Below are 130,752 nucleotides of genomic sequence, written 5' to 3'. Positions count from 1 at the left end.
ATGTGTGGCGAGGGGAGGGGAGTATATTGAAGGGGAGCAATCGAATGTATAATAATTTTTATAATAAAACCTTTTTTCGTAACCAGTCTCGTTATTTAATAGCCAGACCTCGTACTATCTCACACGTTCAAAAAATTGAAAAGAAGAAGAAAATAGACTTATTTACGTATTTTAAAAAAATATGTACTCAAATCTGTAATGATACCGTTCGATATTCTTTATTTAATTTAAGTTTTAAATACAATAATTTACTTGAGGTATAATAGATTTTTTATATATACCTAGGAGCTGAGGTTTAATCCATTAATCTCTGAGCTCGTTTCTTCTGTTACACCTACAAACCAATAACCTACCTAACTTTGTTATGAATATTAAAACTAAAAAACGATAAAAACAACGAGAAGACCTACCTTTTAAAACATACCTAATTTGAACCAACGTTTCGATAGTTATATCTATCTACTACCGTTATCAAGGTAATTAAATTAAAATTAAGTTAAATTAAAAATATAAACAAAATATACTTATCTTGCAAATGTTCAGCCATACAATACCATTAAAACTTCGTCCTAATTCGAAAATACTTTTTTTAAGGAGCGATTTTTTGAGGAAGCATTCCAGTTGATTCTATGGTTATTGTCGAATGCAAGTTTTGTAATTTTGGATTTTTTAAAAACATTGTTTTTTTATGTAAGATTTATGTTCATTAATTTTTTTTAGTAATAATCTACAGGTATCACCTATGTAAAATTTACCACAAGTACAAGGAATTTTATAGATTACATTTTTATTAAATTCATTTTCATTGAAACATTCAAATTCAAATTCAAATTCAAATATATTACATAAAGTTATATTCAAAAGTGTTATTGTCACATAGGAAAATAGGTACAAATAAAAATAGATAACAACCCTATTTCATGAGAGAAGAAAAATAATGTTAAATACCTATATACCTAATGTAAAAATCCAAGAAGAGGAATCGGCCTAAGGCCATCGAATGACGTATTTTGTGTGCAGATTTCCTCTTCCAAAATGGCACAGATATTAAGAGGTTAAGAACGGCAACAGCCCGGCCGCTATGCAGGCGGAAAACAGGCGAGAGAACAAAAAGGTAGTAAAAATTACGACTAATATGCACTACAATAACCCAATATCCCCACACTCAGAACAACGTTTCAAAAAATGTTTGATTTTTCAATAAAAATTGTTTGGTTTTGGCTTTGAGAATTTTTGGATAATTATAATATTTTTTCAATTCAGCAGGCAGTGTGTTAAAAAGAACTGGTCCATAATAGGTTACAAATCTTTGGGTCACATTTGTACGTTTAAATGGAATAAACATATTTATCTCTTTTGTTGCTCTTGTGAGATAGTTGATAGAATCACTATTAATTGGTGATAATGTAGTATGGACATAGTTTAAAGTGGAATGGATATAAATATTTCTGACACTTAGTAAATTTAGATTATTATATAGTTCACCAGTTGAAAATCTATATGGTCTTTTAAATATTATTTTTAGTGCAGAATTCTAAGTGATTAACAACTTCTTTATAGTATTGTTATACGCGCAACCCCATATAATAATACAGTACCTTAAATTGGATTCTATTAGTGCGTTATATAAAGTTTTTAACATTTTTACATTTAGGATTTCACGTACCTGATACAATTTATAGAAAATATTCCTAATTTTTTTTATTAACGAATGCAATATGTTCCTTCCATTTAAGATACTGATCCAGTATAACCCCCAGATATTTAATTTTTTCAACTTTTTTTTATTTTGATACAATTACATGCATCATTATGCGATAAGCAGTCATTATTAAGAATAACAATCTCTGTGGGCGGTGGTTGATCTACTGACGTTGCGGAAAAACTCATATAATAAGTTTTATTAAAGTTTAAACTTAAAATACTATTGTTGAGCCACTCATACATTTTACTAACCAAGAATTATCAGAAAACAATAATGCAGTATCATCTGCGTACAAAATAACTGCGCAGTCGTCCAAAAAGCTTCCTATACTATTAATATACACAAGGAAGAGTACTGGGGTCGTATTTTTGAAACCATTCGACTTTGATTCGCATACGAATTTAGAGGATTTCGCACGAAAAATCGATATTCGTATTTTTGACCGCTTCGTATGCGAACTTTTTCGCATACGGTGTGTCGAATGGGTATATACCATTCGAATTTCAAAGTTCGTGTGCGATTCTGCCACTATTCTTGTTTTGATTTTAAACTAGCTTTGTTTTTTTTTAATTTGTGAGTTGGTTAAGTATTTTCGTAGTGTTTTTTGTTGTTTATTGAAAAAAAAATAACAATAATCAAATGGCAAGATTAAACAATCTTGTGCAAAGAAACGTCGTCGATGCACTGGAAGAGACTAAAACTCTGGCAGATAGAAGGAATAGGATGTACTCTTCATTTCTTGACCCATTTGAAATGTATGCAGATGCTCAATTTAATAAATTATATAGATTAAGCAAGCCTATTACGATCGAATGATAAGGCTTATTACGATGATGTGCTCTTTATGTGCTCCAGAGACTGTATAATCTGTCCGCTAGTTTTATCCACAAGGCTTGTGCAGTTTTAGCCGAAAAATGTTGGGTGAATTTGCCCGACTTTAATTCCGGGTGCTCTTCCATAAATGAAATTAGTTCTTTCTTTCGCTCGCTCGACACAAAACCGCAATATTTTTTATTTTTTTAATTCATTAAAAAAAAAGTCAATTCGCAAAAACCCAAGAAACGCCATGAAAAAACCTCAAAATTCCCTGATGTTTTTAAACTTATATTTTAGGTTAGGTTAAAAAATCTTTATCGTCTTCATCCCGGTTGACACGGCCTCCAATAGCACTCGACTTTGCTACGTTGCCACTACATTTCATGTTCGCATGCGAATGAAATTTCGAATGCTGTTCAAAAATGCACTTTTTAATTCGTGTGCGAATTTTGCCGCTCGACTTTGTTCGCATTCGAAGATTCTCGCATGGTTTCGAAAATACGGTCCCTGGTCCCAGCACTGTCCCTTGTGGAACTCCGGTTTTAATGTATTTAGGAGAGCTCATTGTGTTATTAATCTTAACAAATTGTTTTCTATCTGATAAATAATTTTTTAATAAGTTAAGAGGCCCGTTTCGAATACCAATTTTTTCTAAACGGTTAAAGAGAATTTCATGTGAAACGGTATCGAACGCTTTCGAAAGATCCATAAAAACTGCTAAACTTTTGTTTCTGTTTTGTAGATTAATGTTAATATTATTAACTAAATCAAATACGGCTTTCTCCGTATTTTTTTATCTCGAAAACCATATTGCTTCTGATATAAAAGATTATTCTTTTCCAGGAAATTCATTATTCTAGACTTTAAACATTTTTCAAATATCTTAGCAAAGTTATTTGGAAATGGGTCTATAATTAGTAGTTTCATTACGATTATCTGATTTATATATAGGAGATACCAGAGAGACTTTCCAATCAGAGGGTAAGTTAAACGTTGAAAATGACAAATTTATTAAGTAAACTAAAGGTTTTAAAATATGTATTTTTTTAATTAAATTTGTTGAAATTTTATCTTCCCCTGGTGCTGAGTTATTTTTTAATGTTTTAATGTGCATTATAAGTTCATTTGTATTAACTGGAAAAAGAAACATGGAGTTAGGATTAATTTTAATTTTTTCTTTAAAACTCGATGAATTCTTATTGATATTTTTTTGAATTTTTGAACCTACATTTGTAAAAAAACTCATTAAAGGTATTACTAATTGTTACTTCATCTGTTATTATGTCATTATTTACTTTTGTTTTAAAATTATTTTGAGCCGCTTTTTTTTGATGGTTGGTAATCTCATTAATAAATTTCCATGTTTTTTTGTAGTCATTTTTGGATTCATCTATTTTTAGCTTATAATAATTATTTTTTGCCAATTTCATTACCTTAGTTAAATTATTCCTAAATTTTTTATATTTTATTTCATCGGCAAAATTATGGTTTATGTTTAAAGATTTTTTCATGCTATCTCTCTGTTTTATAGAATTAATAATACCCTGGGTTTCCCAAGGCTTACGTTTTCTTGTTTTGCTATTTAGTGTTATAATATACGTGTGTTTCCTTAGAAAATATAAAATTTTATTTTTAAAACAGGTATATGACTCTTCTATATTGTTGTTTGTAAACACTTCTTCCCATATTTCTTTAGCCAGATCATTTTCTAAATTTGTGTAATTTATATTTGCTTTCCGTTGCATGCTATTAAACTGGGCAATATTTTTTGTTACATTTTTAATAGATAGCCCAATAGGATAATGGTCAGTTAGATTAGTTTTAAAAATTAATGATAAGATAGAGTTTTTTCTTAAATCAAACTGATCTATTTTTAAAAATATATGATCGACTGCTGTTTTAGAATTGTGGGTTTCTCTTGTTGCTTGATTTATGCACGACATATATCCATTTTGCGACATAACACTTAAATACTTAGTTACATTCATATCAGTTTCCTCCAAAATATTAATGTTAATATCCCCAATAAATATATTGCACATATTTTGCTTTCCTATAAATCCTTGTGTTTCCAGATCGTTTAAAAATAAGTTTAAATTTGTAGAAGGTGGTCTGTATACACCGGTAATATCCAAAGAAATATCGTTTATTTTCATAGTACAATGCAAGAGATTAGTTTCAGTTAGTTCTATTATTTGAGATATTGCATGCAAATTATTTTTTATATACATTACAACACCGTCATTTTTATTAAAGAAAGAGTTATTATAAAAAACATCAAAACCAGCAAGCCTGAATGTGTCAACATTGCTAATTGTAAATGTTTCTGACAACACCACAATATCGATTTTGTGATATCCAATTCATTCAAATAAATTATCAATTCATCAAAATTCTTTTGTAAGCTTCTGATATTAAAATGTATAATATTAAGCCCACCACCATCACCAAAAACTTCGCCAGCCCGCCCCATGTCATCCAACCTGCTACCCTCCTCAACCTCATCACTAAATTTCAAAAAATTTGTTATCTTTAAGAAAAAAAAAATTAAATCTTAAATATCAAAACAAAAATATACCTAATGTATAAGTTACAGAAAAAAGAAAGCAACAAAACACGTATTTTGGAACGAAAGGTTTAGTTTCGTAATGTGTTTTCTGATTTAAAAAATAGTTCTTATATTAAATTTTTTACCAATTCTTTTTATCTTATCAGAAAAACCTGAAATAAATGGTAAAATAAGATTTGTCGTAAAAATTGGTTGATTCAATTTTATACGTGGATTATTAAACTCTTTAAAGCAATTTTCCAAAAATTCTTTGGGATAATTATTTTGCATTAAGATATTTTTAATAAAATCTTTTTCAGTTGTTAAATATTGATTGTTACGAATAATGTTTGCACGATCAAATAAACCTTTTACCACTCCTCTTTTTACCATTATTGGATGATTAGAATTAAAATTAAGATATCTATTAGTATGAGTTGGTTTACGATAAATTCTAGTTTCAAAATTGTGTAAATCTTTTTTAATTAAAATATCAAGAAAAGGAAACTGACCATCATCCTCCTTTTCAAGAGTAAATTTTATAGTAGATTCTTTGGAGTTAATGTAATTTAAAAAATTTATAAGATCTATTTCGTTATGGTGATATATTGAAAAAATATCATCAATATATCGCCACCATATTTTAGGTTTTTTATCAAATGTATTAATAATTTCAGAATCAAAATTTTCCATAAATATATTACTTAAAATTGGTGAAAGAGGAGAATCCATAGCCATACCAAAGTTTTGTTGATAAAATTCATTATTGTATTGGAAATAAGTAGTTTTTACACAATAGGTTAAAAGTTCTAAAATTGTACTAACGCTTAGTGTTGTACGTTCTGCTAAATTATTATTATTCTCTAATTTATTTTTAATAATATTTAAAGTTTTGTCAGCAGGAACATTAGTAAGAAGACTTGCAACATCAAAACTTACCAATATAGATCATGAGGGTTAAAAGAAATTGTAGAAAGTTTTTCTTAAAAGTGTTGAGAATTTTTAATGTAAGAATCAGAATTATTAGTGTATGGACTTAAGATATTTTGCAAGAGGATGAGTAGGTAAATTTATGCTACTAATTATAGATCTTAAAGGAAATTTATTTTATGTATTTTTGGTAAATCATAAAAATGTGGTGTTTTACTATTAGGTGGAGTTGATTTAAATCTATCAATACCAGAAAATTGGTTTTTATGTTTTTTAAGTAAATTATAAATTTGTCTTTCAATTTTTTCTGTAGAATCTTATAATAATTACCATCATTAATTATTAAATTTAATTTATTTTCATAGGTGTTAATATTTAAAAGAACAGTAGCATTAACTTTATCAACTGGAAGTATTTTAATAGTGTTATCGGATTTAAGTGTCTTTAAAGGTTTAAATGCTTGTGAATGGTCTACTTAAGGTAACCCCACAGATAAAAGTCATTTGGAGACAAATCTGGAGAGCTAGGAGGCCATTTAATATCGCCAGTCCCACTAATAAGGCGGTTAGGAAAAGTATTTGTTAAAAATTCTTTTACCCTAGCCGCGTTATGAGCAGAACAGCCATCTTGCTGAAAATAAACCGATCCCAGGTCTACATCAGGTAGGATTTGAATGGCAGGGAGAACTTGGTTTTGTAGCAACTCAAGGTACTTTTGGGCGTTTAAAGTATCATCAATAAAAAATGGCCCTATAACATTGTCGCCCAAAATACCTGCCCAAACATTCAATTTCTGAGGATACTGGATACTGGGTACGAAACTGAAAACTTCTGTGCTCGTTTTCCTGAGACCAATAACGAACAATGGAAGGATTGTTTTTGCCATGTAATGAAAAAGAAGATTCATTAGAAAACAAAATATTTTTTTTTAAATATTCGTTTTCATTTGCCTTTTCCATCATGGTTTCACAAAATTCCATATATCTCACCATCCACCCATATTTTTTCCAGATACGAGCAACAGTTTTATTGCTCATTCCCAGTTCCTCTCCAACACTTCTAGTGGACCGTGTCGAATCAAGTTCTAGGGTACTGCAAACTATTTCTTCCCGCCGTCCTATATCCTGGACCACTTCAACAGGTGGTTCTTGACGTTTTGTGTGGCATTTTTTACAATCTTGAAGACAAAAAGATGTCTCAAAATTTGTAACCACATTTAAAACAGTTTTTGCACAAGGATTCGGTCTAGTCTCAAATGTCACTGAAAACAAATCTCTACATAGTACTGCCGAAGTGCCTCGATAAAACCATTTAATTAGTTGAACTTTTTCGGAAGGGGTATAAACAGCCATAGTGAAAAAACACGAAAATAACGCTCAAAAATTATTAATGCAACGTGCAGTAACACAGCAAAGTGAGGTCTGCTGACTCCACTAACCCAATATATATTCTTTATCTATGGTTGACTCCCGGTTCAAAAAATAAAAACGAAAAATTCCGCCGCCTGCAAACCGCAACCAAGCGGTGTTACTACTAATGATTCTTTTGAAATATATTCTTGTCAATATTTTTCATTTCTTTGACAAAATGATTGGTGCTTTTTCTAGTTATTTATGTATTGAGTTTTCGATTACAACCACAGTTCATAGCAAAGGAAGTTTGCAATCAGAGATTCCGTGACCCACTGTTTATAATTTTTTACTCTCCACCTTACATATTTGATTTTACCCTAATAATTTCCACCTTACATGAATAAGCATTAGGACAAACTCCTTTTCAGCATCTGCATGCGCTATAATAAGGCGTAGTCCTTTGCCTGTCGGTTTTTAATACCTGTCGAATTCTTGTCACTCCTCCATTTAGTGCGGATATGAGATGATTTTTTCTCGTCCATCAAGTCGGGCTATACTGACACATTTTTCTTTTTTGGGATTTGACGGGTTGATGTTCCATTAGCACTTCGATTGTTCCGAAATGTTCTCCAAAAGAAACCAATGGACTTCTCCGGAGAATCTCTTAACATCCGCCGCCGAAAGCCGGTATCTTCGACAATTTTCTTGTGATTTGACAAATCTGCATTGTCAGAAGAGTTTTACTGCTTCTGTTTCGATTTTTTTTTCGGGAGTTGAAAATGATGTTGTCTGTGATTATGGGTATATTAGTATTTTCATTTAAGAAAATATTTATTAGAAAAGAAACTTTTTAAGAGGAATATTGACTTTTCCAGCCACTTCATCACTTTCCATAAAATTCAATAAATTGCTAATTATTCATATTTGACTTTAATCTATTAATACTTTATTTTTTATTTTACTTTGAAAAGACATTTTAAAATAATTAATAGTTTCCGAAACTACACCAGAAACACCAGTTACTATTACTTAATTGATCTCGATTATTTTACTCGGCTATAGCACTGCGATCTAAATTAACAGGCCTCTACGACCCGAGTTCTTTAAATAAGCTACGGTATTCGTCAAAGGGTTTTACCACTGCGCATCTAAATTTCATCGGCCACTCTAAATTATGATAGAGTTGTAGCTCTTATCAAAGAAAATAATAGTATTTTAACTATTCGTTAGTATAATTATCTTTGCTCTTATTGAAGAAGTGGCAGCTCCTGTGCACGATTTTCGCTGCCAGAGAAGATATTTCAAAAATAGATTTTCTTTATTAAAGCGATGGCTTATGGAGCATTCTGACTCTTATGTTTCTTCTACCGAGGTGTCTGGAGATTTGGAGACAAGTTGGAGTACGTTGTTAACAGAAGTACTCTAGGACATGGCATTTACTCCAGAGGTTATTTTGTATTTTGAAGCATTTGTAGACTCTATGTTCACATTGGAAGGGCAAACGAAACCACTGTCATTAAACACATTTTGATCTAAAGACCATATGCGGCATTTCGCAAACCCGCTTAAAGCATTTCCTACTGATACAGCTTTTGCTGCTTTTATACCTTAAATTGCGTAATTTTTTGGATAGGGTACCCACTTATCTGCTGATTAATTGTAATACGAACTAAGAGGCTTAAAGAATGACGCGTCACAGGGTTGCAACTTGTGATTGTCATGATGTCACAACATGATGATCCATAACCCTAGCTAATGTTATGGCTCTTATTTAATTTTTTGTATAGGTGCTATGTCCATCTTTTATCAAAACTACCTTTTTATGGTTAAATGGCGTCTCAAGATTAATAAAATGCTTCTAATAATTCACTAGTTATCCAGCCTGATTATGAGAAAGCTAACTCTGTTTCTGAAGGTGCGCTTTCTTTTAGTTCATCTTTAAATATTATTCGCTCGATTATAAACATCAGTGAGACATAGATACCAGCAGTATGTTTGTATTTTTTGTTTGTTATCCTATTTGGTTACCCTTCTGTCCAATTATTTTTTATGATCTCTGGACTGTAGGAAGGCCGGTCTCATCGACATTGTATATCTCCGATGGATCAAAGTTATGTTCATCGTAAAGAGCAGTGAGGCAATTAAAGAAAGCTTGATAAATTCTATTTGCTCCTATGAACATGTTTTTGTCGTCAATTCTTCGTTTGGAGGTTGCCTTCGATATTTCATACCTTCGAGCTATTTCGTTAAAGATATTTCGTTAAAGACCGTGTCAGCATTTTGATAGTCAATTAAGGCTTGATTCATATTTTCCCCGTTTCATTTTCCACGTTGTGCCATATGTACCTTAAGGACAAAAAAGTTGCTTAATTTGGACCAGTCCAATATAGGAACTATTGGGTGGTTCAACTTACTATAACCTCACTTTAAAATATTCCTTTTTAAAACTATTGGTTTTGTTGCAAAAAGACAGGTAAATTATTAGGCGAAATATGTACATACCCGTACACGAAGTTACCCACCAGTAAAAAAAATAAAACAGCAAATTTACATCAGCCAGTACGAAAACATAACACATATAATGACCCGTACTGTACAGATCTCTCGTTTCGGGCTGCGGGTAGAACATATACAGATCGTGTTATCGTGAGCTACGTATTACCCAAAATAATGGCAACACCGCTTGGTTGCGGCTTGCAGGCGGCGGAATTTTTCGTTTTTATTTTTTGAACTGGGAGTCAGCAGACCTCACTTTTCTGTGTTACTGCACGTTGCATTAATAATTTTTGAGCGTTATTTTTTTTAAAATATTTTGTTTTCTGATGAATCTTCTTTTCCATTACATGGCAAACACAATCCTTCCATTGTTCGTTATTGGTCTCAGGAAAACGAGCACAGAAGTTTTCAGTTTCGTACCCAGTATCCTCAGAAATTGAATGTTTGGGCAGGTATTTTCGGCGACAATGTTATAGGGCTAATTTTTATTGATAACACTTTAAACGCCCAAAAGTACCTTGAGTTGCTGCAAAACCAAGTTCTTCCTGCTATTCAAATCCTACCTGATGTAGACCTGGGATCGGTTTATTTTCAGCAAGATGGCTGTCCTGCTCATAACGCGGCTATAGTAAAAGAATTTTTAACAAATGCTTTTCCTAACCGCCTTATTAGTGGGACTGGCGATATTAATCCTCCTAGATCTCCAGATTTGTCTCCAAATGACTTTTATCTGTGGGGTTACCTTAAGCAGACCATTTACAGGCATAAGTAACGAACGAAAACACGATCTGTATTAGTGATGGGAGTACTCGGATACGGGAATCGAGTAGTATTCGATTCCTAAGAGAATCGAAAGTACTCGAGTACTTCAGTATGGAATCGATTCCGGTACTCTGAATTTCTAAATTTTATTCAATTCAGTAGTAAACTACTATTCTGTAATCTGGATCTGTACTTTGTATTCGAGCACGATCGATTGAAATCGAGAACGAACATAGTTCGATTTTATTTCACAATATTTCCCAACGGAACGGAATCGAGTCTTTGGATTTGAATCCATTCCCGCTGCTACGGCCCTACGGCTGACACTTGGCGGCATAGACAGAGAAATCAAAAGAATACGGCGGCATTTTTTGCAGCGATTTTTTATATTTTATTATACTTTACATAGGAGGAGCCCTTTTTTTCTGTCGGCACGCAGATAACATATTCAGAGAAAACATAAAAGGAGCTGAGCCTAATGTTTTTTTTTCAGTTAGAAAGACAATTTTAAAGTTGCACGTATTTAGTTATTTTAGTTTTGCTTATCTGCTTTTGCTTTTGAGACCTATAGGAAAAAATAAATAACTGTGTTTTCCTATTAGATGAAGAGTTTTGTTGTTGGTTAAAAAGTTGAGTTTGTTTGTGAGAGTTTTCTTACGTGTATAATAACATAATGAGGTCCATTGTGTGGGGAATTTGTAAGAAATAGGATAAAAGTGTAGCTATTTGTTCAATTTGTAAAAATAAGTTGAAATTTTATGGAAGTACGACAAATTTAAAAAAAAATCTGACCCGACTACACCCAATCCAGTACAAGCAGCTCACTGATAATTCAGAAGCTTCAACGTCAAATGAACCATCTAAACACTTTGCAGAAAATAGCACAAATATTAATATTGATGCAAGTGAACAAGAAACAAAAGAAATTGAAGTGAGAGAAAAAAAGATAGCGTTCGGTGAAAATTCTGGGCCATCGCAGCCTCAACCCAAAAAAGTAAACAATTAAAGTTATTTGATGGACCGAGCACCACTGAACTTAGTGACGAGAAAAAGAAAGAAATAAATGAAAAGCTGTTAAAAATTATTGTCCTAGATTTTCAGCCACTATATTTTGTTGAAAATAAAGGTTTTAAGGACTTTGCTAACAGCCTTAACGCGCTTTATAAAATCCCTAATAGGAAATATTTGACAAACACTCTCTTAAAAGACAAATTTGTTAATGTAAAATCAAACATTAAAGCAATGCTGTGTGAGGTGAACTATGTTTCAGTGACTACGGATATATTGACATCGGATAGTAATATTGCTTATATAAGCTTAACATGCCATTTTAGTTATAAGGATGGACAATAAGTTGAATTCTCAACTTATTGTCTACCGATGAGGTTTCTGGGTCCCATACTGGTGAAAATATTGGTCACACATTAAAAAAAATATTAAATGAATGGGGAATTATAGACAAAGTCGTTACAATTGTATCCGATAACGGAAGTAACATAAAAAATTCAGTAAATGTACACTTGAAAAAACACAATCACCCTTGTATGGCACACACCTTAAATTTATGCGTTACCGACAGCATAAAAGAAAACGAGGATTTTTCATTAATTTGCAGCAAATCTCGAACACTAGTTTGGTATTTTAAACACAGTGACTAGCGACCGAAAAATTGAAAACGACACAGATTCAAATGGGGTTTCCAGTTCTTAAAATTAAGCAAGATGTTGCCACAAGGTGGAGTTCGACATTATTTACGTTAGAACGCCTTTTAGAGATTAAAAATGCATTGTCCGTAACATTATCCAGTTTGCCTCAAGCTCCACTTAGTTTAAACGCTATGGAATGGAGTATTGTTTGGGATTGTGTGCCAGTTCTCAAGCCTATCGAAATTATGACGTCAGTATTATCGGCTGAAAAATATCCAACGATATCTACAATCATACCACTAATTAGAGAACTACAATACACTTAACAACATATAAATCCAACAACGGAGGTTGGCATAAAATTAAAACAGTCATTATTGGAGGTGATAGGAAGAAGGCTTGCTCCGCTCGAAAGGGACAAAATTGTAGCAAAAGCGACATTTTTAGATCCGAGGTTCAACGGTATAGGCTTTGGACTGGAAGAAAACGCTAAAAACGCTGAGTCTTGGGTATTAGAAGAAGTGAAACAAATCGTTTTAAAAAATAGCACTGATTCTATGCCAGAACTTGAACCGAACTCTTTGCCACCGACATCAGATCCATCTAAAGATCTTTGTGCATTTTTTGATGACAAATTATTGAAAAAAACTCAATTGTAACACCGACAACAATAGCAATGTTAAGTATAAGGCAATATTTGCAACTCCCAAATTTGGATAGAACAAAGTGCCCATTTCAGTTTTGGAGCCAAAATAAAACTATGTTTCCAGAACTGTACGAATTGTCCAAAAATATTTAAGTATTCCTGGAACGTCTGTTCCATCAGAAAAAATATTTTCTAAGGCAGGACAAGTAACTAATGTTCGACGAAATCGCTGACTACCTAAAAATTTAAATCAGATTATTTTTTCGAATAGTTATTTTATTCAATGAAACAACTTATAAATAAAATAAGTTTTTTGTTTTTATTAGTTTAAGTTTTAAAAATGTGTGATATTTTATGTACCACAATATGTTATATGTTATAAAAAAATAAATGTCGGATTTAGTTTTTTTTTAATCATGTAAACTGATTTATTCAATAAAAATAAAACAGTTATCCGGATCAGTACTCAGTACTCATTTAAGTATTCGATTTTAACGTTGATTGAATATTTGGGAAGATACGCAATCCTGTGTTAAAAAGTGTACCCGGTCGACTATCGGATTGCCGTTCAGTTTCGTGCACCGTGTGGTGCTGCCGCGAAGCATCAAATCTAGGAACGATTTATTTTAGCTGCGTGGACTTGGCTTTTGGCTTCTTTGAGTCAGGTTTTCAACGACGTTGGAATCTCCGGTTACGCGGCCGTGTTGGATATTTTTTTAAGATATGGGATGATGCTGCCAACTGCCAACTATGTTTTTATTATTTTTTTTGAACATACAACACGGTGTCATTTATGTAGTGGTCAAGTGATAAGTGATATACTTAAGGGTGGAGGCATATTGAAATTTCTTAAAAGTTAAATTTTATAAACAAATAATTACTTACCAAAATATGTTTTTGAGACAAAATTAATACAAAAATATATATAAAAAGCTATTTTTACAAAATTACCAAAAAAGTTTAATACAAGTTATAATTCCAACAAACATTATGTTTCCTTCATTTTGTGTTCAAGAGGGTCAAGTTTTTAAATAAAAAGCCCGTTGCACTTAATTAACTAAAAACTAATATACAAAAAATATGTGGAACAAATTTTAAGATATAAGTAGGTTTCACGTAAATATTATAAAGAATAATTGAAATAATTCATAAGACTTAATACCGATGGTAATATAACTTCTTGATCAATAATTTTTTGTAAAAAGTAACCCATTTTGTCATGTGATTCAATATCTGAAAAATTGTGGAGCGTAGTGAGATCTGTAAAGTAAGGGGTTGTGAGTGAGGATGTTAATAGAAATAAAAAATAGGCCACATTTTAAGTTTTAAGCGACACAGGAAAATTCTCAATTACCAGTTGTTACAACTATACTTAAAACTATAAAAAGATACCTAGTAACAAAAAAAAAACATTTTGTTTAAAGATATCATAACGGTTATACAGGACTTCAATAGAGGTGGTATAATTAGAGGAAAGTTGAGCAATATAGTGTCCTTTTATAATAAAATCTAAATACTTCCTAAATTTTGCAAAAAACTGAAATTTCGCAAAATCATTTTATTTTTTTTCTGGCGTTATTTCAAAATATATAACAAAAGTATTTATTAAATGAATAAATTATTGTGACCACTTTTTCTCGCCTATACGATGACACCTTTAAATTTAAAATACGACGTTCTGTCTTTAAAGAGCCATCATCAACTTTGTTTTTCTTTGTCGGCCCTATATTGACTATTTGCAGTTTAACGACGCGAGAATCTTTGCGGCGCCCGGCCGTTTTGTTATTTTTTTAAGACAAGGGCGATGATGATAACAGCGCTTTTATTTATTTTGTTATTGCCGATATTTAAATGCGCTGTGATCTCGCATAAATAACTAGATAAATGTGGTGGTCAAGTAATGTATTGGAAGGTGCTATCTCTTACAACTTAAATTTTATAAACAAATAATAAATTACTTACCAAAATCCTTTTTTGAGACAAAAATAAATAAATAAAAACAAAACAAAAATTCAATAAGCTTTTATTTATTAATTAGAAAATTAACAAAAATATTAAATAAAGGTGATGATATAGGTAGGTTTCACGTAAATATAAAGAGTAAATTAAATAATTAAAGATTTAATATCTATATACGGTACTATAGTTTTTTAGAGTCAATAATTTTTTGCAAAAAGTAGCCCGTAATGTGATTTTTGACAATACGGGTTTGTGAAACCAGCCAATATCATATTGAAAAATAGATACCTTTAGCTGAAATTAATATAAAAATAAAAACGCAAAATTTAAAAGGTTTTGAATAAGGGTGTAACAACACTATAAAATATAGAAAATAGGCCACATTTTAATTTGCAATACAGGCAAACATTTAATTACTAATTCTTAAAACTAGAAAAAGTTAATAAGAAAAAAAACAAATATTTTGTTTAACAGTATGAGGGGTCTCATCGCGATTATACAGGATGTCCAAAATAAGGATGAGCAGTAAATGGTTTAATTAGGCGAAAGTTGCGCAATATAAATGCAATGATTGAATAAATGCAATCTAAAAATTGGAAAAATGCCAAATACTTCCTAATATTCAGGAAAAAGGTGAAATTTGGCAAAATGGTTTTTTTATTTTTTTCTGGCGTTATTTGAAAATATAAAATAAAATCATTTATACATTGTTGTAAACACTTTCTCTCATTTACAAGTTAACATCTTTAACTTTTAAATACGACGTTCCTTCTTTAGAGAGTCATAATCAACTTTGTTTCTTCTTGTCGACGCCATGTTGGCCACATGCAGTTTTGAATAACCCTTTTAATTACTTTATCAACGAGGTAATTTCTAGTGAGTAGTTGGAATCATCCCTATTAAATATTATATACCTCTCTCTCTTTTAAATACAATTTCGAATTTCAAAAAATTCACAACATACTTTATTCATAAATACATGGTACCTACTTGTTGACATGTTACTTTTATGATATAAAATAGGCACATTAATCGACATATTACTAACACATAATTTAAAAACAATACACAATAGTGGGTTCAACATACTAATATAAACACAAAATGTATTTTCAATTTCAAAGCAAGACGACTTAAAAATTTTTTAGAGTAACATCACAAATTCTAACCTTTACATCTTTACTAAAAACTAATTATATACTATTGGCCTATTCCTAACTATCTTCAAAAAATTCTAATGCTATAAAAATACTTGCTTTTAAGAAGTTTCGTTAAGGACTTTTTAAACCGAGGAGAACTTCTAGAGACTTTTATGACATTTGGAACATGATTAAAAATTTTTATGCTCAACTAAATAAGAGAATTCTTAGTTTACTTTTCGGGATGGGCATTGGAATATTGTATTTTTTTCTGATATTATAATGTTTTAAGGAGCCATTATTTTGAAGATACAATTTATATTTTTTGTATATTATGCAAGCAGACTCAACAATAAACAAGCAACACAAGGAAAGTATCTTTAGTCTGCATGTCCTGTGGAGATTTATGACACATATATTTAATGGCTCGTTTTTTAAAAACAAACATCGAGTCAAAAAGCCGTTTACTAATGCAACTCCAAAATGTTATTCCATACTGTAGGTATTTTTGTATAAAAGTAAGTTCCAACTTTCGACAAAAAAAAATAGACCGTTTTTGCAGATATCAATCTCAGTTAATTTAAAACCACTCTAACAGCATAACATCGTTTAGCCAGTTTTTGCCTCCTGACATATCTCCATAAAACTTAGGTTTATGATCGATAACAATTCCAAGAAATCTGTTAAAATTATTCACTTCCAATTCTTTGTTGTGAATCATGAACTGCTCTGAACATAAAAACTTAACAATTTAGTCTTATCTATGTTTAAAGATAACAAATTAGCATCAAACCACTGTTTAATCATTAACAAATCTTTAGAAATTGTTCTTGTTAATGTGCTTTTATTATTGTCTGCCCATAAGATAGTGGTGTCATCTGCAAAAATAGTGAAGAATCCTCTTATCTGGAAAGACGCCAGGTCATTTATATACAATAGAAATAAAATAGGACCGAGAAACGAACCCTGCTTACTACACAAGTTCAGACAAACTGCCATTTGGCCAAACAAACTTTTTTCTGTCTAACAAAACAAAATTTTAACCATTCTAGAGCAACTCCCCTAAACCCATATCTAGAAAGCTTACCGAGCAGTATTCCATGGTTGACACAGTCAAAGTCTTTAGAGAAGTCGCAGAATACCGCTGCAGCAAAGTGACCTTCTTCAAGCTCAAATATAATCTCTCCAGGAATGAAAACATTACTCGACATTCATTTAATATGTTATTTTTTTAATTAGGAAAGCTACCATTCGTACTATAACCAGTTTCTCAATAACTTTAAAGGCTTTTTAGGCTTTATTTTTATCTTTTTCATGAATGAATTTCATCATGAAAACAATTATTGAAAATACTTAAAACACTAAAGATCATAAACATAATATATTGATTTAAAATTTTCTTAAAGTAAAAAAAAGAAAAAGAGAAAATGGCTCTCATAGACATAAAGAGACAATATCTTTAAGAGTTCGGATTGATTTTTGTAGATAAAATAGATAATTTTCTGTGAGGTTTATAATTAGATTTTTTTAAAGATTTTCTAATAAGATTTTGAGATTCCCATTTCAGGTTGTTATAAATCAAAGTCTTAATTAATATACGCACACTGATTAATTTTGCCTAAAGGAGCCATCGTCTCACAAACTAAACACATTTACATATATCTATCTATTTGTGATTACGATATCCAAGAAAATTTTTTTACAACTACCAAATTGCAATACGGCAAACACGAACCTGTGCAAAAACTCTCCCACACGACTCAGGGATGATCGGCCGATTACTAATGAGAAGCGACGGACGAAATTATTTTCGCGCATACTGGAGAGAATCGCCATCTATTTTTCACGCATATTTGCGGTCACGCTTTAGCCCATAAGAGTGCGTATCTTCCCAAATATTCAATCAACGATTTTAAGTTGTACTCGATTCCGTAATATTCGATTCAGCCCATCACTAATCTGTATAAGCTATATCTACCGACCAACAGAGGACGTCCAAAATAGAGTTCTTACCCCTACTTCGCATTATTAATTCCAGGGAATGGACGTTATTTTTATAAATTTTCAGGCAATTGTAAACGTATTTAATTCTCTAGTCTTTTCACACTCCGGGTCATTTTGAAATTTTTCCTGTCTTGGAAGTACTATCTTTCAAATTGCTTATACATTCCCAAATGTTTCCTAATTCTATAAATAAAACGCAAAATAAATAATAATCATGTCACTTTTATTTCTTTTCGCCTCAATTAAATCAAAACAATTATACAATTAGGATAATCCAAGTCACTTAAATTCATAAACATCATCAGCATCACAGTACCCACATCAGCAAGAACAATATTTTTATCAATTTTATCTAATTATTATGCAACAATACATTTCCCAATATAAACATTCAAAATACCAAAAAAAAAGACAAAAGTGAATGCATGTACCTCTAATTCGATCATCATTTTTGCTTCATACGCATAATAAACATCTGGGAAAAAACTGGGTTTCCCTTACAAATCATGCATACCAAGCAATTTTGCCACAATATATAAAATAAAAACGGGTATGGGTCTAAAAGAATTTAAAGTAAAAACCTCGTCCCGTTGACTTAGGTCCAAATAAAAAAATGACTAAACTATCACAGTGGGTCGAAAATACACAAAGCAAGGCCACGGTGGAAATCTACTTTACTGGAAATTTGCTGTATGGTTCATGTTATTTATTGGGCTTTTACACCCGGGATTCGGGTGGTTACGGTGGGCGAAAAAGTTTTATCAAGGTCAAACTGTATAAAGTCATAAAACAATGCTTTTTAGGTTTTGTCTAGGCATTTTGGATCACTATGCATTAAATATTATAGTGAAATGATGCAAAAGCCTTATGAAAATTATTTTTGAATGATGGTTCGTATGTTTAGTTGACCCAGAACTGAAAATTCCTGGACTAAACCTCCAAAATAATCCAAGTAATTTAGGAAAATTTTCTGATTTTATTAATTATTGCATTTTTTTGTAATTACAGAGTCAGTCAAATGCATTTTTTAGGTTATTTCTAGAACAAAAATATTTTTTTTTTTAATTTGTCCAAGAATTGGGACTTGTGGCTCACTCTGTAAAAGCTCAAACTAAGACCAAATAATTCAACATTTTGGTTTTTTTCAGGTGTGGAAAAATGACGAAAAATTCTAATGTCTTAAACACTAAAATAGTTTGATAGTAACATGAAAATTCGAGAGATATTGCAGCAAATTTAGGACCACAAATTAAACCGATTTTGTTCCAGAAAAAATGTCTATGTTTCAGTCTTTGTTTAGGCTACCTTCAGGCCTACTTCTGCTCGAAAAAGCAGCTTGCTCAAGTGCTAACGAGAGTTGTATTTCCTTAGTTTTATAAATTTAAACTGCCTTTTCAAAAGCTTCTTCAAAAACAAATTCTGGCCCACTGTGTATCAAAGATCATAAGTTTTTGAAAAACTGGAAATTCTTAGTTTCCTAATATTCACTTTACCTATTTAGACAATCAAAAACGTTTTTGACTGAAAAAGATGCTTTTTCCAAGTAAAGTGTTAACAATTAGTTTGAAGTTTTCAGTAAACTGTAGGACGGAAAAAGTTTTTCAAATTTTGTCAAGAATTTTATATTATGTTTGAATTTTAGCCTACGCTGCATCAAATATTATACCAAAATGGTGCAAAGGTCTTATTAAAATTATGATATAAATATTATATGATATGTTTAGTTGCCCAGACTTCAAAATATATTTTTTATGGTGAATTAGAGATCGTGCACTGTACATGGTATTTCTAACACAAAAAACAATTCTTCAAAAGAAATATTGGTCTTTATGAATTAAAAGCTTTTTGGATTTCTCCTAGGAACTTTGCTACGTCAAAATTACGATTTTGTTTCAAATGTAAAATCGACTTTTCGATCTTTTTCTAAGTCATCTTCAGAGCTAATTCTGTTCTGTTTCTGTAAAGTTTTTGTAACTGCTAACGAGAATCTTACTCTTATAGTTGTAAAATTAAACTGAAAATAGATAATGATTACAGAAAAGTATTGACTTGTGTCAAGAAACTCTACTGGGCAACATATATTTATTCAAATCATAATTTTATTCTTTCCCAATCCAACTCAATAGCACCTAGGGTAATGGTTACAGAAAGAAACTGGTAGTATTCTTGACAACCAGGATCTCACTTAAAGTTACTAGCTGAGATAGTATTATCTAATGGAAATAGGCTTGGAGAATCATCCATAACTAGAGATGTTCCAGCTAAAAATACTCATTATCCTGTGACAGAAATTAAAATGGGTTCAAGGAAATTTTTATCCGCGTATTCTTTCTAAAAGTTCATTTACCAGTCATAAAGACACAAGTGTAATCGACTTATTTAAAAAGTTTCTTGATGAATCCTTTATAGCCCTTTTTATAGCGAAACCTCGAAAATATGCTTTAATTTAAATCATGTGGATCCAAAAATGACTAAGAAAAACATTACACGTTTTTTGGCGATTCTCATATTCACATTCTCCATCACTAGCTATATCGCGCTTCCAGGGAAAAGGTTTTATTGGGACGAAAGTTTAAACATGAGAAATGAGTTAGTTAATACTATGTGTCGTTATCGTTTTTGGAAGTTGTACCGATTTCTCCATTTTGACACAAGTAAAAAATAACTGCTTGGTACTTTTGGAGGATGGTAAAATATTATGGTGGACGTGGATGTAAATAATTCATGCGAGGTAAACCAATCAATTTTGGGTACAAGATGTGGTGTCTGATTACCCTTCGGGGTACTCAGTCGATTTTGCAATGTACCAAAGCAACAATCGTCTTAGATCTAAAAACTAGAAAAAGGAATTTGGAAAACCGGCTGCACCATTAGTTTCGATGTTAGATGATCTGGTAAATGCAAACGGGTTTTAACTATATAAATTATGCTTTGACAATTTATTTGCTGGTTTTGCTTTGTTGAAATTTCTTCAAGACAACGGATATGAAGCTACAGGAATAATTGGAGAGGACAGCCTTCCTGAAACGTGTCCCCTGACTAACAAAAAAAGTATGGCCAAGAAAAAAAGAGGCAGTCGAACGAATACATAAACGAATCTATAATAGATATTGTCGTTAAATGGGTGGATAATAGTACAGTTACTGTTGCATCAACTAAGCTATGGTAGAGAGCCAATTGCAAATGTACGCCGTAACTCATTTCTATAAGTGTAATAATATCGGAGGAATAGACTGCATAGATCGAAATATTGCTGAATATTGTATTGGAAAGAAATAACGGTGGTTCAATTTAAATGCTTGGCAACATAATTGGAAATGGTCGTATGTCACAATTAAAAGTAAGACGCGTGTTAGTCTCTACTAACCTATCTCCAGACTTTCGGTGTACGTCCTCAAAGGGCAGGAAGACCGCCTATATAAAAAACTTCTTTATACCGAAATAGAGTTCCTGGCGACCTTCAATACAATGGCATGCAACACTTTTTGGTAATTTCCACCTCAATAAAAATCGAAAACGTTGCGCAGATGAAGAATGTAGCTCGCATGTCAGGACAATGTGTTAAATATATATTAAACATATATTATGTCAAAAAAAGTCCAAGAAATTCTAGCATTAATTGGTTAAAGGTAAAAAAATGATTTGTTTGTCACTGATTTTATCCCACTGTGCATAATAGAGCTTAAGTTTTTAAAAAAGTCGAAATTATTAAAGCTTTTACGAAAATTCCGAATATTTTTTTTTCCAGTTCAGGCAAATAAGGACACTAAAAGAAGAGGCAACATGGTCAAATAACGCGCAAAGGGCCATTTCAAGTAGGTATAACATCTGTGCTATCTCAGTTTGGTATTGTGTATTATTTCAATTACATTTAAGGATTCCTACATTTTTTAAAAATTCCTAATATTACAAATAACAATAATTGACAAATAACGGCGGTACAAATGAAGTCATAATTATAGTAGCTCCGTTATTTTGAATCCAATGACTAAAAAGCATGACTATTAGTCAGTAAAGTAGTATTCAATTAACAATGTATTAAAGTAAAAAGAAACAACAACCTTAAGTATTATAAAGACTTATTTGGAAAATACGTCAGCTTTACTATTAACATTAGGTAGGAGTCCCAATATTTAAGCTTGACTTCCATAATTTCAAAAAGTCACTAATCAAACAGAGAAAATAATTCCTAGGCTGGCGAGGATTAGAATTATTTAAAAGATGCTTTTGAATAAAAACACTCTTTTTCCAAATAAGGAGTTCAAATTTTAAGTTCTTACAGGTAGATGGAGCATTAAGTATTTAAGACATGTTTAGTATTTTAGCCAGTTCTATTCGTCGTTTGTGACATTTTCAAGGCAAATAAAGTAATTTTCAGAAGGTTTCGCAATTAAATTAATATTTCCTTCCAAGTCCGAATGTCGCAATTGAAAGCATTATTTCTTTAACCCTTTCTGTCCCAACGCCGCATATATATGTTTTTTTAAAAGTGGGTCTGTAGTCCCAGCCGCCGTATATATACGTTCAAGGTGTTATGGTCTCAATTTACCAAAGCCGAAAATATGCGTTGCTTATAAAATTTTAGACCCATTGGTGTCCCAATGCCGTAGAAATATGTCCGAAAATGTTAGATTATTGTTCCCAAAGCCGCAAAATGTTGGCACCTAAGACAGGTCATGCGGACCCACTGCCGTATATATTTGTTCACTTATTTTAGATATGCTATATTTTAGCACTGGTGGCAATACTGTTACATGCATAGTTCGAAGGTGAAGCTGCAGGTCGGTTGAACGATTTCGCGTGTTGAGAATTGAGTTTTAAAAATAATTTCGAGCACAACAGTCGCAATCGCGCGCGTAATATGAGTAAAGCACGTGGTTCTAAGCGTAAAAGGTATGAAGTGTGGAGACTTTTGTGTGCTATTAAAACAGGAATATGACGATATGTTGGAGATGTTAGACTCCGATGAAGAGCCATATGTGTCTAGTGGCAGTGAGTATTATCCCGATTCGGATGAAGATGATGAGATAAATGAAGTTATATTTGATGAAGTCGAAAATAGCAATAATGAGTTATCTGACGAAGAAAATCCCGTTGATGGTGAAAACAGAAACACAAATAATAAGGTCACCTGAAGCGATTCCAGATAATTTGGCCCTAAAACAAAATTTGGTTCTGAAATGGAATAAAACTCCGTTTATTCCCGTAGTGCATGATTTTGATGATAGAGAGACCGGCGCACACTTGGACTCCAAAGAAAATAAGTCACATGCTTTAAGTTACGAGGGCGGGTCAATAAGCCCGTGACTTTTTAAATTTCCCGCCCTTTAATGGAAATGGTAACTCTGCTCCTGTCAACAGAGAACTGTCAGTTGACGCCTGTCAAAATTTGAACAAGCTGCGTCATTTATTTTGTGTTTGAGAGCTGTTGATAGCAGACTACCACTCGTTTTGAGAAGAAAATGGAAAAAAGTGAATTTCATGTGCTCATTAAGCATTATTTTTTACGGAAAAAACCATCACTCAAACCAAGGCTAAGCTTGATAAATATTATGGGGACTCTGCAACATCCATTTCCATGGTAAAGAAGTGGTTTACTGAATTTCGATGTGGCCGTACAAGCACGGAAGATGCCGAACGTTCTGGACGCCCAGTCGAGGTCTCTACATCCAAAACAATCGAAACAATTCACGATATGGTTTTAGCCGATCGGAGATTGAAAGTGAGAGAGATTGTGGAAGCCATAGGCATCTCACATGGTTCAGTAGTTTCAATTTTGAATGATCATTTGGGTATGAGAAAGCTTTCCGCAAGATGGGTGCCGCGTTTGCTCACAATCGACCACAAACGCAACCGTGTGACAATTTCCCAGGAGTGTTTGGCGTTATTCAACCGCAATATGGACGAATTTTTGCGTCGTTTGCGTGCGGACGAAACGTGGATCCACCACAATACGCCGGAGACCAAACAGCAGTCAAAACAGTGGATTTCTCGGGGTGAATCGGCGCCCAAGAAGGCAAAGGTGGGTTTGTCAGCCAATAAAGTCATGGCGACCGTTTTTTGGGATGCACGCGGTATAATCCACATTGACTATCTTCAAAAGGGGAAAACAATCAATGGAGAATATTATACCAACTTATTGGATAGATTCAATGAGGAACTGAAAGAAAAAAGACCACATTTGGCCAAAAAAAAGTTCTTTTCCACCAGGACAATGCAATGGTCCACACATGTGCAGTTTCCATGGCAAATTCCCAAATTTAAAGAAATGGCTCGGCAGAAAGAGATTTGACTCCAACGACAAAATAATCTCTCAAACAAATGCCTATTTTGATGACCTCGACAAATCATATTTTTTCGAAGGGATAAAACAATTGGAGAAACGTTGGACTAAGTGTATAGAACTCAAAGGAGACTATGTTGAAAAATAAAATAACTTTTTATATAAAAACTTGTCTTTTATCCAAAAAGTCACGGACTTATTGACCCGACTTCGTATTTTCTTTTATTTATGGACTCAGATATATACTCAGTTGAGATTATTGTCTCTGAAACCAACAAATATGCTTTCGAGGTTTATGCAAATAAAAATAATAAATGGCGCGAAACTGATATCAACGAATTTTACGTGTGTTTTGGGTGTTACGTTCTTAGCCTCACGACATGGAAAAAATAAAGAAAGGAAAACTGGGCAACTGATAAGTTGCTTCATACACCAATATTTTCCGAAATAATGTCAAGGAATCGTTTCCAAGCAATCCTTGGCAATGCCAAGTTGGCATGCCACACTTTTCAGATAATGCTGAGCAAAAAGAAGGTGATTCTTTTCACAAACTGCGAACAGTGCTCAATAAAATTACAACACAGTTCCAAAAGTACTTCACTCGTTTTGGAATAAAACTTTTTCTATGTGACTGCGAGACAGGATATGTACTAGGTGTTCTTGTCTATACTGGAAAATCGACAGATATAACTCTGTTCCAAGATCTTGGAATATCAGGCTCAGTAGTAGCAAATCTTATGGAAGCATATTAGAATAAAGGCCATAACCTGTATACAGACAACTGGTACACTAGCCCTACTTTGTGTACATACCTGCATAAACATAAGACTAATTCCTGCGGGACAGTTCGTGCTAATCGTAAAGAGATGCCCAATTTAACTCAAAAATTATCTAAAGGCGAATATATCTCGATGTGTGCCGAAAATCTGCTTTGCCTGAAATGAAAGGATAGGCGTGATGTTTTGATGCTGACTACTTTTCATGAAGATCGCATGGTAACGTTAGACAAAGTAGATTTCAAGACCAAAAAGTCCATACAAAAACCAGCGGTTGTTATAAATTACAACGAAAATATGGGTGTAATAGATCGATCAGATATGATGTTGAGCTCCACGGAATGTGTAAGAAAGACCACAAAATGGTATAAAAAGCTATTTTTCCACATGGTTGATCTGTCTCTTCTTAACGCACATGCACTCTACTTGACCTAATCTTCAGAAAGGTTACCTCTTGCAGATTATCAACTTACCATTATAGGGGCACTTTTTGATAGGTAAGTTTGTAATATTTTTTTTTATTGTGCATTTATTTCTTCATCTTGTTTCAGACATAAACATGAAAAAAACAGTATAAACCCTTTAACCAAGAATCCTCAAAGGCTCAAAGGGCGACATTTTCCTAGTTCAGTTCCTGATAAGAAAGTGAAGCGATGTGTCTGTAGCCACAGAAAAAACCAGAAAAAAAGAAGCGAATCGAGATACATGTGTGCAAGATGTGGAGTCGGCCTTTGTGTAGTGCCATGTTTTGAGGCGTATCACACAAAAGAAAACTTTTAATGTTAATTTACATAAATTTTTTTTTAAGTTAGTTACATTTTTTTAAGTTGTTTTTGCTCTCTGAGTACTTTTGAAAAGAAACCGTTTAAGTTTGTTAAAAAAAGCTCATTAAAAAAACGTTGTTTGGTCATTTATTTGTTTATTTATATGCGACGTATATATAAGGCAATGGGACTCTAAGCATGGAAAAACCTTTGGGTTTGAGGGACCAACATGCAAATTAAGGCCCGGGATAGAAAGGGTTATGTAAAGTCCAGTGCAACGATATATTAGAATGGTCACCCGTCAAAACTAACCATTCTTTCCAACTTCTATTTACATCATTTGAGAAATAAACTGCTGCTGTTTTGACGGGTGACCATTCTAATATATCGTTGCACTAGACTTTACTAAGGCATTTTTGATTTTTCAAGACAGTTAAAAGCGTTTTTCATATTTTCCAGACAGATATTTAGATTTCAGAAAACTAAAGGCGTAAAAGAAAAACCGAACCAAACCAGATTTTATGTTCTCATTCTTCGGATATAAGCTGCCTTTTTAAACAAAAATAGCCTTGATGATGGCCTTAATAACAGCCAAAACTTCGGCATTTCTTCGGGAGCAAAATCAGTTTTATTTGAGGTTCTAAATCTGCTACACTTTCTCTGTAACACTAAGGATGTTAAACTATATGAATCAATAATATCAACTTGTTTTTTGAATGTTGGAAAAAAGCCAAAACAAAAGTAAAAAATGCAATTCTTAACATATTCTAGTAAGACATAAACCGAAAGATCCAAAACTACCCACAAGCAATTCCAAATATTGTCTAAATAAACTCTTTCGACCACCGATTTACAAAATTCCTTCGTAAAACGAAGTTTCATAAGTATAATCCAGTCGCAGTAAAACACTGGCTATACAGGGCGTCTCAAACATCCTAAAATAGTTTTTATTAACGCGATACATTATGTTCTTTGAGACTCCCTATACGTAAAAAGGCAACTGCTTTCTATATTATTATAATAAAATAATCAGTCCCGGAAAAGTGGGGACAGTCTGTATAAAAAGCACAAAGCGATTATTGTTATTATAAGTTTGTTATTATCGATATGTACCTACGCCTAAAAAAAAAGGTCACGTGGCCATCGTAACAGTTTTATACGGCATGGTCACGTGAACGCAATATACAGGTTATGAGAAGTATCTTATGTTTAGTTTTTCTTTCTTGGGGGAAGATTACAATTAATTTGGTTACTTTTAAAAAAAAAACCTAACTGTAGTCTAAATACCTAAGCTGCGCGTCTATAGTATAGTAGAATTATGTCTTTATTATGGCTACGACCTTATCACCTACACTTTTTTTAAATTTTATTCTGTACCTTAGATTAAGTTTCATAGAATATATTTAAAAGCAAAGGATAATTAGGTAGCTATGCAGGGTTTCTAAGCAGCCATAGCCACCCTGTATAGCAAGATCTTTAAGCTTTGGCATAAAACTCTTAAAAAAAACACAAACAAAAAGAAAACTTATTGCGTTATAAAAATCAAAGTTTGCTTACGCCTAACCTACTAAAAATTATAGGATTATATAATAGACCCCCCGTATATTAACCCAACCGTTTTCTAAATAAATTAAGTTAAGGCAAATTTTAATAGATGTGAAAAAAAAGAGGTTAACATACGGGGATTCGATTGATTAACGTTTTGCCACAAAAGTTGTTGCGGGTACTGCACATTGACTGCAACACTACTATAATTAATATAAATCTAAATAGTTCCCAAAATTACACAGAAAAAAAAATTATAATGACTACTCTTACATTGTACAGTTTTACTTGCAGTCTTTCTAGTTTATATTTTTTTTGTTTTTTTTTTAGTATACTTTTAACTTAATTCTGTATTTTTTTTCTAATAATAAATTCATTGTATTCATTTATTATTTTATTATATTTGTCGATTGGATTATCTGTTTTTCTCGACCTCGATCTAAATAACTAAAAGGGTTCACATAATTAAATTCATTTAAGGCAGCTTTAATATAACGTGATTTTTAACACTCGAATGCCCCTCAATAGCTCCGCAAAAAATAAACCAAACGATAAAAAATAAGCGATTTTATTCACTTTAGATTAGTTTCGGATAAAATTCAGTTCCTCGGCATCAACAATTTCTATGTTTTTGCTTTTTTTTTCTACAATTCAGACAATAAACTCGAGTAATATACTCAGGAATTAAAAACGTGTTTTTTTTTTTGCTGTAAGACACCACAATAAGTCAAGACAAAAAAAAAACAATTCTTTTTTCAGATTTTTTTTGTTCGTTTGGCGAATGAGAAATATTATTCAATGACTGTACCCGGTACCCGTATGGTTCTGCGGTCCTCGTTGAATCCCTTGGTACCATCTGGGCCCTTCGGTTGCCGAACTACCAGTAGTTTTGGTCCTGTGTCGTCCAGTGATATTGTTCGTAGTCTGCTCATGAGTCTTTCCGGTCTTGCTTGTACATCACTAAAAAGTAAAAAAAAATTCTTCTGTAAGTGTGCAAACTATACACGAAAAATACTTCCAGATGATCCTGACATTGAATAAATAAATATAAGTAAACCATTAAACTTGAAAAATCAGGTCAAGTCGATTATAATATGTTAACAGTATTATAAGTGGTATAACTGGGTGAGGAAATATGAAAATATAAAATAAGATATGGTAATGTCAGAGTTTTGGTCTTCTTCTATCATGAATTTCTTGGACTCTAACAAATATTTTGGTCTTTGATTTATATTATATGCAGGATGTTTCAAATTTAACCCTAAACATGGGAATCTCGGAATCTACAAGATATACGAGATTTTAAGAATTTTTGAGCTTAGCAATTGGCATTTGAAAAAATTAAAAATTCCCAATGGTTCCGAAGATATTGAAAAATCGATTTTATTTTTTCTGAGCTTATTTCTTATCCGATTTTAAAATAATTTTCACTTTTGCATTGCCACTTTTTTCGTCCTACATGATGGTGTTTTTAGATTTTTACCATCATCAACTTTGTTTTTTCTTATAGGCGCCATATTGAATTTTTACATTTTTAAAATCTGCAGAATTACCTTTTTAACGATGTATCACAAGTAATATTTACTTTTTGTAAAAACCCGATTTCAAAAAAAAAAATTAAATTTGCCGCAGTAGGCTGTGATAAACTGACAAGACAATATTATATAGTTGAATAGAAGTCCATATTTTGTAGGAGAAAGGAGTTGTGTGTATATATTCGCCGGCACAAAATTCCGCCACCCTGAAATATTGGCCAAGTTTGATAGTTTATAAATTTTTTATTAGATTCTCACGATTTTGCCATCAGTTTTTAGATGCCTTTGTTGTGATTTTTTTAAATCATTTTGTAAAGTAGCATTTTTCGATTAGGCTATATTATACAGGAGTAAGACAAATTGTTTTTTTTTCTCGTAATTTCAAAAAACCCTGTAGGAAAATTAAGGTGGATAATTCTGTTTACATACTGTCAATTAATGTCAAGTTTTCGGTTAAAAATTATCGACGTTGGCTAAGGACGCAATTAATGTGACATAAAGTTTGACAGTGTCACTATTATAATTCGTTGTGTGTCAATATGGTATTAACTCCAGCATACGTGGGTAGAATTGTTGCGTTAATAGAGGATGGCCGTAGCAAAAGTTATGTCGCCCGTACTCGTAGTTATGTAACGTAGTTATGTAAAAAGTTATGTACCCGAGATTTCCGCGGTCTACAGTTCGAGATGCCTGGAATAGGTATTTACAGACGGGAATTTTTACTAGACGACAAGGCTCTGGCAGAAGGAGAATGGCCACTGCAGCTGATAATCACTTTGTCACCATTAGTTTTTTAAGAGATCGAAGATCTACTGCTGTGTGTCTAAAAAATGACTTGCGAATACTTCATGGAGTAAGTGTAAGTGAAAGAACGATACATAGAAGATTAGCAGAAGCTGGACTTTATTCACGAAGGCCAGCAAGATGTCCACACTTACTTCCTCGGCATCGACAACACCGACTGAGGTTTGCAAGATCGCATTTTGAGTGGACTCTAGAACAGTGGGCAAACCAACCGCACCAATCTTGTATTTATTGAAAATGGAGCTCTAACCGCCCACCGTTACATTGAGGAAATCCTTCAAGAAGTTGCTGTCCCATTTGCTCCATTCATTGGAACCAATTTACATTAATGCATGATAATGCTAGACCTCACGTTGCACATGTAGTGAGCGAATATCTGGATGAAGTTGGACTCCCAAGATTGGAATGGCCCGCATGTAGCCCGAATCTCAACCCAATAGAACATCTTTGGGATCAACTTAAAAGGGCCGTTCGTCGTCGTCCTGTACAACCACAAACCTTGCAAGACTTACGACTAGCGCTGATCGAATATGAGGCTATTCCTCACGAAAGAATAAGCAACCTTATTCATTCGATGCCGCGAAGACTGCAAGCTGTTATTGCTGCGAGAGGAGGAAATACACGCTATTAAATTTTTTTTTTTTTAATTAACTTTATGATATACCTAGTGTTTGTTTCTCCTAATAAAAATACGCCTCAAATCAGCGTTTTATTAAAAAAATTGCAGCTCGCAGCAGAAATGAGATAATAGAATGAATCAAAAATCGAAATGAATTCGAAATTTAGAATATATCAAAGATTACAAGGAATAGTATGTAAACCGAATTATCCACCTTAATTTTCCTACAGGGTCTTTTGAAATTACGAGAAAAAACAACAGTTTGTTTTACTCCTGTATAATATAGCCTAATCGAAAAATGCTACTTTACACAATGATTTTAAAAAATCACAAAAAATATATCTAAAAACTGATGGCAAAATCGTGAGAATCTGATAAAAAATAAAAAATTTATAAAACATCAAACTTGGCCAATATTTCAGGGTGGCGGAATTTTGTGCCGGCGAGTGTATAAAGATTACAAATAAGGAAAGCCTTTATCTCCAAGAAAAATGCATGTAGGTCACTTAGGTAAATGTATTATGCATTTCGGCTGTGTAAACAGCCATCATCAGATACTAAAATAAAATTCAGGTTTAAAACGATCATTAAGTTTATAAGGTCATATAATTTATCTGCATTTATGCAAACCCCGAAATTGAGAAATTCCCAGTGATTTCACTGAAGGGAATAAAATGGGCTTTATTATGCTATATGGTTATTTATGGCTAATGGTTTGTTCTTCCCCTTACATTTCTAAGAAATTACTAATAATATTATATCAAATTTAAAATTAATAGTAAACATATTTAAATTTTAAAATCTACTTCAAAACCTAATAATTAAACTATAAGAAATTTTTCCCTTCGTAAAACGTGGACATCAGATAAAAACAGAAACAATAACAAAGCAGATTCACATTTCCGTAATTGACATTGTTGGCTGTGAAAAATCCCATTAGCCATAAAAATGGGCTAATGTGTGTAGATAAGAATGTCTAAAGCCGAACGGAGCCAAATGAGATAGAGAAAAGGTTAGCGAATACTAAGCGCGCATAGAAAGAAATTTTCTTTCTATATTTTTTCCTGTCTATTGCTATGTCTATCGAGTTAAAGAGTTTTGCGGCTGATTTCAATATTTTAGATACATTTTCATGTGGAACATTAAAGAGTCGAGTTTATGCTAGGGGAAAATTTCAAACTATTGAGAAGATGCGGTTAACTATTATTAGGGAGTTTAACAGACTAAGTAGATAAAAAAAATCGCGCGCTGCTCAATATTCGTAAGATGTGTCTTGGTACACAGGGACAATTTGTGCACTTAATATAATTTTATTTTAAGATAAATGTTTTTATTGTTAAACTTATGTTTTTTTTTAATTTATTTATTTATTTACCAAAGCTTGATAAACTCAAGATAAAATAAAATTCTTAATAAATCATGATCAATCAAAAAATCTTAATAGATCGTGGGTGATCTATTTTTAATGAAACCTAGTAAATAACATTCTTGTGTCCATATTTTTTAGATAAGGGTTTTTTGGTTGGTTTTCTCGCTGGTAATCCGAAATCCACTAAACGAATCTGAAGACACGTTTACGTCACCAACTGCTAAAATCTGAGTCGAAGCCATTCCCAGATCATTTATACTAAGTCGTTTATTGCGCGTATCCCAGTTTTTCGTGGTTTTTCTTGGTCGACCAGCAGGCTTAAAGGTCGTAACCGTACCTTAGATTCGGTAATATTAAATAGTTTTTTAATACGTCTTTTCAAACTCCAAATCAGTTGATCTCCATATTTGCTTTTTCCCAGATAAATAGACATCAATAATTTCTTGTTTTAGGTCCAGCGAATAATGCACACCACGCGGCATATTTTAAATAAAAACCTCACAGCTGCCTAGTTTCTCAAATAAAACTAAAACCAGTTTGTTTTGAAGTTGCTCTAATTTTTGTTGCAGTTGTTTTTATGATCCTTTTTTTTTATTTCGACTTTGAAAAACAAGAAAAACTGTACAGTAAACAAACAACATTCTTACCTGACAAACATATTTTTATAAAGCATTTTGTAGGGAATTCAAAAATTCGTATTTATGCTGAACGTAATCCCAATCGCGTTATTCCCCATCATTCCATGTTTACGGGTTTGCATAAAGGTCTAAGAGAAACAGGCAGCTTTAAAAAATTTACCGCGGAAAATGGACAGTCCCAAACAATCATTCCTCAATTGGAAGAATAGATGTTCAATTAAATCGAGGAAAGCACTAGAAAGATTGCTCAGAAGTTACATATAAGCTATTTTACAGGTTGGAATATCCTTAAAAGGACTATTTTATATCCCTATCATACTTAGCGTGTGCAGGCACTCTTGCCGAACGATTTTCCGAAAAAAGTAGTTTTGTGCCGTTGGATGCAAGAACGCATAAAACGCAGCAAGATGCACCGTTTCTGAGAAAAGTAATCTTCACTGATAAGGTTAACTTCTCCAGGGACGCAATCATGAATTTTCATAACAATCACATATGAGTATACTAAATGCAAAACTCGGTATTTGACAAAAAACGCGAAAGTGATTTTATTTTACATTTTGACAGACTACACTGATATCTAAAAGATATACTACAATATTAGCTGCAAAAGTGCCTATTTACGTATAAAAAAGACGTTTACTTATAGAGGATAAATGCAAAACTGTGTATTTGCAATCGCCTTTCAGATGCAAAACTGGGTAATTTCAATCAACCAATAAGAGCGCTAGAAACACTTGTAACGGCCGCATACCATGTGTTATAATTTCATTATTTTTATTTTTAGTTTGTTACTGTACTTGATAGTATAAACATCGTCTCGCAGTTTTAAGCCGTTAAAATTTTAATTTGTTAATATTAGTTTCGAAAAAAGGGTCTGTAGGAATGGATACAGTACAACCATGTGAAAAAGGAAAAGGGAGAAAACGCGAAATAAATAAGGAGAACTGGAAAAGAAGGAAGATGCAAATTGAAAGGTAAATGCAATGTTTATAATAATATTGTTTAAACCTGCATAACAATAAGTATCCAGGAAAAATAAAATTTTACAAATTATTATAGTTTTTTTTTTTTAATTTCAGACATAAGCCACATGATTTGCCTCAATACCCGAAATGTGCTCACAACAAAAAACCAGTGTTTTTGTGTCGGAAACTAAGCATGAGAGACATTCAAAGCTTCCACATGGCGTTATATTCAAATGTTGACAAGGTAAAACAAGACATTTTTGTGCTACAATTTTGTGAGGGTTCAAAACCCAGAAAATCATTAAGAAATCATCATGGACTTTCCATAAAATATTTTGTTCCAATAATAACTAAGGAAAAATTTAGAGTTTGTAAAAAAGCTTTTCCCGGAATAACCCGTTTTAGTGGAGATAGTTGGAAAGAAATGTAAGAAATTATTTGCTTTTTAATGAGTTGCCAAAAGAGCGACGTGGTGGTGATAGGGTTAAAAACAAAAATGACTGTGTTAAGGATTTAATTAAGCAATTCATTGAAAATTTGGAATGCAAAATAAGTCATTATCAAAGAAATCGAACTACTCATGTGTTTTTGCCCTGTGAATTAAATTTCGAAAATTATACAAAATGTTTTGTGAACAAAATCCTAATTTGGCCATAAAATTGTGTTTTTTTAGAAGATATGTGAATAAAAATTATAATCTAAGCTTTGGTACCCTCATGACTGATTTGTGTTCCACTTGTATTCAGTTTGAAGAGAAGTTGAAAGTGAAGACTAATGACAAAGCTCAGATAATTTGCGAACAACGTGTCCATAAGTTGAAAAGCAAAGCATTTTATAAGTGTTTAAAATCAGACAGAGAAGATGTACAGCTTTTTTCTTTTGATTGCCAATAAAATTTGGCTTTGCCTAAATTGCCAGATTAAAGTGCATACTTTTCTCAACAAATAAACTTTTATAATTTTACTGTGGTTTGTGGCAGCTCTTCAACAAAACTTTCTCAAAATACAGTGTTATCCTTTGTCTGGCTAGAAACTGAATATTGTAAAAATTCCAATGCTATTGCGATGCTAGCATACTGGATCTGTTATGAGGCACCAAAAACCATTGAAACTATCGAGTTTACATTTCCAATAGTTGGGCGTTCATTCATTCCCCCAGATAGGGTTTTTGGGTTGATCGAACGCGAAATTAAAAAAAAAAAGTGTGATAATCAATCGCCACGAATATGAGCAGATTATTCAAAATCATTCAAGGGTTCTTAGGCTAAGTCAAGACTGGACAATTCTTGATTGGAAAAACGCAGCGTACCAAGTAATAAAAACGCCTGCCCAATGGCACTTTAAATTTAATGAAAGTAAACGCTTCGTATTTACACGAGAAGGTAATAGCACTCTATTAAGAGGAGAAGTGCTCTATAAATCTGATTTGGGTGTGTTTAAGTCAGTTATAAAGAGAGGAAAAACCCTTTCTCGTTTAAAGCCTGAAAAAATTCCTACTGGAGTGCATTGCTTAAAAGGAGATAAGTCCTCTATTTTTAATTTACTAAAGAATCATTTTGGATTGGACTGGGCTAGCAATCCAGAATTGGAATTTTACAAGGATCTTCAGAACGCAGTTCATAATTACCAACAGAGAGGAGCTGAAGAAGACCAACAAAATGAAGAAAATGATAATAATGTGGTCATTGAAGAATATGAAGGACTTAGGATCTAACCTGTTTAAGGACTTTTGGTACTTTTTTGCATTTTTCTAAAAAATAGGAATTTAGAGAAATAAATTTTGTTCTTAAAAATTATTTAGAATTTGTGTTGTTTTCTTTAATAAACTTTTTCACAAAACATAGTTTTTGGTATTATTATTCTTTACTTTCAATGCTTGGTATTTGCAAAAAATAAATGCAAAACTGTGTATTTTCAAACATTATTTCCTTTTTTCTTATTTATAAATAAGTAATGATTTAAAAAGTAAACACAAATCAAAAGAATTTAGATAGACTCATCTACCAAACATTTTTCTAACTACATAACACTAAAAATAATTTTTTTTTGAAAAATTGCTTCTATTGCAAATGTCGAGTTTTGCATTTAGTGTACTCATATGTAATGATAAGAACCCATACACCGTGTCGGTAAGCCGTTATCAACACTAGTTTTCGCTTAATACTTGGGTCGGAATTATTGAAAACTTTCTGATTGGTACATTTTTTTACCGGGAAGGTTGACTGGAGAAGTACATATATCGTGAATTTCTTGAAAATGATTTAATACATATTAAAATTATTAGAAGGGTCGGGGAGGAACACAACCTTTGTCCCGACCTAAATCCGCTTGATTTTTTTTTGTAGGACCACATTAATCATTTGGTTTATAAAACTCCAATTGAAAATGTGGAGCAATTGCATTATAGCGTCTTATGAAATAATTTGACAGATCTCAGGAATTTTCAAACGTGTACGCTAATCAATGCGACGTAGACTAGATGCTTGCATTGATGTCCAGCCATTTTGAACAACTTTTCTAATCTCGTTAAGTATATCTCGAATAAGTAATTAATAAAAGTGGCCGTATTTTATTTTATCACTCAAAAACTATATTATTTTGCGAAAAGAATGGAGAAGCGAAAATTTTTTATTCTCCAGTTCCGTAAAAAATGCAATAAAATAATGATATTAAAAATTATATAAAAAATTATAGTTTTCTTTAATCCGAGAATCGTGCATTGAGCGAAAAACGACCAAGAGACCAGATATGCTCTAAAAGAAATAAAGAATTCAAAAATATTTGTTATTACAAGAAAAACATTATAGATGCTCAGAAACTCGAAATATTAAAAATACACCCTATATATAGACACTTGATTACATACTCCAAAAATACACATAAATCCACAGTACGTATTTTGAACACGTGCGAATCTTTGCTGGGTTATTTTATCAAGACAACAGTTTTAGATTTTTAGAAATGTCAAAGGATTAGGCTTTGAGGATTATAAGTTATATTAAATCAACGGCTACGGGTTTGGATAAAATTAACACTTTCGGTAAGTATACTTCCAACTCTATGAAAGATTTTAGAGAAAGTTATGAAAATTCAATTACAATTACAATGATATTATTTTTATTACAGTAAAGCCTTTAATGCTCTTTGATAAGTCATGATGTTTTAATAAAAATAATGTCTTTTGTGAGAGAATTATCTGAAGGATATATATCAGACTGCATCCTACAGTGGAAAAAGTTTAACTTTATTAAAAAAATAGGTCAAGAGTGCCCCAAGATTAAAAAGTTGGTGCTCTTTTGCTTTTATTCTATGTATCAAACTTCTCAATGATGTTCTTATCTTCTAAATAGTAGTATTATCGCAATGAAACACAAATATATTACAAATAAATTTTCATTTCAACTCTGAGAGTTCTCAAGCAATTACCACTATTAAATATGATATTGCTAATGTATATGAGTTTTCTAAACAAAAACAGTTTGCTTCCTCTGTAAAGAAACTACTGGCTGATATAGGGCTGATAAGGGCGCTGATAAACGCTTTAATTAAGAGTAGTTAAACCAGATATATCTGATATCAGAAAATTCCGCTCTTTTTAACTATGAAGTCATATACAGGGCATTCCTAAAGAAAAAACTGACCCTCTGTCAAAATTTGATATTTCTAACAGAAAAAAAAAATAATATCGGATTAAAAAATTTTAAGTAAATGCCCAAAAGTGTTATATAATTTTTTTTTACTTTCAGCTAACCTCTGTAAAGGGGGGTAAATATATGAGGAAAGAAAGACCTGTACATTTTCTGTAACATTTTGTGTTATGATAACAATAAAATTTTTCACAAACTGGACAAAAACAACAGACAGATCTCAGTATTTTAAATTAGAAGAAATATGGTTTTAACCATCTTTTAAATAATTATGTTTAAATTGACTAGAAAAGCCAAAGGCTCAAAGTTATATCCTTTTCTCAGTTTTAGTAATCTTGAAGTACATTAGAAAAGTGAGGTATTCATATGTAATTCTGGACACTATACAAGAAAAACATAATTTCCAGATAAAAGGGACCGTAATAAATAAATAATAACAAACGAAAAATTGCTGCTTAATTTTAAATAATTTATCAAATTTCAAATATATTATCTCGACTTACCTAACTTTAATAACATTACAGGCGCTAGATTTTCCACTCCGATGATTGGTAACTAGCACAAACTCTACCGTATCCCCGACGTTCAACTGAACGTTATCCTTCACCTCCGTCATATGGAAAAACAATTTTTTACCCTCCTCAACTTCGTATGCCAAAAATCCGAAATGGCCCTTGATCGCATCTACGGTTGCGCGTAGCTTCTTGCGTACCGCCACAATTCCAGCCGCCCGGTTCGTAGAGTCCACTTGAAATTGCACTTGGTCACCCACTACAATATTTTTTTAAATTTCAGTTTTAAAAACAACCCAATACAGTAGAACCCCGATTATCCGGGCTGCAGATTATCCGTGCTATGATTTCCCATTCTTCAAATTGCATTTTGGAGGTTTAATCGAAATAGCGTCCGTGTAAATCACTCAACGTAAGCGTCTTCGTCGCGGGTCATCGACGAAGACGCGCGATGCATAATAGTGATCGGGGAATCCCTAAAAATCGTTTTTTGCATGCTAGACCGAATGCGTGAAACTATTGAAAGGATTAACGTTTCAACAACTCAATGAAGCACTTTCCAAAAGGTTTTGCCAGAAGGATTAGAGGGCGTACCAATCTCTGGTTCAATATGTGCATGCTAGGTAAGCTGTTTAATGCATCTAACTGTTAATGCATCCGGTGGTTGGTTACATCGATTCAAAAAACAAGCTCACGTGATTCGTGAGCTTGCCATTCAAGACGAAAAGTGCCGACGGAGAAGCGATGATGGAATTTTGCTATGAGCTGAAAACCATAATGAAAATAATCTAAAATCTTCTGAAATTTATAACGCTAACGAAACACAATTATATTGGCGAGGCATACCTACAAAAACCTTAATTGCAAGTCACGAGATAAATGCCCCAGGATATAAAAAAAAGACCGCATAAGTGTTGTGTTTTGCCGATGCTTCTAGCACCCATCATAAACTGAAGCAGATGGTGTTTGCAAAGTATAAAAATCCTCGCGCTTTTAAAATCATGAAACCGCATTGTTTCCCAGATCACTATTATAATCAGCAAGGTGCCTGGATAACTTGTGACATCTTCCGAGATTTGTTCCATAAAAAGAATATTCTTGAAATTTTATTTGAAAAAGGAAAAATCGCCATAAAAGGCGCTTCTTTTTCTGAATAATGCGCGTTTCATCCGAATAAGGATTTAATGGTGGAAACTTCTTTGTTCTGTTTTTCCACCCAATGCTACATCAATTGCTCAACCAATGGATCAGGGCGTTATTGAGGCAATAAAACAGCTTTACCGAAGAAAACTTACGATGATTCATCATTGTTGGATGAAGATGACCTGATGAAATTTTGAAGATCGTGTGCGATCAAAGACTCCATTTTTACGGTTGGAAATGCATGGAGTAAAAGAGAGGACTTGTCAAGTCCTGGAATCTGATGATAAACAAACTGATGAGTTTAAAAACATTGGTGAAACCAAGGTTGAGTTGAACACAGTTTGACCAACATAAGTCAGGTTATCAGCTCCTCAGCAGCGACGGTATTAATTAACCAGGAGACCGAAAATGTTGCCGACTTTCTACTAGACTATTTGATGCAACGAGAAACTTCGGACCCTGTGGACTTGCCCTTGACTTTTAAACTTGCCCAGAATACGTCAGAAAAATTAAAATAATCGAAGACTTTTAACACAGACCACATCAACTTTTTTCAAAGGCATATCTATCTAAAATAAATATATATTTGCTTAAGTTAAATGCAAGGTAACCTACCTACATATATTTACTACTTACTACTCTACCTCTTTTTTATGTATGTACATATTTAGTGACAAAGTTTAATTATGTATTAATTACTGTTTTTTTCTGTTATCGTTGGTAGATAACAGAAAAATAAATTAAGAAAAAAAAAAATAAAAAAAAAATAAATAAATAAATTAAAAAATAAATGGTAAAAATATAAGAAATAAATATTCGGATTATCCGTGCTTTTCACTTATCCCTGCTACGTTGGGTCCTGTTGAGAACGGTTAATCGGGGTTCTACTATAATTCCAAAATTTCCTTTTTTTAAGGTATTTCTTTGTCAATATCGTTATGTCGTTCTTTAGAGTATATTAAAACTCACCTTGTAACAATTCTCTTTTATTAACCAGCCCCATAATCCCGAACTCGTATTCCGGTGACTTCTCTTCCGGATTTTCCGTTCGAATTTTAATCAAGCCGGAATATTCCGACTGATCCGGATTGACAGATCGTAACGGTCTTATAACTATGCCCTCTAAGATGTCACCGTGCACCGCTGGTAGTTCCACGCTCCCTTTGGGGATGATTTTCACGTTTTCGGCGGAGGAGCAGGAACCGGAGTTTCCTCTCGCCCCCAAGTTGTACTCCACCTCCTGACCCAGTTCTAAAGTGTTGGCATCCCCTTCGAAATTGCTGGGCAAATAATTAAAATTCATATACAAGTATTGAAAGTGTTACAGGCTCTATTTTTAAAGGTTAAAAAGAATCTTAATTTATGACTGAAATTGGAGTATTTACAAAAATTTTACCATTAAAAAAGAGCTTAGTGAATAATAGTCAATTAATTGGATATTAGTAAAACTTAAATTCCTACCTAAAATGAAAGAATACTTCTTTGTCATGCTGTACAGTCTCGATGAACCCGAAGCCGTCTTTTAATGCTGCAATAAAACCCTGGTAAATTTGGCCGGTTCTACTCGCGCTATGCTTAAGCCCGTTGGATTGCATTGCGGACTGTGTTATTTCCACGTTAACCGCTATGAACTCTTTGGATCGTTTTACTTGGTTTATATCAAATCGTACCTTAAAAAGCGTTAAATAGGTAAGAGATTTAAGGATTATCAGGCATGGACAAAATATGGATTAGTTCATATAAAAGGCACGTATCGATAGAAAAAAATTATAAAAAAAGTATCATACATACACGGTTACATTAGAAAATTGATTCTAGTGATAAGGTAGAGCATTATTATTTTATAATGAAACTTGTCATTTATGTTTTTGTATGTAGTACTTTTATAAGATGAAGGTTTTTTCAGGTCATGTTAAAGTTAAGTTCCATTTGCAACGTTTGTAATATTTTCTTTATGTTTTGTTTAACCCCTTTCAGGTACCAAAGACAACGGCTTTATGCACTTCAAACAAGCGATTTTTCTGAATTTTAGTACTTTTTTTTCACTTCTCCAGTGGCACAATCGGGATAATATTGACTTTTTCCATATTTCCAGGGTTTCCTTTCTATATTCGCAGGAGCCGGGACTGCTACATCAACAAGAAATATTTTCTTCTCTGTTTTATTTCTAGTTACCAGGTCAGGTCTATTATGCTAAACGGTCCTGTATGAATTTTCCGATTCAAGTGTAGTAAGTATTTTTAACTTTCTAGTACATGTGGTTTATACTGGTTTAGTTTTCTCTTTTACTATTATGGCGGCTGGCGTACTCTCGGTGGGCGAGCGTTTTGAAGGCGCTAAGTGAGGAGGGCTCATGCAAAAGTAGACATGTCCATTTTTTGCAAACATTAGAAAAACACGAAAAACTACCAGAAAACTGTTTTTTCAAGAGCTACTTATTAAGATCTATGAATTTTAAAAGCGCATTAACCTAATTTCTCAATAAAGTAACATTTTTCTAGTTACTTTAAAAAGAAAATTGGGTATGTCTGTTTTTGCATGAACACAATGGATATGTGTGGTTTTGTTTGAACACATGGTGTTAAGCTAATAAAATGATATATTTTTTTCAAAAGGCAAAAAAAGATTGAAACGTGTACTTTGTTGTAATTTTTAGACAGTCACATGCTTCATCAGTATCATAATTTTTGTCTATTTCCTGTTCTTCAAGAGTTTATCCGGTAGCTTCTTCCAAAATATTCTTAAAAAGTTCAACTGCATGAACAGATTACTTTTACGCAGAGTGATCATGAAGATAAAAAATTAATTCTGGAACTGCGAAGTCAGAACCTGGAGATGGTCGTAGAGGCAAAGGACGCAACAGTTTCAAAATTGAGTAGAAACACGTTGGAACTTGAACAAAGTATTTAAAGCTCATCAAGAAAATCAGGAAACATTAAAAAAATATTTTGAGAAGATTAAAGTTCTTAAAATCGAGGTACAAAATAAGAATATTCAACTAGAACTAGAAATAAAGGAAAAAAATTAAGCAAAATTAAAGAACAAGAACTATGAAAAAGATCTGCAGAAATTAAAAAATGACTTAAAATTAGGGAGAAAAAGTACTAACAAAGAAAATGCTGATGTACACAAGATTGATAAAAACTTAATTGAAGAGCTTAGTAAAAAAAAAACATTTTTGGAAGAAAAATTAAAAGAAGATAAAAAATTTAAACTATTATTAAGGAAACCGAACAAGAATATAAAAGTAAACTAAGTACACTTAGAGAAAACAATGAGAAAATACTAAAGGAAATAAATCTATAAAGGGAGCAGCTCATCAAATATGAAAAGGATGCCTACAAAGCTACATAGGCAAACTTGAATGGAGTAATTAAGACTCTAGAAGATGATATAAAAAATGACGGCATGGAACTAAAAAAGCTTCAAGATCTTAAAAAATAATTTCAACCCATAACAACGATCAAAACACTCCAAGGATAGCTGATCTACCAGTAGATTTAAAGGATCAAAATAAATATGATGGTAAAATTTTAATATTGACAGACGAATATGGGCGTCACCTTGACGGTTTATTTAGAGTAAAATACCCAAATTTAAAATGTCAAGCTATTATTAAGCCCGAAGCATGTTTTTCCTCTATTATAGAAGATATAATTGCTCTCACACAAGATTTTACTCTGAATGATTATGTTTTGGTGATGGCTGGCTCGAATGATTTTAAAAAGGGACAACTTTCATATTTTCGCGAAATTAATAGTAAAATGAAATATTGTACACATACAAATATAATTTTTACCTTTATTCCCTACTTTAAATACTGATTTAACAATTTGGAAAATATAGTTAATAAATTCAATAACAAACTTAAAAGCTATGCCCATAGATTAAACTATTATAGAGAGGGAAAAATAGTTTTTGTTAATATAGATAATAAATTTGGAAATCGACTTAATAAAGCGGCGATTGTTCGACAGATTGACATGATTATTTGTAATTGTAACGTAATTCAAAGTAGGTCAAACTCTATAATGTACCAACTATATCTTCGTTTATAGGTGTTGAATTAAATAAAAATAAAAATAATTGAATTAAATAATAAGAAATTGAATTAAATAGGTGGAAGAGGCAAATTGTAATTATCAATCAATAATTACTGTAAATCCTGCAAATGCTAATAATTTTTTTAAAGTGGGTGTAAGAGAAATTTTAATATCATAGACAAAAATAATAATATATTTTTATTATATCTTAATGCATCTAGTTTAACAGCCCATTTTGATGAAATTTATGACCTGACCATTAAAAAAAATCCAGTAGTAGTCGCATTATCTGAGACATGCTTAACAGATAATATTTTGGACACAGAAATTAACATTGCTGGTTGTAATGTGTATAGAGTGGATAATGACAGTAGAAAAACCGGCGAAGCATTAATCTATGTTAGAAATAATCTAAAAATTAAACAAAAAATTCAGGTGTGCACAGAATAGGAAATATTTTATAGTTTCTCTTTATAGGTCTCCTAGTTCTTCAAGGGTTGAGTTCGAAACTTTTTTCTTGGGTGGTGTGATGAAAGCATTCTTGATAATCAATCTTCTGTCATCATAATTGGTGACTTTAATATCGGTTTTAGAACACGGGAATTAGAAAATTTTAAAAATATTTTAATTGATGTGAGTTTATTTAATATTGTACATGACACAACCAGGTCAGGTAGAGATAAGGATTCAATTATTGATCTAGCGTTAACAAACCACTAAAGTATTAGAAAGTCCAAGAATCACTGATCACTACATAATTGAAATTTTGAACAACAATGTATATTCAGTAGAGGAATATATATTGATTTTATCAGTTTAAACGATCTACTGGAACAGCGCAATTTTAATTTTGATCATGCTAATATGAATGAAAAGTATAATGAATTCATTAGTATCATAATAAATGCATTAGATGTTATAGCTCCGTTAAGAACAGTTAAAATTTATCCTAGATATAAAGTTTGGTGGAATGATATTGTGGAAGCTGCTACTAGAAATAGGGATGTAAGTTATGTTATATAAAAAAAATAAAACTTCTGAAAACTTCAATAATTACAAAGAAAAAATACATTTTGCAGTAAAAATAATAAGGGATGAAAAGAGAAAGTATTATGAAGATAAAATATATGGAAATAGGGGAAATCCAAAAAAGATGTGGAAAACTTTGCAAGAATTTATACCAAAAAATAAGCAAGTGATGAATTTACAAAAAGTGGAAATTAATGGCGAAGTTATTGATATGGAAAATAATTTACCCAACAAATTGAATCACTATTTTATAGATAGTATAAATGAAATTCTATTATAATATCTATTATAGATGTAGACTGAAGAAATATTGCAGAGGACTTAGTAAACCAGGATCGTAATTTGGACAGTAGTTTTTATCATTTTAATGTAATTAATTATACAGAACTTAAAGAAATTTAACTAATCTACTAAATTTATCAACAGTTATTCCGATACCAAAAGTAAATAAATCTAGTTTAATGTTAGTGACCTAGCTCTAGTTAATGACCTAAGACCGATAAATAATTTATGTGCGTTAGAAAAAATACTGGAAAACGTGGTGTATAGACAGCTTGTTAACTATCTTAATGATAATCGTATAATCAGTGACTTTTAATCTGGCTTTAGAGAAAAGTTTAACTGCGAAACTGCTGTTTAGGGTGTGTTGGCTGATTGGAAAAAAATAGACTATAATTTAGCTACTGGTGCCTTTTTTCTGCATTTAAGAAGAGCATTTGAAACCATCAATAGAAAGATATTAATAACAAAATTAAAAAGTATAGGTTTAGAGGGGCTTGTTTTGAAGTAGTCTAGTATGTATTTAAAAGATAGAAAACAGGTATTGATGATGTTTTATCAGAACCGTTAATAAATAAATATGGCCTTCTACAGGGTAGTGTATTAGGACCATTGCTATTTGTAATATATATTGATGATTTAATAGATTCTGTTAAAGATTGCACAACTTATTTTTTTGCACATGATGCTTTATTTTATTTTACTACATTAAACACACATGAGCTTCAAGTTAAATTAAATAATATTTTAAAATCGGTCTATGAGTGGTGTAATTTAAATGATTTAAAGGTTAACATCTCTAAAACAAAATATATGATAATAGCAAAAGAATGTGTTTACAGGCACTTACCAGCACAGTTCAATATAAAAATAGGGGAACATCCGATAGAATGTGTAACAAAAATTAAATACTTAGAACGTACTCAAAATTAATTATTTTTTAATGGTCTAAACAAATACAATATGTTGCTAATAGCAATCAAAACAATCGAAAGTATAAAGTTTTTTAAAAGGGTTTGTAAACATCATTTAATCATAAATTTAGTATATTAAACCAGTTATTTCTAAAAAAAATTTCATGTTTTGTCTGGTTTGTGTGATATACATAAACCAGAACACAGACACAAAGTGTCGTTTTTTGTTTGTATAATATACATATGTTTGTGGTAATTGTATAGTGTTTGTTAGTTATTCAATTCTTTTTTAAAAATGTAATATGGTAATTATTAAGTAACCATGTTGGATAACTTGTATTAGTTTATATATCTATATTATATAGATATTTCTTTCTTTTTCCCTGACGAAATTGTGTTTGCTATTGGTAATCTCTCTAATCCTTTGTCCTCAGATCCTCTTCTTGGTAGAAGTAAATAATTAAAAAGGCTCCTTAACATTATAAAGATTCCAATCTTTACCTGGTTCTCAAATCACCCCAACTTGGCAATAAAAGCTATTATATTCTTCAGGATTCTGTATTACTTGCTTTTTTAAGGACTTTCTCAGCACAACCAAAACACGGTCTGCTGATAAGCAGGAAAGACCTCTAACTGGAAAATATATTATGATTCCCTCCACATTTTGTGGCGATTCGTTTTATAACCAATGCGTCAAAATATCAACGATGTGCGAGTGTTTCTTTTGGCCTCCACAGCCGTCACAAAAAATGATATGTTATGACTTGGAATGAGGTTTGGTCGACGGCTCATGTGCTTGACCGGGATTTTGACCTGATTTAACATTATCATTAAAATTACACTAAATATTTTGAAAAAAAAAAAGAAGCAGGGTATGCTTGCTGGGTCTGATATTAAGTCGTTTAAAAGTCTAGACCTAATGCTGATAAGTCGTATGTACCAAAAGTTATGAATCTTATCGGGACCCAAAGTTTTCCAGTTAAAGGAACTATTTAGCACTTCATTAAGTTCTAAAGTTCTTTTACCTTCGAACATTGAAACGCTAGAATTAGGAAACAACAACTTTGTTTGAATTCAACAGGTGCACAGGGGCAAGGAGGTTGTTTTATTTTACAAACATATACATTGATCCTCTGTTGTCAAGTTTAGACACATTTTCAAGAGAGAAAATTTTTAGCTATATATCAACACATCATAATAAGGTAAAATGAAAATCCTGCAGTATTCTCCTACTTATTTATTAAACATCCAGTTAATTTAAAATTCCCGACATGTTTCGGACACAGCGGGTCCATCATCAGGGGATAAAAGGTTTAAAATTGGTATTAGATATACGCCCCAGGGTTTCATTCCATATCAAAAATCCTTTGTAAATAAAATTTATTATTATTGTTTTTTTTTTTAATTTTACATTCATGTAATGAAAACAGAATGTAAACAAAAAAAAGACAATTATAATAATTTTAATGTTCTAAGTCTTTTACTTTTTCCGCTGTGGGATACTTTGCATTGCAATCATTGCTTTTGTTGCTATTTAAGTTTCTGTTGTCAATTTTTTTTTGTTATATTATTATTATTATTATGATTAGACACGGATTTCAAATTTCTGAAGACAAAAATGCCCTAAAATATATTTTAATAATAAGAATGTCAAATAATCTTACCTTATCTCCAATCCTCGGCAAGTGTTTAACATCACAGTCCTTAACATAAAAGGTAATAGTTTTCTTAATCCCGTTAACCGTGTAACCAATTAAACCGGGTTCGTTCTGTTCATTGGAACCGTTTTGGTTCTTAGTGGGACTACGGTTCAACCAGTTATTGGCCGACGGAATTTCTTTGGTTATGGTACCACTGAGGTCACTATCAATCCTGATTTCGAACTGGACCGTACCGGCGGGTAACCATTTCATCCTGATGGCACTTTGCCGATTCTCCTTGTGAGCGTTCGTGTATGAATTCGTTTCAGTGCGGTCCTGGATCACGGTGAATTCAAACTCGTCGCCCACTTGCAGTTCATTAGTACGATTCACGTCTAGGATCTCGTTAAAATGGAAAAATAGACGGGCTTCGCGTTCCACGCATTTTAGAAAGCCAAAACCTGAAAACAATGGTAAATGATAATCTGATAATCGTTATCAATCGAATTTGGTGGGAGTACTGAAACTAATAGTAGTGAAATCTAGAGGCGTTAGTTATTCATACTTAGCCATTATAGCAATGCTCATAAATGTTTATTGTATTGTTTTACCACTAACCAAAGCTCTATATTATTTATACGTGGTTCGCTATAGATGTTCGTATCTTCGTGGAAAGATTAAAACTAAACTAAAACTATTTACAATAAGTGGCCTTATATACTAAAGATGTAATAAATAGGGCGGAAAATAACAGATGAAACTCTAACTAAGCAATAAAACTTACTATCAGAGAATATGAATGACTTTTTAGCCTTTCCATATTTTTCCCGTTTTTCATTATTAACTATCCGATTAACCGTATTATCCGAAAAGCCAAGTTTGCCTTAACATGCTTTAAATACTGACTACTCTGTAGCATCAAATAATTTAAGATGAGTAAAACAAGTATTAACAATCAAAAATTAGATGCACACGTTTTAAACACAAATTTTACCAATATTCAAAAAATCAATAGGGATAAAGGTGCAATCCCTTACAAACCTAAATAACGTTAAAATTATTAAAATAGTGCCACCTACTATTATGGTCTGGTTTATTTAATTAATATGTATCATTTAATAAACAGGGTGTCTGCGAAAGGTTGGGAAATCTCGAAACTGGAGATACTACAGATCAAAATATGTGAATTGTCCCAAACATACCTTGTTCAAAAATCCATAGTTGCGAAGTACAGGATTTTGTGCTACCCTATATACAACAAAGACATATGTAAAACATAATAATCCACTCGTTTTGCATATATTTTAGCACTGTTGCAATGGTTTCCAATAATAACTAATAATAATGTGGATGGCAGCAAAACTAATAAAAGAAAATATTCCAAAATTTGCTAAAAGTAGGCACAACCTTGCCGGTTATACACTCGAGTTCGCCGAACTATTCCTCGCAGCATTCTCTAAAGCATTTGCATATTATTTTTCCTTTCTTAAATATAAAAAATTCTTTGTTGAAGATTACCTTCAGTTTCCATTAGCGTATCGTAAACTCGTCGTTTTAAATCACTCCAGAACAAGAAATCCATAGGATTTAAATCTGATGACTTAGCCGGCCACGATAAAGGTCCTGATCAGCCTATCCCCTGGTCTGGATAAACTCGATTTGGATGCTCTCTAATGAACCAAAATGAGGTAAAACACCGTGATGCATAAACCTCTAGGTGATCCTATTAAATATTGTCCAATTATTCCTATCCATAAATTTGAAATTGTTATTGGTGGCGGGTTTGTCTTATTGCATGCGGATTTTCGTCTGCATAATTATAAAAATTATGTGAGTTAATCGGCCTATCCCTTCCAAAATCCTGCTTGGTGTAAAAGTAATATTAGCGAAGTAAATCCATGGTCGTGGTTAAATTTCCTTAAGACCCATATACAAAATTCTGTCCTTGCGGGGTAATCATTTGCGGTTAAACCATGTACTTTTTGCAGGTACTGTACATTTCAAAACTTGAAATTCTCTGTAAACCAAACTGTATACAAAATTGTAGGATTTTCAGCGGCACCATCTAAAACATTTTCTTCAACTTGAGCTCTGCGTACAGTTCTGGGAGCTCCACTATGTCAGCCCTTATTTGGATCAAAACTACCTAAAAGCCAAATCGTTTTCACTGCTCAAAATAAGGCTACAATCGTTAAAAGGTGTTTGAATTAGGCAGCTGTCTATTACGGAATCTGTCCGCGTACAATCTTCGTCCTTTTAAAGCATTACATCTTGCCAATCCATGCATTAAATACATATCAGAATATTCAACAAATTCTAAAACTATGAACTTTAGAGACTTCTAACAATTGGATCTTTTTTATCGCAGAAATACGGTAAAATAGAGAAAAAATACGGTAAAATAGAGACCGTTTTAAAACAGCACCCATGGAAGAAATAACACCTTCAGTTAAAGTGGAGTAACTGGAGGCCAGTACTTTTTATTAAGCTCCCTACTTAAAGAAGATCAAGCACTAAGGCACAAATTAACACGAGTATCTAATGAAAGTTCATGAATTTGAAAGGACTGATGAACATTTTATCCATCAATGCTTGTTATGTAAACTCAACTATGAAGGTATTCTATCTAATATTCATAACTTGCAGCTGGGAAACCCACAGAATTTGGTGTTTATTTTTCGGTCAGCTATTGTATACACGGTGGCACAAAGAAGTTATTGTAAGTAATTTTTACTGAAATAGTGCTATAAATGGCGCCCTCTAGAAGTTTGGCCATAAAAAATAACGGACTCTTCTTTCTCATACTAGAAACCTTCGTATACCGAATCTCAGGACAAAATCTGAAATGCTTCTGAAGCAATAAGGAAAAATAGAAAATAATATTGTAACTTTGACCCCCTGTATCTCGCAAATTACCAACTTTTGCACTAAGGTATGTTTGGGTCAATTTACAAATTTTGGTCTGTAATATCTCCAGATTCGAGATTACCCAACCTTTCGCAGACATCCTGTCTTACATATTAAAATCATACTTAGATTAAAAATGTGGAGTATTTTCTTGTGGTGTAATATATTTAATATATTATAACCTATTAATAATATTACAATTTCAGTGGTTATTGTTCATCGGAAATAAAAAATCGACTAGAAATGCTGCATCTTGATCCAATTATTTCTCTTGTACCTATATATGTTGGTGTGCTTTGTTCTTTGTTTGGTACTTCTTTAGGTCCGATTATGATTTTCACACATTCTTGTTTCCCTGTCAAGTATTAATAGTTCCTCTAGGTCTAAGCTGTTAATAACGTAAAAAAGCCACTTTATATTTAATTGTTTTCCTCCATGTTAACAGCTTGCCTTGTGACGTGAATTGGTTGTTCTTGTTGAATTCTTGATTTGTTGGTTCTCTCGCCGTGCTCTGTGAACGCTTACTGTCTGGAAGCACATGAGATATCGTTTGGAAGAACCCTTCCCATAAAAATCGCGAAGAGATTTTCTAAGGAGCATAGACAGTCGACCATTAGTTCTCGATCTTAAGGCAGTTTTGGACGTTGCCGACACGCCGTTGTTCCTTCTTTTTCTTCAGTAAATGTTACATAATGAGAATTTTGTTCTGGCATTTTTTGATATTTGTTTACTTCAGTCATTCATCAGTTCAGTCATCAGTTCATTCTATGAGGGTTTTGCATTCAAACTCCCAGTTTTTCTTGTTTTTTTTGGAGGGGAGTTTGCTGGAGATTGTAATTCTGACCGCACATTATCTTTAGAATTTTTGAAAATTAAAGAAGTTATCGTTTATAGGGAATTAAAGCTGTTCAATTACGTTTCAAATTTCAGTATAATTGTATCATTGTTTTGCAAGGTAAGATTTATGATTTCTACTTTAATGGAGGATAGTGATTCTTGGATGATAATTCTTCTATCGTTCTTTTGTCTTTGCTTTGGATTAATCCTGAACTTCGATTTACCCTTTAGGTAAAACTTTTGTCTCTTGGAATTCTGTGATACTTTACGTACTTGACTGGTGGTTGAGTTAAACTCTTGGATCTTCTGGTTGTTGAATCATTTTTTTTCCTGATTGTAACAAGCTGATTTGGAGCATCTTATCCCTGAAGAAGCTGAAAGCTCCTACAAGAGTAGTGGTGATATTTGGTCTCTACACTCGATGGCAGCTTAATACCAGTTAAGTACCTCAGCTTTGATTCAATAGTAAGTAAACACCTGTTGTTTTACTTATTTCTCTTTTTACCTGACTACATTTAAATATAGTTGATTGCTCACCTGGTCGACTTTTGTGCTATTAAATGTACGTAAGTTGTCGGTACTAGCTTTAAAGTATAGTTCGCTACTACGGGTGAAACAGTACAATTTAATAATTAAGCTATTTCTTTCTTTTTTTTTCATAATTAAGACGTACTTGTACTGGATAAGTCACTATAATGATAAACCAAATATATCTTAAGTAATTTGATTGCGATTCCTATTTTGCACAGCAGCTTCTTTAATAGTGGGAAGTGACATTGTACGATTTTCCTGTAAACTATCGAATCTGGAGTTTTTTTTTCAGTATTTTTGGGCACTTCAAATATTTTAATAACTGGGCCTTTTGAATAAAAAAATTCGATGGTGCTCATTAATATTTAGAACTTCTTCTTAATTTTTGTTTCTCTTAAATTGTTGTTTGTTTTTGAGTATAAGCCTTTAAATTGATATCCGCATATTTAAGTATGATTTAATAAATTCAATAATTGTATTTATTTTGGTTTTAATTTAAAATTTAAGAAGGGATTCAACTTTTGTCAAAAGTGAAATTTTATTAAAAAATAATTCTGCTAACTTGAAAAATTCCTCACTTACGTACCTCACATGAGGTTTTCTTTTTTAGGCCTTATCTACCCCTGGTAATCACCATTTGAACCTCCTTAACTATTTGTTCACTTATTGACCATAAAGTAAATTCTGTATACTTTATATATACACACATCAAAGTAAAGTTTCACCATAGATATTAAGAAATCTTGACTGGATTACTCCAAACCCAGATAATTAGAATTCCCATAAACTTCAGCTGCTCATAGGGTTTAGTTCTGCCTGACATATATCATCCAACCACCACTGAAGTCTTTCCCGAGGCACACCAAGTGGACCCATGTTCATCTAATTGTCGACCGAGGTGAGGACAGGCGACGGACCACAAGTATCACAAATAATACAAACATTGAGGAGCACAAAATAAAGACTACACTTATAATTTCCAAAATTTAGATATTTATAATTAATATTTTACTAGTGACACTTCATTTTGCATGTTGAAAAAAGCTGAGTTTGCGAATAACGTTTTCTTTCCATACGATCCAAATAGAAGTCACCATGAACCCACAATTAGGTTTCAGAAAAACAGGCAACAAATTTTGAATGTAACAAACTCACCTCTGATTAGAGTGAGAAATATGAAGTGATTAAATATCTAATTTAGATGGGCATGAAAATATGCTTCTTCATCTTTAAGAATTTTATTTTCTTTTTAAAAATCACAGCCCTCAACCATATTTCTTCTACAAAAAGTCTTTCTACATAAAAAAATGGCTGTTGGTATTCAAAGGGCGTGTGTTAAATTCCATAAACATATCTAGGAAATTACTATAGTTATGCTGAAAAAACGATTTTGTTCTTAACGTTCTGTAGCTCAAAAGTCAAGGAGTTTAGGACATAGCTTGATTTGACCTTTTCTTCTTAAAAAGACCTAAGAATTAACACCCTTAAGGATCAGCTTCATATTTTGTAAAACCCTGTATACCAATAATTTACATGTAGTACCGTGTCTTGGGTAATAACAAGTGTCATATATTATTATTATTTTAACATAACCCTTAGAATGTCCAATCTGAAGTGAATAATCTGTGATTTGTATGTATTTTATTCTTTTATAGATGACAGAATCCATCCAGTTTTTACTAAAAACTCATTTTGTTGGCAAATAAAAAAAATTCTTTATTTGCCAACAAAATGATTATAAAAATCACAAAGCAACGTTAAACAGAAGTGGCTATATGCTGCCTAATTTAGAAAATAAATAAATTTATTAGATAAGCAAAAATACTAATTGACTAAATTTAACAGTTGAGAAAATTTACAACATGCCAATAATTAAAAAATACATATAGACAAATCAATAAACTCTTTAAACGATAAAAACACTTAGGTAGGATACACCTAAAATAATACATACATACATGTAAGTAACAGACTAAGGAATATGATGATGCCAAATATGCCGCGGCCATATCCCCGCCAGGAAATTTCGAAACCTTCATAGAACATTAATCTATCTTGTGAATGTTGTGTTGAACGTCCGGTATGTGTTCTTTTTAAGTTTTATAATTTGGGAAAAAAAATGAGGTTACTTTTACAGATTTGATGATGCCCTTAAGGCAAAATATGTCACCATAAGTAATACATTAAAGACATTAAATGATAGTGTAGATTTACAGTTTTTATTTTAACCTGGATTAACAATCAGTATCTTAAAGAATTATGAATGACTTTTTGTGTTAAAAGAAGTTTTAAATAAAGTTCAGCTAGAAAAAACCTGGCTATTAATTGAAGTGTCAAACTACTGTAAATTGTTAAAAATTACATTAATTTAAACATTTCATTAATACGGGAAAATTTATTCATAATGGTATGATATATATACCATATTCAAGACATCAGCTACCTCATGCAATTTTACTGTGGGACTATGCCGCTCGATTTTCACGATTCTTTTAAATGTTTTTAAATGTTCTTTCATTTGGACAAACAGAGGGTTCAGCATTAATAGTGTCGCGTTTGACATCAGCCCTTTACGGAAAAATTGTTATTTGTGAGTCCGGATAAAACTTCAAGTCAGAAGCTGAGCTTTATATAGCATTGTTTTATTAACACAAGGAAGATACAAATGATAAATTAATCTGAGATAAAGCTAAATAAATTATAATATTTAAAATCTATATAAGTAGAGTAAGGGCGACAAATATGGATTAATTTTTTTTAAACTGCAAAATTATAAGAACTTTTTTATTTTTTTAACACAAAAATATTAAAAGTAATTAAAAAACATATTATATTAAGCTATTATAACTTGTATTTGTAAAAAACTTAAATAAAATCGATTCAAAAATCGTAATAAAAAAACCAAAATATTAATATTTCCCTTTTTTTAAAAATAGGGTCACAAATATGGAATACTTAGAAAACTAAACTAAATTCTAAATCTATTGGCAGAAATCGCAAATATAAATGCCAGATACATATGAGGTACATTGCAAATGACACCATGACTTGCAGGATTTGCACTGTATCCACTGTTTCTCGGAATTTTGCTTTCCAAAAATTTTCCACCACAAAACAAGCACTCTGGATTATCAGAAACATCCGAAACTTTTTCACCATTTTCGTCAGTACATAATGAACCATCTGCCACAAAGTCTTCTTCAGAAGAGCTACTTGATTTTTCTGAACTGTATCCCAAATTTTTTGTCTTACGCTTAGCTTGACTTCTTGATGAGATGGCTGTTGACGTGCTGGGAGTATCGGAATCAGTCAAGCTTGTTTTACTCTGACCAATTTGTTTTTTAACTTGAAGTTTTGATGTAGTTCAAACAGATGCTTTTGCGGATGATTCCAATTCTGTTTTGTAAGGTGACGCAGTTATTACGGCAGCTTTCCCTGCTTTTCGTCCTAAGTTGCTGTTTTTTTTTACAAACGATTGGGACAGGCGAGACCATCTCAGGAGTTACAATATTTGTTGGTGGCATCGGATTTTCAGTATCTTGAGATACTGGAAGAGGGACAACAGCATCAACTTCATCTTTTTCGATAGTTTCAGAGGCAAGAAAATCAGATTCACGAAAGACATTTGGATTAAGGGGAAACATTCCGGTGGCTTTAAAACCATTAACAGCAATCTCACCACGCTGAACTCTTAAATAAGCTGTGCCGAAAATTTCCATCACATCAAATGCAGTTACAGGTCTGGCATTTTGTCGTACCCACGTTCTTATCTCCTCACTGTAATGAGCTTTGAATTGTCCCATAAAAGATTTGTCAAGGGGCTGAAGTTTATGTGTTGAATGTGGCGGTAAGCACACAATCGTAACATTATTTTCTCTGGCCATATTAATGACATTGCGAGTATGCGAGTTATGACCGTCTAATACGAGCATAACTGGAGATTCAGGTGTAGGCTTTACTGTCGCTACAAAGTGTTCAAACCATTTTGTAAAAATGTTATTTTGTATCCACCCTGATGGATGACATTCGAATTTTGTCCCAGGTGGAGCCCCCTTTGTAAGCTGCGGGCTTAAGGTTTTTCTGGGGAATATAACTAAGGGTGGAACAAAATTGCCCCCTGTACTAATACAAAATACTACTGTAATTAGTGAACCTTGTTCTGCGGAATCATGCTACCAATTTGTCGTTTACCTTTACGTACAATTATTTCTGGTATCTTTGAAGGCACTATAGAGAGACCTCTCTCGTCAACGTTGAAAACGCGGTCTGCTGAATAGTTATGTTTTCCATATTAATTCGTTAAGATAGTAAAAAATGACTGAACGTTTTCTTTAGAAAAGCCCTTGGCTCTAGCAAAAGATGTGCCAGTAGGTGTTCTAAATGACAATGTATCTGAGTGCCGTCTCATAAACAGCCTAAGCCAGCCTTTTCCAGCTATTTCTTTGCCAAAAGGATTTGGCAGATTATTTTTAACAGCAAGCTGATATGCCATATTCCTTATGTCGTTTCTGGTTAAACCAAAATACTTACTTTCCATATGAAGTTAGTACCTTATAAGTTCATCTTCTAGTTCTTTTGTAAGCACTGTTGGTCGACCTAGTTTTGTTTCAGCAGAGATATCTGGATCTTCGTTTTTCTGACAGTGTCTAAAAAGGGTTGTTCTGGGAACATTATAAGTTTTGGCTGCCTGCAGGTACCCCATTTTCTGTTCCTTAACATCACAAATTGATATCATATCATTTTTTTCGTAACATTTTCTTTTTCGACTACCTTTTGACGCCATACTGAAATTTAAAAAAATCACATAGTTCTATTTCATCATATAAAAATTGAGGTTTCTAACGCAGAGTACAAGCACAAGATTTAATAAGTTTACAATGGCCTCTCTTCTGTTTATTACTTTTTTTGCTTTTTTAGTTACAATAATTGTTATTGATATATTATTTAGTATAGAAGCAAATTTAGAAATGCTTTTATAGCAACAAAATATCACTATTTAAAATTCTTAATGGGATACTAATATGGAATACTATTCCATATTTGTGGCTCAAAAAATTCCATATTAGTGACTCTCATAACCTAATCTTATAATATTCTAAAAAAATATTTCTATGTTAAAAAAAAAACTTACCTAAAAACTATTGTAAACTATGATGTTTGAACTGTCACAAATGCACAACAGTTTGAATAAAAAATAAGTATTTTATCGCTAACACACGGAAACAGCAAGATCTGCAAAACTTTTATGATGCCACAAAAAAAACGACTGTCCATGGTGAGCCAACAAAACAAACTAGAGACGGACCGATCGAAAAAAGACCTTAGATGAATGCACTTCGACACTTTCAACGTGCAAATAATAGAGGGCGCTTGCTACTTTTTCTGGTTTACAACTATTCCATATTACTGACCTACTCCATATTTGTCGCCCTTACTCTACTATTCATCTGCGGTAACTGTAACCGCGACGAAAGGCGGAAGGCCATAAATACTGTAAAAAAACCCATTTTGAACTTGGTCTCTTGAGGGATGTTCAGTTGCGCACACTATCAATTAAAAAAATATTGAATATTTTACCTTTTTACTTTCTACTTACCTGGTTTTTTTTATTTTTATAACCAAGAATAAAACACTATAATCTAACTTAAAAGACTTTATACATAACAAATATTATATATGTATAATTATACAAATACCTAGTAATTTTACTTAAATTTATATTAATAAACAAAAAACAATAAACACAAAAAAAATTTCATTGTTTCTTAGTCAGTCTTCTTCCCAATCGTCTAACTCATCAGAGCTAGCATCAGTTTCTTCATTATCCTCTTTTATAACTGAGTTTTCAGCATAAACTACAATGTAGCGACCACTCGAACTAATGTTTTCTGCTATTCCGAATATTCCATTAAAATTTTGCGCCGCTTTTGAAATCTTCTCCAATAAAATCCATTTTACTTTTTAATAATCTTCTGCAGTGAGTCTTTTTCATATGGAAATTCAATTTCCTCCTTAATTTTGCCAGCATCTTTCCTAAAGTTGGTATTACTTTATATTCTGTATAAAATTTCTCAAAATTCTAACTTCTTATAACGCCAACATCATCAATTTTGTCAGTACTGATAATCTCTTACGTGTTTTTCCTGGAGTCGATAAAGGCTCTGTAGGGTCAAACTCACGACGATGTTGATCTTTTTTTCTAATTTTAATTATAGTAGATGGCCCTGCTCCACAATACATAGTTTTTTAAGTGTAGCTTAAAAGCATTAATTCCTTATCACCAATTCTTATTACATTTGCAATAGCCTCACGAGACTGACTTTTCAAAACTTTATTTTTTAAATGCCCCATATTACTGATAATAACCGTCCCCAAATCATTTACCAATATGAATATATATCACAAATAATTAAATTAAAACATGTTTGGTTTCCCTACTGTTATCAAATTAGCCCTTTAAGATATAACTGTTAAATACAAAAAAGGGTTACAACTATTTAAAATTACAACTATTTAAAACTATTATATTATACTAATAAATAGATAATTAAACTAATATAATAACCTACATATACCATAATTTATGGGTAATTCCCAGTGGGACGCCAGTGGGTCTATTTTTTTCCTTATAACCTATTAAAAATGTTACGGCTCTCGCTATATATATTGGTAAAAGTTCATTGTTAAACGTTAAAAAAAAGCACTGTTGTCAGTCCTATTTTTCTTCTTTTAAGATTCAAATAGAATAAGATAAATATGCATAATATAGCTCAAATTGGCAACTCGGTTGAACCCAACTATTGCATTCTTAACATTCTTTTGCTACAGACTCAATAGATGAATAGTATAATAATTAAAGCAAAATATATATATTCAGTAGATGATTTACCTTCTTTTAGCGATGCTACAACCCCTTGTTCCCTCTTCTCCCCCGAAGCTGCAAAACTTTCATCTAATAAAACAATATGGGTGGCTCGGTCCAGAGCATCTCTCCTATCTGTGGCAATTTGGAACTTCACCCAATCCCCATATCTGAAATTTCATATTAACTTAACTCAAAATACATAACTACATAATAACCGTTACCTTAGCGTAAAATCTCCCATCTGATCTTTTTCACTGAACGATATCTCCCTAATCTCCTTAGAATCCGACACCTTATAAGTGATACGCCCCGGCAAGGGTTCATTAGCAGTCTTGGGGCTTTTATCAATCGCTTTGGTCACCTGCCCCTTCAAAGTATCCGGCTTCAGATCCTCAAAAATGACGGTACCGGGTGGCAGTTTTGTTATATTACACGCGACCTCTTTGCCCTGAAAAGAATCACCCTTAAGAGAAATTTTACAAGTTATGTCCCAAACCAAAAAAGTGTCATACATTTCTCGTTTGTATAATGTACTCCACGTCGTCGCCCAATCGGAGCTCTTCTTTGGTTTTCGCCTCGGAGAAATGGAAAAATATCTCTTTTACCACGTCGGCGCGCTCGATAAAGCCGAAACTGTCTTTCAGGGAGCAAACGACTCCTTGATACTTTACCGGATGCTTTGGGTTTTCCAGTCTTACGTGACATGCTCCCAAATTACCCCTAAAAGAAATTAATTTTGTTTAAGGTTGCAGATGTATATGGCGTTAACTTTACGGCGTACATTTAGCTATAATTTTAGCCAAGAGATTGCAAACAGGTAAATTATATAAGGTAAGGTAAATTCAAAAAGGCAAAGTTTAAACAATATGACCAAATTATATTTATATTTATTGTATACAGGGTGTCTCATAAATAATTTCACAGGAGATTCCTTTTCAGAAAAAAAAATTAGTTAAGTTAAATTTTCCTAGTCCGAAAGTCAACGACAACCAAGATACCGGGTGATAACCTGTCTGACATTTGTAACGTATACCAGACATCCTGTATACATCACAAAATAATATTTTTACACCTCCTGCTGTAATTAACAAATATTTACCAATTAGTTCTTAATTAACATTAATAACATTAAGATGAATTTAAGAAATGATAAGAATGATATTTAATTTATACTTTGTGGATTTCAGTACTTCAAAATATTGTGATAGAGATTTTCATTATGTTAATGATTGCTGGGAAAGCTCATAAACCTCGTTTGATTCATAGCCTTTACCGTTTTATCTCCGGTTGATTATTTAAAAAATGCACTGAAATATTGTGAATAAAAAGAAAGAGCAATCTGAAATACATATACAGTGCGGCTCTTAATTGTCTCCCCCTCTTATCTTTTGAATACTACTTTTTTGTCCCTAGCTCATTTTGCAAACTTCAAAATGGCGTCAATACAAAAAAAAATTTGATATTAATTTACAAAATAAATATCAACATTACAGTCGTAGTTTTCCTTACATCTAGATCCCTAAGTAGTTTTTATGTGTACGTTAAAATGCTTCAATACATGAAAAAATTTCTGAACGGTTCCAAACAAGTGAAGCATTTTCACTATCATTGGAACCGAAACTACTTTTTGTTTAATCTGGGTATAGTATAAGAGTACAAATTAGATTAATTTTAAATATTCCATTTTCTAATATATTTATAAATTTAATCATTAAAGGTCTGTTTAAGTTTTTTAACAAATTTAAAGACAATTCCTGTTTTATTTGAGTAAGACAGTTCATTGTAAGTTTGCACCACTGCACAGTGTTGCAAGCAATGGACAAAAATGCACAAATAAAGCATTTAATTTTTAAAACATTCTTGGTGTTATGTTTAGCAAAATACCCAAGTAAGATAAGGCAGGTACCTTTAACTTTTTTTATTCAGAAATTTTTGGATAATAAAAACATTTTATACCGATAAAGATTTGTGGTTATTTTTAGAAGTTTAGTTTAAAATAAAATGTTTGTAGTGTGCACTAGTGTTTTAAAGTTAATATATTTTTAATTTGTACACTTAAGTATGAACAACATTTTCGAAGGTAAGTTATCATTTTCATGTTAAGCCTTTTGCAGATATATAATTAAAAGTGTTAAAACACCCTTTTTCTCACTTTCATCAAGATTTACAAAAAGTAGTTTCAAGTTTTTCATAAAATTTTTAGGATCAATCCTCCAAAGTGTTTGCTTTTAAATGACACCCATCACTTTTTGCGAAATAATGCGGAATTTTTGTTTTTTAGAAAAAACCATACCTAATACAATCCTGTATGAAAAATGGCTAAGTTGCGAAAAAAATAAAAAGGCATCAGGAATAATGTTTGTTAAACTAACATTGAAGCAAAGCTGCTAAATAGCAGCAAGCTATTTTCTGTTTCGTTAGAAAGAATGTAGAACAATTGTGGAAGACGCCGAGATGCTTTTCTTAAAAAACATTCGACATGGTTACAAAGCACTCTTCATTTACCCTATCTTCAACCAAATATTCCAACTGAAGCAACTGACATGGAAGTGGATCCTCAACCAAGACCTACCTAGTCGTGGAAGACCGCATGTACCTTTTGAAGCTGCATCAAAAAGAACCAAATTGCGCAGAATACAAGAGTTGTTGACAAATTATACGCCAGAAGAAATATATTTTGCAGAGGATTAATTCTCAACGAAAGGAAATTCCTTCAGAGGTAAAAAAATTAACACCTGAAGACGCCTTAGCACTTTACCACGACTTAAACCTTTCGGTTGAGAGATATAACATACTGCGTTCTAAGATTAATTCTTTGCATACAAACTGTTTTCCGAGCTATCGCACTCTATTTGAATGTAAAAAAGCATTTTTACCCTTGCAAATTATTGTGACTGACACTTCAGCTGAAGTTAATCTTCAAGAGCTTCTAAATAAAACTACAGAGAGTATTTTAAAAATTCGGGATATTATAATACATTCTGACAAAAATTTTAAATTAATTTGTAAATGGGGGTTTGACGGTAGCTCGGAGCATAGTCTTAATAAGCAAAAATTTGAAGATAGTTTGTCAACAGATGAGTATATGTTTCTTGTCGCATTAGTTCCTCTTAGATTAATTGATAATGAAAATGGAAAAAGTATATGGTCTAACCCACGTTCATCATCAACAATGTATTGTCGACCAATTGCATTTAAATTTACAAAAGAAACTTCAGATGTTGTTCGAACCGTTCATGGCGAAATTGAGTCATTAATAACTAATCTTAATAATTACCATCTTTTTATTTCAGAAAAAAATGTAAATATTTCTTACGAAATGTTATTCACTATGTTTGACGGTAGTGTGGCCAATATCGTTTCAGAAACCTGTTCTACATCCAGGTGCATTATTTGTGGAGCCACACCAAGGCAAATGAACCAGGACTCAGTGCTTCAAAGAACACCAAATGCTGAAAACTATCGCTTTGGCCTATCGACACTTCATTGCTGGATTCGTTTTTTTGAGTGTGTATTGCACATCGCCTATCGCTTACAATTAAAAACGTGGCAAGTAAAAGGTGGGGAAAGTAAGGAAATTTTTGAAAATACAAAAAAAAAATTCAGTTAGAATTTAAAGACAAATTGGGATTAATTGTCGATAAGCCAAAGCCCGGGTATGGTTCTGCAAATGATGAAAATACTGCCAGGACATTTTTTAAAAACGTAGAAATTAGCTCTGAAATAACAGGTATCGACTCAACTCTAATTAAAAAATTTCAATTAATTTTAGTAGTACTTTCTTCAGGTTCTAAGATTATCGTACCTAAATTTCAGCCTTACTTATTGATACTAGGAGCATTTATTTAAATTTGTATGAATGGTACTACATGCCTAGTACTGTTCATAAAATTTTACCGCACGGTTGCGAAATTATTAGCTTTTTTGAACTCCCTGTAGGGCAGCTGGCAGAAGATGCTCTCGAAGCCAGACACAAAGAATTTAGAAAAATTCGTTTACATCACACTCGAAAAGTATCAAGAATTCAAAGCAATACAGACCTCATTAGAACCCTTTTGATAACTTCCGACCCTAACTTGGCTTATCTTAGAAATCTGTCAAAAAAACAAAACAAACCCATAACGTGGGATATGGATATTGTAGAATATTTAAATGATCATATAGAAACAGATTCGTTACTATTAGAAAATGATAATGTACCCGAAGATGTTTAGTGTTGTAAATAACTTCTTTTCACCCTGTATAAAGACACCAATTTCTATTCAAACTATGTATAATTTGATAGGTTGTTGATAAAAGTATTCATATATAAATAAAACCAAAAAATTGGTTACTTTAACTTTAATTAGATAATGATTTTTGTCTTGATTTGTTTCACCCTGTATAAAGACATCAATTCCTATTCAAACTATAATTTGATAGGTTGTTGGTAAAAGTGTCCATGTATAAATAAAACCAAAAAAATGGTTACTTTAACTTATAGTTGAATAATGATTTTTGTCCTGATTTGTTTCACCCTGTATAGAAACCCCAATGCACTTTTTTGTTTAAAATATGATTTAATGTTATTGGTTAAAATGTCCATGTATAAATAAAAATTTAAAAGTGGTTAGTTTAATTTTTATCTAGTGATAATCATTTTTGTCCTGATTTCCCTATAAGTTGCAATACTGTGCGCTGTATCAATAGTGTTTCTTAGCACTGTTTAGTCGAATGTTGTTAATTCTTAATTTGAATGCACTATAATATAGTTTGACTTTTGTGGCTTAATAATTATTTTAAACATTAGTTTTTCCTGTTCTAATTTCAGAATGATTCAATACAATACATTTTTAATAATGTGTATATATCATTTGAAGGCATAAGATACTCTAGATCAAACAAAATTTTAAGTATTTTATAATACTTCAACTTTCTGAAAATTTGGTTTAAAACAGGTTTCCCACACTGGTACAAGATATTACAAGATTGAAATAATACAAGCGTTATGTATTTTATATTTAGTTGCATTACTTAAGAAATGTTCACACTTGTAAAAAGCTCCAGTAAAAGAAATTATTTAATTTTTCATATATACAATATCGTTACTCCAATTAAAATTCTCATCCAGTGTAGTTCTCATCCCCAATATTTTATATTACTGATTTTTTCAAAATATCCCATTTAGGCGTTAATTAATTTTTTGGCTAAAGAATATACTTAGTTTTGTCCAAATTGATTTTAAGGTTATTCTAAAGTAGCAATTTTTTATATTTAGTAAGATCATTAGTTACTTCAGCTGATAGTATATCACAGTTATTATGGGTATACAATAACACAGTATCGTCAGCAAACGTATAATACTGGGAATCCAGTCCTGCTACTCAGGACATACAATGAGTACAACAGGTAGGCTAATATGGATCCCTGTGGCACATCACAAGTATATATTAATATCTTATTTTCCTGGTAATTGACACATACGTATTGCTTTCTCATAAGTAAGGATGACCCAATCATAGAAAGTGCAGGTCACCTCAAGCCCATTCCCTCTAGCTTGTTCAATAGTATGTCGTGATTCACCATATCAAAAGCCTATCTCAAATCGACCAAAACTTCAGTTACGATTTTACCCCGGTCTAAGTTAGTTGAAACATAGTTTATTAGGTCAATGGAAGCGCTTATAATTTCTAAGAAGCCCATATTGATATTAATGTATGAAATATAATTTTCTAAGAATGATATGCGTTTTTTTTGATAGCTGTTTCCATATTTTTTAAAAATACGTTTTTCTTGGGATAGCTCTGTAATTATTTGAGTTTTAAAGCCAAATTTATAGATTGGCCACCCCTTAAAAATTTTTAGTTCTGAGAGAAATTCGACTGCAGTAAAAATATTATTTATCAGTTCGACCAGGATATTTTACATGTTTTCTTTTATGTTAATTAAATCACGTATTAATTTTATCATGTCCCGATCCGCATTTTGTTTTAGGCTTATTAAAATATTGCTTCATAAATGCACATCTGTCATGTGCTGCATCATTTTGCACTTTCTTCAATATGGTCATACCCACCTGTGTAAAGTATTTATTCAACACAGTTGCCATTTTCTTATCATTATTTTCTAGCAGACCATTTATTTCCAATTGGTTAGTACATCATATTGTAGAATTAATATTTAAAGATAAATTTATCTCATTGTTTTTTTTTTCTATTTTGTGCGGCTTTTTTGATAAATGGATCAAGTTTATTTATTTTTAAAATACAATTTTTTTTCAACGATTTTATTTTATTATTGATAGAGTTTTTAAGTTTAATTTGTTTTAAAGTCGTTACTTTCTGGGTGTTTATATATTTTTATACGCCGTTTCATCTTCTTTAATTAAAATCATTATTTATATTTTTGTATATTTAATTTAGAATGTTGAATAAATACCTTAGGTTTATATTTTTCAATATTTTCTTTTAGTTCTAGATGAGACAATGAAGTATCTTCCATATCATGCTCTTTTTTTATTAGTAGTAGAAATCACATGATCTATATATTGACCTAGTTTGTGAGATTCGGGTCGCACTTGTACAATTTCTCATTAACACACATTAATTATTGAATGCTATTTCTTTTGCAAAAAATGCCTCAGTCAGATTGTTCACTTGGTAGACTATATTACATAAATCAAAATGGCAATCACAACATTTAAACTAGCTTTATGAAACAAGTGGAATTTTTTAAAACGGATAAATATGTCTTTATTACAGGGGATTGCTTCTGGTACCTGGAAGTGTTTAACTTATACCCATTTAAAAAGTAAAAAGGTTGGCTATGTAAATATGGTAAAGTAAATATGCCTAAGTAGATATGGTATTTCTATTTCTGGTGAGGTTTTAAAATGTTTTAAAAATTATCTGAGAAAAAGGTTTCACAAGAGTTTGTGATAGGTCTGTATTAGACCCCATTTTTAGTTAAACATTGTACAGTCAAAATCTTTGCAGAAGATCCTCTTTTATAGTTTGTTTGTGATTTGGATTAAATTTCTGAAATGACTAAATGTTTAATTAAATAAAGCTTTTTAAAAACTTAAATATATGGCTGATCGAAACTGGTTTAAGACTACACGAAAATAAAACAAAATTTATATTTACTACAAATTAAGTCAAATCAACTTAAACAAAAATGAGCCAAAAATATTGCTAGATCCTGGGATAAATCTATCTTTGCACTAAAATTAGCAAAAAAAACTGACTTCTTGTTCAGGTTTAACTACAAGGTCTCTATTTACAAGATTTACAATCTACAAACCAATAATTACCACTCATTTCGACGACTGTGTGACTCATTTAATTTTCTAAACATAGGCCAATGTGAGATATTGCAAAAATTAAAAAACTGTTGTATGAGAGCTATACTACTTTACAACAGAAAAACACATATTGCATAGAACTATGCTGCATACTTTTAATTTAATGAATCTATAGTAAATAAAAAACTCCTCTCTGCTCAGTTTTATTTTTAAATTAAAAAATATGTTGCCTCCTTATTTCACAAATGAAGTTACATTTTTGTACTTGATATTTATAGATGCCAAAGAAGATCAAGCAGTAAGAATAATTTTTACATTGTACATTACAAATATAAATAGTGACGGTATGTTTAGCGTAGGATTTAAACTGTTTAATAGCATTCCTAGACATTAAAGAGTGTAGTTTTTTAAAAACTGTCATGAAAAAAAAAGTTATATTAAGGAATATTTAGGGAGAAAAAAGGCCTACATTTTAAATTAAAGGTATACAGTGTGTCCCACTTAAGGGTTAGCCACCCCTCTAAAATTTTTGATTCTTGACCAATTTTCAAAAACTTTTTTTTGTTGGATAGATGGTCAAAAATGGCACTTATGAGCCAAGTGCGAAAAATCGAGAAGTAGTGTTAGCAATATTTATTTTTGAAAAATGGTACTGGATTATTGTTCAGGGCCACTTAAAACATAAGTGTACCAAATTTGGTTATGATAGTAAACAGGGTGTTGAAATAAATTGGAGTCAAATTTTTAAAAGGCGCAATAACATTCTTAATCAAATTGGAAAAATTGGAAATATCCTTCAATAAACAACAATCGATCATATTATCATACTATTTTGGGCTCAATTTGTTTGTTTTTTGATGAGTTTGTTTATTAAATTCCAAAGATATGATTGTGTCTGGTTAAAAATTATTTTGTGGGAATTTTAGCCAAGTATGCTATGAAAGAAAATGTTCCTGACAGTTTGTCAAAGTTTTCATGCATTTAGTTTATTTTGACTGCTTGTCGAACAATTATGGGTGATTATAATTTAAACGAAAGAGTTGAAGTAGTGCGGCTAGTTGGCGATGGAGTTAGAACATTTCGTGAAGCTCCGGCGGAATTTAACAGGAGACATCCTGGTAAAAACATCCACCATTCAACAATAGCCAGAATAAACCACGGGTTTGATCAGTCTGGTTCAGTAGGCGGAGTACGTCCTCATTTACATCGTAATCGAGCAAATAATAATAACCAAATAATTCTTGAATACTTTAATGCTAATCCGCAATCTAGCATTAGAGTTGCTAGTGCCAACTTAAATATTTCCAAAAATTGCATATGGAGGTGTTTAAAGAAAAATAACAAGAAGCCTTTCAAGCCTATATTCCTTCACACTTTGGAACACGGGGATGAAGAACGCAGGATGGAATATTGTTTGTGGTTACAAGGTGAGTACTTGGCTAACCCTACATTTTTGAAAAATATTTCATACACCGATGAGGCAACATTTACTACAAACAGCATTGTGTCATCTCAAAATATTAGAATGTGGAGTAACGTAAATCCCCATTGGGTGATACAATGTAAAAGGCAGTATTCGCATAAAATTAACGTATGGTGCGGTATCTTGAACGAACGTATAATCGGGCCGTTTTTCTTTAATGAAAATCTAAATGAACTTAATTCTCTTCGATTCCTGGAAGGTGATTTTAGTGACGTAATCGATGATTTTCCGTTAGCCGAAACAAGAAACTTATACATACAATTTGACGGTGACCTATCCACAATGCAGTGGTAGTGCGGAATCGGCTAAATCAGAATTATCCGAATCGTGGAATAGGACGAAACAGTCCATTAATTCAGTGGCCAGCACGTTCCCCCGACCTTTCTCCCTTACATTTTTTTCTTTGGGGAACCCTTAAAAACAAAGTGTACAAATCAAGACCGCAAACTCTACATGATCTTTGTGAGCGCATTAGACAAGAGTGTAATGAAATAAGCAGGGTACAGTTAAGAAGGGTGGTAGTAAACAACAGAAGACGCATAGAAAAATGTATAAGAATTAATGGAGGACATATTGAAGGAACTAATATTTAGTTTTGTGGCATTAATTTTTAAATTTGAGTGTTCGCAAAGATAAAATACTAGTAGTATTATTATCTTTGGTGTTAGGTAATTCCTTAAGGTAATTATTTTCAGTGTTTGCTGCTTAGCCTACATTACATTATTAAGTAACTAGTGAAGTGTGAATTGCAACCTAACAATGAAATAAAACTAAAAAATTTATAAATAAAGTTGTATTATTGTGAAGCCCAAAATAGTATGATAATATGATCGATTGTTGTTTATTGAAGGATATTTCCAACCTTTGTGTTCTCAAGACGCATGCCAATTAGCCAAAAATTTTAAAAATATTCGTATTTGATTAAGAATGTTATTGCGCCTTTTAAAAATTTGACTCCAATTTATTTCAACACCCTGTATACTATCATAACCAAATTTGGTACACTTATGTTTTAACTGGTCCAACAATAATCCAGTACCATTTTTCAAAAATAAATATCGCTAATATTACTTCTCGATTTTTCGCACTTCAAACTTGAATACAGTAGGCCCATGACCTGCTTTCTCTAAATGTCGAACTTGGCTCATAAGTGCCATTTTTGACCATCTATCCAACAAAAAAAAGTTTTTGAAAATTGGTCAAGAATCAAAAATTTTAGAGGGGTGGCTAACCCTTAAGTGGGACACACTATATATATATATATGCTCTTTTTTTGGTTACTTTTATAGGTTTCTTGTTAACTTTAAATCAGTGTACTTACCGGTTATTAGTGGCTATTTGAAAGCTGACTCTGTCTCCCGACCGTAAGACCACGTTTCCTTCAACGTCGTCTTTAGTGTAAGGCAGGAAAAAGCACTCGCCCCTGTTTTCGTAGCTGATCCTTCCCATAGTGTCTCCCCCCGAGCCTTCGCCCCTCACCTCTGTCGTAACGGTACCTGTCACACGTTCTTCGCTCATAACCTAAAATATACAAAAAAAAATTCGAATTTTACTTGTGAATATTATTGATTTTTTGTTTATATTGCAAAGTTATCACGAATAGTTTTGCTTTGTTCCAACTATCTGGATAGTGTTGTTAATTTTGTTTATACTAACCTCGGGAGCGATTTTGGTTACAGCACTGGCAATCGGTTTACCAGTGCGTCTATCGTAGGTCATTTCAAACTCGACCGGGTCCCCGATTTTCAAGTGTTCAATGTTGCCGCTAAACTGGCTAAAATGGAAAAACAGCCGGGCCTGACGCTCGCAGCACTGAATAAAGCCATACGAATGCTACAAACAGGTTAACGAAATATTATAAATATCATTAAAATAGTATAGTCAGATACATACAAGAAGTTTTTCAATTATGCCAGTCTCTCTGGTGCCCATATTGGCAGAATTCGAAGAGTCATTGTTGAAACTGCTTGAGCCGGTACTGTTCCCGTTGGAAAATATGTTTGATGATGACGAGTTGTTCATACCGCTGTCCCCGGAACTACAAACAAATATATGACTTAAATAGTTATAGTGTATAAATGATCAAAATGGAATCCTTGTTTTGACATATTTCCACAGTATTATGCCACAACTAAATTAAAAATGCAGATAAGACACACATCCACATCTTGCATTAAAAGTCATAAATCTTGATCAGGAAAGTCAAGGCAGTATAAGTGAAAATAAGTCGATATAACCTAACTTGCCTTAGTCCAAAACTTGATAATAATTGAGATACACCTGTTTTACTTAAAAAAAAGGTATACCTTGTAGATGCCGCTAAAAGCAAAAGCTTCAGAGAACAATGCATCTAAAGATGAGGGACATTCTGATTCTAATCCCCCATCTGAAAGATGTAAATTAGAGTAAGTCGAAATTTTTGCAAAAAGTAAGTCTTAAATAAAAATAATAAAAAATAAGATGCCAAACTGATAAAATATTCAAATCTATAACATTTAACATTTTTAATTCAAAGAGGATAGATAATTGACAGCATAAAGAACTTAAGCTAAAACAAATTCAAAAATAGCTAATTTATTATTGAAATGCCTCAAGAGGTTCAAAGTGACCTATGTGCATACAAAGATTAATCTTATGCAACATAATTTAACTGTACTTTTTCCAGAATTTTTTAACTCATTCTAATATGATTTGTACCCTCTTCAATTGGTCGCCACAGATATCTATATTATTGACAGATATCTATATTATTGAATAAACCATTTGTTTTACACCCTAGAAGAAATAATCCATTGGTGTAATATCTGGAGAGCGTGGCGGCCAATTTACTGGCGCTCATTAAAGAAGGCTCGCACATTAGTAGAATAATGAGGAGAAGTTCCATCGTGCATGAGCCATATATTTCTTCACTGAGCTAAAGCCAAATTCTCGAATAATTGCAATGTATTTTGAAGAAGGTTTAAATAATTTTTCCCCTTAAGCCAATTAGATCATTCAAGCCCATACGTTACTTCTAAATTCATGTTGATAGTGTCATACTTTAGAAATATGAGGATTTACTTCAGCACAGACATGTTCATTATGAATGTTTGTTATTCCAGTTTTAATAAAACAAGCTTCATCTGCCTTGATAAAAGCCAAGGCGTAATTCGGTGATAACTCCGAGTAACCTGGGAGCTTCTGAATACGAAAGAGATGTAAAAATTGTTTCTTTGTTACACGATTCACAATACTTTTAGAAATACCTAATTTTATACCACATCGCCCACAATTTAAAGTAAGTTTTTCATTAGTAAATTCTAAAATTCATTCTTTATCTCATATTGCGACCTTCTCTAAAATCCGTCATAATGGGAATAAACGTGCCTGTCAAGTAAACGTCTTTCGGTGCATCCAAAATTTTAGTGGTTTGGTGTGCGTCTATTAGGAAACCTATCGTGGTACTTATATCTTTACAGATTACTAAGGTATCGGCCATTTCAGCATTACTCTATTCCTCATTAGCCATTTCGTGAAAAAGATACTACCACTTAGACTATAAGTAATTAATACCACAAAAAATCTGAAAACGGTGTTAATATAACATTGACACGAAAACTTTAAGGGATTTGAAGTTGCCTTGAAGTACGATTGGCCTCAAAAATTATACATCTCTGCCATGCATGTAGAAGCTATTTATTCTGAACATCTTTTAAGACAGACAATAAAAATTATCTAGTTTTAAATTGCTTTTAGCAAAATTATTTCTTTTCAGTACAAATTTTAATTTTATTTTCTATTTTTATTTAATAGCTTGTTATTAGCATAAAGGTTGCTTTTAGAGCCCTATACAAGCTAACACTTGTGGCGCCCTATAGAATATATACCTAAATCGTTAATAAATTTGAATTTCTTACCCAAAAAAAAACAAATACTATAATTTTTTCAAACTTAACATCCTGTATATGGGTTATTTGCAAGTTTTGGACTAAGATGTGTTAGGTAAAATCGACTTTTTTCACTTGTACTATATATGATAGAAAGTTGTACGGACCCTTCAGGGACACCCTTTATATGGTTAACCGGATATTCATTGTGAGATTCTGAACCATTGACAGTTGTAATTCCACAGCAAACATTCACAATATGCATTGGCATAGGGACCATTTATATAGGAGTAACAAAAAAAGCTGATACCTCTGGTAGGTATGCCTATGTCTACTTTAATTTTCTTGGACCCTTTCAGTTCTTTTTGTTAGGTAAGACCCAAATAAATTACCTCAATTTTTAAGCTGATTTAATACATTTATCTGAGGAACAGTAAGTATGAAGTGCACAAGCAAGATTGTCAAAAATTACCACTGGATGAAGTTTGCTATTTATGTTATCCACTACATGCTCAGCACTTACTTCCTATTGAAAGCCATATTATCATTGCCACATGCCATTTAATATAAATGAATTAGAATTGAAGAAGTAGTCCATACTTGCAGTGGAGTTAATATGTCAAAGGGTAACTAAAATAGTTTCGGTCATCCTCCACTAAATTTATTTGAAAAACCAGTTATCCTACATGTTTCGGACATATAAGATGTCCATCATCAGGGATATACAAAGAGGGTTTTCATCACAACACATAAAAAGCCACCGTGCTTCTGGCAAGGTCAAAGGTTAAAATTACTAACAATAAATAAAAAGGGGCATATTAAGATTCACGAGAAAGGGACTGAACAGGGTCTACACAAACATTATGTACACAAACAATGAGGTTAAGGGCCAAAAAATAGTGTATTAGAATTTTTTTTTACTAAGTCTTTCCCAATAGTATCTTCTTTAATATCTATTATTGTTTAACTGATTTTAATGATATAGAGTGGACAATGAGTTCAATATTAAGCTGTTAAGCTTTTTAATAAGCTACCTGACAGACTTGTAGAACTACCCTTTTTGACTTCTAAATATATGTTGAACTCTACTTCAAATGGGTTTTTCCTACCTAAAAGCACTAACTTGCTCCTTGTTGGATGAATTTTTTCTTGACTTTTTAGTAAAATGCAAATGAGAGTACTCGTCGAGTACTCTATAGTCAAAACATTAAGCCATCTCTACGTTCAGTATGAGTCAGACTATAGTTATCTTTTTAATTTAACTTCAGACTGGTTAACTGCAAATTACAAACAGTGCCTAAATAGAGAAAGATGCAGTATATAAACTTTACCTTAAGAAGCCACAAACAAGATCATTCTTTAATAAAATAGTCCTTCCAATGAGGTGAAATTTATGGGTGTTTATCTGAGCTCAACAATGTCTTGGGTGAACCCAAGACATTGTTGATTCTTTAAACATTGTTGATTCTTTTGTTAGATTCTTTAAACTATTGTACCTAATTAGAAATTTATCACATTGCGTTTCCATCGAGTGTCTCTTGGCGACATATCACTGATGCATCAGTTCGGTCATGGGTTATGTAATCTTAGAATTAGAAGTGTGAAGAATGCTCTGAGAACTTTGTATTTTCTTCTATATCTTATGACTATATTAAAGCAAGCATTAAGACATTAAAACCAAAAAAAGTATTTGGCAATGATCACATATTTTCTTATATTTATCGGAGATGTTCAGATATTTTGTCATTGTGCTCCGCTAAAAACAATTTTTAACCTGTGTTTGAAGACGAATGCTGAATTTCCTGAAATATTGAAGTATGAGACAGTAACTCCAATATTAAAATCGGGAGATGTATCTTTAGTTAACAGTTATCAAGCAATTAGTGTTTTAAATTCTCTTGCAAAAGAAACATTTTATACCATGATATCTTGAGCACCTTTGTAAATAAGTTACCTCACAGCAACACGGTTTTCTACCAGAAGTCTCGACTGTCACCAATCTTAATCTGCTGACAGGGGCAATAGCTAAGGCTATTAATGATAAGGAACAGTTGGATGTCATCATTATAAACTGCGAGAAGGCTTTCGATAAGGTTGACTATGGTTGGCTTCTGATTGCTAAATTGGGTAATTTCGGTTTTTCACTGCCTGCATGTAAATTTATAAGACCCTATCCAAGCAAGAGAATTCAACAAGTTAAAAAGGGAAATAAGTATCCGCGCAATACACAGCAATGTCTGGAGTGCCGTAGGGCGGTGACCTTGGACCATTGCTGTTTGTAATTTTCATTCATGACTTATCAAATTCTGTACAACATTTTAAATGTCTAATTTTTGCAGATAATTTTAAGTTATTTAAACATGTATCTTCTTTGAAAGATCGTGGTGTAATGCAGTGTAAATTAGGTGTTAATGGTTTAATATCAATAGAATGCTACTTAATGTTAATTAGTACGTCATTTATACAAAGTTTAATTACATGATTGATGATTTGACATTGAACAAAAGAAATGAATGTAGGGTTCTTGGCGTATACATGCAGTCAAACTTTAAATTTAATCAGCACTATGAAACCTTGGTTAATAAAGCATATAAACTTCTTGGTTTTGTAATGAGAAACACTAGAAAGTTTAAACAAATAAAATCAAATATAATGTTATGTAATGCATTAGTCAGACACTATTTAGAATATGCTTCAGTTATTTTGTCACCACAGACAATGGTACATATTAATATGATTGAAAAAGTACAAAAGAAATTTTTAACATATCTATATTTAAGATCTCATGTGAAAATATGCTGACTGAATTTGAATGTACTTTATTTATTTTTACTGTTGTTAATAATTTAAAGTATAAAAATGTTCTTTAATTAACAACATATCTTTTAAAGTTCCTAAAATAAACTTGAGAATAAATGACAAAAGGCTCATTTCAATGTTTTCCTACAAGTAGTTCTCCTATAAATAGAATGGATGTATGGAAGTAATAAAATCATACTAAAATATGGGATACATATTGTTTTAATAGCTCTGTAAGACAATTCGATCTGTGATTTTAGGCAATAATCTAGTGTCATAAATGATTTTTATATATTCTTTGTTATTTTTAATTAGTTACCTTAGTATTAGTTTTTTCTGTTTTATGCCAGTGAGCACTCTCTACATGTAATAACATTTCCAATGTGTTTGTATGAGTAAATAATAAATAAATAAATAAATAAAATAAGAATGTGGCTGTGCTGAGGTTCAGGGAGGACTGTTTACATCCTACAATGTCTAATATTTGTCAAGCAGAAACTGCAGCTTTTTAAAACTCATCAGAACATACACAACTACTCAATAGGCACAGGGACAATGATTTACTCAACCTAGTTATCAATTTTCGTTTATATTCTTCTTTATCAATTTTCATTTATCCATCTTTGCCTTACAAGATCCAGAGATGATGATACAAGCTTTTTTCAGGTTAAAGTTTCTGAATTCTCTACCCCACCATGTTGCCACTGAAGACGCCTGGAAACAAGAAAAGGACATCTACAAGATAGTTATTAAGGTACTAGTTAAACCAACCTGTCAGTTGCAATAGCAAAACCCTACAAAAAAAGTCAACGCAGTCGCCGCACCACTACTAGCGCCAGCGCCGTCAGCAGCTGACGTCACCATTGTCACCGTACCAGATGGCCGGAGAGATCCAGCCAAAACAAAAAACTTTAAAAAAGTATAAAATTTGAATCAAAATAATAAATCTTATGTCAAAATAGGAAACAAGACAAGTAGAAGGTGGCCCAGTCTAAACAGCGATTGAAAAGACCGGATCCTCTACAAGGAACCAACGCAAATGCCGCAGTAACCGTTGCAATAGCGGAAAAATAATCCGGTATTTTCCTATCCGGCTTAGACCCTAAAATAGAAGCCCAGGAAATACTCAACTTTCTCAAATAACACCAAGCAGATGAAGGCGTTGTTTGCGAAAAAATGAAGACAAAGACAGATAAATACAAAAGCTCCTTGAGAATTACTTAGCCTATAGGAAGAAAACCCGATAAGACGGGAACTGTGACCAAGTGTGCAGTTTTTAACCATTTTCAGAATCTATATACACGGTCGGGGTCAAAAGCTCCTTTCAAAACAAAAAAAAGTGGTCCATCATCTAACCTAAACATGCAGTCCAACAAGTATAAACGCCAGAAATTCAACTCTGGAACAACATGATGACTGCTTTGCTCTGTGCTTGACCAAGCATTGGAAGACACAGGAGGAACTAAAGAATTACAACATTGAGAAGTTTAAACTTGTCTCTGCTTATTGTAGAAATATAAATGAGTATTGTGGCAGCGTAATTTATATTAAGGATGAATACTTTTCAAAATTTAGAGAAGACATTTCCACTTTATCAGAGAAATCTGTCTTTGAATGTCTCTGCAGAAGTTCACATCGGTAAACAAAAAATTATAGTTTTGTCTATTTATCGGACAGAAAACCCACAAATTTTAATAAATTAGATCAAATTTTCAATTTTATGATCAAATTTTATGTAATTTAGTTAAAAAGATTTCTTGATTTTTTTTTTAACTGGATATTTCAACCTGGATATCTTGCTTGAGAGGCCGCAGTGGCCAGGTATTCTAGGAATGCTATTGAGTTCATTTGACATTAAACCATCAATCGCAGAACACACTAACATACAGGGTAATAAAAAATCATGTATAGATAACATTTTTACAAATATTAATGTTTTTTTTCATCTACTGTGTTTAACCCTCATACTTCAGATCACACTGCTCAAAAGGTCAAATTTGAATTTGGTAACTTTGAGGTAATAAAAAATATAAAAAAGAATTTTCATTGTTGAAAATAAAAATTTATTTAAATTTTTGCTAGGTCAAGTAAACTGGGTGCCTCTGCTTGAAATTGACCAGTCACCGGTAGATGACCAGTGGGATGCAATTATGAATATTGTCCAATCAATTTTTGTGCAATACTTCTCATTAAAAAAAGTAAATTTTCATAGTAAAAAGAAAAAACAAAATTACTTTCAAACTGATGAGTTCATGCAAATGTAGACTTACATATTGTTAATAATGTGTAGTAAAAATGCTAACTATGAAGATCTGTATAGAGCAGAAAATCGTATCGGTATAATTTTCTCCTTACTCAGTCTCATTTTGATGAAAGAATTCAGAATAGTGATAATATAATTATATGTATCATTGTATATATTTGAGAAACAGAATAGTTAAAAAAATACAATGATATATTATAGATATATTATATATATCATTATATGTTTTTAACTTCTCCCTCAGACAAAGAAATATGTATTATAATAAAAAAACATAAAAAACAAACACAGCTCTGGTTACGATGATATCTCAATTAACTTGATTAAACTTGTTTGATCAGAAATCGCTGCATCTATCACTTTTATAATCGGTAAGTCTTTTAAATATGGCCAGTTTCCACAGAGTCTCAAACTTGCAGTAGTCAAGCCTCTGCACAAAACCGGTGATCCGACAAAGGTAGAAAACTATAGAGCCTGCTCTCTTCGTTTTCGACAATTTTTGAAAGGGCTATGTATATGCTGCAAAGGTTTTTTACTCTAAACAACCTTTTTAATGGCTCTCAGCATGGTAAAATCTATTGAGACTACCTACGATTTCATAACAAAAAATCTTTAAAAAATTGAATAAAACAAAAAAAAGACACTTGTGCTTTCTTAGATTTGTCTAAGGCCTTTGATAGTCTGGACCATGGTCTTCTATTAGAGAAGCTTCAACTATAGGGGGACCTGTATTAATGTGGACAAACTCTTTTCTGGGAGGGACATCGTAACAAGTTTGTTTGGAGGGAAATGGATCAAAAAGTCTACTCAGATGTGATAGAGGTACAGCTGGGCACTGCCCAGGGAACATTTTGGAGCATTTTCTTTTCTTGGTCTACATAAATGACCTCCCAGACTCTGTAGTCAATGATACGTCAAATTTAGTTAATTTTGCTGATGACTCTAATATCCTCTTTTGGAATCAAACTTTAGATACTTACCAGCTCAGCAACTAAAATATTAAACGAGGCAGAGCAGTAGTTCAGTGGAAACAAGCTTTTGCTTAACTGTGAAAAAACTGTTTTTATTTCTTCTCTTTCTGCTAAATCTGTAAAATTTCTTGGCATTTATATTGACCAAAACCTTAATTAATGCAAGGGTTTTGAAAAATTATATAAGTCAGAAAGTCCTATTGTCAGTATACTATGCCAACATTTATTCTATTTTGAGATATGGGGTGATTTTTCGGGGTGGGGCGGTTGATAGTTCTATAGCCTTCCCAGTCCAAAAAAAACAGTTTGAGTTATTTTGAAAATGGCACTAAAGGAATCGCGTCAAGGCAAATTTAAACAACTAAACATTATTTCCTTCTCAGCTATCTACATATTTGAATGTATCATGTTTTTGTTTAAAAATGTGCATTTGTTACCTAAACATGAACACAACACAAGAAGCCCCAATTTAAATGTCCCACCACATAAACTGTTTTTAACACAAAGAAGTCCCTTGTATGTTTGTGTAAAATTTTTCAATAAACTTTCAAACTGCATTCAACAGGAAAGGCAGTTAGAAACCTTTAAAACAACAGTATTTCAAACCCTCATTAGCATAGAGCGTTACTCAGTACATGGCCTGTTTGCCCTCCCAGGTAGCATATTCTTGATGGTCTTTTTGTTGAAATTAAATGATAATATAATATATTTTTACAATTTGTATTTTATTTTATTTGTTAGTTTATGGAATTATTTTAAATATATTGTGTCATCTCATCTAGGCAAATACTCTGTGGGTTCTAGTTTAGGCTTAAATAATAGGTATTTTATTGTTTTATTTATTTATTTAGTTATTAAGTTTTTTGTGAGATATATTTGCTCAATAATTATGTGTAAAAATGTATGCAAATAAAAAACCTACTCTACTCTATAAAAAAATAATGAAGAACTTCCTACTGAACTGGGCTATTTATTACTATGGAAAATTTCCAGAACTGCTGTATGTTAAACTAAGTGAATATTTTTGTTTTTTAATGTTAATGGAACCGCAGTAATAAACTTTTATTCCATTAAATGTATTGAATTTTGGCCTCAAGGCCTTCGTTTCTCGAGCGTGTATATGTATGTTGGGCGCAAAGCCCGAAAACGGCCAACGGCCGTTTTTTGCTCAATCTTAGGATTGGCTTAATTAAAACGACCAAAGCCCGAATTTTATTCCAATTTCGGGCTTTGATCGTCTCCAACCAGCCAAACCTAGGATTATGCAATTACGAAACGACCAAAGCTTAATAAATTCGGTCCGACAACACTGTCGCAAAAGATTTTGCACAGCGTCGGCGTCGCAGACCGTCGCATTGAGTGTCAGTCTGAGCCACTGCGTGAATCGCGTTGACACGTGTCTTAGTAGTGCGTTTTGTCTTATATTTACGATGTCCGTTGTAAGTGAAGGAGAATTTAAATTGAAGTTAAATGCCTATATCCAGGAAAGTAAACTAAATACATTCATGTTGACAACAGAAAAGTACAATGAATTATTATCCGATACAAAAGTTTCTTTAACTAAAAGAAGGCAGGGAGAGTTGCTTACATCATTAGATTATCGCAGAATTAAGAGGTACGATATTTTAACCATCGGGGATGTAGAAAAACTTATAAAAAAGCGAACTTCTAGTGAAGAAGACATAAAATATTTTTGCCATATAGATGAACTGTATGAAATTATTCATAAAGCCCACATTGATACGGGGCATAAAAGAACTCGGTGCATGGATAAAGAGCTTAAAAAAAAATACTGTAATATTACCCGTGATATAATTGATATTTATTTACGCTTATGTGGACAATGTCAGTTGAAGAAAAAACAGAAAGGAAAAGGGCTTGTGGTTAGACAGAAAAACAGAAACCAGACGAAGACTACAAATTTATTTTAAATTATCAGGACCATCTGACAAAATTTGTGTTTCTAAAACTTTTGAAATCTAAAAGAGCTGCAGAGGTAGCTTACAATCTTTTAGACATTTTTTGTATAATAGGTGCTCCTTATATCCTCCAAAGTGACAATGGAAGAGAGTTGACAGCAGCTGTCATTAATCAACTTGCTGATATGTTCGAAGCTAAAATAATTCACGGTAAACCGAGGCACTCTCAAAGCCAGGGAAGTGTAGAAAGGGCAAACGAGGATGTTAGGGACATTTTGGTATCTTGGATGGCAGATAACAAGAGTACTAATTGGGCTAACGGATTGCGATTTGTTCAACTAAAAAAAAACAGATCTTTTCATAGAGGTATAAACAGAAGTCCGTATGAGGCTATGTTTAGGGTACCTATACGTAATGGCCTATTTGATGCAAATATACCTCGTGAGGTCCTTCAAAACATTACTGAAGAAGAAGAGTTGGAACATATAGCAAATGAAAATTCTAACGCAGACATCTCTAGCAGCTCAGATGTAGAAGAAGAAAATAATGCAGTATCATACAAGACATCAAGCGATGAAACCAAGCAAAAAGAAGTAAGTAATATTTCATTTCTTTTCGTACAAAAAATAAACAAAACTTCATATAAGTAAATTACTGTTTATACAAGGTGTTAAAGTTTAACAAAAAGCTAAATTCCTGTAAATATATGCGTGGAATTGCTTCGTTCTCGAAATAAGTACAGGGTATGAAAGTTAGCTTTTCGTTAAACTTTAACACCCTGTATCTTCATAATAATGCATTTAGAGGCAAATGCTTATAGGGAGTTTTTTCATTTTTTTGAAATGCTCTAGTCCTCTTTAAGTGTGGCTACTTACCCTCCAAATCATGTATTATGTAGGCAGATTATTGATCAACATGTTTTTTTCAGTGTATGTGTACACCTGAGAGGTCATGCCATGGCCATGAGAGGTATGCTTTGCACTCGGCAAGAAAAATTAACGAAGCACGTAAAGCAGCCTCCGTTTCCCAGAAAAGGCAAGCCGACGAAATGCTGCAGAGATCCAACAAAAAATTTGCTCCTGTTAGTATTGGGCAAAATGTTTTGGTTAGAATACCAGATGTAGACAGAGGACGAGCTGCACCAAGAAACGTAATGGCTGTTGTTATGGAATGGAAAGAAGACAGTAACCTCTACAAGCTGGGAACATCATCGTACTTGAAAAATTATACGCAAGAAACGAGTTCCAAATAGCTGATCATAGGTTCATAGACATGGTGAATGTTCCAGAAAAAAAATTAACGCTAAGAACTGTTGCTGCTGAAGATTCTCAATCAAAGCAAGGTTTTGTAAGATGTGGTTGTAAAAATAATTGCGCAAACAGAAGATGCAATTGTCTAAAAAAAAGGAGTTAAATGCAACTCAAAATGCCACTCATCATTAAACTGCAGAAATAAATAATTAAAAAGAAATAATAATAAAACAATACATGTATTTGTTTTTTTTTTAGTTCATATACATAATCGTGTTCTTTTGATATAGAAGTTTATACAATTTATGTTTACTAATTATTTCTATTTTTATTTAAGTAGCCATGTGTTATGTAGGTATCATGTTTATACGTACGAAAAAATAAATTGTGCCTAGCACGATGACCTCTCTATATAAATATTTTTATTGCCAAATTTATGCCAAAAAATTTCTTCCGACTTGCCATAGCCTTTGTAAAATTTTTCTTTTTTAATAAAATCAAAATTAAAACAAATATGCACAACTTTTTGCACTTAAAAAAGAGGGATTGGTTTTTAAAACGTTACATAAATTTATATTGATTCGCTAAAACAAGATGTACAAGTACGTCAAGCTTTGGTTATATCCTAATTATCCAATCTTAGGTTTGGCTGTTTAGAGACAGCCAAAGCCCGACATTAAAATGAAATTCGGGCTTTGGTCGTTTTAGATAATCCGATCCTAAGATTGAGCAAAAAAAACGTTTTCGGGGTTTGCGCCCAACATATATACTGAGGAAATAATAAATAGATTTACCTGTTGAAAACATTATTCGAGTCCAACGAGAATGTCCCTATAGGAGGAAAGTTTCTGGCACTGGTGTGAGTAGCGCTTGCTGATCCGTACAGACCATTGGAATACGGCATCTGGCTAGGACTGGGCTTGTCCCCGGTAAGAAGCGGGAAATCTTGACTGAAACGTGAGTTCGAGCCAGATCTGTTAAAGCCAAATGGGCTTCCAGATGGTTTACCTAAATAATAATAATAATAATAATATTGTTTCCAATATGATGCTAAAAAATGAGAACTAAAGGTGTAAAACGGAAATTAGGTGACCAAGTCAATAATTTCATTATAAGTGTTTTTTGTAAAACATTTTTTGCTTGGGCCAATATTTTTTGCAAATTTTAGCACAATCCTGTGAACTATTTTAAGGAAATAATAAGAAAATTATTAGGGTTTTATAAACTTGCAGCTTAATTTTTTTTATTTTTTAGTTTGTGTACTCATCCTTCAACCAATTTAATTTGACAGTAGGTTGAGGAAAAAAAAAACCTTTTTTTTTAAATGTTGTTTTTTGCAAAAAATTCCAACAATAGCTCATAACTCAAAGATTAAAAATTATAAATTAAAAATTTGTGTAGATGTGAACCAATTTGAAGGGACATCAATTTGAGCCTTTTTTGGCATAATGAAATAAGATTGACAAAAAAATATATTTTTCCTAAAAAATCCACAAAATTCAAAGAAAGGATTGAAAGCATGTACATCTATTGTAGAACAATTATTTTGAACCCTTATTTTAGCATTTCTCAAAAAAAAAACACAGCAAATGAGAAAAAATTCCAAGACAATTTTATGAACTGAAAATCATCCACGAAATATTTCTGGAATATTATATGTGAATAGAATGTAATGAAAATTAAAAAATATTCTGACAAAAAACTATTTTTAAGTCAAAAACTACACATAATGCATGAGTAAATACTATTTAACAATGGAAGTTGGCAAATGTTCCTCACAACTCTGCCAATTTTCACTAATTCAACTGGATTTATGGCACCAGGCTAATTTTCTACTTTTCTCCAAAAAATCATTTAAAAGGGTTGCAAATCTATTTAAAAAATACTTAATAATAAAGCATGTAAATCCTTACCGTTACTAGTCATATTTTTAAAATCAATGATAGAGTCCTGGTTCAAAGAATCGGGGGGCGGCTGGAACGATTTCCACTGAGGATTGTTCGACATGTTATTCATTCAGTGCTTCTTTTAATTCTTCTTTGTTTATACCTTAAAAATCTTCTTTTTATCTTTAGTCACTTGTTTCCTTATCGTTTCTTAAGTGTAGCGATTATCACAGAACGGTTAAATCGGTATTCAAAAATACCCACAATACAATAACATACAATGACTAAATGTACGCTTTGTAATAATATAAAAATGGATAGGAAAAAATTAAAGGGAGGTGGTGCGCCACCGCACCACAGCGGCGCGCGAAGGTCGTAACGAAATTCGAAAACTCGACGTCCTTTATTTTTGGCAGCTTATTAGTTCATAATATACAAGTTAAATGAAAAAAAAATACGATGTAGCCCGTTTAAAAGGTTTTAAGGTCCCTGGTTCACTCAAAATTTTTATGGTTGTATGTGAAATGTAAAAAGTCAACTTAAAAATCCTCAGATGTCTTCAATGCGTGCTGGGTGCGTTTTGTGCTGTAATACTCGTCGAAAACACTTCTGTTGATAGTTTTGTCCATAAGGCCAATGGTTACACTTTTTTTATTTATTAATTTTCTTGAGTAGATCACAGTAGATGATACCAGTGTAGTTACAACTTTGAATTTTCGACACTAAATTTTGAGGTTCTTAGTTACACAAGCTGAAACAAAAATAATTGTGAATTAGAAAATTTACATCATTATACGCAGGTATTTAATATAGTAGTAAGGGCGAGAAAATTATTATACATGTGTATAAAAGGGTTCATTTGATTTCAATAATTTACAAAGTTTCAACTCTCCTTATGAGTTTTTTTACACAAATACTTTATAATCTTTTGGATATGTTTGTACCATTTAAAAAGATTGCTAGTAGGAAGTTTCCCAGATCACAAATAATTTAGAAAAAGGCTGCTCACAAAAAATAATTCTTTTCTCAATGACAGAACAGCTGTAATGGGATCGGAAATCCATCGCTTAGCATCAATATTTATACTCAAATCTGTTTGCTTAATGCATAAAAAATATTCGACAGCAATTACTTCTCAGAATACTATTGTTACTCGCTCTACATTTAAAATAAACCTTCCTATACCTAGATCCTCCACGAGCTATCATTCTATTATTTACTTTATTAAGAAACTCTTTAACCATCTTCCTATTTCCATTAGAAGGATTTCTAATTATATTAAATTCAAAAGGAAAGTTAGAAAATATTCCTTAGAGGAGTCTATTATAGTGTGGATGATTATTTATTAGAGAATATTTAGCTGTATTGTAATTTTATTGTCTCTTACATTTAAAAGTTTTATTTTATGTAGTGGATTATTATAACTTAATATGGAAATAGAATTTTGTATTCTTCAGATAATAAAGCATATTCTGACTTTGACTAATAATGAAAGTATAGTGTGCCTCAGAGCTCTATCCTATGTCCTTTTCTTTTTTTGATATAAGCTAATGACCTGGTATCTTTTATAGAGGCCCTTACACCTAACATAAAAGTCATATCTTATGCAGATGGTTGATTGAAGGTGATAACTTGGAGACTATTGTAGCATTAACTGAAACAGTGTATCATAACATAATTTTACGGTCTGTAAAATACAGTTATTCCTTAATAAGGATAAAACTCTTTTGTGGGTTTTTCACAAAGTAGGCAGGCAGTAGATTCTGTTATTTTTTTTAAAGATACACAAAGGGAGTTACATTCATCAAGCAGTTGAAAACTAATCGGCATTACTTTTAACCATGATCGAAAATGGAATTCCCATGTAGACATCATTTACAATAAATTAAAAACTTGCTGCTAGGCATTAAAAATGTTTTCGCAGCATTGTGGTAAACATCTCTTTTATCTTTATATTATACCAATTTTTTGATTGGAGTTTACATCCTTGAAATAGTTGTTTATGTATATAAAAATAAACCAATTTTCTAAGTCAATAGTAAATTCTCAGGTATATAATACCCATAAGCAGATCTTTTATTGCCAGATGCTCACCAAACAGCCATATTATCAGAAAAATATTATTTACAATACTTGTAAAATTTATAATCACTTTTAAGATCTATAATTTATATTTAATAAATGGCTCAAAAATTTTCTTTTACTAAAATTGCCAGCAGCAAATGTTGGAACTTTTATTAACTTATATGCATGTATATTAATTTAAGATGTTTTAATATAAGTAATTTGTCTTTTCATAGTTGAAGAATATGACTTTTCCTTCATTTAGAGAATTTTAGGGTCCCTTTGAAATGGTCAAAAATGGTAGAGTATATACAGGAGCCATAAAGAAGTAGTTTGAGATAGGACACCGATGGTCGGAAGAGCGCCGTTTCCGAAATACAGGGTGTTCAAATATTTAAAAAGTCGATTTTTTTCCTTTGTATTAAAAACGCTTATAGCGATTTAAATGAATTTTTTAGGTTTTAAATGATAGGTGGTGAGGCAACTTTTTGAGGAATTGCAGGGGATTTGACCTGTCCAAGGATGGAGTTGAAGCACATGTATGTAAATTTTTTTTATAAAAAAAAAGATACTTGTTTAAAAAAAAAATTTTTTTTCAAAATATGTATATAAATATTTTGTTCATTTTCAATAAAACAAATCCCTTGCATTTTTGCGCTCCGACGGACTGTTTTCGTGCAAAAAAATAAACTCCATATAAGGATCCTTCAAAACTTTTTGTAACAACGAAAATTTTAATATCATTACAATAAAAAATTAATAATTTAACTAAGCAATAAACAATTTAAATTAAAAAAAATTAAAAACAACTTAAAAAGAACAATTTAAGCAATAAATAATAAAAAACAATTTTAACAATAAACAATTTAAACCAAATGCTCTTAACCAAGTCCTCCATGCATTTCCACACATTTTCTGCACCTGTTGACCCAAGATGTCAGCGAGCAAAGACCCCTGGATCGTTTCTCAAAAAGTCCACAGCCACCACAACTCTAGCAAGTATGTCTTCTCTATTGGTTACAGGTGTTACATAGATAAGCTGTTCCATGACGCCCCAGACAAAAAAGTCTAGAGGTGTCAGATCAGGTAATTTTACTGGCCAAGGGACTGGACCACCTCTACCAATCCACCTATTGTTGTAGCGCTGGACAGCCATCGTGCTAGAGTTCTCTCTGATCTCCAATATTCTGTCTGACAACATTATTTGCAATTGGGTATCATATCTCGATCTTCTGCAAAAATTGATTTCCGATCTGATCTTCTAAAAAAAGTGACTCACATACCGTAAAAATATGATAGTAGGTATGCACTGACACTAAACATAACAAAAAGATGTACACAGTTTGGTATTATTATTATTTTAATGTGGGTGGCTTACGTACTAAACTTCAGGAATTACATAATAATATTATATGTTCTAACTATGATATCTTAATATTTGTTGAGAGTTGGCTCTCTGATGATTTTTCGGATGCTGAATTGGCTGTGAAATCTTTCAATCTGTTTCTCTGTGATAGATCGTCTCTTACAAGCAATAAACGCAGAGGTGGAGGTGTATTAATTTACATTAGAGACTTTATAAATGCCAAAAAACTTAGATTACAGTACAATTCAGTTGAGCAATTGTTTTTAGCTTGTAATGTGGGCGGGAGTAGTTTTGTAATTGGAGGGGTGTATATTACTGTATATCCCACCTGGGTCCAATATGGCTTCTTATGAAGGGCATTGTCAGTCAGTTGATATTCTCAGGCAACAATTTTCAAACTCTGACTTTATTATTTTTGGTGATTTTAATGTTCCAGATGCTCTTTCGGAAAATGATGAGTTTGGTACTGTTGTTAGATGCCCACCTAACTCAAGTAGATTAATGCTTGGGGAGTTTTATTCTTACATTAACTTTTTTCAAAGGATATTTGTGCCAAAAGAAAGAAATACTTTTCTTGATCTTACTTTTACAAATAGGAATGATCTAGTGGTGAGTGAAGCTGTCGACTGTATTTTTGATAAATCTGTCTATCACAGGCCTTATTATTTTGAATTAACTTTTAACAATGGTGAAGAAGAAACAAGTCCGCTATTACAAACTTGTTGTATCAGGGTGCTCTGTTAAGTGCTTTGGAAAGGGGTGAACAAGTGGATATAATATATACAGAGTTTTCCAAGGCATTTGACAGTGTCAACCATAGCTTATTACTTGAAAAATTGAGACTTTTTGGGTTTTCAAATTGTTTGGTGGCCTGCTTTGCGAGTTTTCTTTCTGACAGATTTCAGCAGGTACAAATTGGTGATGCTAGGTCACACCTTATCAGTGTGACCTCTGGGGTTCCACAGGGTGGTCATTGTTCTCCCCTGTTGTTCAATATTTTCATTAATGATATTTTGGTTTGCTTTGAAGATAGTAATTTTTTATTATTTGCCGATGATTTAAAGGTTTATAGGGTGATCAGTTCAGAACAAGGCATGGTTCTCTTACAAGATGATCTGAATAGATTGGGTGAATGGTGTGTTGGTAATAGTTTGGCTTTGAATGTGGGTAAATGCAGTTACATTAGTTTCTACAAAAGAAACAAACAGGTAATTTCCTCTTATACTATCAATAATGTTAATCTTAGGTACACTGAAGTAGTAAAGGATCTTGGTATCTTTTTTGATGAACCATTGAATTTTAATACCCATGTGAATACTATTATAACTAAAGCATCTAAGGTCCTTGGTTTTGTCCTGCGCAATTGTAAGGACCTGTCGGTTAATACTTGCAAAAGGTTGTACATATCACTTGTTGTCTCTTTGTTGGTGTATGGATCAATAATTTGGTCTCCTCTTTACATGAATAACTGTATGGCACTGGAGAGAGTTCAAAATAAATTTCTACGATTCTGCCTTTATAAACTTCACATTCCAGTTCCTAATGACCATTGTTATGATGAAGCAAAGAAGTTGCTGAATATGCAAAGTTTACTTAGGAGAGGCACTGAGAATGATTTAATGTTTATTTATAAACTGTTAACTATTATTATTGAATATAATTAAGTTAAAAATTGTTATAATATAACCAAAATGATTAATAAATTTGAATTTGAATTTGAATTTGAAACTTTTGAATGGCCTTGCGGCGATTTGTCCCGAACTACATAATAAAATTTCGTTTAATATTCCACACCCTAATCTGAGGGTAAATCGATTGTTTTCTTTGCCTCATCATCGTACCAACTATGCTATTTACTCGCCTCTCGAAAGAACCTTGAGACTAGTAAACTCTACTGGAATTGAAGTTTTGGGAATTTCCCTATTGCATTTTAGGAGTCTTATTAAGGGTATGTAGGATTTTGTTTTTTTCATATAAATTTGGTTTATGATTAATAATTTGAAGTACATTTGATCATTGTCATTAATAATAATATATTTTGTTTTTCTTAGCTGATTTTGCATTGTTAATTATTCAGATTTTGAGAGTTTAATTAAGGTGGTATTATGATTAAGTCTGATAATTATTGTTAATTATTAGTAATTAGTGGATAGGTAGTCTAGCTTTTATTTCTTTTTCAGAAATATATATATTTTTTTGTAAAGGGGTTGATCCTGTGTATTAATTAAATATATAAATAAATTATTTATTTTATGAAGATTACCATAAAAAACTGCCTAAAATTTTCAGGAAATAAAAATAAACTAATAAAATAAAGAACTCTGGTATGCATTTAATTTTTTTGCACCAAAATGGTGAGTTGGATCGCAAAAATTCAAGAACTGTTTTGTTAGAAATAAACAAAATATTCAGAAAAAAAAAATTTTTCAAAAAAACAGTGGCATTTTTTTTTATAGAACATGTAGCTGGCATGTACTGCAAGTCCATCCCTAGATGAGTCAAATTACTTGCAATTACTTAGAAAGTTGCCTCACGACCTATCATTTAAAACCTAAAAAATTCATTTAAATCTTTTAAAGTGTTTTTAATACAAAGGGAAAAAAACAATTTATTTGAAAAATTTCAAAAAAATAGTTTTTTGAAAGAGGCACTTCCGATTATCAATATGCTATCTCAAGCTACTTTTTTATGGTTCTTGTACATACTGTAGCATTTTTGACTATTTGAGAGGGGACACCCTTTAGCCTTTTTATTAACAGCTACTGCTACAATTCCACCTAAAGAGGCAAAGGATCTAATTATGAAAATAATAAAATATAATCTTATAATTATAAGACTGCCCCAGGCCCGAGAGAAGTGTCTTATGCTATAGATGTGGTCATAGGCGAAGAAGTATATTGCCCGTTATGTCAAAAGTTTGGACATGAAACTGGTACTGCAAGGTGCCATGTCTTCAAAAAGAATCTGTCAACCAGAAAGAGAGATGAGCATATGAGACTCTTACTATCACGAGAAAATGGTGAAAAACTAGAGAGACTTCTACATAATTCTTCTAGTCTGTCTAGCCACATCTGTGAATCACTTGATGTTAATACTCAAGTCGATGTTATTTATACCGACTTTCAAAAAGCCTTTGATCGGATAGATCACTATATTTTGCTGCATAAATTAACTCAGTATGGTTTTTCAGGGAGATTTTTTTAATTTATTACATTCCTACTTGATTGGTAGATCTCAATATGTGGAATATGAGGGCTTTAAATCGAAACTTTTTAACGTAACGTCGGGTGTGCCACAGGGCTCGAACCTCGGTCCGCTCCTGTTTAGTTTTTTTATAAATGACTTGATTGAGTCACTCCCTTGTCATAGGCGGGCTTTTGCCGATGATTTGAAGCTATATTTAAATGTATATGGTTTGGAGGATTGTGTTTTTCTTGAGAACTGTCTAAATACATTGGAGGTATGGTGCACTGTTAACAGGTTAGGCTTGAATGCGAATGAATTTAATTACTTTTGAAGAAGTAGTCCATACTTGCAGTAGAGTTAATAAGTCAAAGGGTAACTAAAATTGTTTCTGTCATCCTCCACTAAATTTATTTAAAAATCGTCTATCCTACATGTTTCGGACATATAAGATGTCCATCCATAGTAGTAGTAGTAGTAGTAGTAGTATTTATTAATAATAATATACATACAATGCATTATTACAAGTCAAGTCACTTACTTACAAATAAAGATAAAAGATAAAATACAAATTGACAAGTTTTGCCCAAAAGCAGATAAAATATAACACCTAATCACAAGATTTGCACTAAACCTAAAACACTTAACATACATTCTTATTAAGACAATATTGACATAAGATTAAAATTAAAATTGGGATGAGAAGTACTCCTCAAATGAGTAGAATGCACCCCTCAAAAGATGCATTTTTATTTGTTTTTTAAACTGCGGAAGGCTAAGAGATTTAATGTTTGTTGGAAGGCAATTATAAAATTTTGGTGCAAAGTATCTGGTTCCATTTCTTGATCTCTCAAGCCGGCTAAACTCAGGCACTAGCTTATTACAATTCCTAGTTTCATAATTATGAAAATGTAGGTGGGTTCTATAGTGATCCAGATTTTGGTGAACACGCAACAGGCACTGCATAATGTACACGGACGGCAAAGTTAATATTTTAAGCTTCCGAAAAAATTCCCTACAGTCATCTCGGTAACCCTGACCAGTCACAATACGAATACACTTTCTCTGCAGCCCAAATACTTTATCTATATGGCAGAAATGACCCCATGTCAGTATGGCATAAGTTAGCTGTGAGTGAAAACTACTATGATATGCTGTAAGTAAGACCTGCAAGGAAGTAATTCCCGCTAGATTTCTAAAGAGGAATAACAGACTGGACAGTTTACTAGACAGTTTGACTATATGTTGTTCCCAAGTCAATCCTGGATCAAGGTGAACACCAAGAAACTTAGCCTCATCTGAACAGCTTCCAAAAGCAGGATGCTCAGTCAATGTATTGTGCCGCAAAGTAAAGTTAAGTGTTTGTGACTTTGAACTATTGAGAGAAAGACGATTTGCCAAGAACCATTGAAAGAGGTTATTCTCCGGGGTCTGGAGATCTAAATTAATGATATTTGAAGGGTGATAACTTTGATAGTAAGTTGTGTCGTCAGCAAACAGAACAGTGCTAACAGAGCCCCCCTGTGAAAAGGCCAGATCATTTATGTAGATAAGAAATAGTATGGGTCCCAAGACAGACCCCTGTGGAACTCCATATTTCAAAGGCTTAATATCAGACTTATCCTGATTAAAGACAACAAACTGAACTCTATTCGACAGGTATGACTCAAGCATCTTAATTGCTTCCCGGTGAAAATTGTAGGCTTCCAGTTTTTTTAGAAGAATGCTATGTGTCACACAGTCAAAAGCCTTTGTGAGATCCAGGAACGAGGCCAAGGTATCAAGAAACTTTTCAAATCCTTCCAGGATATTACTTGTAAAATGGTCTATAGCTAAAAAAAAAGTTGTTGTCCTGTTTTTCCTGAAGCCAAATTGAGTTACTGCAAAGAGCTGATTTGACTCGAAATAGTCATTAATCTGGTTTTTTAAGATTCGTTCATGCACTTTAGACAGAATAGGTAAGAGGGAGATGGGACGATAACTATTATAGTCATCAGCAGATCCTTTACCTTTAAAAAGAGGTACAACTTTTGCAGTTTTAAATGCTGCTGGAAAAATGCCAGTGAGTATTGAGTGGTTGATTAATTTAGTTAAGGGAATGATAATTTCATTTTTTATAGCTTTGATAATTTTTGTGTTCATTCCATCAGAGTCTTTACTGTGGCTGTTTTTTAATTCATCAATGGCTTCCATGACCTCATTAGGGCTAGCTGTTCTAAACCTGAAGGGTAATAAGTTGGTATGTGGAATGGAGTTCAGATATACTTGAAAAGTTTGGTCAGTATGTTCAAGTTTACTTAATTCTTTCTCAGCGATGGAACAAAAATGATGATTAAATCTGAATTAAATGAAAAAACTTTGGAATCTACATTAAGACTGCTTTTCTGTTGCTTTGTGAGATCAAAACTGGAGTTTGGCTACATTATATGGAACCCGCTCAGAATCTCGAATTCATCTATCTATCAGAATCATGTTGGTCTCCTTGAATCTGTTCAGTGTAGATTTGCTAAGTTTTTGGCCTTCAGGCAGGATGGCATATATCCGGTAAGAGGGTTTGATCATCGGCAACTATTGGAACGCTTCAATCTACATCCATTACACCGCAGAAGAATGATCTTCTCTGTAAAATTCCTGCATGGGTTACTGAATGGATTCATTGATAGTCCTGTACTTCTTTCTGGTGTACGTTTCATGGTGCCTAGGCTTAATGCTAGACATCCCCTAACATTCTTTCTGCCAAGGCCTCATACTAACATCCTGTTAAAATCGCCACTATATACAATATGCACTATATTTAATCGGATCTGTCACATGTGCGATATAAATTTATCTCCGGTTCATGCGATTGTCGATATCTTGGTGGATCATTACTCTTGGGATTAAGACCCATATGTTTAAGTTATAGTTAGTAGGTATATTGCAGTTAATTTAATTTAATTTTGTTGAATATGTGATTGTCTTGTTAAACTTGTATATCATATTAATAGTTATTTATTCTAATTGTTTGGATAACTTTTGAGATTGTGACTTTACTTTTTTCTTTTCTTTTCATTCTTTTAGGTTTGTTTGTGTGTGTTTTTTTAACTATATTTCTCATTGTTTTGCAACTGTTTCCTGTTATTGGGCAAGTTGCCTGTTGGAAATAAAGGCTTATTATTATAATAAAAGTGTCTATAAAAAGAGAAAACACAAAGAAGTAATTATTGCGGACGATCTGAATGCAAAAACGACGATGATAAGGTTCAATAACAGGAGTCCTAGAGGGATTATTTTATCTGGCTGGATAGCATCAGAGGGATTAGTGGTAGCTAGCCAAGGAAAGGGTCCAAGTTTGGTGAGCACCACAGGCACCCTTTATAGTATGTGCTTTGCACTGAGTTAGTTCGTTTAACAATAAATGATCTACATTTCACTTCACAAATCACTGGACATGTACCATATCACAATACATGCTCAATCCAAATTTACCATGTATCTTTTTATAGGGCAAACTATGCCAAAAATTCATTCCTCGAGTATTAGATTATTATTATTTAAATCTTTATTTAACCCTGAGCAATTTGGATTTATAAAAGGCAGATCTACTGATGCTAATTTGGTGCTGTATGTCAACTACCTCTACCACTGCTTGGAGAAGGGACTTCAGGTTGACTCAATATATACAGATTTTTCCAAAGCTTTTGATCGAGTTAACCATGGGGTACTCTTGCACAAGCTTAGGGCTTTAGGTATTGTGGGGCCTCTTCTTCAGTGGATCTCGGGATTCATCAGAGGTAGAACCCAGATTGTTAATCTTGGAGGTACATATTCTTCTGAAATTTTGGTGCCATCTGGGGTGCCACAGGGCTCTCACTCCGGCCCTGTTTTGTTTTGCCTCTTTTTGATTGATTTAGTTTGGAAACTTGAAAATTGCGTGTGCTAATGTTTGCTGACGATGTGAAGCTATTTAGGCTTATCACATCCCTTTCTGCTGCTGTGCTCCTGCAAAAAGACCTCAATTTGTTCTTTGATTGGTGCCACTTGAATAGAATGTCCCTTAATATCAATAAGTGCCATAAGATTACTTTTTCTAAGCAAAGAAACCCTAGTGCTTTTTTTTATAAAATAAATAATGTAGCAATTGGCGTCAAAATAGAGGTTTCTGACTTAGGAATATTTATTGACTCCAGGTTGTCTTTTAAAAGTCACATCAATCAGGTGACTGGTAGGGCAATGAAAATGCTGGGTTTTATCCAACGGTCTACAACTGATTTGTCTTTGTTTACTTTTAGATTACTTTATTGCTCTCTTGTTAGGCCCATCTTGGAGTATGGCTCAATTGTGTGGTCCCCGTCATATAACTGCTACATTGAGCAGATTGAAAAAACTCAAAATAAATTTTTAAGGGTGGTGGCTTTTAGATGTGGTTACAGGAGACAGGAGTATTACTATCAGTGGGTCAGGAATAACCTGAACTTACCCACATTAGAGTCACTAAGAACATTACATACTCGACTTATGTTTTATGCATAAGGTTTTAAATGCTACTATAGATTGTCCTGAGTTATTGTCTCTTTTTAAACTTAGGGTGCCTTCCAGATTGAATAGACAATCAGAAATATTTTCAGTCCCATTCCACCATACCAATTATGGCATTAATGAGCCAATTACACAAATGGCTCGAAGTGCTAATGGTCTGTCAGGACAGATAAACTTTTTTGACTCTAGGACAACATCTTTTAAGGGGCAGTTAAAGAATATTATTTCATAGGGGCTTTAATTAATTAACTCATCTACACCTTTCACTGATTTATAGATAGTTTTGTATCTGAATATATATGTTTGTATGGGTATGCTATGTAACACTTTTGTAAATGGATTCCGTTAATAAATAAATATTAAAACTAACCATTGAACTACATGGCTTGAATGCTTTTTAACATTCGAAGCCTTTTCTCAGATCTTTATCTACTGAATTTATGTATCCTTTTTTTTTATTTTTTGATCTTTAATTTTGATTTTTGTTTCTTGGGCTCATATTTAGTTACTTACACAAATTTGTATTAGGTCTGACCCATCCATAAATAAATAAATAAGAAATTAATAAAAAACTCCCTAATTGCCATTGTTTGACTTTTGAACTACTAAATGAGAACTAATACTAAACTTTCTAATAACTGTAAATTGGACAACAAATTTTTCCCTTGAAAATAAAATGTTCTTTTCCAAAACAGGTACATAAAATCCAAACAACTCATTTAAAACTATTAAAGGATATGGCCAGTTTACTTTTATTATCCCCCATTTAAATTAAAGGCACATGATACCATCTAATAATAGAAAACTGTTGGGATTAAGTCATTAAATTTGTTTACATCTTTTTGATTTGATTCTTTTTTTGGTTACTTTTTTTAAGCCAAATATAACTTAAACAAGATGATAAATGGGTTTGTAACAATGTAATTGTATTTATTTTTGTAGTATTTCATTAGAGCTATGATAATAATTTGCTTCCTGTATTAAATAAACTGCTGTATATTATATTATTGCATTTAGTAGTTGTAATTGCTTATCAACATGCTAATATATACCATGTTCTTGGAATTTTTTTTTTTTATTTTTTTTTAAATAAACTAATGTTGACAATATCATTAACATGTTTTTGTTATAGGCAGAATTTGGGATCAATGTTTGTGTTATAACCATAATAATACAGCAGATAACAAATCATGTTATTTATTTAAAAAATATTATCTGAGAAGTGTTATACTTTGATGTCAGCTTTAATGTTTTATGTAAATAATAAATAAAACAAAATGAAATATTTAGTGCCATTAGTGGAGTAAGAAAAAATGAATTGAAAAAAACATTTTATGAATAATTTAAAATAAGGGTTTTACTACCTAATGATCTTTTATTGCTTATGATAGACTAAAAAATTATTCATTAATTAATATTATAATTTACCATTTTTTTACATTGCAAAAAAAAAAATTTTTTGTGTTGTTAAACAAGCCTGATTCTACTACAAGTATTATTATAGTATTAACAATGGTTTACAGAGGTACTTACTAAATAGGTATTTTTTATTGAGTTGCTTTAAACAATAAATCCATCATAAAAATTATAAAAAATTATAATTCTACTGATAAACATTAAAGTGGCATAGCATTGAATTAAGTGGATGGAAATAACCAGTAGTTTATGTTAGCGGTTAAGAAAAAATCTATTGTGTCATTGGTGGATGGGGTTTTTAAGCATGACAATCAGATCCAGGATCCTACTTATTCAAAAACTTCATGTATTTTATTTATTTAAAGAATACAAAATGGGGAAGTCTTTATCACCAAGAAAAATGCATGTAGGTCACTTAGGTAAATGTATTATGCATTTTGACTGTGTAAACAGCCATCATCAGATACTAAAATAAAATACAGGCAAGTTTCAAGACAGTTTTAAAAAAGAGCTTATTCGCTATAACAATACAGATTTAGAACTTACCAGAACATTACAAAAAACATATATGTTCACCAAATAAAACAAAAATCACCCATTATCGGGAATAAAAACAACAATAAATAAAAGAATTAAAATTAAGAACAGTACCATAAGGACATCTACAATTGAAAATATAAAATTTAAACTTAGGACGATATGGATTTCTATGTATTAAAAGAAGGTACTATAAGGAACTATTGTATATTAATGTTGCATTAAAGAAAAGATTTTAAATTTTGATTAATACAAAATTCTTATAAGATAAAAGAGTTAAAAACAATAAAGGTAAAAGTTATTTTCTAGGGCTAATTGAATCAAAAAAGCGTAAACTGTCAACTTAGTTTGCTCATTTGTGCAGTCTGGGGAGTTTATGGCCCTATTTATTTCAAATGCCTCTAACAAGTCCAACTTTTATTTATTTGATAAGCTTACTATTAATGGAGCATCCTTTTGTAACATTAAGCCATTGTTCATTTTTAGGGCCCAAGGTGTTTCAACACAAGCCACTTTATCTGACCTACCTTTTCTTTTAAAAATATAAAAAAAACATAAATAAAAAATGCTGTCAAACATTGAAACAAAAATAGGTCAACCATTAACACAATTTGGTCCAAGATGCAAAAGACTATAAAAAAAACAAACTTATTTTATTATTATTATATATATTTAAATTAAGATTTCCAAGGTATTTTATAACAGACAAAAGTACCTATATTTTAAATTTTAATCCTTGACCTATACTAAATATAAGACATGTTAAGTTATAAAGATGTAAGTTGGTAGGTCAAATACTAAATTAAAATATGGTCAAATATAAAAACATAAATAAAAATGCGGTCAAACATTGAAACAAAATAGGTCAACTTTTGATGCAATTTGGTCAATCAAGCAAAAAAAGATTAGAATAACTAAAATTTATTTTATTATAATCATACTTTTTTAATGTAAATTGTTTTTAGTATTTTATTACAAAGCACCTATATTTTAAATTTTATTTGCTGTCTTACACTTAAAGTAACACCTTTTAAGTTATAGACATATAAGTTGGCAGGTCAAAAACTAAATTCAAATACAGTCAAATATTAAAACAACAATGACAACAGTTGCTGAGATTCATCAAGATCCATTTGAAGATGAAGAAAATATTCCTGAAAAAATTCAAAAGTTCCAAGCTTCTCCTAAAAACAATAGATTCTCTGGAGAAGCTGTAATACCAAAAAAGCGTCAAAGAACTGATTTAGACGCAATAACAACTATTGAAGATGAAGTAAATGATATTAGTAGAAAAAATACTGCCGGGACTTCTATAAAAATATTTATAAAACTCTCGAGTTGTCTTATGAGCAAGTCAACAGTGACTTTCCTACTCCTTTTAAGAGATATTTATTTTGGCCCGCTGATAAAGACACTAATAGTCCAAAACAAGAAAAAAGAAAGAAAAAATAACTACCACCTGTGATTTCTTCTGAAGATTACCATATCTATCAAAGAAAAAAGGAAAAAGAAAAGGAAAAGTTAGAAAGGAAAACCAAACGAGAAGAGAAGAAAATAGTTAAACAAACTAGTAAGGATCAGAGCATAAAAAATTCAGATGTCGCCGAAAAATCATATGTTGTGGTAAAGTATGAAGAGTTGGTATTCCCAAGTATTGTTTTAGACCATAAGGTGGTGGAAGGAAAACAGGAATATTTTATAAAGGCAATGACTAAAAGCGGAAAAAACTGGAAGTGGCCAGACAAAGATGACATCATTTGGTATTCTGAAGAAGATGTGTTAAAGACAATTAATGAGCCACAACCTATTAATAAAAGAGGGGCATACAGCGTGCCGGAAGTTCCAAATATTTAAGTGTTTTGGAATGATTTATATATTTTTTTTTCAATACAGTTTAATTTTGAATTTTTTATAAAGAATTTGAATTTTATTTTTGGTTATAAATTATTTTTTTTTGATAAATAAAAGTGTTTTTTTTTATCAAAAAGCATATTATTTCCTGTGTTGGTCAAGAACTAGTGCATTAACCGGTTAAACACTAGGGCTGGTCGTTTTTATATAGGTCAATAACTAACCCATTGGACTTTTTATTAAATAATTTTTTTTCTAATATTTGAAATACATTACAGTTGTCTTAAAAGTAATTTTCGTAAAAATAACTAATAAAGCTACATGGTGGTAAAATTGCTAACCATTTTAATAAATCTTTCTAATTTTGGTATTACTTTAAATTTCGAGAAGTATCTTAATGGGTCAAAGACTAGTGCGTTTACCTTAAGCCTGATTCTACTACAAGTATTATTATAGTATTAACAATGGTTTACAGAGGTACTTACCAGATAGGTATTTTTTATTGAGTTGCTTTAAACAATAAATCCATCATAAAAATTATAAAAAATTATAATTCTACTGATAAACATTAAAGTGGCATGGCATTGAATTAAGTGGATGGAAATAACTAGTAGTTTAATTTTAATGGTTAAGAAAAAATCTATTAAGTCATTGGTGGAGGGGTTTTTTAAGCATGACAATCAGATCTAGGATCCTACTTATTTAAAAACTCTTCATGTATTTTATTTATTTAAAGATTACAAAATGGGGAGGTCTTTATCTCCAAGAAAAATGCATGTAGGTTACTTAGGTAAATGTATTACGCATTTCGGCTGTGTAAACAGCCATCATCAGATACTAAAATATACAGGTAATTCAAGACAGTTTTAAAAAAGAGCTTATTTGCTATAACAATACAGATTAAGAACTTACCAGAACATTACAAAAAACCTACATGTTCACCAAATAAAACAAAAATTACCTGTTATCGGGAATAAAAACAACAATAAATAAAAGAATTAAAATTAAAAACATAGTACCATAAGGACATTTACAATTGAAAATATAAAAGTTAAACTTAGGACGATACAGATTTCTATATATTAAAAGAAGGTACTATAAGGAACTATTGTATATTAACATTGTGTTAAAGAAAAGATTTTAAATTTTGATTAATACAACTGTTATAAGATAAAAGAGTTAAAAACAATAAAGGTAAAAGTTATTTTCCAGGGCTAATTGAATCAAAAAAGCGTAAACTGTCAAACTTAGTTTGCTCATTAATGCATGTGCAGTCTGGGGAGTTTATGGCCCTATTTATTTCAAATGTTTCTAACAACTCCAACTTTTATTTATTTGATAAGCTCACTATTAATGGAGCATCTTTTTGTAATATTAAGTCATTGTTCATGTTTAGGGCCCAAGGTGTTTCAACACAAGCCACTTTAACTGTAAAAATATACAAATAAACAGGCTTGACCTCAAAACAATTGAATTTAGTGGGTATTAGTAAATGATGGGTGTTAAACAATATATTTCTTGCAAAAGTGTTTTTCATCTACTACTTTTTTAACCCTAATGTAGTACATGTTTTAAATAGAAGGAAATCAGATGGAAGGACTTTTTACATGTAAAAAATGCAATTTACCAAAATAAAAATTGTGTTTTTGCTTTGGATTTTAACATATAAACACAGGACAAAGAGTCAAGCTTACTTCACTCAATAGTACAATTGTAAAATGGTAGGTATTTAAATCCTTCATTTATGTTAATGTACCTACTATACTTAAAATTTGTTTATGAAAGGTTCAATAAGAAATTTGAATATTTATAATATGTTCACCTTTGTTTCCCTATATCCTGAAATCACTTGGAATGCTAATAAGATAAAAATGTAAACAATAAAAAACTCTTCCTATACAAATATTCTTAAGTACCTATATTCACAACAACACAACAAAAAATCAATAAAATCTTATAAAAAGAGACACATTATCCTTCACACAAGGTGAATTTTCTCTCAAATTGCATCTTAAAGTCTAGTAGGAAATCTATTTATAGCCTATACTCTTTTCACATCAAACATGTTTTTAAAGTAGATTTTTTGTTTATTTTGATATGTAGGTCATTGAGGTCTCATTTGGTACAAAAAAACTTCTAAATAAAACGGTGTACATTATCCCTGGAGAAACGCAACCACGACACATTTGGGCCAAGGGGTTTACATTTACAACGGCCGAATTATCGATTTTACCCGCCGTGGAAAAAAACTGTATCCCGTTTATCATTTTCTAAAATTTGCGGCACGTTTTCTAGGGAATATCCTATGGTTGTTTGTAAGGAAACCGGTTATTTTCCGAGGGAAAATGCGTTTGCTTTGTGAAATCGGCGGTACAAAAGAGAAATCAACGAGGGTGAAACGGCTCGTTCTTTCATCGAATTTCTCAGCTATTAAACGGCCTACCTTAATATAAAATAACGTAAAACATAGCTAATAAATTAGGCTAAAATATTACGTACTTTTCGAGTCAGAGTAGATGGAAATTTTGGGAAATTTTATGGAAATTTCAACTCACCACGACACAGCACTGCACTGACGACATGCCGCCATGTTTGAATGTCAACATCGGCCGTCCGCCATCCGCTGTCCGATCGTCAACTTGACATGCTTTCGGCTCGTGGAGGGGATTGGACGTCTCTCATTGGTGAAATTTTTTTTTTGTTTAAATGACAGAAGTCAAATGTTGTCGGCGTTGCCACTTTTGGTCTAATTTTTTCCCAATAATTCAGATTTGTATTTGTTCGATTAATTGAAGTTGCTTAAGTTCGGCAATTGAAGTACATTTTCAAACATTTCAAAGGGGCTGTACCCACATGTATGAAACAACATCATAGATAGAACATCATTTGCCATATCATTTGACTTTGTTTTTCATTTCAATGTATGCTGGAAGTGTGGGGTTGGGGTTGTTTTAAGGATGCTCTTTTAAATCAATAACTTTTATTCCTAAAAAATTCTTTTTTAATATAGGCAGTAATGTTTTAATTGATTTGCAGCAAGTCCAGGGCCCTGTAACACAACCACTACAAAGTTATACAATTGTAAAAAATTTTCTACGCTTGTAATTTTTTCGTAACAGAACAATCTTGTAATTACCTGTGCGGCTCTAGTAATTACGGAAGATTTTAATTAAGTTTAAATTAGTTTAAAAAGCAAGATTTTTTGCAGCGAAACAAAAAAAAATTTACACTACACTTTTATTAAAAAGACTCGACATTTGTTGGAATAAAAATAAAAAAATATATTTAAAAAATAAAGCCCCAGACATAGAAAAAATATTTTTTTAAGCCAGAAGTAAATTATAGAAAAAAACTGAAAAACAGCTATAACTTCTAAACCATCAAAAATCGGATAACAACATAGGGGGTTATTGTGATTCCAAATAGCCTCCCGTACCCCCCCTTTCAGTTTGGATTATGACTTTTGAAACACCCTGTATAGACGATAAATACAAAGCACGTAAGATGGTCAAAAGAAAATTGCGCACCTACAATCTCGATAGAATTTACAATTTGAAGCAAATCAGATAAATTCAGAGGGAACATTTTAAGCTCGCGTTTAACAACTAACAATACACCTCCACCCTTCGACAATCCAGTTCTGTCTAATACAAAGTAAAATAAAATTCTGATTAATATTTAAAAAAAAGGTACATACAAAACAGAGGGTACATACAAATCAGGCGGATCAAAAAGCCTAAAAATCAATTTCTGCAACATCAGAGGCCTAAACACCAATATTAATGCAGTACACCAACACCTGTAATCAAATAAGCCTCACATTCTGGCATTGGCAGAAACAAAGGTGAAACCTTCAAAAACAAATGTTCACCTCATTTATCCTGGATACGATCTACACAACCGATTTCGACTAAACTTTGGATTGGCAGTATTTGTCAAGAACGATTTGAGTTGCCAGTGGGAGGAAACGCTTGAACCTGCGGACTTCGACGTTTTACGGTTCGACGGTTTAAAATAATAGCCAGTGGTGTCACGAAATTTATCTGCTGTATCTACAGACCACCAAGCGATACCCAATATAGACGGCTCTTTTTGAACCTGGTTGATTGCATTAACCATCTGCAAATTGACTACCCAAGCGCAAAAATCATCGTCATGGGTGATTTTAACGTTCACAATATCAACTGGCTGCGCTTCTGCAACAAGAACGACGATGAAGGACGAGAAGCTGAGCTATTTGCCACCATATGCGGGCTTACGCAGCTTGTGGAGGAACCTACCAGAATCCCCGATCGAGACGGCGAGTTCGCAAGTCTCCTAGATCTGGTCTTGGCTTCAGACCCTGACTCGTACACTGTATCAGTACATGCCCCCCTAGGAATATCGGACCACAAATTGATTACAGTCTCTTGCCAGTTGGAGGTTAAAACGCAGGATCCTCCGATGCCGCGGAGGTATGGCACTATAAATCAGCAGAGTGGAACCATCTTCAGGAATTTTATCGCTTATTCCCTTGGAAAGAAGTCTGCTTTAGAACCAATAACATCTCAGAATGTGCAAACCAAATTACAGAGACGATATTGGCAGCAATGAAAGCTTATATCCCTTTTTCTACTAAATGCGGATCAAACAACAAGCAATGGTTCAACCTGAATTGCAAAAAGGCAGTAAACACTAAAAACGCAGCATATCGCAAATGGCGTCAACATCCTTCCATCGAAAATCGGAGGAACTTTTTAGCCTCCAGAAATAGCTGCAAGCGAATTATTGATGAATGCAAAGAGAGTCGCAACAACAGGATCAAAAACAAACTTCTAAACTGTCTAAATGGAACAAGATCTTTCTGGTCGGTATCGAAAACCGTTAGTCAAGGATTTGCTAAGTCGGCCTTGCCACCCCTAACAGCAGATAATGGTTCTATCGCGGTAACAGCAAGGGAAAAAGCCAACTTACTGGGTAAACTCTTCGCGTCCAATTCTACTCTGCACTCGCAAGGCAAAACACCGCCATATTTACCAAGGGTGAATTCATCGATAGGAGAAATTTCGTTTCCCCAACGAATTATAAATAAAATTCTTAAAAGCGTAGACACCAACAAAGCTTCTGGACCCGATGGAATTTTAGCCCTAATACTAAAACGTTGTGTAGACGAATTGACTCCTCCCTTATGTAGACTGTTCACGGCATCGTATAAGCAGGGCCAATTTACAACAAGCTGGAAAACTGCTCGAGTGCAAGCTGTACCCAAAAAGCGTAAGAAGACGATGCCCTCCAATTATCGCCCGATTGCACTAGTTCCAGTAATATCGAAGATTATGGAGAAAGCAGTCAACCAACAACTGTTAAGATATCTGGAATCATCTGGACTAATCAGCGATCATCAATACGGCTCCCGAAAGCTTAGATCCACCGGCGATCTTTTGGCTTACGTCACACACTTGTGGACGGAGGCCATGGAGAAGCACGGCGAGTCCCGCTCAGTCGCTCTTGATATTTCCAAGGCATTTGACGGAGTGTGGCATGAGGGACCATGCCACACTCCGTCAACAAGCTCTCCTCAATCGGCATACAAAACTCATTATTGAATTGGATCAAAAGTTTTCTTGAACAACGAACAATCCAAGTAGCCGTCGATGGATACCTCTCCGACAAATTTAACATTAACGCTGGAGTCCCTCAAGGATGCATTCTATCCCCCACCCTTTTCTTGATATATATCAACGATTTGCTAGGAACCACTGTCAATCCAACCTACAGCTTTGCGGACGATAGCACACTTATTTCCACATTTAAGTCCGCCAAACCAACGACAGCCGCAAGTTCTCAGAATCTTAGGCAGCAACAAGTAGCTTCAATCAACAACGATATTAGAGCAATCTTGGAGTGGGGCGGTAACAATCTGGTCAATTTTAACGCTAAAAAAACGCAGGCTGCAGTATTTACGATGAAGACTAACTTTGGTGGCCCGGAGCTGGTTATGGCAGGGAAAACATTGCCAATGAAATCATCTTTACATCTTCTAGGAGTCGAGGTCACCAACAGTGTGTCCTGGCATGACCACGTTGCCAAGGTCGCCAGGGCGGCTTCCAAAAAACTCGGAGTGCTTTTCAAAACGAAAAAACTGTATACACCAGAACAGCTGCTGACTTTTTATAAGGCTCAAATACGCCTTTCCCTCGAGTATTGCTCGCATGTCTGGAGCTCTGCACCCAAGCATAGTTTAAACCTGCTCGATTCTATACAGAAGAGAGCTATTCGTCTTATCGACAAACCAGAACTGACAAAGAGTCTGGATAGTCTGGAGCACAGGAGAAAGGTGGCTGATCTCTGTTTATTCTACCGTTATTATCACGGTAAGTGCTCCTCTGAGCTGGCAGGCCTGATTCCACCCAGGGCTGTTCTGGCAAGAAGGACGCGTCTAGCAGTTGCGGCTCATCAACATTGAGTCCACCTGCCTACCCCAAGGACGTCGCTGTATCGGGACTCATTCATCTGGAGAACATCTTCTTTGTGGAACGGGCTTCCGCCTCATATATTTCCCGACGCATACAACCTACAGCGATTCAAGATAAATGCCCACAAATATCTTCGCGCAAGCACCACTCCAAGAGTGACATAGGACTCTCCTCTTGTGCTTGTGTTTACCATAAAAAAAAAAAAGAGGGAGATAAAGTCAACCCATCATCCTCCAGCGACCGCCCAACTCACTGTGTAACAATCCTCATCAGTCACCTGTGAACCTAGGGTGCCTCAGAGAGCATTAAAAGTTATCAAAGATGGAAGCAAATTTGTTGAAGTTTTTGCATATGATAAAAATAGGGTTTTGATGTTTAATGTTAGTTCTGGCACGATCAAGAGCTAAAGTAACATTCGTTTTGGAGGAAGGTCGCGGCACCTCTAAAGAAATGTGACCAAGAAGAATTGGAGAATCTATGTGACAACAATGCCACAAAGCTGTGTCTCTCTCCTCAATATAAGAGCTTCTAAGTTGAACCGGGAAAACAGATGGTTTTGATTGTAATCTCGAATTGGATAGGCACCACTAAAAATAAGATATTTCAAAAAGCCCCTTTGGATGATTCAAGGGAGTTAGTTATTCATGAGATAGATACCAAACCAGAGACCCATTTTCGAGCTTGGATCGAACCAAAGAGAAATAGAGCATTATCAAAGAAAACAAATTACAAAAAGGCCTGCAGTTCCGAATAATAAATCCCAATAGTCTTAAGGAAGCAGCCACTTTATAAGGGAAAAGAGGGTAAGTTGGCGAACTTAAGGCTAATATTCAGATTACACTTCTTTTTCCAAACTAAAAAATATTTATTTATTAATATTTTAAAATCTATTTATCCTAGTAATCGACCTACAAAATATCATAGCTCTAGCTAAACAAATTTTTGTAATATATATTTTTTTAAAGATGCAATGTTCGTCATCTTACCCACAAGGGTTGATAAGCTGACGAACTACATTGGGTAAGCTGCAGGAAAGAGTGGCAGAAAAAAAAGACAAGGTCTATAGTTTTTATCCAATTATTAATGTTTTTATACATAATAATAATAAAAAATTAGATGCATACGAAAGCTAAGCAATATATCAAAAAACCATTCATACCAGGGATAAAGGTCTTAAATTGATTATAACTAAATCTGTTTTGTGATTCAACTAGAATAATAAAACTAAAGGTTTAATAGGTTAAATTTTAGTACTAATAGAATCAAACCATTCTAACTCCTTTTTTTGTTTAAACGTGACAACGTTGGATTTCGGTAGTACGCAAAATCCCCAAAATGACTTATGAAATGAATAACAAACATGACGGGTATTTATGTTTGCTTTTTGCTTATAGGTTTCCGAAAAATTTGATTTTTCTTATGTAGTTTCTACATGAATTTGCCGCAAATATTTTTCTTTAAGTCTACTGTATTTGTTCGCTTAAAATACTTTACTAAGGAAAAACCTACCTAGTGTTGTACCTCTGTCGGACACCCATTTGAAACCTTTATTGTACAAATTTGTTTTATATTTAATAGGATTTTCAAATTAAGATACGAATTTGTTTCTAACCCTGTACCCTAAAATTTACTACTTAAAAAAAAACAACTGAAATTAGTATTATTGACTATAATTGAAAAATTCCAAACTCTAACAGTAAAACAGACAACCCTGACACCAAAGTCGCTTCAATGTCCAAAAGGTCACAAGAAGTAGTATAAAATTCGAACATTCTTAAGGACACTGACCCTCTGTAACTATTTAAAATCCTCAAATGTCTTTTGGCCATTGAATTAAAAACTGGCAAATACTTAATACTGCTATCGTCAAGATAATTCACTTCTAACACAGAAGAATTATTTCTAAGCAATTCTTTCTTGCTACTAAGCAATTTTATTGTCTTAATAGAACCACTGTTGCCACAAGTGACCAGTTGGACCTCCAAATCTGAATCATCTTTATGTCTTATTAAATAAAACACCCCTATTCTTCCCTGTAACTTTAAATCACAAGAAAACAATCTATGTTTAAATTGCACATTGCCACCCTGTAAACCTTCACTTGTAATTAAACAAACGTTCCTAGACTCAAAAAATGCCCTCTTCAGACAATCACTGGTATTAAAAGTTGCTATTGGTAGTTCACTTGGAAGGTCTTGCCAATGTTGAGGTGTTAAAATTTTTGAAATTTGCCTGTTCTGATTGTACAAGTTATAATAATTAGAATCCAACCCAAGATGAAAATCTGTTTGAAAAAATTCATTAATAGGGTGTGTATAGAGATAGGGCCATAAGCTGGCCCATAAAGTGTCATCTCTATTTAAAAATGTACTAAAAGAGTTTACAGCAGTTCTTTCTTTGTCCATAGTTTCATGGGTCCATCCTGGAGCAAATATTGCCATAGAAAGGTTATACTTTCTAACAGCCTGGGTTGCTTTAAATGTAGTAAATTGTCCACCACCAAACATGTTTCTGCCAAAGACATCTATGCCCACAAAAACATCAAAAGCTCTAGTACCAGCATTTTTGAGGCTGGTTTTTAATTTTTCCTCATTCCATCCATAATTTAAAAAAATGCCATCACAGCCATCAAAGTAACACCGATTCTCTTCATTTAGTTGATCCTGCCACTTAAGTAAGCCATCCTTAGTGACACTATCATACCATATTACTACACTTTCACTGTTTTGTTCATGGCTACGTTGAGTTAACAAATTGACAAAATGTTTTAAAATGAAGGGGTTTTTAACAGGGTTTTCTATGTTTAACAGCCAGCCATCAAAACCAAAAATCCTCTGTATATCTGTTAACTGATACACAAACTCTTTCATAACACCTTCACTAGCAAAAATAATATCATCACATATTTTTACACCATCTAAATTTTCTGTGATAATTGTACCTAATACTTTAACACCATTTTTATGGCCAGTATTAGTCCATGCTAGAGGTGGTATTGTAATAAAATGATGACTAAAATACACAAAATAGTCTATCTGGGACCAATTGTAAAATGGGTAGCCATCAGACACTAAGGTCTTATCTTCTGAGCCTGAAAAAAAGGTAGCTAATTCATGATGCAAATACTATAAATCACACAATACAAACCTTCAAAAGGAACATAAGAGTCTCCAAGATATCCACCTTTATAATCATGACAAACCAATGTTTTAGGCACAGTTCGACAATCAGTACGCTCACGAATTTGTCCTTCGATCCTATGACAGTCAGAGACGACATTTTTTATCACATAACCTGATCGTTTTTTTAGTGGCATGACTCGATTCACCCACTCGGGAGGATCTTTGAGGCATTCCTCAATGTCTGTTGGATGTGATATAGGCCGGCACTGGGTAAAACTTGGAAACATTTTATCACCTTGTACTTCTATTTCGTTAGAGTTGCTACTAATTTCGCTTTCTGTGCTAGTCATTATAACAGTGAATGTGTTTTATCTTATGTCTGATAAGACTTCCTTTCCTATATCTATGTAGGAAATAGGTATTATCCTTGGGTTTTGTTTATACACGGTGCATATAGGCTAATTTTTATAGCCAAATATTTGGTAAGCACATCTACTGATACACACAACACTTTAAATGTTAAAATAAATAAATCAAATGAAATGAATGAGTGGGAATCATCAAATACAGCTGTGTTTGTAATATTTATTATGAATTGATCATATGATTTTGACATTGAGAGCAATGACGGTTGACAGGTGGCAAACTACACAAGTCCGGTGTTGCCAGCTTGAGAGGCATCAACTCGCTGTATATTAACCCTTTATAGGGCAGAACTCTGGGGGTTACTTAATACAGACAATTTTGAAAAATATCTTCTAAGTATGTTCCTTTTAAGAAATTTTAAGTGTGAAAAGAAAGTTTTTTTGATTTTATTTTGAGTTATGGGGTGGTACATATCTGTACCAGAGAGCCATTTCGTAAACTTACTAACCGATATGTTTAGTGGTACATATGTGTACTATATAATATATTATCAGAAATTATTTATAATAAATGAAACATATTGTATTTGCTTGTATCTAATTTATTTAACAAAACTTAAAATAGCATTTATTATTTATTTAAAGTTAAAACAGTAAATAAAAAAGTTAATTCTTAAAGAAATACATATTATTTGGTATATCATCAGACTTTTTTCATATCAGGTTATATTCTAATAATACATAAAATCAATCTCCATCCATATTATAACAAATAAACCCTTATCATTAGGTAGTTATCATAAAACAATATTATTGTTTTATGGTGACTGATGATAAGGAAGGAAAAATTCCAGACAAAGAGCAACTCCGCATTTTTTGCAGATAATGTTTGATCTTTGTTGTAATTTTTTGTGTTACAATGAGCACACCTGCGTCTTGTACCTTTTATAGGTAAGTGAGTTCCAACATTATTAAGTCGTACAGCATTAAAAACAGGTCTACCATCCGAATGATTTTTTTTTCTTGCACGTCCAAATTGTGAAATTGGCCCGGCCTTTAGTCAGTAAAGCAGTTGGTCGAAATGATCAACTCCGCCCATATAGCGATTATAGTCAGCAATTCCTTCAGGACATTTGACATTGGCTCTTTCTCCTGTTTTTTGCATTCGCAGAACCTCAGTTTCTTTGAGGGGATTATGCATAGTACTCATAATGCAAACAGACTTCTTACCCCTGTCTTTCCATTTAGATATTCCCAAATTCCCTTGTAGGAGCCCATCTATTTCTCCAATACTCATATTTTTATCATCTTTTAGCATAGTCTTTGGAAACAATTTTCTAGTTTGTCGAATGGTGGAGCATGAAAATAATTTTTTTTCCAAAGGCTTTCTTGCCAGCGGTATTGATGAAAAAAAGTTGTCAAAGAAAAGACAATATCCGAGCCCTTCAAAAAACTGTGATAATTTTAATACTACTCTTTCTCCTAAACCCATAGCTTTTCCTTCTTTTTCAGCTCCTTCATATAAATACATCCCTAAACAGTAACCTGAAATAATCAAAATAAAGTCATCATAATTTTCTCAGATATTTTATGTCATACCTGTAACACCACATGTATCTCCCACATTTTGAATCCCAGTTTTATGGGCTTCATTGGCATATATTGCCTGAAACTGCTTCGTCCTTTAAATTTTATCATTGATTCATCGACGGAGAGGAATCTTGATGGACAAAAAATAAGCTTAAAACGTTTTGTGACGTACTCTAAAAATGGCTTTACTTTATAGAGCTTATCGTAATCTTCTTCTCCCTTTTTTGGCATACAAGTATTATTATTTAGGTGCAAGAAGCGCGTAATTTTGAGAAACCTTTTGACAGTCAATACATTTTTTATTCGCGTCACTTCAAAATTCTGGTCGCAGCTCCAAAATAGCCTCATACTGGGTAAAGAATGAAATCCCATAATTACAAGTATACCAATGTACGCCTTTAGGTTGTCCAAAGTTAAATCTAATACTTTATTGCACTGAATCGCATATAAATTTGATTGCTCGACAATGTATTGCAAAAATATATTACTAAGTACTGATAAGAATATATTACATGGCCGAGATATATCAATTTTTATATTTTTAGAAACACCAAAAGGGCATGAAAAATCTTCTCCATGGTCCTTATTTTGCTTTGGTGTTTGTGATTGGCGCGCCCATGTGGTTGGGCCCGCCTCTTCATCCGAAATATCTGATGAGCTTGTTTCATCCCTTTCCTCTTCATTTATATTTCTAGGAGAAGCTTCTTCCGATTTTTCGGCAAATTTGGTTGCTTCTGCTTCTTCGTTCGCGCTTTCTTCTCCAATCTCACCCTCATCTACGTAAGTACTTAGAAAAGATTGATCAGAGAGAGTTGGACTTGAAAATCGGGTTGAAGAAGTATTCGCAAATGTAGATAGAGGCAATTCGTCATCAGCGTCTGAATCACCTTCAGCTTCTGAATTTATGGCCATGTCATCATCTATTACCGATAAAAGATATTCGACATCATTGGGATTTTCTAGATTGAATTTATTTTTTTTATCCATCTAAAAAAGTACTTCAATCAATCAATCAATCAATGCTTTATTGTCAAGAAATTGTTACAATTTGTAGACAAAGCTGTAAAACAAAAAAGACACAAAAATACAAACAAAACACAATTAAAAAAAAGAAAAACAAAACAAAATTTAAAAAAAAATAAATAAATAGAATAGATTATCTACAATATATACAGATTAATACAATTTAAAAATTGTAAGTAGTCAAAAATATTATTATAAAATATACAATTTAATGTATACAATGTCAAAAAAAAAAAGATCATTAAAAAATCTCTGTACGTTAAAAAAAAATGTAAAAAAGTAAAAAATTATAAAAAATCCTAAAATAGCTACAAAAAGCAGTATACCTAAACATGTACAGATAGTAAAAATGCATAATCAGCTAGTGCGAAATTTCAAATCAATGATTACAAAAAAAAATCGTTAACTGTGTAAAAAGCTCTCTCCAGTAAGAATGTTTTTAATGCTTTACGAAATGCAAAAAAAGATGCGATGGATTTAATTTCCAATGGCAGATGATTGTGCATTTTTTTTGCATTATATAATATGGAACTTTTGACCAACTCTGAATGTGGGGTAGGCAGGTATAGATCATGTTCCGTGTTTCTAAGTAGATAACTATGGGAAGGCCTATCAGATGCTGAACCGTATTTGCGTATTAGACAAAGGGACTCAAATATGAATAAAGATGAAAAAGTTAATATTTGAAATTTTTTGAAGAAATGCTGGCAATGACTTCTGTATTTAAGTCTTAGTGTATAACGTAAAGCTCTCTTTTGTAGTCTAAAAATACGGTCAAATTGAGTTGCACTACATGTACCCCAGAATGGAAGGGCGTATCGAAGGTGCGATTCAAAAAGGGCAAAATAAACTCTTCTAGAAGTAGACAGGCTAAGCTCCTTAGAAATTGATCTTAACGCAAAACAAGCGGAACTTAATTTTCTTGATAAAAAGTCAATATGTGTGTCCCATTTTAACGAGTTGTCAACAGTTAGCCCTAAAAACTTTACAGAATCAACTTCGTCAATTGTTGCATTATCAAGTACAAAAGATTGCAAGGTATTTTTATAGGACAACATTTTAGTTTTGGAAATGTTAAGACAAAGGAGATTAGAGTCGCACCATGATTTGATAGTAGTTAAATCACTTGATACGGTTCTATGAAGTGTAGAAATATCCGGATTACTCCAGGTAAAACTAGTATCATCAGCAAATAGACAGACTTTACCGTTAATATTTAGATTAGCAATGTCATTGATGAAGATAAGAAAAAATAGAGCCAAGTACGGAACCTTGAGGCACTCCACTTTGTATTGGCTTGCAAGAAGACATAGTCGAATCAATTCTCACAGCTTGACTTCTGTTACTGAAATACGACTTAAACCATTCAAAAGGCGCACCTCTGAACCCGTAATATTGCAACTTTTTTAATAAGATATCATGATTAACACAATCAAAGGCTTTAGAAAAATCACAGAAAATTGTTGCTGTAGGGTGTTGGTTGTTTAAGCTAGAGTATATATTATTAAAAAGAGAAAACATAGCATCATTTGTGCATTTGTTATTTAAAAATCCAAATTGATGGGAAGTAAGTATTTTATATTTTAGCAAAAATGATTGAAGTTTTTTTTTAACCAATCTTTCAATAATTTTTGAAAGTGTGGGAAGAAGAGCGATAGGGCGATAGTTGGAAGACTGATCTTTGTCTCCTCCTTTATGTAGTGGAATTATTATCGCCAACTTAAGGCAGTTAGGAAAAACACCTTTTTGAAAAGACTGATTAAATAGAGTAATAAGATGACATAATGTACATTTGGGCAGATTTGAAAACATTTTGAGAGTAAGTCCATCAATTCCAAAAGAGTCTTTGTTTTTGATTTCCCTAATTGAACTGCAAAGCTCTGGTAACACTACGGGCGTAAAGAAGAAGCTGTGGAAATTCTCATTTGCAATGGGAAGATATGAAAGTGGATCATGGGAAGGAGTTATGGTACTCATTAAATTATTTGCCACATTTACAAAATAATCATTAAGGTTCTCAGATGAAGTGGAGATAGTATTCGACAAAGAAGGCTTATTTCTCAAAGCATTAACAATCGACCATGTTTCCTTAGCCACATTTTTAGATTTAGCCAGTCTCCTATCATAGTAAATATCCTTGGCGGCTTTTAAAGTTCTCTGATAAATCTTTTTGTAAAGTCTTACGTACTCATGAAAAAAAGCGCTGTCTGAAAATTTCTTAAGATGAGATAATAAGCGCATGTTCTTAGCAGATGTACGCAAGCCTTGGGTAGACCAGGGGTTATGTTGCTTCTTTTTAAGAGGTCTCAAAGGAAAGGACTTGTGAGAAAGACTAGATAGCGTTTTTACAAATACGGAGAATTATGAATCAACGTCGTCAGAGAGAATATTCCAGTCAGTTGATTGACAAAGGTGCCTAAAATGTAAAAAATTTTTATCTGAGAAAATACGGCCTAATTTGCGTGGAACATTTGTACTTTTAGATTTAGTTATGGAAAACTTTGTTAACATTGCTTCATGGTCTGAGAAACCTGGGCTTAAGACAGTACAATCGACGAAATCTGGCTCAAAGGAAGATACGACATAATCTATTGTACTAGAGCTGGTTTTAGTTATTCTGGTAGGTGATTTAATGTGCATGATTAAGCCAAAAGAGTCGAAAATGGACTGGAGAGATTCTTGAGCAGCACACACACTGGAAAAATCAATGTTTAGGTCGCCACATAAAATGAGTTTGCTTTTTAACGGCAGAGACTCAAGCAAGCTTAGTAATTTTTGGAAAAAAACATTTACGTCAGCATCAGGTGTTCTGTAAATACAAACAACGTAAAGATCAAAATTATTATTGTAGACAATGGAAAATTCAAATATTTTTTCAGAAACTAAATTATCGAACTTGGTTACCATTGAAAAGTCGTTGCTAGTAGACAATATCACAGTACCTCCATGAGTTAGATTTGTTCTATCAAATCTGGCAACTGTAGTGTAATTATCATCACATCACAGGCTCACCAACATGCAACCAATGTTCAGTTATGGCAACGATTTCTGGAAAATGAAGCTCTTCTAGTAAAAGAAATAAATCATTAGTTTTATGTCTTAAGGACTGAATATTTAGAGAGAAAATACTAAGCTTGCCATTGTCCAGTATTTCAGAGGGTGCTTGATTCTCTGTTCGCGTCAAGTCATTTAAAAAATTTTATTCCTGGCGGGAGATCCACCAGAATAATAATTGCAATGTCTCTCTTTGATTTTTTGAAGGCGTAGCAGCTTTTCTGATGAGAAGAAGGATCTGAAGGCTGACAGATCTGCTTCAACTTCAGTTGGACCAATACCATAGGCATCATGGTAGCGAAAGTAGAGCCTCCGCAAAGAGTCCACGTCAGCAGGAAGTCCCTCTGATGCAAGTGCCAATCGGATGCTGGTGTTGGTATGTCCTTCAAAACACACACTGGAGGGTTGATCATGCAGATAGGCAAGGAATAGCCTAAGAGGTTTTAAGATGGAAGGGTCTCTCAGTCTGGCCAATAAATAGCGACCATCAGTCGCATCTGAGTCTCTTGATAGCCGCACTATTGGTGGAGTCAACGGGTCCATATTATTTGCTGATTTATTCGCCACTGAATTATTATCGATGACAAAATCAACCTCTAATAATTCTGTTGCAAGGGACTTAGAGGCAGCAATGATGGCCTCCCTATCAGAACTAATTTTCAAAGATTGAACCTCTCTGGATATTGTAGCAGATGTTGATGAAACTGAGCGATGTAACTTAAGAACAAGAACTTTATTATGGTATATGTGTATAAATTATATAAAAAAAAGATGTTATACAACAAGATTTTCAATAAAAATTAGCCTAATTTACGACTCTTGTGCCAAAATACGTATCTTCAAAAAAGACCTGGCAAAAACATGTTTATGATTATGATTCATCTAAAAATAACGACAAAATACAAAAATAAACAAATTTCGTTAAGAGTTATGTTTAACGCTTAGTGGTACAAATATGTACCACTTTTGTTTCTTGCAATAAACATCGTAGCGGCACTGATATTTCATCCGTCGTTGGAATAAATGTTTACTATTATACATAAATACCATTTATATACCACACTAGTTTAAAGTAGTAGAAACTCTGTAATAAGTATTTCCTACAAAATATATCAGGTCATTGAAAATGACCTTTATGAAATTTAATGAATGAAATTTATTATAACCTAAAAATGAACATTTACCAATATTCGTCGTAAACAAGGATTATTTATACTGACATACTAAAACTTTTAAATTAATCTATAACTAACTAGTTTGTACTTACCATCTATATCAAAATTTCCACTAAAAAACTTTTACCACATTAAAAAAAAAAACCGAAAACTCTAAAAAAATTCTCTAAGAGCACTGTAGTTTTTAAAAATGCCAGTGGTATATATTTGTACCACTTTAAAACGAATAGTGTACTTATTTTGTACTAGATGGAGCTGAGAGTAAATGTGGTATACAAATAGACCACTGCTCGCTAGTAGATATTATGCCTACATTTTAAGAAGCACCATACACGTCCATCTATTATTATTTTGTTGAAACATCAAGTGGTACATATATGTACCAGAAACCTATAAAGGGTTAACGAACGTCATTTAAAAAATATAAAATACATACAGGGTGTTAATTAATTGAGTGCCAATAATACAGGATGTGATTCCTTGGGTGATTTAAAAAATATATATATTAACAAAATATGTCCTAAACCGTTTATTTTTTGGACCTACAGGTTGTTAAAATTTTAAGAAAAAATATGATTTTCTTGCAGATATTTTTATGAAGTTTGATACACACTTTTTGATCACTAAGGAGTAGTTTCTGATTGAGTTAGATGTTTTAAAATTTTTACTAGTGACGTCCGCACGGGATATGAACTAAATATTTTTGAAGAAAAAAATTATACGCTACTAATTTCTTTAAAATCCGAAATTGCTTTTGAAATCCTCTTTTTCTTTAGAGCAAACAATGTCTCTTGTCTTAATTTCGTACGACGCACCGTTTTCGCGCATAAAAGTAAATACCTCAAATCATTTACAGCAATTGTTGGAAGTGTCCTCCACCCACAATTATGCAAGCATTCACTCTTCTTCGCACAGTCTGACGCACATTATTAAAGATTCCTGGATAATTCCTTATAGTTTGAAAGGACACTATTATACAATTTTGTAACTTTTTTTCAGTTTGAATCGGCGGTGCATACACTAAGCTTTGTAGATGTCCCCAGAAAAACAAATCTAAGCTATTAAGGTCGGGAGACCTTGGCGGCCATAACTGTGTCCTCCGCGCCCTATCCACCTATTGTGACATTGGAGATTTCAAAATGTACGCTCTCGTAAGCTAAAATGTGGAGGCGCACCATCGTGCATTAGCCACACATCTGGTTTCTCAATAAAAGAGGAAGGTCTTCAAGTAATGGCGGTAAATTTTTTTAAAGAAAGTGTTAATATGAATCTGCATTAAGTCGTATTGGGAGAAAAAATAAGCCTATTAGATGATCATCAATAATACCAGCCCAAATATTTAATGAGAACTGCACCTGATGATTAGATTTAACAATTGCATGAGGGTTTTCATCCACCTGGTTAATAGTTATGGTTAATAAATAATTTGGTTAATGGTTATTACCCAATTAGCAATTTTTCGACGCGACAACGTTGCAAATTGCAACACAACGTTGCATTGTTACGTTGCCTTAACCGTAGAGACAACCCCGTTTTACACCAATTTGAAAGAGATTTTTTTGGTTGTCTCAACGTTACGCAGTGACTACCCGTTATTTTTCTAAACGCTTTTGCAACGTTTTTAGAGTTACTGATTTTTGGACGGATCGACGCCATAACGACAGAAAAATTAATAACTTTTTTAACAATAAGCTAATAGATCAAGCAGCTACTCCAAAAATACAACCTTTTTAATCCATCTTTTGAACAGTCCTTATTAATATTTATTTTGTATGTAGTTTAATATAATGAATTATACGGGTAAAATACCCGTTTTGAAAGATATACAAGTACTTAATTTAAAAACGGAACATAGTTTACTGTGAAAAGATGTTATTTAAGCCCTAAATAACAGGCGCGCTCTGAATTTATAACGGATTTCGAAAAAAAAATAAGTAATTTTTTTTATTGGTTACATAAGAAAACCGCTGTCGTTGTTCCTGGTTGGCCTCGAGCAAGAGGAAGAACGGATGGACCTAACCTAAAATTTTAATATTTCAATTATTGTTTGTAGTTAGTTGCGCGTATGCAGCACGTTTTACCATAGAGAAATGAATATTAAATAAAATTAAACAATTAAACATATTTTTAATTACTCTATGCGTTTTACAAACTTTAATAAACACTTTTTATTTTTTTTCTCACAAATTAACTTCTACAAAAAAAAATCATAAGCTCTTCGAAAAATATAAACTTCGAAAGAATGGAAGGGCATTTTAAAGTAGTCCACATGTAAAATTTAATACAAACCTTTCCACTGCTATCTTCTGCTACTTCCATTGGTTCTACATAATCCATATCAACTTCAGGTAAGCTAGTTGTAGGCATTTTTGCATCCATTGCAAGTCTTTTTTTTGCGTCTGTAGTATGTTGCAGAATATTTTTAAAGTCTTTATATCTCTTCATTTTTTAAAGCAAAACAAAAATAATAAATCCCAATTATTCCAAGCAAAAAATGAATTATAAAAATATAGATTAAGTAGGTTATGTTGAATTGAATATTTTTTCTTCCTCTTATTCTCTCTACCTTTGTTTTTCATCTTCTTCCTTAAACTCTTCAAAACATGTCAAAAAGGTCTCTCTACAGCGAAAAATGCTCAACACAGACGATCAGGCAATGTAATACCCATTCGCTAACGATGACCAACGAATCCTTTCGTGTTTGTGCCGACGGTTTTGTGTCCACTCCCCAGCTGGACTGGACCCCAGAGGAAGACCCAGCTGGTGTTCTTTTCAATAAGGAAAAAAGCACCTGCTGGCCATCTGAAATGGGGAACCACTAATCTCGGCTGGTCCTTCCAGACCCGTTATTTAGGTGTCATCTTCGACCGCAAGCTGACCTGGGAAAAACACGCCAAGGCTCAAGCGAGCAAGGCCAAAGGCCAGCTATTGTCCCTATACTCCCTGCTCCACCCCAAGAACAAACTATCATGCAAGACCAAGATCCGGATTTACCAAACGTACATCCGCCCTATTATCTCCTACGCCTCCCCCACTCGGGCAGACATCCAACCTCGCCACATGCAGAGGCTCCAAGCAGTGGAAAACAGGACTTTCCGGATTATATCAGATCTCCAAGCTCAACCCTTGGCAGACCACCTGACAAAGTTGAAGGACAAGTACCTGACCACTGCTCTGAAGCACCGCAACCCCCTGATCCCGATCTCTCACTCTACGGTGAGACTGGTCCCCTGCTCCGACCAACCCTCCACCACCCTCCAGGTCAGCACACCCTCTCCTAACACCAGGTCTGCTAGCCCAGGACCCACGAGAAGCGGCAGTCAGTATAGTATTAGTATTGTGTTTTACATATTATTATTATTAGTTTTTAGTCCGCCTAGCTTTTAAGACCTATTATTAAATAGAATAAGTTACAATTAGTTAAACCGATATGAAAATGTATATTTTAATCTAGCAAAATAAACGTGAGTTTTAAAGTAATGCTAACGATGAGGAAACGTTGTTCTTACTGGGTTTTTGATTCGAAAAATTGTACACGTCTGCACGTCGTTGTTTTAAGTGTAAATTACTACTGCTACCATCTATAGTAAAAAAACACGTTGTAAAAACAGCAGAGTTTTACAACAGTTGCGATACATGTGCAGTACGTCGAAGTTTGATCGAAAATAAACGTTGCAAAACCAACTAAATTTTGCACTGAAAACAACGTTGCAACTAGTGAAAATAATAGTAATCTCAAGTTAGGTGACTGTAAATTGTTACTTGGGTATGGAAATTCCTTATTGAGTTTCGACTAAAATTAGCCTCATCTGTAAAGAGAATCTAATCTGCCTATCAAATAAGGGATTTTCTACCAGCTTTTGAAGCAATCACTGACAGAAATTAATTCGCAATGGGATATCTCTAGGCAGTAATAAATGTGATACGGGTATAACAAATTTTCGATGGGATTTTCCCAAGTGAAACATTAAAGGTTGACGCGATTTTCCTAGTACTAGTTTCGGGATTCTCTTCAATTTCATGTAAAATTTCTTCGGTATTCTTACTGTGTGATAGACTCCTTTAGCACTGTGGTCTATGTTTAATGTTCCGGTCTCGTGAAGGAGTCTATGAATCCTAGAAAACGGTTCTCGGATCAAGTTGTACGCGCATTTCCTTCTGCAACCCCATAAGTAAAATGCATGTCAGCTAATTCACTGCTTGTAAAATTTACCATTTTTTAAATCAAATTATACACTCTCTTAATTAAATAATAATGATTATTATGTAAAAAAATAAAATCAATTTATTGTGAAAAATTACTTTTATTATGAAAAGAAACGTCAAAAATTATGACACGTTCAGACACACACACCCTACTAATTTTTGATTTCGTTTATTTTAAGAAGGCATTTAACATTTTTTAAAATTTAGATATTCAATATCATATTATGAACGTGAACGATACTGATAAAGGTAGAAATTCCACGCATTGCTGCAACAACAAAATTTTACAAGCAATCACAATTATTAAACTAAAGAAAGAAAAACGTTTTTAAATCTATTATAATAGGAGATTTAAAAATGACTTTAAAGTTGTTAATTCTATGAATCGCATTTTGGATATAGTTATAGTAGAATAACAAAAATTCAGTGTCATATCAAGGAATGATTTAAGGTCCTTTTGGATATTTGCTAACAATAAAAGAGAAGCTTTTGGTCCAAATCCAAATAAAATGCTTTTAAATAATATAGAATATAGTGATGGGGAGAAGATCTGTAATGCATTTGCAGAATATTTTGGCAGTGTGTACTTACTTGATGACGAAAATCATCCAGATATTGTTAATCTTCACCAGTATCGCTAAATAGCAATAAAGTTAAAGGTATCTTAGAATCCCTAATCAACTTAAAAGATGGCAAACCAATAGGACCTCATTCATATTTAATTTTAAAGGTTTCAATGAAATTCAACCTTTTCCATTGGTAGATTTGTTTAATCTAAATCTTAAAACAAATATTTTTTCAGATGAATGCCCAATTTGGGGTGGTACGGTTAACATTTGCCAAAGAATTTGAAGCAATTATTAATAAGTATAATAAGTTATCTTTACAAAATAATATTTCAATACATCAGCATTGTTTCCTAATACAAAAGTCTACTGTTATACTACTTTGATATTAATGATACCTAATATATCAGATGTTTGAAATGCACGAGGCCAGGTGGATGTTGTCTATACTGACCTTCAGAAGGCTTTTGGCTCATTTGTTATTTTATTAGAGAAATTAGATCAAGAATGTGGAATTCATAATAATTTAATTGATTTTTTTAAAACATATATCTATAGTCGGCAGCCTCGCGTGAACATAAAGGGTTACTGACTGTATCCCACTATACAAACCTCTAGGATTACCTCAGAGATCCAACCTTGTTGTTGTCGTTGCTATTTATAAATAGTAATACTCAGGATATCAAATCTTTCCTCATTTTTACTAGGAAACTAAGCTCTAACTAGAGTACAATAAGTGAAAGATCTTAGAGTTATATTCATTTCAAAATTAACATTTAATATTCACATAGCAGATATTGCAAGTGGGGCATGGAAGATGTATGAATTTAATGTGCAAAATACCAAAGACCTTAAAAATTCACACTGCTTAAGACAGTTATGCTTATGTTTTATTAGAAGTATAATGGAATACGCAAGTATAATATGAAGACCTTTTTATGAATGCCACATATTGCGCTATTTTATGTATTTTATTTGCCTTCACCACAATGCGTCATACATGTATAAAATAAATAATTTTTTTAACGATTCAGAATTTTTAGCCACACTACCTTTTAATACCACAGCATACAATATACGACATCGACATCTTGAATAAATAAATCTTTATTTGCAAAAACTATAATCATATAGTAAACCCTACAATACAATCTAAGCTTAAGCATCGTCAAACTAATGGGTAAAAAAAATTAATTTGTTAATAAGGTATCTATAACCTCTAGCACTGATTATAAAATGTTAAGGAATAAACTAATTACGAAATATTGTGCTTAGTAAAATAAGGAGAAAATATTGTGGCCTTAATAATGTATATGTTTTTAAAAGATTGTTTTATAAAACCCTAACAACCCTAGTCAATCTCCAAGAATTCCTGTGTTTTATATTGACTAATGTGAAAGAAAGAAAGAAAATGTGCGTAAGACACAAATATTACGTAAGACAAAACAAAATCTTGTGTACAAGCATCCTAAAAACTAAATAATTCCAAATTCACTTTAAATTTCAAATTTCAAACAAACATAACATCTAAAACATTTTACCATAAAATGTACATACATTACCAAAATTAATTATAACAAAACAGATTGAAAAAATAAAAAAATAAAGCATCTTTTTAATAAATTTGATTAAAAAATAAGTAAAGCTGTCAATAAAACAGAATTTAGAGGAGAACACTAAAATGATGTCAGAGCACAGGTCAAAAGGTATCATTAAAAAAATCGTCAAGGCTATAATATGCCCTGGCTAATAAAAGTGAGTTTAATTTCTTTTTGAATCTCTTAACTTTTAAAATTTGTCTGATACATAGAGGAACATGGTTGTAAATTTTTTTGCTAAGGTATATAAGTGAGTTCTTGGTGAGAGAGGATGTAGGGATTGGTAAGGGAAAATCGTTAACCTGGCGAGTCATATGACCAGTGTTAGAGGGAGGTCTAATCTAATCTCTGAACCCAGCGGAAAATAGGTATCTAACTGCCTTTTTTTGAATCACAAAAATTATGTTTAATAATCCCTTGTTGCTTAAGCCCCAAAAAGGCAAGCCATAACGAAGATGGGACTCAATAAGAGAAAAGTACACTGAACGTGCAACTACCCCTCCCAGCTCATGCCCCGCCATTCTTACTGCAAAGCATCCAGAGGATAATTTTGATGCAAGATTTAGGATATGATCTTTGAAGCGAAGGCGACCATCAATGGTAATACCAAGGAACTTACAGCTTTCTTTGTATTGTAAGGGGGAGTTTTCACTAAACATAAGGCCCTGAACGTCACACTTAAATCCCATAATAAAGGTTTTGCCCACATTAAATACAAGCCTGTTTGCAGCACACCACTCCGATAAAATCTTAAGATCCTTAAAAACCTGGGCTCTAACATTATCAGAATCTCTATGATTCCATAAAATGGTGGTATCATCAGCAAACTGAACCACTTTGCCCTGCAGTTTTAATGAACCCAAATCATTTACATAGAGCAAAAATAATAGTGGTCCTAACACTGAACCCTGAGGTACTCCAGTTTTAAGGGATCCGGAATCGGATAAAAATCCAGATACTGTAACTCTTTGGGTACGATTAGACAGATAGGATTCCAGCCATTGCAATGCCACACCTCTAAAGCCATATTAATTATTGAGCTTAGACAGCAGTATTCCATGATCTACACAATCAAATGCCTTGGATAAATCGCAAAACACTGCCGCCGCGGACTCTTCAAAATTTAAGGACACATAGACACTCTACAAAAAGCCGAAAACAGCGTCATGAGTCCCTTTTCCCGTTTGAAATCCAAACTGATTTGCAGATAAAATGCAATTATGTTGCAAAAAAGACAAAATTCTGATTTTTGCAAGTTTTTCAACTATATTGGAGAGGGTAGATAATATAGAAATTGGACGGAAATTACAAGGCTCACTCAAATCTCCACCCTTATAAGGAGGGATAACCACTACCTCTTTCAAACATGCTGGAAAGATGCCATTGTGAAAGGAATTGTTTATGGCAGAAGCTAAGGCATTTAATGCTGAGTCAGGCAAAAGGAGTAGTAATTTTGATGATATTCCATCAGCTCCAGCTTATTTATGGTTTTTTAAGCTTTTAATTGCATATTTAACGTCAGTAAGGCTAACAGGATAAAAGAAAAAATAATTTTGAACTGACACTTGTTGAATATAATGCAAAGGATCAATATTAGTACATCCTTGAGCAATAAATGAGGAATATTACAGTAATAATCATTTGAACTATTTGGTATTATATAATTGACCAACATTCTCTCTGCCTATTTGAGGACACATTCAAGCGGTCACTATAATATTTAACCTTTGCTGCTTTTATCGTCTTTCTGTATAGACTACGATATTTCTGATGATGAAGAATAATGTTTGCATTAGTTGTATACTTGCACAACTTAGCCAAAAAACGGAGGTTTTTAGCTAAAGTTCTGAGGCCTGCTGTGACCCATGGTTTTCTATTTTTCATTTTAAGCCTCTTTTCAGAAAAACACTGATTGATCTTGTCACATAGCACATGAAATAACCAATTAAACGGGTCAGGAGCAATGAGCATTCCAATTAACCAAAGCTGTAGTAGAAGAAAAAGCATTGAAATTTGCTCTGCTGAAAATTCTTCCTATATAATGAGATGAAGGAAATACAGTGTTGCATGGAATCCTAGCGAGAATGGCTTCATGGTCAGAAATACCAGATGAGAGTACTCTACATGACATATCATTTAAATTTGTACACAAATAATCAATAGTAGTTGCAGATGAGGATGTTATACGTGTGGGTGAAAGAACATGCATCTTTAAGTCATAAGATTCCAATATACTTAAAAGGGATGTATGATATGATAGCAAGCTTACATCAGTGAAGTTAATATTAAAGTCACCAGCCAATATAACTATGGAGTGTAGAGACAATTGGGATAATAGAGAATCAAGTTTGTCCAGGAACACACCAATATCTCCTGTGAGTAGTCTATAAACACAAAGAACATATAAATTAAATCGCTTACAAAAACAAAGGGAGAATTCAAAAACCTTCTCCAACAAAAAGCTATCATACTTATTAATTTAACAGAAAAAAGCTTCAATTGTTTGTTTAACTAAAATAGCTGTTCCTCCATGTATAGAGTGTTGCCGACAAAAAATTGATATAGGAATATAATCAGATATTAAAAAACATTCGTTATGCTTTAACCAGTGCTCAGTTAGTAATACAATATCAGGAAAATCACATGAATCAAGTAAAAGATGAAGCTCGTCCATTTTATTTCTTAGAGACTGTATATTTAAAATAAAACTACTGAAACTTTTCGCATGCTTATTTTTAATGTTATTTATAGAATGTGAGTGGGCTTCATCTTCTGTGTATTTATCTATAAAGAAGAATCCCTATCACAGTCAGTAACTAGAAGTCCAGGTTGATTAAATACTTGGTTTTATTGTGGACACATTTTTTTATGACATGCTACTTTTGAAATGTTTTAAAATATGGGTATACAGTAATGATGCCAAATCTGATCCAAAGTTGCTGGCATGATTAGACTCTAAAATTCTATTTAGATTAATATTATTTGCGTGAAATATTCTATAGAGAGCCTTATTGCTATTATAAATTACATTATGGTTTGCATGGCCGGATTAAGGTTTTATGGGGCCCGGGGCTAATAAAGGATCAAGGGGCCCCTTATAAATAAAATGCAAAAAATATTATTTATAACACTACATATACAGTGCTTTTCTTTGAAGTCCCCCCCCCCCCATTTATTTTTTGAACGGGTCAAAAAAAATTTTTGAAACTTGGCATAAGTAAATTGGTCTATAGATACTATTTTTCACTGTAAACTAGGTAGTTGTAAATTCCAAGATGGCGGTTGGGCGACATCTTCAGAAAAAATTTTAAATAGAAAGGGGGATCGTGTGGTACCTCATTTTAAAGGTCTCAATGAGTACTTAATAACCCTGAAATATTAGACCCATATCTTAACTCGTTTCAAAATGGCGGCCTAATAAAAAAGTATTTTTTTTATTTTAACGTTTTACATTTTTATAATTTTTGAATAGGTAAAAATCAGTGTACGAAAATAAATGCGTCACTATTTTATTTTGACATAAAAACGACAGTTCTAAATGTCAAAATAACACATAAGCGCCATCTTGAATAAATGCATTAAATAGAAATCTTGTGTTACCTCATTTAAAAGGTTTTATTGAGTACTTTTAATATTTATTACATGGACTCGGTGGACTCCGTTTTGTGGTAGTAAACGTTTGGCTTCTTCTTCAAACAAGTCAAATTGGTCTCGGAAACAGGAAACACTTCTGATTAGCCCTTTTAAAATGTTTTCACCAAAGAACAAATCCAGACCTGGCTTTTGAAGTATATTGAAAGCTTCCCCAAAAAGTCTTAAAATTTTGCTCCAAAAGGTAGCTATTACAAGAGTCACCACTTTTATCATTTGTTTAGAAAGTCCCATGGCTTCTAACTTGTCTTTTTTTTCTGATGGATCATCCGACATCATTTTTAAGCAGCTGTTTATTTGGACATAGCTTGTTACTAACGCTTTTGCTGCATCTTCTCTACAGCTCCAACGAGTGGTACTTAACGACTTGACAGTAAGGTTTTTGCCAATATTATCTAAAAGCAAATTCCATCGATATGTGGAGGACCCAAAAAAAGCATACAATTTTTGCAAAAAATTGAAAAACTTTGTAGCATCAAGGCAATCGTCAACAGCACATTCTCCAACTAAATTTAAAGAGTGTGCAAAACATGGCACGTAAAAAGCTACCTTGTCATTCAGAGGGGCCGCTGAGGGGCCCCTCTGAATGACGGGGCCCGGGGCTCCAGCCCCTTTAGCCCCATGGGTAATCCAGGCCTGATGTCTTAACCATAGATGATGCAGTATAAATCAGTTCATTGTTTGTACTTCCTGGCTTCAGGAAACATTGAACTTTGTAGTTAGCTTCAAACTTTAGACGCGATTTCTTCAGGAACACTCTACTACAATTTCCACCCACAAAAAGAAGCTTAGGTCGATTATCAACGGGTGAGTTTGGCCTACATGGTAACTGCACAGTCTAACAAAAAGTTGAAATCTATATACTTTGGTAACTGTGTTGGAGAATTTATATTAGAACAAATTTAGGTAAGTTTTGCTGTTCCTTTAATGCATGTGATACAAGCCTTATTGTATAGCGAGTTTAAATTTATTAGAGAGACTTTTTGTTTCATCTGGTAGGCAATTAAAAAGTTTGGTAATTAGAGTGTTAAGGTAATTATGTTGGGGAATCCCAACTTGAATTTTCTTGTATTATTGATTGGTGAGTTGCCATATTAGTAATATTACCAAAGTATATATATTTCGAATTGTTGAAATATATACACTTTAATATAACTTTTTTCATCTGTTGTTGGACGTTAATTACAGGGAAAGTTAATATTTTTAAAGTGTGGTCGACATGAGCCTGATTGTTTTTTAATTGTAGGTTTATTATGTTATTTAGATTAAGAGATAAATAATTTGTCATTCATCAAACCAATTTTTTACATGTATATGTTTTGTTGTAAATTCATGTCCTGTGCTTGTCGTAAAACTTTATGCAAGTTGTAATAAGTCTTGTCGCCTCTGTGAATTGGATGAATTTTGCAGACCCTAAACAGAATCGAAAATGGTTTTATAAATGATGATTTAGATTAATCCGAGAAATGATGATTCTTGTGGTACCCCTGAAAGTATGTTGTGTAATGACTGAATGTACCCAATTTGTTCCGTAAATGGTTGTTGTCTTTTATAAAGCCCCCTGGCTCCCATAAAAAAAAAATGCTTTATTGTTATTAACAAAGAAAAATTGTTCTAAACAAAGCTACCTTAAATTACTACCACTAAACTTAACCACTACACCCCATACACACTCGAATTCTAAAACAAACATCAGAAAACAATACATAAGAACAGCAGAAAAAAAAACATAAAAAGTAAATTAAATTCCATAATTATCCCCTCAAGTATAAGACAGCAAAGAATTCTAACCATACTAACAAATCAAATAAAATTCAAATACTGTAAACTTACACTTAGGGAAAATTAGAATGTGTCGACGTAGTATTCATCCAGTAAATAGTAACATTTTTCGGTCAAAAGTATTTTCAATTTACGTTTAAAAGTGTCAATACATGTTGCCTCCCTGATTCCACCTGGTAAACGATTGAAATTTTCGATTCCCTCGTAGAAAATAGATTTTTTAGTTAATGTGGAGGAGGGGATTGGAAGATTTAGATCGTTCACTTGACGCGTTAAGTATCTTGGATTTGGGGTTATAAATTTAAAGCGATTTGCAAAAAGTATGCAGGCCACTTCCTGAATGTAGAGGGAGAAGACAGTGTGTATGCCCAGCCTAACAGATAATGGGCGACAGGAATCTCTTGGTTTAGCCCCACAGATGTAATGTACAGCACGCTTCTGTAAAACAAGCAGCATTTAAAGAAGGTAGGCAGCTGCATTACCCTAGAAGCAAATGGCATACCTAAGGTGGGATTCAATTAATGAAAAATATACAGATCTTCCAAACTCCATGTCAAACTCCAGGGTAGTGACTGCAAAACAACCTGCAGACCCCTTTTTGCAAGTACCCAGGATATGCTCTTCAAATCTGAGTTCTCTGTCAATGAATATATCCAAAAATTTTGTATTATCAAACTGCTGAACTACTGAATTAGAAAAAGGCACGTGGTTTAGAGCACACTTAAAACACAATAATTTGGTTTTATGAGGATTTAGTGACAGCAAGTTTGATTCAAACCAGAGATTTACTGCCTGAAGATCAGTTGCTAATGTAGTTCGCAGAGTATCTGTGTCTGGGCTGTGCCAGAGAAGTGTGGCATCATCAGCAAATAGAGTAAATTTCCCCCGTACATTAAGATTGGTAAGATGTATAGGTCGCAAAACTGAACCCTGAGGAACTCCCAGGGTGATAGGATGGTAATCAGAGTACTTAGATCCTACAAGCACTCGTTGTTGCCGATCTTGCAGATAGGAAGCAAACCAAGAAGATGAAACTCCCCAAAATCCATAATGATGAAGCTTCCGCGGCAGAATCCTATGGCAGACACAATCGAAAGCCTTCGACAAATCACAAAAAAACTGCCGCCGAAACTCCACCATCATTTATCTGGAAGTAAAGCTCATGAAAAAAATTAAACATGGCATCATTGGTACTGGTATTTTCACGGAAGCCAAATTGAAGTCTGGTGAGGATGTTTTTGGACTTTAAAAAGGACATTATTTGATTTTTAACCAGTTTTTCGATTACCTTTGATAGCGTAGACAAGAGAGAGATATGACGAAAGTTGGAAGGATTATCAAGAGCTCCACCCTTGTGAATTGGGATAATTTTAGCTGATTTTAGGTAAGATATCCCTTTGCTCCAGGAAAGTTTAATTGCGTCAACCAGTGCCTTTAGCGCCGTTTCTGGAAGGTTGAGAAAAATCTTAGCTGAAAGGTTGTCTTCTCCAGTTGAATTTTTATTTTTTTCAGTATACAGAATATCCTTAGTTCTTTTACGTTTGTAGGTATAAAGAAAAAGGAATTTGGAACATGAATGGCTGGCATAAAGGAAAGAAGATCCACTGAAGGGTTCAAATTTTGCTGAAGTTGTAGAGCAATAGACGTCAGGGTAGAGGCGGGGGCGTGGCGGCTTATGTAAGAGACAAGTATAAAGTTAATGTTGTTTCATTTGACTTTAATATTAATGCTCAATTGGAACTTCTTTTCTTAAAAATAAAAATCAAAAATAAAAATTATGCTTTTGGTGGTTTTTATAAGCCCCCTACTCTTAACTTTAATATTAATCTTTTAAATTTAAGTAATTCCCTTACATCATTATTTGAAAATTATAATCTCACTCAAATAATTGAAGACCCAACCAGAGTCTCGGCTACTTGCAGCACCCTTCTTGATGCAATATTTGTGTCTAATATGTCTCTGATACATAATAAAGGGGTCATTTGCGCAGACAACATCTCAGATCACAACTTGGTTTTCTGTGAGCTAAATTTAAACAGGGTACCCATAGTTCCTAAACTAATTGAGTACAGGTGCTTTAAAAACTTTAATAACCAACTTTTTTTGCAGGATTTATATTTACTACCATGGGATAGCATTTTATATTAAAATAATATCGATAGTAAGCTAGTAATTTTTATTAATTTAATTCAAACAATTTTTAATAAACATGCTCCTTTTAAAAAAGCAAGAATTACTAAACCTAAAGCTCCTTGGCTAACATCTGAGGTACTTCTTTTCCAAAAACAACGCAATGAGGCATTAAGGAAATTCAAGGCAACAAGGGATATACAAGATTGGGAAAATTAAAAATTTCTGAGAAATCATACTCTGGCTACAATTAGAAGAGAAAAAAAGAAGCACCTTAATCTGTTGTGTAACGAAAAAAATAAACGTCAGCTTTGGTCGTCATTAAAAAAGTTTAACATTTGTAGAGATAAAAATAATAGCAATATTCCGGAACACCTGTCTGATCCAAATCAAATTAACATCTTTTTTTCTCCATTTCTTAAAAATTCTGTGAATTGTGATGAAGAAATTCAGTGTTATAATAATGGTGTTTTTGATAATAGCCTGCATTTCACACTTAATCTTGCAACTGTTGAAGATGTAAGTAGAATTTTAAATAGTATTAAGTCTAATGCGATTGGTGTGGATCAGATTTCACCAAAAATGTTAAGGTATTGTAGCCCCTTTATTGATAAGTACATATGCCACATAATAAATTGTTGTATAGAAGCTCACTATTTCCTCGATCAATGGAAAATTTCGATTGGTAAACCCTTATCAAAAGTTGCTAGCCCAGAAAATTATAACGACTTGCGCGTTATAAGTATACTTCCAGTACTTTCAAAAAATATTTAAAAAGGTACTTTATCATCAGATGGTTTGTTATTTTATTGATAATGACATTATTCTGGCTACGCAATGTGGCTTTAGGGAGAACTTTGGTACCTCTGTAGCTCTACTAAACGTACTGGATAATATAATAAACGCTATTGATAAGCAACAGATTGCTGTTCTGGTGCTTTTAGATTTCTCTAAGGCGTTCGATACAATAAATCATGCCCTTTTACTAGCTAAGTTTAAATATTATGGCTTTTCAATGGAGTCTATACAGTTAATTGAGTCTTATTTGAATAATAGATTTCAGACAATATTTACAAATAATTCTTATTCTAATCAGGCTCACATTTTGTCTGGAGTGCCCCAGGGATCTGTCCTGGGACCTCTGCTTTTCCTTGTATATACAGCAGACATTCTTAAGTCCTTAAAAATTTGTTGGTGCAAGCGTTTGCTGATGATACGCAGATATATACAACTTTCAAACCTGATAATCTTAAAGAAACGGAGATTGGTATAAACAACGACTTAAATATAATAAATCAATTATCTAAAAAACATAATTTAAAATTAAATTCCTCAAAGTCTGTTGTTTTATGGTTTTTGGAAATACAAATAAAATTACAAATATTAAAAGTGTAATAAATGTTCATGTAGAGGGCTCTAAGCTTTCGGTTGTTGAAACTGCCAAAAATTTAGGCACTGTGATGGACAGTAAGTTGAGATTCAGGGAGCATGTTGATGTGTAAAAAAATTGTTCAAAAATCGTTTGCAGCTTTAAAACTCTTATATAGTAATAGTGATATTCTTAATCTAAGTCTTAAACGCAGCCTATGTGAGGCCATGGTGCTCTCTAATTTTAACTACTGTGATTATGTTTATGGTTTTTGCTTAGATAATGATTGTAAAATGCGCATACAAAAAATTCAAAATGCCTGTATCAGATTGGTTTATGGCTTACGTAAGTATGATCATATTTCGCAATATTTTAAAACAATTAACTGGCTTAAAATGGACAATCGTAGAATTCTTCATTTTTCCACTTTTTTGATAAAAATCATTAGCAGCCCAAAGGCACCTGCGACTATAAGGAATAGATTGTTGTTTAGAGCAAATGTACACAGGGTAAATGCTAGAGCTAGAAATAAGTTAATTATGCCGGTCCATATGAGTGCTATGTTTCAGCGATCGTTTTCTTACAATGCTGTTCAGTGCTACAATAAAATACCTGCAGAATTTGTTGACCTTCGTGCAGATAAATTTAGAAGGAAATATAAAATTGTTCTTATGAATATTCAAAACAATTCTCTTACTGTTTAATATGTATCAAATTTGCTGTTTTTTATAGAAGAAGAAAAATTTTTTTTGTGTTATATTATAATTGGGAATATTTCTTTACATATAACATGTTGTTATAATGTTGGTTTATATACTTCAAATACACCCTGATCTGGTTCAGTGGAGTAGCTATATAAAGCTAGACTGCGCCAGGTTCAGGTACTTTGTTTTTTTTTTTTGTATCAAGTTTGTAATGAATTTGAATAATAAAAGACATTTATTATTAATATTATTATTATTATTATTATTATTATTATTATTATATTAGAAAAAAAAAATGTTTAAATCATTGGGAGAGACTTCAGGGCATTGTCTTGACTGCTTACCACAATTGTGACGAATATCATTAATAATTTTCCAACTCTCCTTATATTTGTTAGATGAACTACTTAAACGGTTGGAGTAGTAAGTTTGCTTAGAGATTCTTATCAGATGACGATACAAGGCTCGGTAAGAATTGAAATAGTTATGAACAACTGGAGAGTCAGTGAACTTTCTTATTGTGTGAAGAGATCTCAGATTTCTTGAAGGTACTTTCAAGCCCCTCGTGAACCAAGATTTTATAGGTTTGGATTTCGGTTTGATTTTAATCATTGGGAAGGAAGCATCAAAGAGCTTAACAATTTTTGTGTGAAAGGAAGATAAGTCGAAAATAGAATTCCAGGACTCAAGAGCTGAAAGTTGACGAAACTTATTAAAGTTATTAATACCAAAAATTCGACCATATCGCTGTGCAGATACACTACATTCCTTTTGTGTATTTGCTATTTTACATAGTATAAACTCATGGTCTGATAAAGCATTGCAATATAAATACAAAGCAATTAAATACAAAGCTTATAAATACAAAGCAATTTGCGACTGTACACTCCACGGAGTCATATGGAAAATTAGAACAAATATAGTCAATAGTGGAGCTTAATGACTGTGTTATGCGAGTAGAATCTTTTACATGCATATGTATTTTATATGCCCCCATTAGATGATCGAGGCGCAGAGTAAAGACAGAATTTTTATCATTAAAGTTATTATTAAAGTCTCCTGTAAGAACTACGTAAGCCGCCGATGGAATTTCAAATAAAAGTGCCTCTAATTTTAAAAAGAATTCGCTGCAGTCACCTAGAGGAGATGTATAAATACAAATTACATATAAGTTTATGGATTTGGAGTAAATTACAGTAAATTATAAGCCTCGATCTGATCAAGTAGTTCTTATGGCAGTAGAAATCTTACCTCTTATATTCCTACCTGACGTAGTCCAAGATCCATCGTCAGTTGGCATTGACCCTATTTAATATGGATAGGATTTACAATACAATTCAAAAGAGAGTAATAGTAGAGTGTAGATATTAATCATATTAGTTATCAAAACTTTGTAAAATTTGTAAGAACCTTATATATTTTTATAAATGTACGTATATTTTTTGTTGTTGCCCGTGGTAATTTTTAATATGATTTTTTTCATTTTATGGTAAATCTGTTAAATACATAAAAATAGTATTTGCTTCCTAGAAAAAAACCGAAGCGCTATTTTAAATTATATTTTTCTTGAGCATCCCTGTATAACCATAAATAGAAGGAATATTATTGTGGTATTGATGATAAGGCAAAAAAGCCACACATTGCATTTCCTTTACGCGTTCT

At 32.6% G+C, this 130,752-nt stretch overlaps 2 protein-coding genes across 3 annotated transcripts; both read right to left on the bottom strand.

Annotated features, from left to right (window-relative positions):
* Positions 1-18,204: 18,204 nt before the first annotated feature.
* LOC126745594 (cold shock domain-containing protein E1) lies at positions 18,205-98,926 on the bottom strand. 2 transcript variants are annotated; one of them, XM_050453514.1, is made up of 14 exons: positions 98,800-98,926; positions 81,393-82,116; positions 80,274-80,487; positions 68,305-68,449; positions 68,068-68,244; positions 67,733-67,932; positions 58,159-58,366; positions 57,868-58,109; positions 57,671-57,813; positions 46,531-46,967; positions 40,063-40,271; positions 39,571-39,881; positions 37,450-37,717; positions 18,205-28,330 (listed from the first exon to the last, which is right to left on the bottom strand). In XM_050453514.1, exons 2-14 carry the CDS (start codon positions 81,493-81,495, stop codon positions 28,162-28,164), a joined length of 2,826 nt encoding a protein of 941 aa, XP_050309471.1. In that variant the 5' UTR covers positions 81,496-82,116; positions 98,800-98,926; the 3' UTR covers positions 18,205-28,161. The 2 variants fall into 2 exon arrangements, with proteins under 2 accessions (XP_050309471.1, XP_050309482.1); XM_050453525.1 differs by having other exon boundaries at positions 57,868-58,094.
* A 5,483-nt stretch (positions 98,927-104,409) lies between these two features.
* LOC126741866 (cytosolic endo-beta-N-acetylglucosaminidase) lies at positions 104,410-106,471 on the bottom strand. Its single transcript, XM_050448316.1, has 2 exons — positions 105,903-106,471; positions 104,410-105,846 (listed from the first exon to the last, which is right to left on the bottom strand). The coding sequence occupies exons 1-2, from the start codon at positions 106,225-106,227 to the stop codon at positions 104,423-104,425; spliced, it is 1,749 nt and encodes a 582-aa protein (XP_050304273.1). The 5' UTR covers positions 106,228-106,471; the 3' UTR covers positions 104,410-104,422.
* Between the last annotated feature and the right edge of the window lie 24,281 nt (positions 106,472-130,752).

Source organism: Anthonomus grandis, chromosome 1 (genome assembly GCF_022605725.1).
Source record: "Anthonomus grandis grandis chromosome 1, icAntGran1.3, whole genome shotgun sequence".
Taxonomy (NCBI): Eukaryota; Metazoa; Arthropoda; class Insecta; order Coleoptera; family Curculionidae; genus Anthonomus; species Anthonomus grandis.
This window is presented reverse-complemented; position numbering and strand designations above follow the sequence as displayed.

Coding starts and splice junctions, on each gene's coding strand:
- LOC126745594 (XM_050453514.1), bottom strand. CDS start 81,495: ATGAATAACATGTCGAACAATCCTCAGTGGAAATCGTTCCAGCCGCCC. Junction 39,882..40,062: donor GAAGTATTCTTTCATTTTAG/GTAGGAATTTAA, acceptor TTATTTGCCCAG/CAATTTCGAAGGGGATGCCA. Junction 28,331..37,449: donor TGTAATGTTATTAAAGTTAG/GTAAGTCGAGAT, acceptor TTTACTTTTTAG/TGATGTACAAGCAAGACCGG.
- LOC126741866 (XM_050448316.1), bottom strand. CDS start 106,227: ATGACTAGCACAGAAAGCGAAATTAGTAGCAACTCTAACGAAATAGAA. Junction 105,847..105,902: donor CTCTTATGTTCCTTTTGAAG/GTTTGTATTGTG, acceptor CCTTTTTTTCAG/GCTCAGAAGATAAGACCTTA.